The sequence below is a fragment of the Tinamus guttatus genome, unplaced genomic scaffold (assembly GCF_059628265.1).
Source record: "Tinamus guttatus ecotype Peru unplaced genomic scaffold, ASM5962826v1 Tinamus_guttatus_pri_ptg000211l, whole genome shotgun sequence".
NCBI classification, from domain to species: domain Eukaryota; kingdom Metazoa; phylum Chordata; class Aves; order Tinamiformes; family Tinamidae; genus Tinamus; species Tinamus guttatus.
The window spans coordinates 2,923,327-3,067,505 of NW_028288745.1; the positions used below are offsets into that span (position 1 = coordinate 2,923,327).

The 144,179-nt window shown below is 38.3% G+C and overlaps 3 protein-coding genes across 4 annotated transcripts in view; 2 read left to right on the plus strand and 1 right to left on the minus strand.

Annotated features, from left to right (window-relative positions):
- Positions 1–1,301: 1,301 nt before the first annotated feature.
- Positions 1,302–88,045, minus strand: CRB1 (crumbs cell polarity complex component 1). The gene is made up of 12 exons (XM_088524377.1): positions 87,864–88,045; positions 63,805–64,389; positions 57,288–57,483; positions 54,717–54,856; positions 53,422–53,601; positions 31,455–32,408; positions 27,545–28,086; positions 27,014–27,179; positions 23,642–24,548; positions 21,535–21,663; positions 19,224–19,350; positions 1,302–1,733 (listed from the first exon to the last, which is right to left on the minus strand). Exons 1-12 carry the CDS (start codon positions 87,937–87,939, stop codon positions 1,518–1,520), a joined length of 4,218 nt encoding a protein of 1,405 aa, XP_088380503.1. The 5' UTR covers positions 87,940–88,045; the 3' UTR covers positions 1,302–1,517.
- Positions 88,046–101,400: 13,355 nt separating this feature from the next.
- On the plus strand, positions 101,401–115,927 carry ZBTB41 (zinc finger and BTB domain containing 41). The gene is made up of 11 exons (XM_088524367.1): positions 101,401–101,441; positions 101,808–103,050; positions 105,282–105,489; positions 106,553–106,622; positions 108,159–108,306; positions 108,931–109,060; positions 110,977–111,072; positions 111,666–111,772; positions 113,269–113,374; positions 114,282–114,370; positions 115,113–115,927. The coding sequence occupies exons 2-11, from the start codon at positions 101,925–101,927 to the stop codon at positions 115,754–115,756; spliced, it is 2,724 nt and encodes a 907-aa protein (XP_088380493.1). The 5' UTR covers positions 101,401–101,441; positions 101,808–101,924; the 3' UTR covers positions 115,757–115,927.
- Positions 115,928–120,776: 4,849 nt separating this feature from the next.
- The window catches only part of ASPM (assembly factor for spindle microtubules), a 27,352-nt gene continuing 3,949 nt past the window's right edge, over positions 120,777–144,179 (plus strand). Inside the window, exons 1-23 of one of the 2 annotated variants that reach the window (XM_088524374.1) lie at positions 120,777–121,073; positions 122,502–122,645; positions 123,502–124,849; positions 126,160–126,261; positions 126,932–127,078; positions 127,748–127,993; positions 128,115–128,182; positions 128,740–128,881; positions 128,968–129,098; positions 129,739–129,914; positions 130,010–130,155; positions 130,234–130,319; positions 130,877–131,095; positions 131,745–131,958; positions 132,044–132,189; positions 132,271–132,399; positions 133,517–133,711; positions 134,146–138,768; positions 140,111–140,257; positions 140,562–140,711; positions 142,677–142,850; positions 143,229–143,438; positions 143,944–144,093. In XM_088524374.1, coding sequence (XP_088380500.1) covers positions 120,777–121,073; positions 122,502–122,645; positions 123,502–124,849; positions 126,160–126,261; positions 126,932–127,078; positions 127,748–127,993; positions 128,115–128,182; positions 128,740–128,881; positions 128,968–129,098; positions 129,739–129,914; positions 130,010–130,155; positions 130,234–130,319; positions 130,877–131,095; positions 131,745–131,958; positions 132,044–132,189; positions 132,271–132,399; positions 133,517–133,711; positions 134,146–138,768; positions 140,111–140,257; positions 140,562–140,711; positions 142,677–142,850; positions 143,229–143,438; positions 143,944–144,093 — 9,390 coding nt within the window. Of the gene's footprint in view, positions 121,074–122,501; positions 122,646–123,501; positions 124,850–126,159; positions 126,262–126,931; positions 127,079–127,747; positions 127,994–128,114; positions 128,183–128,739; positions 128,882–128,967; positions 129,099–129,738; positions 129,915–130,009; positions 130,156–130,233; positions 130,320–130,876; positions 131,096–131,744; positions 131,959–132,043; positions 132,190–132,270; positions 132,400–133,516; positions 133,712–134,145; positions 138,769–140,110; positions 140,258–140,561; positions 140,729–142,676; positions 142,851–143,228; positions 143,439–143,943; positions 144,094–144,179 lie in introns of both variants that reach the window. The other variant, XM_088524375.1, reaches the window with a different exon arrangement.

Below are 144,179 nucleotides of genomic sequence, written 5' to 3' on the forward strand. Positions count from 1 at the left end.
ATCACAGTGAATTATGAATTGATCATTAATTAAAATGATCCATTCGATTCTTGGGTACTTAGAGTGTGTACTTTATTATGCTACTCCCAGAATAACCATTTGAGGTTTGATGCCTGTATAGCTGGGGTGTTACACAACTGGAGGAGCAAATAGTTTGAACTGCAGGAAAAGCAGAGTATCGCCAGCTTTCTACTGTGTTGTGTCTGTTGTGCGGGAACAATGCTCATAATTTAATTTCTTGATGGCATGTGAAAACTAGGGGTGTTTCTGCCTATGGTTTGTCTCTAAAATTGAAAAAGAAACGTGAACTGTGTGTATTTTTGGCACATCCTTTTCTGTTGTAATTCTTAAGTCATTCTGATTTTCCAAAGTCTACTTCATTACAAGATTTCTTCTATTTTCCTTGCTATTCCCTTCTCTTTTATACAATTGTGTCTTTTTGAAAAACTAATTGCAACATTTTTAGAAAATAATGAAGATTATGAGGTAGTTAAACAGAATCATCTTTCTTTTAAAAGAGGAATATTGAGGCACAAAAAATTACTTGCCTTTGATCACAAGGGCTGAACTCCAGGGACAGCACTGACACTTAGTCAGTATTTCCCTGAATGCCAATTCTTCCTTTTTCCTGGTGTTTTCCAATGACTCTGGGAAGCACCTTTATGAGTTTGATTGCTGGTTTTGCAGCCAATGTATATTTACAACATACGACACAGTAGTGGTAAAAAATGGGCCATCAGGTAGTACTGTAATGAAGAAGCGGCCGTAGAGGAAGTGCTTGAGATCCGTTTAGGCTGTTTAGATTTCAGACCTTCCAAGGGGCCCAGGTTATGTCCACTGGGCATTTTAGAGCCTGGTCTTTTATACACAGAGAAATGTGCCTCTGCTGACAGAGGTGGAGACCTTTTCAATAAAAAGTGGTGGAGCAGTGGGTAGAATGAGAGAACTGGAGGAAAGAAAACCCATTAAATTTGAAATATTTATTTTCTTTGTATTTCTTTTTCAAAACTTCCTTTTAATCCCTGATTAAAGAGCGAAAGTAGATATGCTGAGATGCAGCTCTATTGCTAAACCCTTTTGTAACAGAATTAAATTGTCTTTATTGTACAGGCTTATTTGATTTATCTGCATTGTCTGCAGCAGTGATTGCTACGCAGCCAAAGGAAAACACAAACGAGAAGCTGTTATTCATGTTGCATCTGACAGACAGGCACTTACACGTATCCCAAAAGCCATTACAGATTGTAATGCCTACTGCTCGTCACCAAGGCGGAAATTTCCAGTGCAAATAAAATTGTCCATGGACACATTGGTCCAAAACAGCGATAATTGGCATCGGTTCACTTAAATACTAAGATAATTCAAATGTTATTCAACTTAAAAGAAAAAATATTGAAAGTCCAAAGTCGTCACCATCTTCAAACGAGTATTCCTGGTATCTGAGTCAAAATGAACATATCTAACATATGTACACTGTCCTGCTTCAGCCATCTTCCAGGATGCAGGAATGCTGCCTCCTAAATGAGTCTTTCCATGGGCGGAGGCTGCACCATGTTCCACATCTCCACGCGGGATCCCTCCTTCTCCTGCCGGCTGGGGCTGTAGGTGCCTTGAGTCGCCCGTTTATTGGCAGCGATGACTGAAACCACCACTGCCAAGAAGAGCATCAATAACAAGGCCAGCGTTACTGAGCCAATGGAGGTGAATATGTTCGAGATCAAGTCAGTTGTCAGCTAGAAGGATTGAAATAATTGCAATATAATTCATGTTAAAAGAATAATGAAACACACTTGAGGTACCCTGAAAGGAAAACAAAAACTATCCTAGGACTATGCAAGAAAGAGTACCATTTTTGGAAGTAAATCAGCCCCTCCAGATTTTATACTTTGGACTCTGCTCTAGTGCTACGTAACACACAAGGCAGAACTAGATTAATTTCATGTAATGACTCACTTCATTTGACAACTTTCTGTCTGAAAATCATCTGTGAGCTGGTATGTCTGTAGACTGCTGTAGTAGTTTGGCAGTTATTTCCTTGAGTATTTTAATAATAATTAGTTGTCTGTGATTGCTTGGGAGCAGATTATTGCTAGTCGTTACTACTGCAAGTCAAACATGAGTTGTTTTGACTGGATATTAGTTAAAATTCTGTTTCTCCTGTTGGAGGATTAAAATTTCTAAGAATAGTTGTACTTACATATTCAAAATTTACTTTCTGTAAATATTTTTGTAAAACACAGTATTTCTACAGATATTCCTGACAGTAGACTTTTTTTACTAGCATATTGCATGAATGCAACTGAAATCCATTTAGTGAGGAATCAGTACATTATGAATGTGTTTAAGATTTTCATCCAGCCGCTCTTCTACCTATAGGCTTTGTACCTTAACCTACAGAAACACACCGAATGCACCATGAGTGTAAGGATGCTAGAATTTTGATCTTTTGTCAGGTAACAGTAGAAAATGTGATAATGCTGGAAACCAGAGTGTATGAACAAATCTTTCATTTAAAAAAAAAAAAAACAAAAAAAAACAAATGAAAAACTTAAAAGCACTAGACCAGAGAAATGTTACAGTTAGTAGATGATTGTTCTGTATGTATCTATACATATGCTTTTATAGGCAGAAAATGTTTCTGGTGATGGAAGCCAGATGGAAGTGATGCGGTTACTGTGGAAAGTGGTCACTACGGACAGGATGACCCTGGAAGGAATTGAACTTCTGGGCAGATTCTGTCATCATCTTTTGATTTACATTACAAGTGACAACTGAACGGCCACAGATGAATGTGTGCTTGAGGCTGAACTTCCAAATCCCCGAATATTTAGAAACGATAAAGAGCAAATCAAACCCCATTTTCCAGTCACACGCTGCATCTTACAGCACATCCGAGTGACCTGCTTGCTGGGCATTTCTGAGGAAGTGCAGGTATAGTCCCGCATGCAGCAATGAGGCATTACTAAAGGAAGACCTGATTTCTGTGGAATTGCCCTGTGTCTGTTGTTTGGACACATGCTGCTCAGATTCTTTTCTGGTAGAATGAAAACGCTGGAGGAAAAACGTTAAAACTATCCCTCCTCTTTCATTTTTTTTTTCTCCTCTCCACCTCCCCACTGATGTAAAAGGTCCTGCTCTAATATTAAAAGCAAGTTTGGCTCAGGGACTCTCTCTAGGGGATGCATGACTGGCTAGGGTATTATTTTCATCTGTCCTTCATAACTGAATATATGGTCCCTGTGATAGTTTAAAATATTTTTTTTCCTAATAGAAATAATCTATGCCAAGTGATGTGACTCCAGCTCTGAAACAAGGTGATATGAAACATGTTGGTCTACAAAACTGTAATGGATTGGGAAGGTCATTTCATCTGGAGATAGTCTTATAGCTCTATCTGAGGTATGAGGGCTTCTTTTTCCCCCATATTCTGTTAGACTTTAAGACCATTATTCCACTTCTCAGGCTGAAAATCTTTAATGAAAATTTGATTCTCAGAAGCGGTATATTATTTTCATCATGTACTTTGGGAAACTGAGGAACAAGATAGCCTACGTTAGCTGCCCTGAGAGCTGAGCTGAGCTTCTGTGAACAAAGTTCCCTTCCACTGGCAAAGGGATGATATTTCTGTGTCTGATTTATGAGCATTTGGAACTTTCCTTTCTCCCAGCCCATATTCTCATCATATCTGTTGTAAGTATATCTATCTCTATGAAGAGTTTTTCATTTGTAATATCTTTCAAATTAATTTAGTTTTATTTTCTAATTATTTTTATTTTTAAAGACAAGTTTTATGCAAAGGAGATAAGGACAAAAAACCTCTGAACTTTAAAATTCTTTTGGCTCAGCTAGTTTCATTTCAAATTTTTTTTTAAAGTTTTAAAATTGTTAAAAATCAATTACAATTTTTTGATTATGAAAAGTGGAAAATCATTGTAAGGCCTGGTTTGCTTTCTATTTGGCTAATGGATGAGAAGAGTAATTATTTAGTGTTGGTTCCTTGGTTTGTTTTGTAGATAAACACGTTTGGATAAGAAGGCCTCAGTTCATAAGTCAAAGTTCATCAGCATTTATCAATCTTTCATATTTGTTTCTTTTTCCATGAGTAAGCCTTCTTCCAAACAGTAAATTTATGGCAAGCAAATATGAGGGATTTGCCGTATACAAATATTTCCACGGGTTCCAAATGCGTCCCTGGGTTGTGAAAGGAATCGCATATTGCACTGTGAATAAATAATCAGCCTTCCTTTCAGCACTCCCACAGAAATATCCCTGATTCCGGGTGTTTAGCGAGACAGAGACATCAACATGAGCTTTAGAACATAGGAAATTGCCAGGCCCTGGAGAATTCCCTTCTCCGTCGCTCGGATGCTGCCTGCGAGCTCAGCAGCTGCTTGTGCGCACGGGAGCTTCAGCTGGCGAAGTCTCCGCATCCCCGGTCCTGACACCGCTCATGAGGTTATCGCTTCATCCACAGCAAGAAAATCTGATCCCTGCCATCCACGTTTACTGCCCCCAAATCAAAACCGTTTACTAAAGTAATGAGGGACGACTGGCTTGAGTGGTCATAATCCATGTCAGAATTACTTGGAAAGCTTTGAGGGCATAGGGGGATAATTTGAGCAGCTGAAGAAAAGCCATTAACTTGATTAAAAAGCCTATAGATATAGTGAGTATATTCCATTTACAACTGTCTCATCAGAAAATTATTCTGTTAAATGTTGAACTCGAATAAGAATCTCAGTTTGGTAAGAAATCCAGTCAGTGACACACAAGTCTGCTATAGTAAAATGCATTGATAACCACTGCTTGGGGGTCTACTGTTTATTTTCAACAACAATAAATGGCCATAAATCTACAGACTGATTTTGTTCCAATATAAGTACCTTAAATTAGCAGCACAGTAAGTCCTTTTTTCTGTGATTTTTTTTTCCACCTTCACAAGCAAGCAACTATTGATGGTCCTCATTTAATCTGTAAAAAGTAGCTGCTCTGCCTGTATTAAACACGAGTCACTCGGTTCCAAGAGTCATGGTGACTTAGTTCTTGGGCTGCTTATTTGAAATCCAGTTTGGGCTCCTTTGAACAGATTGTTGTTCAGCTGAGCCAAATACTGCACAGGCCTTTCGGAATGAGAAGCTAATTTTCTAATTCTGGGTATACTAGCTAATTGCATTAACTGCTCACTTCATCCTGGTTTTCTTCTTCATACTTTTTTCATATAGGCACTTATATGACGATTGTACTTTCACACGTTATTGATCAGGTAATTTTCTGTTATCTATACCAGTATGTCTATATTAATTATTTACTCTCCTCCACTTTTGATAGCTGTGGCAACAAGGAGACAGTGCTTGTGGGTCTTGTGGGTCTTGTGAGGGTTTTGCTGCATCAGAGCTGATTTTCCACTGTCTGTCACTACTGAGACTCTGCTCCCAACTCTTTTTCCTTCTGTCCACCATATGTGATTTCAGTGTATTTTGTGGATTTCAAAGATGCATTTTCCATGGCCCTCACATTGGATAGTCATTCTTGTTGTGTCTTTGTCTGAAGGAAGTCGTGTTCCTGGAAAGTGTGATATTTTCTATACCTTTAATGCTATACCTTATGAGCTTCATGATTATCTGATAAAATAAATATTTGCGTTCTCTGAAACTGGGAAACAGATGTCTATAAAGACATCTACAGGATTATGCTCTAGTTCAAGAAGTTCAGCTCATGCAAGGACAAAATTCCCTGGAGCCCAGCTGCGACAGCCGGTCATCATCACCTCATGGTGATCCACTACCAGCTTTGGGGGTAAGTGTTTTCCTTTGGACGTAATGCACCAGACACGTATTTCTGTTAATGAAATAGATCCCTAGATGTATTGGCAATAGAATAATTTCATCCATACAAGGTATGAGTGGAAGACTGAAGATGATGTTTAACAGGTACTCTTTTGAGAGCAGATGCTTTCTGATTCTGACCTGTGCAGTAGATGCATGGTATGATGCATACATTGGTAACACACCTTCAACAATATGTTAGGTAAGTAATCCTTTTTTGATTTTCTACTTTTGATGAATATTTTTTCCTGAATGTAGTTCGAATAGTTCGTCTTAGTTGAAATCTGACAGTTTGAATTGGATGGATTACTGGAAAACTTAGCTTTTGTAAATTTGTTTTTGAAACCAAAGCATAAACACAGAATTTTTGATGGCAGCTATAGTGATAAATTGATCATCTGGATTGACTAGTTATAGACTGGAAAAATGCAATCTGTCTTGTCGAGGAGGAATTGTTTTCATCTGTAGTGTCCTGTGAGTAAATGAAGAACTTGGAGAGGACTGAGACCTAGGATTAGCTGGGCTTGCAGGGAAAGCAGTGCTGCCTAGGCGATCCTTGCGGCCTTCCTTCTTATATTTGAAATCTCACTATCATGACACCATAGAAGTTGATAAGGAAGTTTGCTCTAGTTATAATGGAGCAAGAAACGGAAAATTTAGGCAGAGCACTCTAAAATGTGGGCACCTAATTTTAAAGCAGACTTCAGTTAAAACAATGTTGTTATCCAAATTGGCCTTATCTCACCATCAGATCACCTCCTTTCTTCTTCCAAATCAGACTGCAAGATCACTCCCGGATCGCTTGGAAGCAGTGCAATGCGTATGTCAAAACCATTTACTCTATCAGGTGCTTTTGCAGTAGCAAACAACTGCACTGCTGCTGGATGTAGCTTTTCAAACTCAAAAGCTCACTTTTAGGAATTCCTCGCTAAAGAACAGGCTACATAAAGTAATGATGATTTCTGTGACTCTACTTGTGATGTTGCTGCCTGGCTTGTGTCAGCTGTTTGATGGAAGTGCTCCGGCCGCAATAGCAGTGGTGCTCAGCAGGTCTGTCCTAGGCAGAAGAATTGGTGCTTAGTGTTTGGCTACTGAGCTGAACTTGAACTCACTCCTGGCCATGAGAAAGTCCTTAGCTACGTGTGTGATTGTAAACAGTCCCTTGTGCTCAATACTACATATTCTACTGGATCAGTATCTCATAGGAGAGAACTAAAAGCTTTTCCTCCCAGACAACCGCAGGATGGTTATCCGCAGAGAAGTGATTTGGCTGGCAGTTTGGGAGAGAAGCTGTCATTAAGCTGGGGCTCCTCGATAACGTTTCTGCAGCAACTGCCAGTGCTAATTTTGTAAGTGTGCTCCCGCTCGTTTTAAGATCATCGTGTTGGTGCAGCACAGATTAAGTGTGCAGCTCCAATGTGTTGTTACGAGATGCCTTTTGAAATTCTCTTGACAGCCTCTGGTGTAAAAACTTAACCATCTGCTGCAATCTGAAAGGATAAAGAGGGAAAATCTATAGCTGGTATAAACCCAGACAAATCATGCCGAGGAGGAATTTGTCCCAAAGCTGCTAAGTCGCAGACAAAACAAATAATATGACAGTGTTTTAGTAAAGGTGTCAGTCTCCAGGGTGCATCATCCCTTTTCAATTTGGGAAAAGCTTTGGGGTATCATATATAATTATTGTTTGTACATGGGTAATACTATATCAGGTGTTGCCTCTCCATAGGGTATACCTGCTTTACAGGTTTGAAACATGAGCAAATCCTGGGGATGGATTAAAGCCTTGCCAGACAAACATCTTGGGAGGAAGGGCTTGGTAATATTTAAAAACAAAAGATTACTCCTGTAAGCAGCAGCTTTCTATCACTGCCCTGTGTCTGCCTGTTTCGAGTTTTCATAAAGTTGCCGTAATAGTAATGACCCTTGGGAAGGGGCTTGGAAGCACTGGGGGCAGTGGCCTTTGAGGAGGAATGTCCCCATTGTCATGGGAGGAGAGCAGCAAGTGGAGGGGGCCAGTGGGTTAAACCCAAAAAAAGAGGAGAAGAGCAGGAAAAAGGTGCAGCAGTACTGAAGATCAGGGAAAAGAGGTGGAGAGAGCTTCAATGGACAGAGGGAAATAGCTAAAATGATGAGAAAGAAGAGTGAATTTATAAACTGCTTTCTTTGGCTTTGTAGGTGTTGAGCTGAGCAGTGCGTGGAGGGCGATGCTGTCACACTGAAGACAGGGCTGAGAATGGGCTGCCAGGGCTTGCTTTTGCATGCAAGCACCGGGCAGGGAATGGTAACACATGATATCAGCGTTGTGCTGGGGCAATATTATGCCATTTCCAGTGCAACCTTTTGACTTTATGAATTGTATATGCATTCTGTGATTCTACATTCTGATCTTTTCTGTGTTAGGGTAAAAACTTTGCTGAGATGTTTGCATCCTGGCAGTGCAAAGCTTGCTGAGGTGAATATCTGCATATTGTTTCCCCTCCCTGCTCTGTGCCCACAAGCCCTAATTCCCCCTAATTCCCCCTTCTCTACCACAGTTACTGCAACATGTGGTGAAATTCAGTCCTGCCTCTTCCTGCAGGAGTAAGAGGCTGCCGTGTCCAGCAGCACACAGTGGTGTCAGTGGTGCATGGTGTAGCTGGACCTGAGCTACGATGCCTGTTTTACTTCGTAACTGCAACACACTTTGCATCCCCTTCATCCTCTGCTCGTCAGCTTGGCTGACAATCCCAGAGATGTCCCATGAAATCGTCCTTCCTGCTTGGTGCAAAGCTTCTGCAAAACAGCCATGTGTTGCTACCTAGCATTAACATGATGCTGTCAAGTGGTGATGAAATAAGTAGCTATTGGGCTGCTTCACACTGTCAGGCAACAAGGTATCACGCCAACAGCTACCCTTTGCTGGGTGCAGCACTTAGATTGCAGCCATCTCTTGCTTCCAACTGTAAATATTAATGGTGCAAGATAGACCTTTATTGGCTGCATGGTACTCGCCTTAGCACAGTACATGACACTGTCACTTTATTCAGCTATTTATATTCCTTGATAACAACTTTGGTTATGTTTTTATCCTGCTAGTTTTTTTTTCTAGTAGAAAGTTGATGAGAAAACTATTATTACATTTAAGCTTCAGTAGAGATATTGGGAGAAATGCATGCTTGAAAAGTACAAGTGAAATTCTTGAACATGTATATATATACACACACACATATATACTCTACATCCATAAGTACTCTTTGAAGCCCCATTTTAATCTTGACCTGGAATTTTGATTTTCCAGTGAATTTACTGCACTGTGTTTGGCTGCTCATTTGTCTAGTGAACCTCCACTGTTGAAAGGAGTGTGTGGGTCTGTCTGCACCTGTGAACCTTACCTCTGTACTGATGGATTTTCAGATCAGGAACTTGCTCTTATATCTAGTCACTGTAGTAATATTAGCAGAATTCAACAGATTTATGTCTGAATGTGATCTAGATGAGGCCTAATGCAATAACTGCTTTTTGGTCTATCTATTAAAGGTGGAAGTAGTTTATTTGGTCTACTTATATGTTATAAGCAGCGTAGTACATGAAGAAAAGGACTCAAAATGCTTTACAGTAGTCTCAACTTCCTATTCCACGCTTTTACCTTGCTGCCACCTAAAGATAAATATCAGAAAACACACTGTAATTCAGATTAGGGAGATTTACCCTAATGTGCTGGGAAGAAATTGTAGCCTTGTCAATGTCTGTCTTTTAGGTGGATTTCCTACATTTTCAGAAGATTTTCTTGAAGATTGTACTTAAAAAGAGGGAAAGAATCTGCTAGTTCAGCTACCTGGGCTTGTCTCTGCTCCTCTAAGACAAGGTGTGTTGATATGAGGGTTTATCTGCTGCGACTGCAGCCAGGCAATGAATTAAGATCTGCAGGCTCCTCGGTGGAGGAGGATCACTGAAACTAAGCATTTCTTATGGGAATCAAGTCAAAATTCACCGTTATTTGCGGATGTAGCCTCTTTCTGTGCCTTTTCAGTTCTGCCTCTCTCAGATACTAACATTATTGCCTGCTCAAAAACAGTAGTCTAAGCATCCCTCCTGCTCAGCTCTGTTCTTAACAGCCTCAGACTTCAACAGTGCTAATGTGGGAGGCTGAGCGGTCGGTCACTCTCCCGGGGCAAACGCTGCGGGGCAGAACAGTGCCAGGCCGGCGCCTGCAGGCCCAGCTCCACTCCCATGGGGAATTCTGCTGAATAAAGATTGCTCAAGGGCCTTGCTTTGGTTTCAAATAGTCCAAGATACCAAAATGATTTGTCTCCATCATTCTCATCATCTGCAATTGCCTCAAACCAGTGAACAACCCATTTCTTTGGAGTCAGCATGTTCCTGCACTCAAACCCTCTGGCGGTAGGGGCAGAGCAGGTACCACTGTCCATCCTTGTTCACCTACAGTCATTCTGAAGTCTCCAGTGTTTTTGTTTTATGGACAAGAATTAGCCATGCACATCTATAAACAAAAAGCATCTGACAGATACAAAAAGCAAGTAAAAAAAGTGTGTGGTGTGAAGCTGAAGCTAAAGGCTGCTCCAGACTGCAGCATGACTTGCTCATTGGATTTGTCCTGAGTACTGGAATAACCAGGAGTCTGTATAAATACCAATAAACTTGCGAGTTTATGAATGTTGTGATATATGCCAAGAAACGACATGTTAAATAATCAAGCATCCAACTTCAGGAATGAATTTTTCTGTACTTTGTGCTAACAGTGAGCTCAATTTTCCATGTTAAATTGTGGCATGATTGAAATAATTTGTAATTCAATGTATACTCATATAAAATGGGTGTCAAGTTCATTCTCAATTGGAAATTAATGGCATAAAATTAGTTACACTTTTTACTGAAAAATCATAGTTTTAATGAGGTCGAGATGCAGAAACTAGATTAAGTCTAGCAACACCGAGCAGTTACGAAAAGACAGATGGTTTCCAGTTTCTGGTTCCCCTCTTAGGAGTGTTTTGAAACAAGATAAAGTTGTCATGACCCAGGAGGTTTGGATTCAGACCTTTCTCAAGGTGAAATACGTTGTTTCAGGTTTCTGAGTTGGACCAGTTCCTTTTGGGCCACGAACCGTGTGTGCAGACCTTGAGCCTTCTGCAGCTGGTGGAGGTAGGTGAGGACTGAATAGAAACGTCTGCTCCTTGCTAATCCCGATTGGAGAAGTTTACTGTGTCAGAGACTGCTGCTTAGCAGCAGGTTATGCCAGTAGTGGTTTGTTTAATTTTTGAAGTGTCATGGTTAAAATATCCTGTGATAATTTTTGGCAGATTATGGTCTCTCTTCTCCCTCTGTTCAGCTCCCAGTGGAAGACAACGTGATAACAGTTCTGTACCTTACAGATGTGCCATAAGTGTTCCCTTAAAATGATTAAGACGTTCTCACTGAGCTAAGATACAGCCCAGGAGTTCACTACTGCTCTAATGTGGGTGATTTTTACAAATCCATTATATTTAATTTTCCTCTTTGTGTCATTTCCTTTCCCTCAGCTTCGCTGTCTACTTCTCTGCTGCCTCCAGCACCTCCTCACATACCACCTTGTTGTGCAACACCAACAATATTAAGGTTTTTTGGGGAATCATCTCTGCTGTGGATTATTCAGATGTCCTCACGAACTACTGAGCTTCTCTGGCAGTGTCACGTACTGAAGGTATGGGCAGAGGAATTGTATGAAGATTACAATTTCCAAATGTGTAAAATGTGACAAAAGAGGCCAACATTTACTAGTGGTTTTAGGCCTCTCATGGAAAGTATGTTTCATTTTCCCAAAGAACCAAGCATTTTCTTTTATCCTGAATGAGTTTTATGTTTGATTAAAGGAAACAATACAATAAGGAAGAACGGAGGGAAATCTCCATGAGGTGCAGCGCAGCATGCCCGGCCTGGCCCTACTGTGGAGCGCGCTGCACCCGCTCACAGAATCGTCAGCTTTGAGAGAGAAGAGTTACACCACAGCCTAGCGATGTTCCTCCCCTGTGGAGGAAGAACATGCCTATGTTCTCATCTCGCTGAGGAGTTTGTTTCAGCCCTCAGATCTGGGCCAAATCAAACAGAATTGGCCGTGGAGAAGATTGGTGTTGCTAGGCCTCATGATGCTGGTGTCTGTCCCTACTGCTTCCTCTGGCCTAACAGTGAGATTTTTATTTTCTCTCCAGTTTTAGTGGCTGTGACTCAGCAAGCGTCAGGCAGGTTTATTATGCTCAGACCATACATCCTTTTCGTGGACATCCGGGGAAAAGCAAGCAAGGAGAACCAGTGTTGTCGGAGGACTCTGAGCAGGGCAGCTGCACACCTGACTTTGCTCACAAACCAGTACTCCTTGAGGTGGAGAGCCCTGTCCTTGGGGGCTACGAGCTGTGCAGCAGGGACGTGTTGCACACGCGGCACCACGGAGCATGGCTCTCCCTCAGGCTCCGAGCTCGTTTCTCCCCGTTACCCGCTGAAGAGCTGCCATGTTCGTATCCAACGGTCCTGGTCCCATAACCACGGGCATAGAGAGAATCTTTCCATGTGCTTAAGCAACAGATAAATTAGACTGTAAACTGTTGGTGTGCTTGAGAATCGCCACAGTTCCTATCCCAGCACTTCGCTGTGTCTAGCAAGAGCTGAGTGTGTCTCCAGCATCACAAAATCTGCTCGAGCTAAATAATTACAAAGGTTTCTAAAGGGCACAGCTGCCGATTCTCATGTCCTTTCCATTACATACAGCAGTGTTGCGCTTCTGTTTGCAGGCTCCTTCCTCTTGGAAAGAGAATAATCTGCTCTCCCCAATATTGTTTGAATAAATTTGAGGGCTTGTTTTTGATGTATTTGAGAGTACAAACAATCTCAGATATAGATGTAACAAGCTCTGCCTCCCATTTAATTGCCTCTGTGTATCAAACCAGATAAATATTCCTGATTATTTGAAACTATTTATCAGATCCTCAAGAAAAGGAAATTCTTTTTATTGCTCTTTTTTAATGGAAAAATATTCTAGAAGCTCAGTAAAGTGTGCAATTTTTTTCAGACATATTTAGGATTTAAATTTCTTATCAAGAACTGAAAAAGAGCGCTGCCAAGGACGTACTTCACAGGCACTGTTCATGAAGAAACACATAGGCTGATGAACATGCCAGCCTTGTTTTATCTGGAAACATTATAGTTTCATGGACCTTGCAGACAGTAATCTTAAGTATGTGATTATATTCTGAGGTATTAATGTACTAGATGTATACAAGATGTGTTTGTTATTCTGAGGTAATATATTGATGGTATTAATGAACTACAGAGCTAACTCAGTTTGAGTAAAATAGTGGTTGGATTTTAGGTTCATGGTTCCCATTTAGGCTCCTGGATAAAAGAGGGTTAAGTTTTCCAAAGAGCCTAAGCTGCAGCCTTCAGCCTGCAGGAAATTTCCTTCTACCATACCTGGCATTCTGCATATGAAGCAGAACTAAGGTACAGGAAACTGCTGGTCTTTCTAAAAGTAATGGCAGTGAATGAGCTTACTCTGAAGCCAATTTGATCCTAATCTTGCACGAAACTCCATATAAAGCCTCGCTCACATCTGTATTCTGGTGATTGAGACAAGCACTGGATCCCAAGAGATTGCTGCCATCCTGGTCCTACTATGAGTAAGTTACCTTTATTTTTCCAAAAGCATTCAGGTGAAAATCTGGGCTATATTTTTCAGCTTCCAAGTGAGGATGCATTTTTCTTTTCTTTAGAAGTTTTTGGTCAGTTAAGTGAGTTGTGATTTATGGGTTTAGAGTAAGTTTATAGTCTAATTTCATGTCTTTTTTTTTTTCTTTGCCAAGTTGTGCAGAAAATAAAAAGGATCGTGTTGTGTACCAGTGAAAGCACACAGGTGATTAGTGCCTGTTGTTGGGGGAGCACTATGTTTTGGTATTTCCAGGACCAACATTCATATTTGTGAAAAAGTTCTGAAAATTCACCACTGAACATCACTTCTTGGGAAATACAAATAAAAGACTTTTTAATATTTGCAGCAAAATAGTCTTCTCTGATGTTGCATTTTAAAAAGCAATGTAAATGCGAATATAAAGTTTAGACACTAAATCATTGCAATAACCAGAAGTGTCCAAACTACCAAATATTGGTTCAGGTCTGGATAGTGCTTAAGAGGAGGTCAGAAGTATACCTTTTATCTACCAAGATGACTGGGAGACAGAAATAATTATGCCTCTCTTACCAAAAAAAAAAAAAAAAAAGGTGAAAACATTGTTTTAATATTTGAGTTAATTGTTTCAATTTTCCAGAATCCCTTCTGTAGTTACTAAGCCTGCTGCTTTACTGGAAAATAGAAAAAAAACAGAAAAATAATATTAATTTTCATGAACTCTCTATGAGAAAAAAAAGATGTAAAATGGAGCGTATGAACAATGCAGGCTTGGAGTACATGTCTGTTACAAAATGAGCAATGACTGAAGTAAATGCCCATGTGATGTGAATGTGAGTCTACAGGGATAATATGAGAAGGTGAGAAAAAGGAGAGCAGTGCCACTGCAGCATGCAGGGTGGCGTACAGACAAAACGCGTTAGCCTGAGTGCTAAACGTGTTAGGTGAATCCAGAGCGCAGCTGATCCATGTTCTGCAGAGTGTTACCCTGTTTAATGTCATCTGGGCTCCCTTTTCTGCTTATTTTTGCCATGCACATTAAGTATTCAACTGCTTTTCACTGATGCATGCAGTAACACAGGGCCTTGTGAGGAGCCCTCTTCTCTTTTCCTGCTAAGATGTATTAGATAACCTTATTGTCGTTGCACCCTAACGTTATGACACATTAAATATGTTTCTTGTGATATTCATTTAAAATTGTTAGTTAAGTCCTGTGCTTAGAATAGAGGCTAACAGAAAATAGCAAAGGATACAAGGGGGCTGTTCTGCTTTGGGGAAAACAAAAAAGCAAAAAAAGTAAAAATGGCACTGTGACATTTTCAATGACTTCCAGAGCAGAACTGCTCATTTTACAAATGTAAAGATGTTTCTTCTTACTCCACATTTGACCTGGCACAGGAATAAAGCTGACTTCTTTGTGGCTCATACAATCCACTGCTAAGGTTCTGCCATGATGTGTGATCCCCAATTATGTGAATGACATGAAAACAATAAATTCCAGGCTTTCTCCCACTTGGTTGTGCTGACTCTGCTTGGCTAATAAAAATAGCAAAAACTTATTTCACTGAAAGAAATAAGATTATTTCAATAAACTATCATCAGACTGTAAGAAGTTCATCTATGCTGAATAGTGCTTTTCCCTCCCCGTAGTTCCATGGACATAATGAGAGTTTTCTCATAGGAAGGTGCTACTGAGTATAAAACCAGAAGTGCTGAAGAACGCCCTTTTATGCAAACTGTCTCAAGTTTATGTTAGTCTTTCTCAATAGGCTGGAGAGCCCAGGAGAAGAAAAAAAAGTCCTAGATGACCCCATCATGCTTGGCCTGGCTGCGCCTGCTCCCCGAATCACAGGCAGCCTGGGGACAGGAAAACCTGGAGCTGAGCTGTTCTCATAAAGTACTGACATGCTTCAACCATGAAGGTTGCTTCAACCATGAAGTCACTGACAGGACTAGAGGAAATGGCCGGAAACTGAAACACCAAAAATTCCATAGGAACTTAAGGAAAAATTTCTTAACAGTGAGGGTGCCAGAGCACTGGAACAGGCTGCCCAGAGAGGTTGTGGAGTCTCCTTCTCTGGAGATCTTCCAAACCCGCTTGGACGCAGTCCTGTGCCACGTGCTCTAGGTGACCCTGCGTGTGCAGGGGGGTTGGACTAGATGATCTCTAGAGGTCCCTTCCAACCTTAAGCATTCTATGATTCTATGATTCTATGATTCTATGAACCATACACATCAGGAAAGAGTGGAAAAAACAGGATGGGAGCAAACCTCCACTGAACTATCACAGAGAGAAGTCCTTTCACCAGATCCTCTCCCTTACAAATGTGTAAATTTCTTTGGGAATTTTGCATTTTTCTTTGCATTTGAAGAAACAAAACATTAGCACTTCTCTTGCACCACACCTCTTAATGTTGGAAATGTTCTCCCTTGGAGAGAAAATATCCTAAAATTCTGCACAATTGTTTCATAATCTCAAGACATAAATTCATATGAATCCTGGTATAGAACTTGTGCAGCATGAAAACTGACCATCTGGAATATATTTATCATTAAGTAGCTCTATATCTCTTGAAAAAAAAAAAAAAAAAACTTTTTATCTCTGTGCCTATTAGCAAAACAGCCATATAGAAGAGCAAGACAGAAACAGAGAGCAAAGTCAAGGTAAGACAGGGAAAAATGATGCAGTTATGTAGCTGGTGTCCACATCTTTCAGCCAAAATGATAATTATCCATTAATAGCCTCATAAGTAGGAATATGTAAATAGCTGGAGAATGCATTATTCATGAGCCACCAGGCATTAATTATTGTAATGAAGTATCATTTGCTACATTCATATTACTAACCCTTGCAGTTAATGAATACATTAGCTAATCACTGCAGAGTGGGTTCAATCAAAATTCTAACCGTCTGCGCTGTGGAAGCCTGGGAGAGTTTTATGGAATTTAGATTCAATATTGAACATATTTTACATGCTTATCAGTGTATTTTTAATAACACTAAATGTGAATTGTCACCTCCAGTGCAAGATGCTTGTCCGTGCACCCAGGAGGACGAAGCGGTACCAGCTGGAAGAGGCTTTGCAACCACACTGGTGCAGAGCAGTAGCTCCCTTAAAGCAGAACTTCAGTACATGTCTCTTGGTATCAGTATTCAGAATTGTGAGTCATACTTCCAAAAATCATGAGCTTGTTTGTTCGCTTTTTAAAATTTGTCTCATATCCTTCTAATTCTGAGCATACTGAGTTCACAGTTCTCTAAGCTGTTCTCAACACCCAATATTATATGATCCTGGGGTTCTTTCTGTTTTTAATTTCTACTGAGGTTCTCACAAAATCATTTGCCTTTAGGAGCTGGTTTTCTAAATAAAGAACAAATACAAAAATAATGCAATGAAATTACAGAAAGCAGCAACTCTAGAGATTTATGGAAGTCTTACTGTTGTACCTTCATTTTCAACCCGAGTGAAGGCCTTTGAACTCCTTAAGTCTTTAAAAAACCTCTTTGAGATCAGATGTATATACATTCACTTCCTACCATAGCTGTATACTTTTAAATGATCTGCAACTGCATTTCTCTTAAGAGATGTAGTCAACAAATGTATTTTAATTAATCTGACTTCTGTTTCTTCATTTTTTAAACCAGAAACACCAAGTCAATTCCTTCCTGGCATGTTGCAGACCTGTGCATGGGACAGTTGCAGCCTGTGGACTCGGGTAGCTCAGTGGAACCAGATGACCTGACAAAATGGTAACAGAGACCTCCTAGCCCTCAACAGCTTTGTAAGCATTGACAGTAAGGAAGGAAGAACAAACTGGGAAGAGTAAACCACAGCAAAAATCCCTGATTTTGAATCACAGATTTGGGGACTTGTTTATTTAGTTGACTATGTAAGTCACCAAAAACTACCTGAGATGGGTAATTAATGCTGATAGAGTAACACAATATTGCAGCTAAAACGGTTCCAAGTGACTGAATTGGAACCACTTGCAGCTTGTCTGGATCAGTGGGCCTGGCCCTGCACTGCAGAATAAATAAGGACGATACAGCATCAGTTTTGGAGTGGTGTAATGATAAAGCACAAGCATTCAGAGGTCATGGCATATGCAAAGCAAATGAATGTAGTCATTAGCAGAAAATGAGAAGCAGACATAGAGACAAAGGCAGAATGTTTATTTTGTGTATAAAGATAGGAAAGTTATGTACACATGCACAACGTCGTTGAGAATACAGATGTACAAAGAAGGGAACAGCATTTCTGGAGGCAGGAGATGCTTATAATGGCAAGGCATTAGAGGAGGGAAAGAACTCAGTTACTGCAAGAGAAACTAGTTTTTGTGGTGTGTATTCTGAAAAAGAAAGCCTGAACGGTGCACTGCCATGAATGTATTCTAGATTAATGACATATATACCTTCAAATCTCTATAAAACTTGTATTTCATATTGTCCATACATTCTTATATCAAGTTTCTAAAATTGAAAGGAAGTAATTTTGGAAATTCTATACACATATATTCTTTGGGTTTTGTTTTTTCATATAGCTACAGCATGCAAAACACTGTTATCACATGTATTGCTTCCTAGTTTTCTTCAACATTAATATCAGAATAAATTTTTTGTTTATTGTGGTATGTCAGTCATAGATATACTTCTGTTGTCTATCTATATTCTATAAAATACTTAAAATGTTTAACTTAGCTGAGAGTTGAGCCAAAATTAGAAGGAAAAAAAATTTGATTTTGAAAAGTTTTGAGTTGAACAGGTGTGGCTAAAAAGTATCAGCTTTTGCACTAGAATTTTCAAAATTTGTTATTTTTTGGCTTTTAGTTAGCATTCTAAGGACTACTACTGTGTTGATACCAGACTGATATGAATGTGGGATTGCCACTCATTCAGGTGGGTATCAGGTGGGTGTCCATAAAAGTGTACTCAGGATGTTGCCAATTAATCCAAGCCATTATCTGATTAGCTAAAATTATCACAGGTAGTTTCACAAATGCAAGACCAAAATACCCTCCAAAATAGTATGTGATACAAGGATAGTGATAGTGGGAATAGTATGTGATAAAAGGATAGTGATATCTGTAACATTTCATGGTAAAATCAGCCTCCCTAAAGCCAATGGCTCTTTGCCACTCATTGCTGGTCTTGAATACTACCATCAGAATATCTTACTGTTCTCTTTAATATGTTTGTGCCTTCCCAGTTCCAATGGTGCATGCTGGCAGTGTTTATGTGTCAAAATGTTCTGGTGGAGATTAGATGAAATATATATTTTTTAAGATCTTCTAGCATTTGTTCCAAAATTAAGTGAAAGAACTAAAACAGATCCAAAGCGATAAATGGAATAAGTAAGGACCTAGTCCTGAACATTTTCCGTACAGTTTTCGTCGTGCACTTTGTTATATTATGTTAAAAGCAACATGCTGTTACCTAAAAAATTTGCTCCCATGGTTAAAGCCAGAGCTGAAGAATGATTATATAAAATTAAGTATTTCACGTATGTTCAAAAAATAAAAAATGATTTTTAACTCTGATATTTGTATTGCTTTTCTAAGCTCTTTGGTCAAGGCATCTTCTGTTGTTTCAATGGCTTTAAAATACAGCATTTTAAAGACTGCTAATAATCTTCCTGTTCACCCCACTCGACTGCTGGATCATCATCCATTCGTAGAATAAGGTAAGAGAGAAGCTGAAAGAGATTCTGCCACAACAGTAGAGAGACAAAAAAGGAGAGGTCGCTTACATCTATCTCACAGCGGTCTCCAGCATAGTTTACATCGCAGAGGCAGTGGAATCTGTTGAGTAGATTCTGGCAGAGGCCCCCATTCAGACATGGGTCGGAGCTGCATTCATCAATGTCCTTTTCACACCTAGGGAAAAGATTCCAAGGAGTGAGCATCTGAAACTGCAAATAAAATGCATAAAACAGGCATATTTTAGTTGTGGGGAGAATGTTATATTTGAATTCTGCAGTATATTTGCACACGTGCTTATGATTTTATTAACTACCTTATCAGCCACACTTAAATCTTGAACTTCCTGTGTTACTTCCAAACACAGCTACTTAAGGGGAAGTTTTATTTCTATAAAGCATTTCATGCTAAATGGTGCTTAGTGATGTAGAATGAAACTCTGTGTATGATTTAGAGGCAGATCCAGGGCAAGTACTGCTGAAAACCTGCTTATCCATTTTGATTATTACTGGGACCTGAGGACACTTTTTCCTTCTCAGTAACTTGGTTCTAAGTCAAGCAAATATGTGTAATTCACAGCTGAGTGCCACTGGGAATGCTCACCTTTTTTTCCTCATTTAGGAATGACAAAAGATACCCAGCAGAATCTGCCGTCGGGTCTATGTGAGGAGAATAGAATGTTTAATAATGTCAGGTGCAGAATAGTATTTTATAAGTTTAAAAAGATATCATTAAATGCTTTTGAGTTAATTTTTATGAGAAAGGAAAGTTGAGATTTCACAGTTTCAAGAAAAACAATTTAAGAATGTGTGAGATTGCTTGAAAGATGAAGTAATGATTTAGTAATTTTCTGCAATAAAATTTCCCCATAATTTTTGTACCCCCTTTTCTTTTTAAATTATGCTATTGGTTAATGTCCTTTTTGTCAAATAATTAGATCTGATTTGCTTTTAAAAAAGAATGTGAAAAATTCCATTAGAAGTGCTTTGCTTGAGAGTTTGGTTTGGATTTTCTTATTAACTGATATATTTGAATTCTAGAAAAAGAAGTCTCATACGTGTGGGGAGAAACTCTCATTTTATTTTCTGGGTTGTACAAACCCAGAACAGTTTACAGTTTGGCAGCCTGGAGGAAAAGAGGATAAATAGTCAAGTTTGTGCAATAGAGAAGAATGCCTCACTGTGATGGGTAAGTTGAAGTGCAATATGCGTGGTACAAAACTGCTGTTTAATATGAGAATCATGGGATCTATAAAATAGAGATGATTGCCAGCCAGGGGGCTGGATGCAAGGACGACTCATTCCCAAAGCTGTAGTTAACAAGTTGCCTGGCAGTGGAAGGAAAAAGGAAAAAGTACTTTTCTCCTATGTTGAAACCCAAAGAAAAATCATGCCAAAGAACTGCTTGAGACTATGCCTTTTTTATTATTTGGTTAACCTGTTTTGAATATTGTGAGTTGGCATGAGGACTTTCTGGCTGAGTTAAAGAGTACAACCCAGGCATTTCTGCCAACTACAGTGTGCATTGACTGGGTGGAAATTTTCATTTCATCTATCATTTGCAGCTTACTGTACTGGTTTCATAAAATCAGTGGGCTAATAAGTTTCTGAGAGCATGAAAATCTTTTGTTAAAACTTGCTTTGTTTTTGTCAGCACCAGCACAGCTTAGTCCTGCTGAACTTTTGGATATTATACTCTTATGTGATATTAATTGCACTTAAGGCAAAAGTCTTCCCATATTTCCACAGCACCTAATACACTGAGGCCATCAAGCCTCCCTACTCAGGAGTTGTTTATAGAAAATTAATAAATATTAAGTGTCAATTATGATACTATCATGCAAGATATAAATTTATGAGGAAGGATGACGGACTCTCTCTACTAAAATATAACATGTAAAAAGTATTTCTAAATTTGTTTGTTAAATAATAATTCCATTTTCATATTTGGGCATTCAGTAAGAAAAGTAATAAGCTACAACACCACTGGGTGTTTCATACAGTGCCATCCTTGTATGGATTATGTCCATGCATAAAATGATAAATTTCTACCTTGCCATATATAAAAATAGCGTAGAATCCAAAAAATAGGTGTGTATGCTGTTTAAGAAAAATATCTTACACTGGAGTTAGTGGTGTTATAATGGGATGACTTTTTCTGCATTAATCAGTGATTTTTGTCAGAGTAAAAAGCGATACTTTTGGACTTCCAAGCTCACTTAAGCAAGGAACTTAAAAATTGCTTTGTGTCTGTTATGCAGGACATGATACCCTTGCTGATGTTCCTTTCAGACAATCCCAGAGCTGCTTTTCCAGGCAGACAGCGGTGCTCTACAAGGATGTGCTGGGCAGAGCAGCTCACCGTTCTCCGGTGAATCCGGGCAGGCACACGCATCTCAACTCCCCGCCGAGATCGGTGCAGTTGCCGAAATTGTAACACGTCAGATTTCGCTCTTTGTTCCCACAAACTGTGTATGGTAATCTTCTGTATCTGGATAAACAGCAAGGCACAGCAGTGGTTAGTAACATTTTTCTTGTTCATTTCTGAAAGTCTCATGCTCTCTCAGCTTTTCATTTAACACTGGTCCATTATTTTAGTGGTAAATATTTAACCTTTCTACCTTGCAAAATTAGAGTGGGCATCTAGACTGGGAATACAGCGAGCAGTGCTCCTGCTGCCAAGCACTGCCCATGCAGGCAGTGAGAGCATCACGTTTTGCCTGTAAATGAATGCACAGTTTCAGAAGCTGCCCGGGGATGCAGCACGTACCTCATGTCTCTCCTTGGTTCCCCCTGGGAGGGAAGCCCTACACCAGGGTGCATCTGGACAACCTATACAGCATTGGATACGTGCTTGCATGCTGGCTGCCTAATGAAGGAAAGGCAGCAAATGAAGAGGAAGAGCACTGGAGACATTCACTGGTGTGTTGCCCCAAAGAGAGAAAGCAGGAGATGAAGTTTAAGACCCAGAGAGAGAACCTGAATTGATATGTTTTGTTTAATTTATTTAATTTGTTGAATTTGGTTTTGCTTTTCCAAGCATTTACTGGTGATTTAATGATTCATTTCTGAGCAAAACCCACGGGGGACAACCCTGAGGCTAGATTAGTGGTCATAGATCAGTAAGATGCATGGACAGCTCAAGAGCTCAAAAGAGAGAATTAGAGTGCAAGCTAGACCATGTTGATCTCATCATATAAGGTATTGTCAAACCACAGGATGTCCTGACTACTGTCAACGCTCAGCAAAAATCAACAAATGACAACAGCTGAACTTCAACAATAAATATCCAATTCAACAGTAATATATCCCATATGTCCTCCCAAAGCTCTGCTAACAGCCTGTTTTGTTGTTCCCAAAGTGGCTCCTCTTTCTACTCCTCTCCTTCAAGATGAGGTTGTTGAAAAAGGATCTGTTGGAAAGGCAGTGTTCACAAGGTATTTGAGTGGTTGCTGTCTGCAAGAATAGCCTATGCAGCAAAGACAAGATTTTCTGCTTGCACCCTGTAGGATGCAGTAGGCTGGGTTGGCTGGAGTCTTTTGGAAAAAGGGGTAGGATTTTGGTTTCTCTGAGAGCAATAGGACATGCTCCAAAAGGAGAAGTTTATGGAGTGCAGAGAAGGGCAGGCAATGGACAGAGAAAGAAGGAAAGAGCTGAAGCCTTAGTAGTCGAGTCCCTGAGAAGAACAGGAAGCAGCCATATGAGGATGCCTCAGAGGTGATGGGTGGACTGGGTGGTGTCTGCAACCTCTAGGAACTGCTGAGCTGGGAGAGCAAGCCTGAAGGAAGAGACTTACCTAGGAAGGATGTTGCGAGTAGGGGAAATACTTCTTTACAGACTCTCTTGCTATGTATTGCTATTTTATCTTACCAATCAAGTCTGAATTTCTCTTCTAGAGTATATTCTAACAAAATCTAGCTTTAGAGATTCAAGACCTTTATAAAGATCCAGCAGGTCTACCTCAGGACTTTGGCTGACTTGTAGTCGAGTCACTGTAGAGCTTGTATGAACCAGGCTGACAGAAGAGTTTTGCGTGTCCCCACTGTCTTCTTGCATTGACTCATCGGTCTCTTTCTGGGCTAGTCACTCTCTGTTGTCTCTGCTCATATCTAATAGGTTTTCGTACTACGAATGCTTTATAAATTATTTCTACAGCCATAATTAATGTATGAATAGTTGCATACTTGTAATTTGGGGGGCAGAGAAAACAGCAAAACAATAGATAGCTGAGGTGGTCTCATGACAGGTTTCACCATAAATTTCCACAGTTGTTTAGAAAATGAACATAATGTGTGTTTGGCAGTGTGTTGCGTGTTTTTACTTCAGTCATCACTGTCTACAACTATTCCCATTTCAAGAAAATCTATATACAGGCCTGTAGTGCCCAGTTAAAATGGAGGTATCAATGGTGTGTTAATCTCTCAGAAGCGACCTGACAGAAACATAAGGACCTGCCTTGTTTGTAGTACCTGCAGTGTTTTCCAGTGAAGTTACCAGCACACAGGCAAGAATATCCATTAATCCCATCTATGCAAGTGGCCCCATTTGCACACTGGTGGCCATGGCAGTTGTCTATGTCCTCTTCGCAGTTTACCCCTGTGTAACCAGGTTCACAGCTGCACTCGTAGGAGGTGATCCTGTCAGTGCAGTTCCCATGAACACAGGGGTTTGAAAAGCACTCATCAATGTTGGTTTCACAGTGCATGCCAGTCCATCCTTGGGGACATATGCAACGGTAGGAAGTATACAAGTCTTCACATATGCCGTCATGCATACAGGGCCCTGAGCTGCAGGCATCCAACTGCAAGCAGCCAGTAACAGCAGGGTTTGCAGATATTTTGAGAAATTGTTCCTCTTGAGGCTTTTTAGTGTGAACATCAGCATTTTCAAAGTATGAAAGATAAATGCCACTGATTTCTATGGTGCTCATACATCCTCGCAGGCCGTCCAGATTGTCAAAAGCCTTGTCCACCACATAAATGTCTATCTCTTCTCTTAAAAAGTTGAGGTTTCCAGTGGCAGTTGTACTGGTTGCAGTGTCTCTCTTATTATCTATATCCATGTGCCATCGAGAGGCCTGGGACTGGGGTTCTGCCATAGAGACTGTCACTTGGTGCCACTTCCCATCACTCACACCTTGTGAGCTAGCAAGGGTCAACTTATAAAAGCTGTTGCCGCTTTGCAATTGGAAGAGTAACTTGGAGTTCTGAATGCTAACGGTGACAGACTCGGGCTCCTTCTCCGCGTACAGCAGTATCACGTCAGTATCCCTAGTTCGAAAGCCAAACACGATACTCGTGAGATCTCTGCTGATTTTTCCATTGCTTCTGTAAAATATAGCACTGCTTCGGCCACTAAACACTGCATTAGCAAGACCTGTGCAAAGATAATAATTGAGAAACCAGGCCAACTTTAAACCAATACATGTAGAGCAATATTTCTTCAGTGCCCCATGTTCCCTGTCCTTTTCTTTATGCTGAAAACATTCAAATTCTAACCCTGTTCCACTTACTTTCCTACTTTTCGTGGCTCTAAAAATTACAGACCAGGACCAGTACCAAATATGCTGAAGCCAACAGAGCTGTGCTGCTTTGCATTATCTGAAGTTGTAACTCTATATTCCTTTCTAAACTGAAGGGGGGACAGTGACGTAGAGTATGTCCTTACTACATTTTTGCAAATCAGAAGCATCTCTACTGAAGTCAATGACTTCATGCAAGTATGTAATTGCAGGGAAGTCCTGAACCTCCCACCTCATCATGATGAGAGCCTATCATGAACACTTAGCAAAGAAACAGTAAAATACCAAGTCTATCAAAGACCATTGGTTCTATACTGACTTATCTGAATGCCTGATGAGGATTGATGGCTTTCTAAAGATTTCTGGCTATAGCCTAATCTGACTGATGTAACTGTACAGACAAACGTTATTGTAAATGGTATTCTGGCAAGATATTAAATGAATATATTAATTAAATCACCATATTAAGAACCACAAAGACTTTTTAACTATGAGTTATTTATTCTCAATGTAATACTTACCTACATTAGCAGTTCTTGTATTCAAGTTTCTAAACTAGGAAGAAATAGATATGATTTGTCTGTTCTTCTCTGCTTCATTACTGTTACCTCTTTCTCTCCTTTATCCAGATTCGCCCATTCCAAGATTTATGAGAATTATTGATGGAGGGGAGAACAGGAAGGAATGTCTTATATCCATACTTCAGACTAATTTGGTTTGCAAGACCTTAGCATTAAGATAAAGTGGGTTTCTGCACTATCTCTGGGCATCATGAGTTATTACATTGCCCAGCTGGAGTTCATGCTTTCCAAAAAGGGCTTGCTAATTATAACTATGTAGGTAGAACTATACCCAGACCTCCTGGAAAACAGCTCCTTTTCTGGCTTAGCTTAAACCAGTTTCCAGCATATAACACACCAAGCTGGTAAAGAGCTTGCTGGCCAGTATAGCTCCTTCTGACCATGCTCTGTTGGACATATGTTGTTGTCATCATTCACCCACACTCCTGCTCTGCCCACGCATGCCTCAATATGTTGGCAAAACGTACAAATATAGACCTGGAATTAGACTTTAATGGTCCACAAGGCGAGCTCTTACATTTCATTATATGTGGTGAGCAGAGCCTAACACCTGGAGCTCAGCTCAGGTTACTGCCAGGACAAATGGTACAGTAACTGCTAAAAGTAATCTGATTTAGCCCAAATGGCCAGGGGCTAGGGAAATCAGGGGGAAGTTTATCTACAGAGAAGTCTATATTGTGGCTCTGAAAAATGAGTTAAAAGTTGAGCTCTGTAGGCCTGCTAACATTGTAAATGGTCTTGATTTTATTAAAAGGAAGCAGTTCAAATACTTTTCTCTGTATGATAGTTTATGTTCTTTACTATGAAATAGTAAAATTTATAAGAGAATATATTTTGATGTTAACATTTAAAGACATGCCGATTAGAAAAAGTTAGTCTTAGTTATAAAATTTAAGAAGCGCTGCAGTACTCATTCTAACAATGTCAGCAAAGAAAGCACCATGTAGGTCTGCCTGCGGATTGCCTATGCTAGAAAGCTTTTGTTGACCATTTTTCTCATTCCTAACAGTCAGCTATTCTAACAGCTTCCGTCAGACTTCTTGTGACTTCTTCACAGCACCATTAGGGCTTTCTTTGATAGCAAAAAAAAAAAAAAAAAAAAAAAAAAAAAAAACAAAAAAACAAAAAAACCCACCCCTCAAAAATCCTTAAATCCTTACTTGCTTTATAAATTCCACTTCAGTTCAGGGAGGGATAAAGAAGAAAGAAAGAGAAGGAAAGGGATATGCAGGATGGCTATTCTTAAGATAGCTAATGGCCATCAAATTTCAAACTAATACTGTTTGGTGTGCAGGTGCTTTTTATGAAGATACCAGTTTAATAACTGTACTGCCTAAGGCTTCCTGAAAATACGTTTAACATTTAGGAAAATGGAATGATGCAGTGTAGCTTGCCTTTTCAGAAGGAGGGCGAACACATTAGGCTTAATCCAAGACTGAATTTCCTCTTATCCTTTGCAGTGGAATTATGTGGGGGTACAGTGGCACTCTGGGAGGGTCGTGATCTACTGCACAACCTTGAAAAGTTGTACTGAGTAAATCAAGGGTAAAGGTCCTGTAAACTTCAGTGTGCGAGTCAGGGCGTCTGGCTGAAAATTTATTTTCTGCCTTTAATAGGGTATGTTATTTCCATTAATATTATTTACAGTGCTAATGTTCATTATTATAATATAGAAATAGGATCCGATAGAGCTTTAAAATCTTGCCCAAAGGTGACAGGAATAACTGGAATGTACCTACATTCAAATCCATGGCGCACCGGCTGGCATCGTGCTTCGTGAGGACAGGGCCCGAGCTCACACCACTTAACTTCCTCGCACGCTTTCCCTGCCGTGTTAGGGGGGCATGTGCAGGTGAAGTCATCCCAGATGGAATAGCATATGCCACCATTGTGGCAAGGGTTGGACTACAAGGAAAGAGAACACACGAGCTAAGTACAAGTAAATGTTGGTGGAGTCCCACCATGAACATGTGGGACTGCTTGGCAAAAATGATAAAGTGCTAGCACTAAGGCTGCCTAGGATGTTTACTTACTGCTGAGCAGTACCCTTACAGTATTTTCTTTTTCCTTTACATCAATATATATTTTTTGATACTCATCTTTTGTAGCACAATTTAACAAAATCTGCTCTTTTTAGCATTTTTGTGTATTGTCTTAAGATGTCATTATCATCATATATTTTATGGAGAAAAACAAAAAAAAGAATCCCCCAAACTCTGTAAGTCCCCAGTACAAACGTGTGAAAATGCTCTGAAAAATTGATTTCTTACCTTACAGAGGTTATCACCAGCGCAGCCTTCGGTGACATTGATCAGAGTTCGGTTCATAAGAGAATCCAGTGGATGGGCGACAGGGAAGAATTCCAGAGGTTGGTTATTCAGTCTTACATCTTGGATACAGCCCTTGAAATTTGTATCAGATTCTCCAATATCTGGTAGGCCTCCAATATAAAGAATATCTTTACTTTGGATGGTTAGTACTGGAGTCGAAATAAAGCCTAGGTATTGGGAGGACTGGAATAATTCCATCTTATTTGGTTCTATTTTTAATGATATTAAGTAAAAGTTTCCGTCATTCACAGTGTGTTTCCCTAATAACTTCCTGGAGTTTGGAGCTAACACTGTGAGTTTCCCACCTTCCAAGTAGACTCTTATGTAGAGACAGGTACTGTTTCTCAAAGCCAGTAATAAGCCAGAAGATTTGCGTGTTCGGACAAACATGGATATATTCACATTTTCCTTCTGAGTGGCGTCAACAGAAAATGCAGCATATCCTGAGGAGTCTTCAGATCCAAACCGTCCTGGAATATACTCTTGGGGTGAGCAACGGGGCGGGGGAAGAAAGAAAAGGGAAAATTAAAATATTTAGAGCTAAGTGACAAGGGAGTCAATGCAGTGATCTAATAGCTACTTCTGGCATTAAATAGTTACTTCTGATAGTGAGATATGCTGGTATTTACAGATGAATAAAGATTTGATTCAGCTGAAAATAGCTTCCAAATTCCTGTTAGTGTCCATGGCTGTAGCATTAGACTGTAGTACCAGATGTTTTATTATTTGGCATATTTTTCCCCTTTATCATTCTCTATGTAATTCTGGGTTTTCAAATGGTTAAGCAAACCCAGATTTACACAGTTTCCTGGACTGCTCATCAGAAAGATAATTTTGAAAAGATACTAGCTGCTATGATCCTCTGATGATCATGGAAGCTAATATAATCCCAGCATGTTTTTTTGTGTTGTTTTCAATCATACGAATAGTCTAAAAAGTGCTCTGTAAAACCCTCTTGTGTTAAACCTCCAAACTCTGCACCCATCTTGTACTGCATAGGCACTATGTTTCTTCAACAGATTTTCTGTTTCTGGGACTCCACATGTGCTAATATATGTCAACTTTTGCCCACTTATGAATCCTGTGCATTCCTGTGTGTGCCCATAATGCTATCGCGTCATGGGGGAAAAATGATCCAGAATCCAGTAAGCCTTTTTGTTTTTATCAATTAAAATGATTAAACCAAAAACATCTGTGCCTCTCCCTTACTCTTTATTTTCAGTAATGATTTTCAGACTTGCAAGGATACAAAATATGTAGTCCAAACCATATTTTGTTCTGATGAATCATCTCATTAAGGCACAACAAAGTGTTTCTATTCTTGCATTTTCAGTTTTGTGATCTTGTCCTCAATATTGTAGACTTCCTGCCTAAACACTTTCAAGGACTATTTTTTCATATATCAGATTCATAGAAAGAATAGACTGAGTTTTAAAAAAAGAAACGCACACATAGCTAAACAGTTAGAGTTTCCTTTTGTGCAATGAAACTCCTGGAACGGGATCTCACAGTCAGGTTTCTACTCATAGCGCTACTTTTTTTTGTTTTCTTGTTTTTTTTTTAAGACTATGTAATCATTTAAATGAAAATAGGAGACTGATTCTGAAGCAATTTTATAAACGAAGTTTGAAATACTTTAATTCTATAAATAAGATTTCTTTATTGACCTGCTTGATTTATTGATGTGATCTGGTGCGTAGAAATAAATATTTACCGAAATGAGTATTTTGGACATGAAACCTCTTTGTTACACCTATTTTGTACTTCAGGCAAGTATTTTTCATATGGTTAAAAAGAACTTTTCTGCTTGGTTTACGATTATAGTTTTGCATTCCTAGAAGGAATTTGTCTTAAAAGTATTTTACATTTACAATTCCTTTTTAAATTTCTTTGCATATACTTATGTATATAAATCATCAATCTGGACTTGTTTTTGATGAGATGGCTAGCATCACCTTAGTCAATATTAACCTCTTGGGTCACAGCATCTGGATGTTGATCAAAATGAGTCAACATCTGTTTGTTATTTTGTGTATGTAGAGAAAATATTGCCTCTTTGTCAATTAAATATTTGGCAGCAACTTTTCTTCAGAAAGACACTAGCATTTCTTATGTTATCCTTTACCACAAGTCTCCCCCACTCTGTCTTTTAAGAAACCTGCCACAGTCTTTTAAATATGGCATATATCTAGAATCTATGTATCAAAATGGCATGGTGCCATGGGACCATGGCATGGAATATTGTCAGCAGGAAAAAAAAAAAAAGGCTTGCTTTCTAATCATTCTCAACAGCCCTAATGCCAGTATAAACCTCTCCTGGCCCTGACTGGTTTTAATTTCACATCATATAAGGAGGCAAACATATTTACCAGATGTTGTCCTATACTCCAAAGTTGCTCTCCAAACAGTCAGATAAATTACAGCTGAACTTCAAAGAAATCTGTTAAAATTACCTCTCAGACTTTGTCATTTTGCAATTAAAAAAAAAAAAAAGTATGTATTGATAACTATTAAGTATAGCATACAAAATGAAATTGTATTTAAACAGTTTGAAATGTACTTTGAGCTGCAGCTTTCTGCAGTTATCCATCCAATAAGCCCCTGGGGCCAGTCATTCAGTTGATGTAAATCAATGTAGCTTCACTGGCTTCACTGCAGCCATGCCAATTTACACCAGTTTAGAATCTGTCCATTCTAATTTGACCACGGTACTGCCATTGCACTTCGTTTTTTTCCAATCCACTTGGCAAATGTATATATAAATATATATATATATATATATATATATATCTTCCTCCTCAGACATTATGATTGAATGTGTGTAGATAATTAGTAATGGGGCAGGGAGGGAAGCAGGAGAGGACGGCACAACAAAACTGCCTGTTTGACATCCCAAGATTTTTGCTGAGGATGGACTGCAGAGTCCACCCCCAAAAGTGCTTCTTAAAAGTGCTGCATTTACAGCTCCACAGGGTAAAGCTCTGTTATGCACACACCAGATGTGGTGTGCAGGAACCTCATGTTGTCCTTCCACTTTGCCTCAGCCTGTGCTTGGAAAGATCATTTGCAGTAGGGAAAGTGCTACAGGCATCTTCAGCTTCCTAATTCCTGCTCGTCGCTGCCAGTGACGCTGTTGGCTGAGATGGGCTCTTGGACACACTTCACTCCAGCTGCCCAACCACTATCTGCTGACGGCAGCCTCTGTTAGTTCTTGTGCAGAGCTACTCTTGAAGCAGCTGTAGGGCGACTCCTGCATGAATGGGTCCTATTTCCAGTCTCTGATACCCGGCCTTCTCCTTAGCCTAATCAGATTAGGTTAATAGTATAAGCTAGGTTATTTAAAAAAAAAAAAAAGAAAAAAGAAAAGAAAAAGAAAAAAAAGGAATCTGCCTTTTTAAACTTGTGTTACTTTTGTTTGGCCTTCATTGCTTTAGATTACTTTCTTTGTAAAAGGCTGGAGAGCTTGAGGTTACAATTTTCAAAGAATGCTTTGAAAATAATACTTAAACTTGATTGCTTTCTAAATTTCTACTCTGAGTGCATAACCTCTAGTCAACTAAGTTTTCCAGAGTTTATGGAGTGCTAATGCTAAGAAGATTTAAAAACTGGATGAGCAGAATCCATCAGTTTATTCTGACTTTTCTGTCCAGCTGAAAAGTAGGCTTCCTTGAAAAGCAATGAGAAAATAATGAACACATGCTACTACTAACCTTCCGACTACCTAACCAGCTGACGATGACTTCCAGTGATCCTAAGGGTCATGCTGTTTCATCACTGAGGTTAACAGGATTGTTTATGATTCTGCTTTCAGCAACCACTTAATACACTAATGCCAACGGTATGAGCTTACCTGTGGAGCAGGTTGGCCCTGTGTATGGCCGGTAGCAATCACAATGATAACTCAGCCACAAGTTGATACAGCGTCCCCTATTCTGACAAGGATGGTTTTCACACCAATCCTTTCTAGTACATCCTGTCTTGACATTTAAAGATGATTCAGGTGAGACATTCTCTGGAGTAATAATATTCAAATCTATTTCAATGTCCTGAAGACAGCCTACAAATGAAGGGGCAGAATGCATATTATAGATGTTAAGTAGAGAGTTGCTGCTAATGTTCCCCACAGGTAAGCCGCCCAAAAATGTGCTCTGAAATGCAAGCATCACGTGATCATTATCTATCACAGCAGAAGTTTTATTGACACATGATTCTACACAAGAGCTGTCGTGTAAATTTAGAGTAACAGCTCTTGCCAAGGTTACCTCCACTGAGTGCCATTCTCCATCACTGACATTATGAGCAATACGCAAAAGAGCCTGTGGCTGGTTATTGACTTGAATGGATAAGTGTAAGTAGCCATTCCATAACTCCAGCTTCACAAATGTATCTTTCTCCCCTCGGTAAAATAGAAATGCTTCAGGTTGCACAGTCTGAAAACCCAGGTTTATTCTGTAGAAAGATTCCTCTTTATGGGACGTGGGATTCTTCAGCCAAAGGAAGCTGTTTCCATCAAAAGAAAATGTGGTTATGGTTTCACAGTGTATGCCAGTATATCCAGGTGAGCATATGCAGCTGAACCCGTGTTGGCCATTTTTTAAATGTGGGATACATATTCCGTTGTTTTCGCAATGCTGATCAGTACAGCCATGGAGAACTTCTGTACAGTTCCAGCCACCATAGTAAATCCCTTCTCTGTCCGTAGATGGGCAATGACAGGTATAATTCCCAGGAAAATTTTCACAGATTCCACCATTCTGGCAAGGGTTCATGTAACATTCATTGATGTCTTCGTCACAGTGAACACCTTAGGAATAAATAAAGAATTAGACATTCTAGATTGGATGAGAGAAGCTTAAGAATAGCCTGTGCTTTAATTATCTTTAATTAGAAGGGAATACCCTGGTAAAAAGGTGACTCATCCACAAGACTAACATATGTTAAATATGTGACACATTTACAAGCCAAGGTTTTCTTGAGCCAGGTATTACACAAACACTTCAGTGGTAATCACATTTTGGAGAAATGAACAAACCAAACAAAGTACACTTTTGAGATTGATAATGTGCAATGAAATAGAGATCAACATCATCACCCAAAGATGTGATCGAGTAATTGATTTTACCACAGAACAGGTGGGAAACTGGAACTGGAGAAGAATTTATTTGAGAAAAAATTATCACATATAAAAAATCAAGAATTGTTGTTTAATTCATATTCATAGTACAGTATATTGATAAGCTAGAGTATAGGCTGCCAGTCTTCTCTTTCTCACTGTCATTTGTGTTATCATCGTTGAATAGGATAAGAAATTGCCCGGTAGAGATTCCCGGTCCTGAATGAAACATTTTTGAGCAACAATCTTCAAGTGAGAGCCACAAGTCTACAGGTATCGTGTATCTATATCTATGTTATAGATCCAGTGGGGCAATCTAAAAAGCATGTTACCATTCCTGCAAAATACAGGTATGCGGAGCTTGTTATCTAAGAGTGAAATTCACAGAATGAGGAGGGAGCAGCACAAGATAACAGTAAGAAATCCAAGGGAGAAGAGCTTAACCTGTTGAAGTTTTAGGTTAAAGTTAAATGTTAGTAATGTCCACAATTAATGTATAGTTGCCATATGTTAGGTGCATATTCTGTTTGTTCACAAATGAACAACAGATCTTCCAAAATAATTTCTTACACTTCTTCCAAAAACAAGGCAGCAGTGATTTTTGTTCTACCAGCCATAATCTCATATAACTAAGAGAGTTCACTTTGAAAGTGGGGAAATGCGAGAATATATGTTTAAGCCAACATTTTGTGAATGCCAGCAGGGCCTAAATATTGGGCTCACAGGCCTACTTCCTCTTGTAAAACTCATCTGTATATCCCTCTGCACTGTTGCTCATCTATAAAGCAATGATTATAGTAACATCTCCCCCGAGCATTCGAACAAACATATATGAAATGGCTCAGGGAAGATCAGTTTATCTCCTTTGGAAGCCTGCAATAGATCCAAGTGTCCAAATTCAGTATTTCCACTTCCCTTCATTGTTATTCTAGAGAAGAATAAGAAATACTGATTTTAAAGGTAACTTCGAAGTAACTTCAGCATGTAGTAATTAATAAACATAATTTCATTTTTGCCTGCTTTTGCCTTTTTCTAATTGCCTTAAGTAGCTCTTTACTAGCTTACCATGCTAGGTGCCTGTAAATTATTTAATGAGGTGTGATGAGGTTCACAGGGTTGTAGCTAGGGACCAGGCACTACACCTATATTTATCTACAAATTCACATAGAGCTTTATTTTCATTGCAAAATATGGTCATTTCTCATGGAAAGTTGTGGAGTAGCATTCAGCCACAATGAACAGCTTCAAACAGAGATATATAAATGCAGTTATTCAGGCTAGTTCTTTGCCTGTCGACTTCATTCAATCACAATTGTAACCAGAGCCACATCAGAAAGCAGCAAGTTACAGGAGAGGCAAAAGGGACCTGAGAATTGGTTGAGATTTGTTTCAAGAGAAGAAACAGAGCCAAGTGGTCACAGGAAGCATATAAAAGGCCCTCTTAACAGTGGTCCTCCTCATTCATCATTCTCCAGTTCTGGTATACAGTTTCCACTTGAAACTTCAGATTATCAAATACAGCTAGTGCTATTGCTGTTGTCTGACAGTGGGGTTTTACACAGAAGTCTCTCTGCTTTCCAGCGAGGCTTATATTTATTCCAGCATGATATGTCTATGTATACCTTAATGTATAGTGGCACCTGGCAGAAATATGAATCATTGGGACTGACTTTCTTAAAATGATGTGCACTTTCCAAACCTTTACTGACTGGGGCACAGAACAATGTCTGCTTTACCCAGTTTATGCCAATCTCTGTGTTAGTGGCTTGTCCTGCTTTTTTTCATTCTGGAAGTGAATGGAATATATGAAAAGTGAAGTTGCAGTGAACTGTGTGCCACTTTCCCATCTTTAACATAGAAAACAATGGGTAGGTCTTATATATGACTCAGTTTTGTGTATCTGAAAAGGTGTGAGTGTCGTTCTTTTGTGGCAGAAATGAAAGTGAGTATAAAAATACATAAAGAAGCAGCAGGATCAGGTATGTACTTGCCCATGTCAAGAGCTATAGCACTTCAGAAGAGCCAGAATGAATTTGAAGAGTTTTAGATTGGAAGCTCCCATTAAACCTTTGGTAGAAAAAGTCAGCCAATGGCAAATGTATGAATGGCAAACTGTAGTTTCCTGCTCTGTACTTTGTCGCTCTATTGTCAGTGCTGTGAAGTTATTCTGTGCGTATTTGTTGGTTTACAACAGCACCTGTGAGGCATCTTCTTCACTTTGTATGTGGGGTCTGAGCCACACATGGCGTTAGTGACATCTCTCCAGAAGGGCTGAAGCAAATTTATGAGCTGAACCCAAGTGTGAGATAATGTTTACCGTCTGTGTTGTTCTCTACCTTGCTTCCCCTTTCATGAAACTGTAGTTATTTTTACAGAATAGCAATTGGAAACTCCTTAAGGCATGGATTTACTTTCTGCTGCACTTGGACAATATGCTATCATTTGCACACCACTTGGTGCTTAGGTGCAACATTGGTTACTAAATGCAAAGTCATAAAGGCTTCCATATCTCAATAGAAATGTTTGTTTTTTAAATAATATTAATGATATGTTGCAAGTAATGACTTTGAATATATAAATACACGCATGCATTTTATTTTGTAATGAGATTAACACAAACATAAATATAGGTCACACTAAAGGACAAGTAGTAAACCATTTTTTCATATCAGGGTTAAGCAAATTACTTATTCGTACTAGCAGTAGCTGATACTGCTTGTTATGTGCCAGCTGCTATGCAAGCAAAGACCACTGTCACTCAAGATAAAAGCACTCTAGATAAAAGGATTAGTCAATATTTATAGAACTGTATAAGTAATTCAAATAGCTCAGGTTGGAGAAGAAGTTACTATGTAAAAAAGAAAAAAAAAAAAGGGGGTTCTGAAAGCATGTAAGACATACCTAAAGTAAGTGCAAGTGTGAGAGGGAATATTAATTTTCTTTTATGTGGTTTATAGGCATTAGCTCAGCTAATAATATTTCTATTTTAACTAAAATCATTAAGTATTATTTTCTCTCCTGAATGTATTACACACCAAAATGTTCAGATAAAATAATCTGAATTTTTTTTTGCTCCATATTCAGTGATTATTTTTCCTCTTATGAAGTTTAATTTAAAACAAAGATGATAGGCTCCTTTGACGCTCTTTGTCAATACACTCACAGCTTTGTCTCCTTTTGTCACTTAGACATCATTATTTTAGGGTTACTATTCTCTAACCATTCTCTAACTCATAGTTAAAATATTGCTTTCAAATTTAGCAGCAGAAATGGAAGGACAAAAGCAATTATTCATGCATGATTCTGCTAAGTGCTGCTAATTTCCAGTTCCATTACACAGTAAAAAATAAATTACGCTTTTAATACGCACAATTGTTTAGAAATTTGTTTATAACCTTCCACACCTTCTTGACACCTTATAAATTTTATACAAGTACAAGCAAATAGTCTGGATAGATACTACATGCTCAATACTGTCTTAACTGCACATGATATTTTAAAAAAGAAAATCTTTTTTACCTTTAAACACTGTCATTAAAATGATGTAAGCTTGTATCCTAGTTGCAATCATCTTTTTTTCTGAAGTAAAAAGGATGGTTTGAAATTATGCAGCCCACAAAAGAAGTTTCAAAATAAAATTCAAAACCATGCTAGATACAAGAGCTCTTTTCCAGGATTAGCTTGCTCCACTTCTGTACCTGCTGATGTAGTCTGATGGTATATTTTGCTCAAGCCAGATCAAGAAGGCTTAACGTAAGACTCATTAGCCTGCTTACGCAGTAGATATGTATTCTGCTTGAACTCTTTTTCAGAACATTCTACCAAGTGTGCTCATACTAAACTTTCACTGAGTTTCCACTGTAAACCATCACTGTGTTTTCATAGAGACAGATTTTTAAGATCTCTTCAAAACTGACTAGACATTTTCTATGATTCCTTTTCCTATTACAAGAATGATTTTTTTTAAGGATCACCTTTTCCTTAATTTTCAAAAGGTTTATTCTTCATAGTTGTTGTCATTCAGAAAAACTATATCTCAATAGGCAGAAAGAAAACACAGAATGGCTCTCATTTCTATTTTGTCTTTTTAACTTTTATTGTACTGCTTACTGGAAATTTACTTTTGTAGATTTTTGAGTGTGATTGAGTGTGTATTTATTGAAATGTCCTTTCTTTTAGCTCGTGGACAGGAAGTTTTGGCTTATTTAATGAAATGAGAATAACTATAGATTTCAACAGACTGAGGTACTTTCTGTGACAATGCAAATGTGGGGCTTTTTTTTTCTTTCTTTTCATTAAATTTTAATTATATGATGAATTGTAGGTCAATATTTCTTTGTGTAACTAGTGAAATGCATGAGAGCAAAAGACTCTTTCCAGGGGCCGGTGTTCATACCACTCTGTTGGCATAGGGCAAACTCCCCACTCAGATCTTTGTTCTGTTAGTTTCCCATTTTGCATCCTGAGCAACAGTCTGTCTTGTTGTATTTCCTTCGCGTTACATGAATAACTTCATCAGTCACTGAAAGAGAAATCAACCCCATGGTCCAGCAGTCAGGGCTATGTGAAGTCTTACTCCAGTATATTTTTTTTCTTCTTGCTCAGGACAGTAGCTCCACCAAGAGCCAGAGCTGCTCCCTAGATGGTCTCACCCTATCAGGATTCGAATTCACACTTATGCAACGTGCAGCTGTTGGTATCCCGATGCTTTTCCAGCCTTTTTCCTCCCGATACAGGTGCAGAATGATTATTACTGTACTAAATGCAAATACTGTGGAATAAAGATGTCAGTCAGACTCTTTGAAAGGTAAGCAAGGTAGCTTTAAAAAAATAGCATTCATATTGATAAAATTTATATAAATTTACTTTCTCACTAGTATTTATCTGTTGTCTCATGGTAGAGCTTGAAGCTTAAAATGCATTTTTATTCTGAAAATAAAAATATGTCGGAGGTTCTCAGTTATCACTCCCTTTACAATAAGTTAATTACAGCTCACTGAAAAATGAGTCAACGCAGCGATCTTAGGGTCACCTTTTAGCTCCATTAGTACTAACAAACATATAGTAGAAGTGGCCTTGTCCTCTTGCTCACCACTACCTGAAGTTTTAACTCTGAAAATATAAAATGCGTGTAGAAGTTAACCTTGGCAAAATATAATTGTAGGATGACCTTTAGAATATCCTTTGCGGAGGAAGCAGAAAGTTTGCAAAAATACTTTCTGCACTCCTCTACAGCTTTTGGAAATGTCTCTTACAAAATGCTACCTCAGAAACAACTTTTCTTCAAGGCACTCATTAATCCTAAGGCCAGTGGAAAGGTCTGGCAGAGCATACACGCTTCAGGACTCCAGTTCTTAGCAGATGATCATGAAAATTGTAACTTTGTCACATCTGTGCTGATAATTGCAAAGAGATAATTACTCTTTGCTGGAAGGAGGAAAGGCGTGCTCATGAGCGCGCAAGCGCGAGGAAATAAATTGACCATCTTTATGTCATTGTAATTAAAACTCATGCTGCTGGGCATAAATCACTTGTCATGAAGGTCAGGAAGGAGGTTTTACTCTTATGTGTATCGGAGTAGAGCAAGTGAGAGGTATTTAAAAAGGATTTTTTTCTATTTGCTTTGAGCAAAGAACTGGCCTGTATTGGACACCGAACTTAATGTGACCAGTGATCTGATGGCGTATGGCAATTTTTGTTGGTGCCTTAGCTAGAAAAAACTCATATAAAATGAGGGACAGAATACAGAGCAGAGCTGGAGCTCTGGAAAGTTGGATTTTCTTTAAAATAGCAGAATTATAAGCATTTACTGACATTAGAATAGTTTGCACGTGATACCTTTCACATAGAAATCTGATTTTGTAAAGTTGTAAGATCTTGCTATTTATTGCTTTATTCCAGACAAATTCATTATTCCGCTATTTTTCCTCTTGCCATTTGAAATGTATATATTAAGTTAATATTGGTTAGGAAAGAAAATCAAATATAAATAGAGTTCAGCAACTTGGCTTAATCATTAAATATGTCACTCTTTCTGAGGAATATGGAATTCATAATGTGCTACATTCACTATGGTATGCTGTAACTCAATCTTTTTAAATTTTGCTGGCCTGAACCTTCATAGACTAGTTTGGATTATTTGGTGAAAAATGTATTTTTTTAAAAGCAGTAAAAAACACCCGCAAAACTCAATCCCTTAATCTCTGACATCATTAAAAGTTTTTTTAAGGGCAAAAGCACTTGGAAAATTTTTCCGCTTGTTTCACATGTTTTATCACACCTTAAAGAAGTTTTCATTTGAAAGAGAATCCATATATGTACGTACTGCAGGTGATTAGTTGTTTAGTGAGATCTGTGTGTGTTTATTTTATTTCATAAATATTGGAAACAGCCGACTGACTTAAGCATTAGGCTTCCGTGTAGATCAGCCAGCCTTTTCCATGAGGGCGCCTTCCCGAGCGTGAGTATTCCCTACGCAGGGCTCTGGGAATGGCACAGCCAGAGGTCAGCAACACAGAGGCTGGGAATGGCACGGGGCCGTGTCTGAGAAGGGCAGCATGGCAAAACTGTTGCTTGTAGCCTACACCTTCCACCCATATTTCGATTAACGCAGCCAGCCATGTGGATCCAATTGTAGGATTAAGGCCTGAATCTGGAGTAAAGAGAAACTCGGTGAAGAAATATGTCCCCTCATGGCACTCATTTTCTTTTCATTTCCCTACTCGTGGAGTCAGCTTTATATATAGGTAAAGAAACAGCTGCTGTTGTGGTTGACTGGTGGGGGTAAGAAAATCAAACTGTGTCAGCACAGTTTTCCCAGGTGACATCCTCCCCGAGGGGGCTCTCCGCCTGCACTCACGTACGTGTATGGAGCTATGGCCATAGGCTACATGGGCTAAGGTAGGAAGCGTCAATGAGAGGAAGGGTGGGATGAAGAAGGATGACAAGTTAAAAGAAGGAAGACTGATTAAAGTGGAGAAAGATGATTTATCAAGGTGGGAAAGATACAGAGATACTTGCATGTGTAGCATTTTTGCTGGAAATAGAAGCATGCACAGGTAGTAAGAGGAATGAGTGTATGTGTAAAATACATACAAACATATAAAGGAAATGTGAGGGAATGCTTAGAAAAAGTGCTATACAGAGATAAGGGCTCAGCAGACGTCTGAGCTAAAAGTTGAATGGAGACAGGAGACCACAGAAGTGATGCCAAAGATGAAAGAGAGAAGATTCAGAAAAAAAAAAAAAAAAAAAAAAAAAAAAAAAAAAAGAAGAAGAGATCTTTGTGTATTTGTGTAATGAAATAGAGCTTTTTGATATGGAGCAGAGAAGTCAATTCACAAAGTTGGGAGAAGAACTGATAGAAACATAGAAGAATATATTTTGGCAGGAACCTTTAAAGGTGGTCTAGTCCAGCTCTTCGCTCAAAGCACAGTAAATGTTGAAGTTAGATCAGGTGGATCTGGACCCTGTACACAGAAGAAATCGGAATGATTTCAGTAAATCTGATGATTTTCTACCTGACTATAGACTAGTATTTCTTTTTTTCTACTTCATTTGGTTCCTATTCTTGTGCTTTCAGTAGGTTCTTATTTTTGTGCTCCTGACTCAAAGTTGAAAAATAATATAAAAAATTCAGGTATTTTTGTTTTACCTTTCAGGAAAGCTTGGCAAGACTGCCAAATTCAGAGCATTAATGATCTGATTTGCATTTTTGTAGATTTATGAACTTGTACATACCGACATTGTGTGTGCATTTGAACTGAAGCGTATCCAGAGGGATCTTAAAACAATCAATACCTTTGAGTGCTTTAATTAGATCATACAAGGTCACGTTTCATTGACTTGAAAATCTGTTTGCAGCGTATTATTCACTTCGGAATTGTAAAACAAATTAATTTTCAGTCCTACAAACACTTAAGGGCTTTTAAAGTGTGCTTACTGCTGATGAACACATCTATTGAGGAATGTACGCTGCTTCTAGTCTCCCCTAAAAGGGATTTTCTACCTTGTCTCTTGTTGGCTGTTTCCTATTTGTCTTAACCGAAGCAGGCAAGTACAGTCACTGTGCTGTCTAGTGTGAAATGGCCTCTGCCCAGGGAAACGGCGCTTTGAAAATACTTCAGTGATTTGCAAGATTTCTCATTGTGTTAAAACCAATGTGAGTCCACGCAACATATAGAAGTGACTATATTTACATAGCTTCATTGTCAGTCCATATTAAAACTTAGCCAAAAAGCCAGTAGGCTAGAAAATCATAGTTTTAATAGGGCATGTAGAGCTTAACTGAGAAGGGAGTTCTGAGAATTGAAAAATATAAAATATGTATGTGTGAACATAGCATGTGCATGCTGTGGGTATTTTAAAATGGTATAAATAGCATGAATATGATCTGTATTTATGCTGGCTAAAATTACATTCCTCTGTACACATAGTATAAGTTTGTACTACATTTATTTATTTATGCATGTATATATGTATACATTTACTTATGCTATATTTACTATTACAAAAAAATAAGTCCCTTTCCCCAAACTATTCACTTCTACACTTTTTACAGAGCAATTCTCTGTCTGATATATGCTTTCCTAACTGATGTAAAGAGCCGTGGTCTGTTACAGATCAGGAGCAGGAGACCATGGACTGCAATCTTTAGAACAAATCAGTATCCATGCGAACTGCAGACTGTCATTCCCCTTTTGCCTTCAACAGTAGCATTAATTTCTCTCATTCCCTTGAATGTTAATTCTTGTGCAGTGTGAAAGCTTGTCCAAATGTTAGACTTGTTTATCCAAGATTTCATATGCCCAACATAGCCTGAAAATAGGAAGTGTGACTGCAGCATATGCAGGCCAGCCCAAGCACACTTCACACTTGCTAGGTCACATCCTGATCCCAGCGACAATGTGGCAGCACGGGCTGCAGCTGAGATCTTACATGTGTGCCAGGGACACCTGGCTGTGTCCTTTGGGAATTACCTGTGTCGTAGGATGAGTACGTCATTTAGCTGGGTTAAATATAGTTTTTGTACATCTTATGTATTGCACTTCCTATTGCTATGCAGACATATCCACAATGCAGAATTTAAAGAGTTTTCTCTATTTGCCTCATATTCTGACCTCATCTACAAGCCTAACAGAAAAGTTTTCTAGCCCTCTTTAAGAAAAAATAGTACCCACAATAAGTGACTATAGCCATAATAATATTGATCATTATGATTCCCTAGTAGTATCTTAACACAGACTGACTGTAAGAATTGCAGCTGTGTGAGAGCAATCTGAATCATAACCACTGAATCTATTTCTAGCAGTTATTTATTAGCACAAATTAGCCATCTATGGTAGATATTTTTTCTTCTGTCAGAGACTGTTTGTCTTCCAAATGTAAAATTCAGTGTCAGCAAGAGGGAGAGTGTGCTTTCCTTACTCCAATTCTCCCTAAACAGTCAGCGAAAGTTGTCTAAGATAATTCAAAAAATATTTTTAAGGGAACAGCACTCAGATGATTAGTAAAAGACCATCTTAATTTGTTTGAACTTCTCCTCGTACCTGAAAAAATCAGTCAGGGTAAGTAAAGAGAAACAGCTTGTGCTTCCTTATAGTCATCTTAGAATTTATTTCAAACAGTTCAAATAAGCAGACATAAAAATAATAATTTTTATCACTGTGTTTCTCCTACTAGCAAACACTAGATAATTAAGAACTAGATGCTAGAAAGAACAATTAATGTAAAAGAGCTTTTATGTAGCACATAATATTAATTTTGGTGCTCACTTTATCAGCTATTCAGTGGTGCTCACTTTATCAGCTATTTATTCAGTGTCCAAACATACATTTTAGGTTCCTAGGAAGACCTTATACCTGGGACTTATCAGTGATAATTAACTGTAAGCAAAGTATAAACATCATGAGTCCAGTTCAAGAAAAACACTTTATTTTGTTGTTGGCGGATTAAAATTTGAATTTTATTTAAGTATACATGTATATATACAAAATTGGGAAGAGTGGTGCTACCCCAGGTGGCTGTACTTTAATTCAGAGGGTCCTTGACAAAGCTAGAGAAAGAGGCAATATTGAGGAATTTCATAGGGACATGCAAAGTCCTGCTCCTGGACTGCAAGACTTAAGAGAGGATGAAGATACTGCTACACATCTTCACTTAATAGGAAAGTAAATCTTAAAGGCAGCAAATAATATTTTCAAAGCCAAGAAAACCCCCCCAAACAAACAACAACAACAAACCCTCTCCCAGTTCACCTGCTCCTTCCCCTTGAAGAATTTTATATTGTCTGATCTTGCTAATGTGATTGCTTTCATAGACACTTTAGACCTGATCATATGAGCATGAGGCCTAGCTTTAGTGATATCTGGCTTTTAAATTTGAAATACTCTATATTGTTAAATAATCCTTAATTTTCACAATGCAGCCATGTCTCAGCTTTCCCAGCTGTACCTGTTATAAAGGATTATTTATATGTGAATTCTTTTTAATCTCTTCACCCAGTATATAGGTTTGCAAGTGTTAATCCAAGAAGATTTAGAGGATTATTTGTGCATGACAGCCTTGAGGATTTCCATCATTGTGATTTTTCCTTCCAACTCTTTTTTTTGGAAGAGCATAATGACCTATGACAACTAAGCTTTATTCTCTGTGGAGTCTGACATTGCTTCTGTTTAATGGATCAGACAGTTTGCTATACATCAGTACAAGACACTTTCTTCCCTGCATCAACCTAGGGTACCTCTCCAGTATTTCCCATCTGTGCTGACCTGCGCGATCAAGAGGTCATGTCCTGAAGTCAAACCCAGAATCGAAACACTCACTTCTACCATGGGCCAGATTATTAATGTTAACCCACTTAATTTACATCAAGTTGGAGCTTGACATTCAATTTCTCAGTCAAGAAGCAATTATTTTTAAAGGAACATGCCAACAATTTTACTTGGCTTAGAATAGTAAAAGTTCAAAAGGGTAAAAAACATTTCACACCATAAATAAAGAATTGATTATACTTGAAAACACAGTTTGTAATTACTACTGACATTTCTGAGCCTAGATGAGGTGCCTTTTATGCTTTAAAAACCCATGTCATTTATGCCACTGGCATTATGGGAACCTTATGTAAGGTCTAAACTAGTCCTTTGCTTCAAGGATTGAGTGGAAAACCTGAATATTTTGCATAGCACTTGAGTAAAACACGAATTTTGTTCAGGGAAGGTGCAGAATTAGATCTGAGTGCTTAGGCCTAAGCAGGACAGGAATTCTGTTGCCTCCATCCAAATTACTTCATTATCAAGGCCACTGGCATAATCAGCAGAAGTCAACACTTTGGGATAGAAAAAATTATGTGTTTTTATTGTTGTTGTTGCTGTTTTTTCTTGTATGAAAACCAAGCCTCTACTTTGCAATAGATTTTAACTAAGAGTAGCTCTGATTTGGACCATCAGATTACTCCTCCATATTTAAAATTGTAGTTCTTGTTTTTTCCATAGCTCTTACATTGCTGAGTGAACTTCAAAGTGATTGGTTGAAGACCTGTATCCTTAAGCGACATGTGGAAGATGCTACTAATCAAACTGTGCAGTACTAAAGCCAAATACCGATGTTAAGAATTTGTACTAGCAAAGAATGTTCATAAGAAACTATTTGGGCAATAGCATATTCCAGATCAGACTCTCATGACTGTTTTGAAATGCTGTCAACTAAAACTAGATTTTTGCCAATGTGCAGGATACACCACATATTAGCAAAAATCTAGATTTAGCAAAACAATTCTAAAGCCTGAAGAAGCCATTTCCGATTGTAGACTAAAACAAATTACATATTCTCACATATGAGAGCAACTTTACTTGTTCGGAGGCATGTAAAAATCTGTGAGAAAAGTTATATGAATGAAAAGAGAGTAGTTAAACTATATGAAAACTGAAACTTCTACAAAAACTAAGTTATTTATGGCACCACAACATTTATTTTTAATGCTGTAGCAAGATAATACCAATCTACCTCCTTTAATCTTAAAAAGTTTATACCTGCATCTTGACTTTTATCTGAATATAGGCCAATATTGCTGACACAACAAATATGTACAGGTTTGGCACACAAACATATGTTTCCTAGAAGCCACGAAATTAAATTAATTAGTAAAGGAGACCAGCATACACTTTGGTTTATTAACAAACATAAACATTGCATGCTGCAAACCTTAAGAAAAGGATGAAGACAAATCTTTCATTCTTACCACAAAACCCTCCAACCAGCCAGAAAAGTGTGCACTTTAAAAATAGAAAAGATGAAAGTTATGGACCTTTTTAATTAGCGATCAAAGAAAGGTTTTCTATAAGAAGAGCAATAAAGTTCTCTGAAGCAGCTGTTATGTGTATGTGCATGCATATATATATATATAGAGAGAGAGAGAGAGACAGAGAAAGAGTATTTCTGTATGTGTGTGTGTGTGTGTATATACACATGTATATAAGAATACATACATGCATACAAACATATGGTTCAGAACTACTTGCCCATGTGCAATTTCTCTAGCTTCTCTAATGTCACTCCTGATTTCTTCTGTTATGGGGTAGAAAAAGAAGTAATGCCTTTTAAAATGTCTGCCTGTATAATTTACAGAATTTCCAATAAACGGGATTTTAATGGGTTTAACAATGGTGAGATTATTAAGGTTGTTTTCAAAATCATCTGTTGAGTAAAACTTTGAACTATTAAATGAGTCGTTTTGTTTATCACTTGACATTTGACCTTAAGCATTCCATTAATCCGACTGTATTGGGGAAGAGAAGTATATTAGTCCCAAAGCACAGGTCTTCATTGGTTACTTGTTAATAGCTTTCTCCAGATTTGTGTAAACTATACGATGTGTGGATTTAAAGAAAGTTTGTTTCTCTTTGGAGACAAGGTTGTGCATCTGCTTGACTTAGAAACCTGATTTTAATTTGACCAGAATGATGCAGGCTTATACTATCCAGTGCTGAAAAGCACAGGCTGTAATGCAGCTTTGAGCAGGAGAATCAAATTTGTAAGAGTATGAGCAGAGTTCTGCTTTCAGTTTAGTACGTGCAATGCCTTTGATTTCACCAAGGTTTGTACAGACTACATTTTAATATTGTAAGTTCATTAATGGTTGGCTTAGTGTATATGCGTATATCCAATATATTTTTGTATGCGTGTGTGCAAGAAACACCTTTTCTTAGGAATCTTATAGGATAATCTGTAATGTCAATGCACAGTAGACATGTAGACTTGACATTAGCATATATTTAAGCTGGAAGATTCACAGCTGTTTGTGTTTATATTAAGAAAAAGGGGGTCACTTTTTTAATAACAGGCAGATCACGAGTCCTGTGCTTAGCTCTAGTTTGCATAACGAATGATAAAGTGGGGCAAATGGAAACAAGAAATGAAAAGACTATAGATTCATTTATAGGGAAAGATGGAACTAAGTGGATTCACGAATTCAGCCAAGATGTAGCCGAACTGGAACATAAGACACTGTAAATATCTGAGGTGTACTAATCAAGAAGGATAGGAAAGGTTTATTCCTAGTATTCAGAAGGAAATAAAGGTAAGTAGAAAGAGCCTGAAGAACGCCTAAGAGGGAAATTTCTATTGGAAATTTGGAGTATTGTACCTTCAAATACAGTGACACAGTCATGTGGAACGTATTCCTAGTAGAATTATGACCAAGTAGGAGTAGGTATCAGGAAAGAAAAGAGGAAGGGCATTTGGGGAAAACAAACAAACAAACAAAAAACAACAACAAAAAAAACTTGGATTCTTCCTAGTACTAAACAACGTACAGTTGTACTTCTTTTAGAAAACTTTTTGCCAAATACTGGACTTAGGGATTCCTTAAATCTAAGTACATTTCTTATCTCTGTGTTGCAAGATCTGGGAGCTTATGTCTGAGAATCCATTCATCCCCTCCTTCCCCTTCAAGGGAACGAGCTTTCCATGCTGAAAAGTGTAAATGTGCCACAATTTTTAACAGAGAGATGTGCCAGATTCAAAATACCCACTGCTTGCAGGCCCTGTCAATCACATTGGACTACATTAAACAGCTTAGTAATGTATCAAGACAAAATAGATGATAGTAGTGATGGGTCAGCTATGAAATTTTAAACTCAGTAGATGTTCTGAAAACAACATTGGTAGAGTCTTCCTAGGGTTTTAATTTCCTACATTCTACCTCATACAAAAATGAACATTGCTGTTTGTATATGCTTTGGGTAGTGAATAATGCAGAAGTGATGGCTCGGAGCTAATTGAGTTTCCAATGCAAACTACAGCAAGGAGACAGATGCGTCACATGTTGTACATACTTCCAATAAAAAAAAAAAGAACATACAGTAATAACAGGACCATCAATGTCATTGCAAACCGATGGTCAAATCTACAGCCTAATTCTGTAAAGTGTTGTCCTTTCTTTACATAATTCTAGTATAGATCTTCATTGCCAGTAGAGATACTTGCTTTTTCATCAAAATATTCTTGGTACAACAGGAATAATAAGGACAAGGTGAAGCTTTTAACAAAGTTGAATTTTATTTCATTGCTGGCTTTATGTTTTGTATCTAGGATCTGAAACTATTTCAGTCACAACATATAGCATACCAAATACAGGTAAAAGCATAGCTGATAACTATGGACTGTATCATAGCTGGTAATTATGGACAGATATCTCACTAGAGGGTAGATGTGAGACTCCACTGTGTGTAAAGTCTTGTGGATCCTCAGGTGAAAAACAGAGGCAGAAGGGCAACCCTGTCGCTATGATCATATTGGACCTTAACCTTTTTATTTATATTTCTAAAGTGGGGATAATATTTATGTAGTTTGCAGTGATTGTATGTGAATGAATATGCTTGTATTTATGAACTGTTTAGATTTAGATTAGAAACGTTTTCAGTTTTCATTGTAGTTTACTTCTCAGTGCTGGCAGGTCTCTTAAAGGGTTTGAATTTTCCTAAGAGATCTTCCTTTCATAGTAGTCTAGCAGTGTAAGAGCTGTCCTGATTAAGAATTTAATTAGGGTGGAAAAATATGTAGGTTTGCAGCCTCTTTACAGTTCCCAGAATGGTAAGAAGCCCGTACATCAAGAACTAATTCTGTTTAGGTCTTTAATATTGATTGTACTTAACATGTACTTAACAACTTTAATATATAAATTGTATTTGGAATTTTTCCTTAGACCAGTTAATGTTGGATAGGTGCTTGGGAATAGTGACATTTTCCTTCTTAAACCTTTGTTTGTATGTCGAGGCATCATGAGCTAACGAGAATTTTGGACTTGGGTGTTTGGCCTTCCTGCCAGCGGCAGCCTGTGTCCTACCAGAGATAGGACAGGAATTTCCTATGCAGAATCCCCTTTCCCAACAGAGTTTTCTTTTTCGCCCTGGAATGACCGGGTGTTGCTGTGACCTGCATTACTACTGGTCTTCCAAAGGATGTGTGGTGGCCCAGTCTAAATCTTCCTCAGCAGTCATACTTGTAGACTTGCTTGCTGGCTTCTTTATCAAACTCATTGCTAAGCCACTTCCACAGTCATTTTAGTGAGGTGCCACTTTTAGCTCCCAGGTTGTTTCTTTGTCTGACAGGAAGTCAAGTCAATCTGGCATAAGGAGACATATTGATCATAATATGCATAGGTGTCTGATCTGCCTGTCTATAGTGTTACTAACTTTGGCTAACTGTAATGGTGGATTTTTTGACCTTAACTAGCTCTGGGAGAAACTGCAGCCCTCGGTTTTCATTCCTGATTAGTGGAAAAGTCTTCCTAGAGGCAATTAATTATTGCAGGAATCAGAAAAGACCATTATTTTTCCCTTAGGACCTTTAGGAATTTGGTGGTAGGAGGAATTACCTGTTATTATTTTCACAAAGCATCTTGGCAAGGGAGCAGAAAAAAAAAATCAGCTCAAGCCAGCTCGGCGTTTCTCTCTTTTTGTCTCCCTGTGATTTAAAGATATCTGGGTTTCTCCCTATTTCTCCTGCATTATTTCTCCATGATCCTACCTTTTGGCATAGGAAAGTGAATGTTCTCTTAAAATTCCTGTCTTCTAAGACTTCAGAACTGAGAGAAAAGCGTCTTTTAAATGGTGATGATGAGCCATGAAATAAAGTGGATAAACCTGGTATAATGGAGGAAAGATTGACTACTGTGGTGTGAACAGCTTAATGGCAGATGAGGAAATAAAGGAAAAATAAGTTGGAGTTTGGGAAAAAGATGAGATCTCTGTTTTTAATCTGCTTAATTTGATCTTTGTAAGAATCACATCGTCTGTATGTCTATGATGGCTCTGTGACTCTTATACAGGCACTGGTGCTTGAGAGAAGTGTTAAAATAGTAAAATAATTAAGCAACAAAAACCATGTATATGTATGTGAGCTTCCCAAATTATTGATAATGCACCTAATAACCTACCCATTTCCCAAAAATAATATTTAGGTCTGTGTAATGTTGTCTCATATAGAAAGAATGGGAATATGGCTGGCTGAGATGGTCTGCGAGTGTCTCTGCTGAGGTTGTACAGCTTATGCCAACATCTGAAGACAGGCAGAGAAGTGGCAGCCTGATACCCCAGGTGCTTCTGTGTTTCCTTCTCACTAACTTGAATTTCGAATGACAGTCCAAATGGGTAAAATTCAAGCCGTGGTCCCATGATGTTCATAGTGTCTTGATTGAGGTTTTTCTTTAGTAAGTTCTCTCTCATACTGGCCATTTATCTGCCTTGTCTTCTGGCTCCAGGAGACAGTTTCTCCATACATATGCCAAGAATTGAATGCACATAAGCCACCAGTCTGATCAGAGCATTTTCTCTTGCAGCGGTCCAACAGACTGGGAAAAGGGCCAAGAAGATTTAAAAGGGAAAAATGGGAAACAAGGCAAATGAACAAAAAGGCCAAAAAACCTTCCAGGAATTCATGATGCCAAAGCAAGCAACAGTGTTTGTGGCACAACTGACAAATGATGGATAACAAGGCACCCTAAATGGTAACTCCTCAGGAGTTGGTGTTCATTTGTGTGTCACTGGGCAGCAGATGCCCTGTAATCAAATAGATTAGTGGGCTCTGCTCTTCTCACACCCGTTCTACTGAGGAAAAATGGGTGATCTTCCTTGCTGGTAGCCCTGTCCCCTTGTGTTGGCACCACTGGTACCACTGCTGTAAAGACCCAAGGAGCAGAACCTGGCTCCCTTGCACACTTGCTCCTTCTTGGGTGCAGTTCAATGATGGAATGTGTCAGCTTGATGGAGCTTGCAAGTTTAGAGGTGCTTTCAGTGTGGCATAGTGTTAAGTTTATTACAACCTGGTGAAATCTGTAGCACTGCTTCCCTCCTTTCCTACATGTTTTCCCGAAGGCAAGTGAGAGGTTTAACCTTCTGATTAAAAGTGTTCTAAAAAAATGTGCAATCGTAGAGCAATACTATATATCCATGATTTGAAAAAAACCCAAAGTTTTAGAATAACTATTGCCTTTACCTAGAGGTAACAAATATTAAGTCCTTTAAAGGAAGTACTTCTGTGTTAGGAAGTCAAGGGACCAAGGCACTGTCAATAACGTAGGGCTTGCTACTGCAAAAGTCTTGAGATTTCTTGAAATTTGGGTATTCCCAGACACTTTGACTTAAAAGAGAGGAGGTAAAGCTTCAGTCTTGGATCTGGGATTAGGGAACTATCTAATGGCCCTCAAAATTCCTAGCTGAGATAAATTCTGTTTTTTGTTTGTTTGTTTTCTTTTTGTTAAGGAAGGAATTGTGTAAATTACTTTGATTGCAAAGCCACTTAGATGGTTTTGAGTTTAACAAATGTGGCAGATTTGTTCCTTCTGAGACTTAGGAGGATTACTGATTATTTTTCAATTCACCTGAACAACCACCATCTATAATAAGACACTGCCAGATAATATTTATTCCTTTCTTCTGGCTGGAAGAGGCAGTATTTCATCCTGACATAGGCGTATGTTTAGGTTCCATTATCTCCTGCCCTTGGGGCTCAAATCAGTAGTGTGAAAAGTTGGTATTCTCAAGTTTTCAGCTGAAGTACAGTAATTTGAATATTATCTAGTGATTTCAAAGAGGCCTTTTTATACTTGTTACAAAATTGGCAAATGTCTCAGAATTAATGACATCTTTCCATTGATTTCAGTGGTTTTTGGATCAGACCCCCACAGTATATGGATTTTTACTTCTCCCCTGTTATGTCATATAACTATTAGTTCATATATATTGGATAAGGAGGAAACATCCTGGGTTATCCTGAACAGGGATTCATCAGCAGTTTGAATCATACTACTGCTGCTGACTAATTATAAGCCTTCCTTAATTCCCATTAAAGCATGTGGTTTATTTGTTTTGAATCTGGCTGTAATCAGAGAAATGATTTATCACTGTCAGAAATGGATGTTTCCGCTCCTCCTTACAGGTTTCTGGCGTATACGGAAGCGGGGGTTCATTCGAAGCACTTTCCATTTCAAAACTACCTGGGGGAAGGAGAACAGCTAGAGAGGAAGACTCTGGATTAGTGAGGCGCCTAGGGAGGGAGGTTAGCTGCATTATATCTACGGGCACTGCTGAATTCCTGAGCTTTAGCAGAGCTGTTATTCCTATGCAAATCAGTCTTGCAGCATTAGCTCAAATTTCAACATTTTTTTCTGTAATTGATAGAGCAAAATCTTGGGTCGCTAGGGATGCTAGGTTCTGGTCTGAGCAATACTGCTTGTTTCTTTATGTGTACATAAGTTTCTTCTCTTCCTTGTATTTCCCACAGGCCAGTAAGAGAACGGCTTAAAATTAAGGCCATGCTGATGGAGGCAGTGGATGAACTGACAAGATTAACCTAGTTTTGCCATTCCTTTGCTGTATGTTACTAAAAGACATTTCACAAACAGCTTTCACAACCACCCCTGGTAAATACTATGTTCTTCCTGTCTTTCATTGTCGCTGTCACTGAGCATACAGAGTAACTATTTTACTTTTATTTTCTAATTATATTTATGTGTAACATCCAACAGGTATTCACTTACATAAAGACTTTTTCTTTAGTGTAATGTTCTTACTTGCATATAAAGTCAGTGGGAATTTCAGGGTCTTCAAGACTTCTGGCAGCTATGCTATCTCTACAGATTCCTGCATTTTGATTTAAGAGCCTGTCTATTGAAAATAGAGGTAATATTAATAGATTCATAGATTAAAAAGATTCTAAATCTCTTTCAAACTGACTGCATTTGCTCTTGCATGATCCCACCAACTCCCTGGGGAGCAGGATATGGGGGTAAAGCCAGAGGAATCACAGCCCAAATCAGACAAACAAGGCAGCTGAAGGCAACAGATGAAGGAAGTGGGAGGATAAAGGAGGGTGAGGACTAACCAAGGAAACACTTTCTGAATTGTTTTCTGAAACCCAGGGATTTTTAAAGATGGGTGAGAGGGGAGGAAAAGAAGCTTGAGGTCTGGACATCACTGGAAGGAGGCAAAAAGGGAGAAGTGGAAGATGAAGAGGTGTCCAGAGAGGTAAGGATGCCTAGGAGAGGCTGAAGCATTTAACAAGCCTCCCTGGAAGCCCCTTTTACACTCTCTTAAGTAGAACAAAAGTACAACAGCAACACTTAGTGACAGGCGAGGGAAAGACAGTTAAGGAGAAGGGATGGAGCAAGAGTAAACAAGTCTCACTGCCATCTTAAGGAAAAATAATTAGGAATTTGGAGGGAAAATTTTGGTCTCTCTCGGTTTCTATCTGCTATCTCAAGAAATTAAACCTCCTAGCAGACAGGGAAGCTTGGAAGCCACTCGGATGATGAGTGGAATAGGAAACTGAAAACTAGTTAAACCTTTCCAGAAAATTATTTTTTTTTTCCTTCAGAATGAGTGAGAAAAAGGAATTGATAGGAAAAGATTATAGACCCAGAACCATGCAATTCCAAAACTAACTTCTTAGTCATTGTGCTAAACAGTAGAGACAGTGTTAGGCTGTGTTAAGTAATACATATCTCAATACAACTTTTTTTTTTTTTCTTATAATCATAATTACTTCTAATATTAATAGTTTGGATTCTTTTCCTCATTCCCTTTTTTTTAAGAACACAATTATACACACAGCTTATTTTTCTTTTAAGCTGCAGAATACCACCAACATGCTATACTGTCAAATTTATACAAAAAGTCCCATTACACTTATTGTGAAGGTGTGTTGCTGCCAATATCCAGATCCTGCACGGCAGAATTAAATGAGAAATGGAGAGCCAGAAATACTGAAAGCTTGGTAAAATTATTCCATGTTGGATTTATGAAAATGCTCTCTTATTATCATTGGCTTTTTGCAACTGCATAGTATACAACCTGTGCACAGAGCAAATGCATGACAACAGGGCTGCTAATAGAAGCTTATGGAATAATTCTGGCAAATATGATTCTGAATAATGAAGTTCTGCAGACCAAGCTGCAGAGGACACAAGAGCTCTTCCCTGCCGTCCGGACTGACTTAGGCGTCGTACCTGGAGCTTCCTTTTTGGTAGACAAATTGTGGAACAAATTCCTTCCATAAAATTTTCTACAGAAACCGCTGTCACAACCACCAGAGGGACCCTTTGCGCTACGACGCCTTTAAACACACCTTTTCCCCCCTAAAGATTTATTTATAAACAATAGAATACCGTAGCATATTATTTCCTGAGCTTTTATGAAAAACCTCTTACCTGCGAAGCCCGGTGTGCAGGAGCAGACGTAGCCCTCCGCGCTGCGGTGGCGGAACTCGGCCGGCAGCCCCGGGACGCGGCCGTAGCGGTGGGCCCAGGACAGCTCCACGCACTCGCCCCACAGGCAGGGGCTGCTGCTGCACTCGCTTACGTCGTCCTCGCACTGCGGGCCTGTGTATCCTGTGAACAGAAATTACCGGGTGTTTAATTGATGTCAGTTCTTACCAGATCTGAAAATATTATTATACATATTCAAAACATATGTGCTGAGTATTAGGTAAGTTCGGTTTGAAATTCAGGTGCTCAGACACCTCCGGGACGCTCTCTACTTCAAAGCAGGAGTATTTCATCGCAGCACTTTCTGGGCTAAGTGCCTGGATGCTGCTATTCTGCCTGGCATAGATAATCCTGTCTGTGCTATACAGATTTTGACTTTCATTAGGAAGTAATGTGCAGATCTGTGTGGGTAGCAAGGCACTGTGTTGTATGCTGCAGTATGCTCTCAGTGTGTGCAGTGTTCTCCTTGTTTTTGCAACACCTCTCTACGATAGAGGTGTCTACAGAACATCAATTTGTTGGCATCTGTGAAGTGCTTGAGCTCAAAGTGCCAGAAAACTCCCCTTGGGGAGTTCCATGAAAGTGCTAAGCATTCTGCCTAATCTTTCTATTTCTAATGCATGTATAATACAGTGTCTTATGTCCACCATGGAGAACTTCCCCAAACTCTGATCTACTAGTCTTGCTAGTCTAGAAATGCCTGGAAATGACCAGGGCATTTTCACCTATCCTGCAAGACAGAGGAACTTGCATTTAGGACATGAAGGAAACTGGTTTCCAAGTATCATACCTAGTTTAATCTTATTTATAAATAGCAATCATTATTTTTTCAGGAAAACTTAAGTTTTAGGCTGATTTAAATGTCATTCTAGTGAAGAGTAAAAAGGGATGGTAACAGCAGTGACATTCATGAATCACATGAGTCGAAGGATTAAGCATCCAACTGGGAGCTGGATTCCAACGTCTAGTTTGGCTCCCATCTTAATTCTACTGCAATTGCTCTGAAGAAGACCTTTTCTTCTACTGTGCGTGGAAATCATTCCTAAGCCAGGAGGAATGAATAACTTAGCCATGCCAGTCTGGCTCATGATGAGAAGTGAAGCCTATCTAATGCCAAGCCTATTAATGCAAGAATATTTTTGAAGTTATGTAATTTTAAGCTCTTATTTCATCAGCAAAACACAAGGATGTATCTTATGAAAAAAGCAAAGAAGGTGTTTATAGAATTTAGGTCTTACCTGGCCAACAGTGACACGTATAACTGTCAATGCTGTCCTCACACGTAGCATTATTGTAGCATGGTTGTGACCAACATAAGGGAATTAAGGTCTCACAGTGTAGGCCTGTAAATCCAGTACTTGTACAGTTGCAACTGTACCTGCAACACAGAATGCCAATGTTTAGTGAGAAGATCTGGATGATTTCCTAAACCTACAAAAGCTTCTTGTTTAGCTTTGGGTAACAGCTTGCACAGTTGAGACCAGACTTGAGAGCACCATCTGGGGTTCTAGGAGAAACTACAGAAATTTAGAATGGTCAATTTCTGAAATAAATTTGCTTTTGAGAGGTAATTTCTTCTAAGAAAATGATTTTTTTTTCCAAAACCATTTCTGTCATTTTTGATGCATTTTTTTACATTATTCATAAGAAGAAATTCTGGGAGAGAGACAGAGAGATTTTCTTTGGAAGATTATTTTTTGCTGTTGTTAGGGTTCAATATAGAAATGCCAATTATTTGCATAGCTCCGATAATAACACAAACTAACATTTTCATGGCAATACTGCAATTGTGCGGTTAGAAGCAAATAATCTAATATTCATAGACATGAATATTTACTATCTGCATAATGTTCATTATTTCAATATCTGCTTTTCCTCAGGTGAGCGCATTATTACAAAATACATTAGACCTGGTGATTTTACTGCAATATATCACAACTCTTATGCTTAGGTCGTGATTAAATTAAACACCTAAAGCTATGCCTATCATAAGAAAAGACAGACCTCTGTAAAATGATTGCTTAAAATATGCGCAGTTGGATGATCTTTTCCTAATAATAATCAGAATCAAAAATGAATTAAATTCTTATATGGCTTTCCTTTATGTTAAAATGCTATACTAATTATTGTTTAATATATTGGGGAATTCATGAGGAATTTTCTGAGACTTCTGAGTTTAATATCAGCGTCATAGACTTGGAGTAAATATATGGAGGGAAAGCTATATTGTGGAGTGAATTGTTGAACATAAGAGGACAACAAACAGCCTAACAGGCCAGCAAACATGGACATTTTACTGCATATTTAAGTGTATGAAAGCAAAAACTCCCGGCAGGACAGTTTATTACTAGTATATGGATTATCCTGAAATCAAGATAAGTTAGGTCAGTTGGCATTTATTTTTTAGGATGTAAAGCATAATCAGGAAGATGTGAATTAGTAAAATAGCTTTCATTCTGAAATATATTCTCAACCAGAAGCCTTTATTTATTTTAGTCCATTTTTTCGTACATTCCTTCAATGTGTCTTCAGTTTGGTGCTGTTCGGTTTTGTGGAGTTTGTCTGCCTTTTTTTTTTTTTTTTTCCTCTCCTCTTTGGCCTAGACTGGAGGAAGTGTGAAGAATATCCATAACTGCTTAAACTGCAGCCCCACTTGTGTGCCCTGTCCTCTGACTTATTTAAATATTGCAGGTTGCTTCGCTCCACCAGGGGTTCTGCAGGGCACCCAGCCTGCAGCCAGACCAGGTGAAAAGTCTGTGATCTGTCACTCGGACAATGTTAGACAGTTTCCATTGCAGATGTTTTCATTTCAGGTGCAAGGTGACCTCTTTCTTTCCCTGCAGTCGTGCTTTAGTGACAATGGAAAAGAGTAAATTGCTGTGTGCTGTTCAGAGTCATTCAGTACTTCAGAAAAGGAATTCTGTAAGGTTGGTGTAATATCACAAGCCTGTACAAAAGCCCGTTTCAATAACACGATCTCTGAATTCAAGAGGAGCATGCCTGTTGCTGACGTGGCTTTTCTGACCATATTCTGTGATGTTATCTTCAAAACTGCTTTATAAAAACGGAACACTGAACAATACAGGACAAATCTACTGGTAATTTCAATGCCTGATGAATGTACTCATCGATTTTGGGCTTTATTTCCTATAATGTATGCTTTATGCATATCTATTTTCTGTATTTTAGACTCTGGTGCTCAGCGTGCAAAGTGACTATCAAAGAATAAATGCCAGAGTCCTGCGTGCCTGGACTGATCCAACGTGGAGCTGTTAGCATTAGGTGAAGAAACTTTTCTGTTGCTTTGCAATGTCCCTTTCTGTCTCTTCTATCTATTTGTGTCTTTTTAAAAAAAAAAAAATCTTTTTTTTTTTTTTTTTCACTCTCCTTCCTCCTCCCTCTTTTGTTCATGGGTTGCAGGTTGTTTTGAAGAAGGAGCTGCTGTCCCATATGCCTGTAAAATACCTGGCACACTTCCTAATGAGGTCCATTACTATGGTAACTATTATTTCTGTTTTTCTCTGCCTTTCTCTTCTAATGTGTCTGCCTATAAGTGTGGACAGCTGCTGTTGGCAAATTCAGTTTTATGCACTTTCACATCTCCCTTTGAAACTAGCTTCATGGACTTTAGAAAAGGAATTGATCTTTAAGTGATAATTCCTCAGGGCCAGATGAACAACATGTAAATACTCAGGAGCAAAATTACAAGTGTGAAGAAAGTACTTTCCAATTTTTGCCATTTTATATACACAAACATATATATACACGACAAATAAATCTAACTAATACAATTTTTGCCGGGTTCGTACCCATTGACACCGTCCGTGCACCATCCTCCGTGGAGGCAGGGCTGGCTGGCGCACTCGTCGACGTTGGTTTCGCAGAGCTCGCCAAGGAAGCCGAGCGCACAAGAGCACGTGAAGCGCCCCAAGGAGTCGTGGCAGGTTGCCCCGTTCAGGCAAGGCTGTGATAAACACTCATCTATGTCCAGCTCACAGTTTGTACCTTCAAAATCAACAAAACAGCAAACGCCAAGCTTAGAAAGGTTAGAATTTTGAGATTATTCAAACAATGCTACTGTCATATTTATATATTACAGAAGTGGCTAGTCATTTAATGCTCTTGGCAGAGACCATTTAATTGAATTAAACACAGTTAAAATCCTCAGAGTAAAGATATGAGGTAGTGTCCCAATTAACTGCTTAATGCTTCCTAAGGTTTAGCAATGTGTAAATAAGGCCAGTTGATGCTGTGTTTGCAACAGGTCAGAATCACGAAGAACCTCTTCAGTTATATTTGATGAGACTAAATCAATTCTAATACTGGTTTGCAGCTATTTGTGATAATTAGCAAGTTACATTTGCATGTCCTTTCCTCTGAATATTTGGTAATTAATACTTTGCAGCTGCTGCTCTGGGTGTTTTGGGGTATTTTAGGTTTTTGTATGCTTGTGCACTTAATATTTTGACTTTAATGGTTATAAACCATTAGTCTTTTAATCTAACTTTTACCTGCTGAGCCAATTTATTTTACCAACTGTAGTATCGGCTACTAAATGGATTAAAAATGAAAATTATAATGAAGAAGTTAGTTTTAAGATGACTCTACTGCTTCTTATTTGGTTAACCAAAGTTGTAGAAGCTGTTGTAAAGAGTTTTCAGAATTTTCTGTTAGAAAGGAGATCTACAACACTGAGACTAGGGTGGTTGTTTGGAGAGATGAGAATTTTAATATAAGATGATTGGACAGCCTCTCAAAAGGTGAGAACAGACATATTTAGTTTTATGAGTATTATGTTTGCAATTAGATGCTCACCTCTGAGTCTTATGCTTAGTGTTTTTACTAGCTCTGTGCTACTGTGGAATGCATACGTTCAAATTAAGAACACTTTTTCCCATACGGTGAGACTGCTAATATCACTGCTGTTACTTGATCTTTATAAAAAATCTGCATTACAGATCAATATCCAAAAAACCCTCGAAGATGGTATCTCTTTGATTATTTTGTGTTAACCATAAAACCCCACATATTCTAATGAGATCTTCCACCTTCCTAGTTATAGCTATATTGTTTTTTGTATATTCTAGTCATAGTTATATTTTTACTGTAATTTTACAGAATGCATTTCTACAGTTTCCTGAAAAAACCTCCTCAATCCTGTGCCTCCGTTTGGAGGCTCATCGATGGAGCTAGCCACTGCTTTCTAAGGGAGGAGGATGCAGGGACTCTTACGGCACTGTGGCAATGTGCATCGCACGCATCCCTCCGCGGTCATTGCCCTGTGAATTCACTGTAATTGTAAACAATGTGTTTGCAGAAGTATGTGTAGTGACCGTAAATCTGCCAGAGCTCGTTAACAGCTTACCCTGAGCACTAAAAATCATGTGACAAAACAAGCCCTGTTCAACTGATCCTCAGCTCAACCAAATTTAAAACTACAGGCCCGAGAACAGCCTGACGATTAACATGAGAACACAGCGTTGTTTTGGTTCATGTCTTTAATCTATCAAGCCCAGGAACCTGCCTTCGGCAATGTTGCCTCAGAAGAAAACTCTTCTCCCTTTATAATGCATCTAGCCAATGTGATATGCCACAGAAACGGGGGGAATTCCTTCCCAGGCTTTATTGAATCTGCTAGCAGCCTTTTTTTTTTTTTCATATGTGAAAAAAAGAGATGAAAAGACTAGATTTATATTTGCACCTCAGTCTAACATTCTGTCATAAATATGCTATATGCCAAATATCGTATGCCAAAAACCAAAAAGCTCCAACAACCCCTTCCACACATATTATGTAGGACTAAGCCATTAAGAGCAAAGATATCCTGTTTTAGAGCAGGCAGAATATTTCAGCAAATACTGAACTGCAGAAGCATTTTGAATTGAAAGACTGGGAACGTGGATGGTGTAATATTTATAATGTCAGTGGTTCCCTAGGAGGACTAGGATTATTTCTTATATGACTGGCTTTTTTAAAAAGTTCTACAGTTTGCTTCTTTGTATGGCCCCAGTTCATTAAAGGTAAATGCAAGAATGAGAGAGAGACATCGACATTATCAAATCTAGTTACCTACAGGTATACACGAAGGTCAGTCACCTTCTGGTCAAAGATATGAGGGGTTTGCAGACCCTGTGTGCTTCTAGGTGGACCTGCACATTCTTAGCACTGATGGAAATCAGTACGTCAGGCTGCCCCTTCCACTTCTACACATCTGTGGTATTAAGCTCAAGTATGACTGGAAAAAAGAATGTACTGATGCGATACGATCTGTATATATAAACCTTAAGTGCCACCGGCTGGATGGAGTGTGTCAGCTATTTTTTAGTCACCAGGTTTAAAATGGCAGGTAGATAGTTCATATCATCATAAATAAATAGAATCATTTTGAATAACTAGAAATCTCAAATTAGAGGGAGATGGTTAATTTCTTAGAGCGAGAGTTTGGCCTGCAATATCCTGACATAACAGAAGGAAAACCATGGAGTTAAATCCCATCAGAAGTTCAGTGCCCAGAAGTTAGGAACCACAATATTTATACTTCAGAGTGCATGACATCAGCTGTTTATTGTGAAGACGCTGTCAAAAGTGGCCACTAGCGCTGGTCTCCTCCAGCGTAAGTTTGTGGCTAGAAGTGTCAACCCCAAGCTGGTAACCTGGGCTGAATTCCGTCATCGTGTTGGTTAGGATGGGCTTGGGGAATATTGGTTCCTTCGAGGCTAAGGAAGGAAACGGAGGCTCTCCACTTTGGGAGACAGTGAAGCTGAGCACAAAGCAAGGCATGAGAACAGTATTTTTTTTGTTGCTGGTAATTTGAGAACTGAGTGCCTAAATGTCTGCTGAAGTTTTAATTTGACTGCTCAGGATGCATCTACTCCTAAATATTTTCCTGGCATATATATTACTGCTGAGAGTACTGCATGAGAACTAAAAGGTAGGTTTCATTTCATCAGGTAATACTGTGCAGAATTGTTCTCAGTTACAGTGTAGTAAAAGGTGGTACTTGAATATTCCAATTTCATCAGTGACTGAAACAGCTTTTCCTATTTAAATGATGTGATGATGCCTCTAAAAGTGGCTTTTTGAACTGCCATGTACCCCTGATAGTATATACTAAAGTGTTCCCTGGCAATGGGGGACTGGTTTTGGCTGTGCTGAGCAAGGGAATTACTGTGACCCCACTTTGTTGGGGCGAATTATAAATTAAGTGTAATTAGCACAGTGGAAAAATACTGTGTTTAATCAAGGTATTCCGACCAAACTTTGACAAACCAACTGAGTTTCATTATTCAGCAGCTGCGTGACACATGTCTTGTAAATAATTTCACACGTGCAGGGCATTATCATAGTAAGCTGCAGATTTCATGCTAAATTCTCTAGTCTTTGGCTCTCATTGCAATCTAACCTCTTCCATTTGTGTAAGAATTATGTGTGACATTTCTCGGCTATTTTAAGCAGTGCAGCATTCCAGTCGTACAAAACAGCAGTCATAGTCCATGAAACAAGTAGCAACCAAAGGCTGTAACTCAAGCATTTGGTTAACATTTCTGCTGTAAATTTACTGCACGCTCTCTACCCACGTATCAGAAACCAGAACCTTTTTAACATCTTAGGGAAATGAAATGAGGCTGGATGACTTCCCACAGTAACTCATGGTGTCAGGCCAGGATAATAAGGGTTGGCAAGATCCCCTGATAGAGTAAACGTGGATTTTTATTATCAGCGGGGACACTTTGGGGTTTTCATTTGGTAATCCCTCTGGCCTGTGCATTTAACACAACTCACCGCAAGGTGCAGAAAATAACAGGTTTAAAAAAAAAAAAAAAAAAAAAAAAAAAGGGCTTCTGATAAATCATTTGGTTGTGGCCTTTAAAAGCTGGTATTTTACTGCTGAAGGAGCAGTCAGCTGTTCCTTTATAGAATTATTATTAGCTTCTTTGCTGCTTGAAGCTATGTCTGAACTGTATGTCAAAAACACTGAAATCTTTTCTGCTTTATATTTTATAACTCATTTTTTTCCCTCAGCTCTCATTTCTTAACTCTGTTTTTCCGTGGTGCAGAGCACTTGGAGAGACACTGCTTGATTTTGGTGCAGCCAAAGAGCACCAGCCTGGAAAACAGCAGAATTTTATGATGAAAGTGGAATGACTCCATCAGAGCGAGCTTCCTCCAACAGTTTGTGTCAATTTAAGTCTTCATTTCTATTTGTTTGGGCTATATTATTTCATTTTCTTTGTCTCTAAGGTGCAAATCCTCCCTTTCAAACTGATTTCCTAGGCTATAGATTCAGTCCTGGGCTCACCAACAGCGCAGGTTTAACAAATACTGTTTCCTGACTCCAACAGGAGGTCTGAGCTGAGTCTGATCACTTCAGAGCAGCCACACTGACTGTCCGTAGGTTTTTCCTTCCTTCTTCTTTGCCCTCTCTTAGCTGCATAGTCTTCCCATCACTTGCCCTAGGCTGAGACACCCACTGGCAGCCACAGGATGACAAGGAAAGCCACTAAATTCCCTTAAATGACAATCCCTTAGTCACGAGGGATATGAGCTGAGCATCAGCATCCAGGTGAATGCTGTGTGTGAAACACTGGAAAAATGCTTTTTACCTCTGATTTCCCCTCCTTTATGAGGCTTTTGGAGATAGGGTTTTAAACCACATATTTCTTAGCCATTTGCTTCAGTTGAAGCAGTAGGTGTGTTTTTCCAGTTGTTGTTTTTTTTTTCTGTTTTTTTTTTTTAACTTGATGGCAATCTGTCACAAAAATTTTTTATCTTTTTTATCTTTTTAATGATTCAGAGCTTTGAAATTTGAGGGGAACTGTCTCCTAGAAGTGTTATAGGCTTTGCAGTCAAGGAAGTAAGCAAAAAATAAATGCTCATGTCTTAAAAATGGGATCATACAAAATGGAATTATCCTGAAATGGGCAGTTTGGAAAACGGTTAATATTCTTCATTTAATGTATATAATATTTCAGTTTCAAATGAATACTCCGTTCCTGGGAAGGGCGGAGGAGAGGACTCATGATCAGTGAAGATGATAAATTTATGCAGGTTAAGCAGTGATTTCAGAGTACGTGTGGTCACTGTGCATGTGGGGATATGCACAGTTTTGCAGGTGTAATGGCAGACTTCTCACTTCCCTGTTTCTGTTTGGAAAGCTAAAAGCTTGGCTGTAATCTGTTTTTTCTCCATCAGCAGGACACACTTTTTTCCCCAGTCCTTGATGTTTTGCCCTATTCTGGTCTTGAAAATCTTTCTTTCTAGGCTTTCATACCACACTTACTGTTTTTGTATCTGAGTTCATAGTTCCCACTATAACAGGACTTCTAACTCAGCTGAGAAGTTCACTATACGGCACTATAAAGGTCCTCAGCTTTGAACCAAAAGCTTGAACAATGAGAAACGAGGTGTATAGGTGCTGTGCAGAGGAGGAAGAGGTGCTTTTTTTGAATGCCTGGAACCCACTGAAATATTGCTCCTTCTTTTCTCCCTGGAAAGAGTGTCTAACACAAATTTTAGAAACTTAATGTCAAAAAGAAAGAACATTTATTTGTGGATTCAGTCTGACTGTTGGTCAAAGAGTCATATAGGAGAACAGCGAAAGGGGAATTCATGAGCTATATGAATCAGTAGATTATATAGCTTAAAAATCACTAGAGTAAAACCAGAAAGGCATACCCATTTTCAGAACTGATTTTGAGGAAAAAGGATAGATTAATTTATTTTGCATTGAGTTCCGGCAAAGTAAAAGATGAAAGAGGTCTGTTAGCTATAGTGGATAAGGATAAGCTGATAGAAGAGTAAGACAGTCTGAATCAGGTGTTTTGAAAATCTCCAAACATGGTATCTTTCCTCAGTAAAGTTTTTTTTTTTTTTTTTTTTAAAGTTTTAAAGGGAAAATGTTCCTAAAAAGCAAATGTAAAGCTATAAGAGTACAGTTTGTCAAACAAGTCTAAGTAGACTGCTTTCTATCTTTAAAATATCACTGTCAAACATAACTTTTGTTTGAGGACCAAAATGTATGTAGAGCATTCTGAGGACATATGTTTGCAGAATGTTTCTTTTAAGATAAATATTAACCTAGCCCTTGATATTCATGGAACTCCTCTGTAGGTTTTGTGAAATGTGAGATATCTTTAGTCTTTCTCCACCTAGCACCGCTAGTTCACAGGGATAAGATAACCCATAATGCATGAACACCCACTGCAGCTAATACAGTAATACAGATATGACCAAATAAGTTATAAGGGAGGGGGAAATAAATCTTGGAATAGTATGTGTGTTCAATGTCCATGACACAAAGAAAAAGTTGTTTTTGATAGTGCTCACCTGTATACTCAAGCGGACAGATGCAGTCATACCTTCCCACGTGGTTCAGGCACGTTGCCCCGTTCAGGCACGGGTCTGACACACATTCATTCACCTCCAGGTCACAGTGCTTGCCTTGGTAGCCTGGGACACAGTAGCAGGAGTATTCGCCAAGGCCATCCCTGCACAGGGCTCCGTTGTGGCACGGCTCGGAAATGCACTCGTCAAAATCCGTTTCGCAGAGCGTCCCTGTGTAGCCTTGGTGGCAAAGGCAGGTAGGGCCGGCCAGCCCGTTCTGGCAGGTGCCCCCATGTTCACAAGGGTTCGTGTCACACGCGCTGACGGCTGTTTCACAGGTGCTGCCTTTATACCCAGCGGGGCACTCGCAGGTAAAAGTGAGGTTTCCAGCAGAGCTTACACAGGTAGCGTTTTGAAGGCAGGGGTTTGAGGAGCAAGGGTCATAGGTTTTATTGCAGAGTTCCTCTACTGTGTCAACTGACGTGTCTGCGCAAGGACAGGTATCGTCCTTGTCACCAGCAGCGCATGTGGAGTTCTTTTGGCAAGAATTTGACAGGCACCTGGAATCATTTCTCATGCAAAATGACTCTAGAAAGGAAAAAGAAAAAAAAAAGAAAAAAGAAAACTTCCACAGAACTTGGAGTAAAGCAGAGAGAAAAAGTAACTTTGTTTCAAAATAAATAGTTCCAAGGGAGGGCTGTTGAGAAGAAAACAGCAATGATAACTACATGCAGTGGATTCATAAATATTAAACCAAGATCACTATCAAAATATGTGCAGGTTGTGATTCCTACCTCTTCCAACACCTGTGGACTGTCCAGGTTGCTAAATTGATTGCTTAACGCTAACAACACTGTTGCAGATATATGTAGTCAACAGAGAAAAATCGACGATATGGAATGTATTTAGGTGTTTTTAAAACCATGTCTTTTTATTAGAACAAGGAGTTGAACCACTTCAGTTCAGTACTAGTTGGGGTTCTGGCGTGGTGGAAGTAGGTTTTATTGGAATTCAACAAAACTGAATGACTCAGATGAAATTTGAGCTCAAATGATCTAACACACTATGCCCTTGGATTTTATTTTTGACTTCTTGATTACAACAGTAATTTAACATCTATATAGTACTACATAGTACACAAATAATCTCCCAAATCCCCGAGATACAAAATAGATTCTTCTTTGCTGTCTGAGTGCTGGAAGGCCATGGTGAAGACGCTGTAAACATTTCCTCCTCACACCTCCAGGACCTGAGGATTAAAGGAAACTTGGAGTTGCCTTGCTGCCGTGAAGACTGACAGATGGTAATTACAGTGACTTCTGACTTCCCAGCCCAGGGGCAGGAACCTGCTACCCGCATTGTCCATAACCCATAACTGGGAAATGCTAATACAGTTAATGTAGAGAAAGATGTTCTTTACAGTTAAAGAAAACAGGAACTTTGCCATGAAGCTGTATGATTTCTATCATAATTAGTCATCTCCATAACATCTCAGCATTCAGCATGAGTCCATGCAAAGCAGGCAGAAAATACTTCTAATATAGTACCAAGAAGTGGCAGAGAGGGTGCCAAATACTGAGCACCTGAGGTAGGTGAATTGATGTGGGCTGAATTTTCTAGCATACCTATGCTGACCACCACATCAAGGGAGCCAGATTAAAGCCTGAATATGTCTATATGTGCTGTAAGCTGGTCTCGCAGTTGTAACACAGATATAGGTGAGTGAAGAGTGCAGTAGGGTTCTAGTCATCACTAGCATCATCTCCTCATAATGTCATGTGACTTCTGTCATGATATGATATTGTATCTAGTATGGGTCAGTGGAAATGGTGTTAATGATCAGTACACTTCCTGCAGGACAGAACAGGAGTTTTGTCATTCAGACACATCCTGATTCAAGGGTGCTGGAGTTGGCAAGATCCAAAGAGATGATTGCAAACATGGGGTTTAGAGGCTAAATTTATGAATGTTTAGGAAGTGCCAGTGGAGGAAATCCTGGCATTGCCTGCAAATAGTTTGCTAGTGCAATGAAAGAGCAGCAGATCAAATCTCATAGGCACTGATTGCCCATGAATGGAGAAAACTAAGGCAAGTTGTTATTTACTGATACAAACCACCTAGAAGAGAGGGAAGATATAAATACTGATTTAAAGAGTCAAACCCATGTATAGCATTTTAATTGGTGCCAATCGACTGGAAAAGTATAGTGAGTAGAGTTTTATCCAATACTTTTTTAAAAAAAATTTATTTTGAAACTGATTTCCCCCATATTATTAAAAAAAAACCCTACTCTGTAGTGAACGTTTGAATACCACCGCACTTCTCCAGCGATTATGCTGTGGCATTCCTCAAAATATATGAGCAGTAAAACCGTAAACAAATACTCTGCATACCACTAGAGGAAAAAAAATATGTTTGTATCACAGGAAAGAAAATGCAGTCATATTTTGGCTGAGAGTTTATGAAATAAAGCAGAACATTTCCTTCCAGAAAGAAGGTAATGATTCAGAAGGGAAAGATTCATGTAGGCTGGAGAATGAAAGTTATATTAAACAATCTGTGAGTCTTCAGAATGTCCTATTTTCTTCTTTTAATTTTTACGTTTATTTGTGGATATAAAAAGTGTAGGTTTCTTCTATGAATGGTGTTTGCTTGTGCAAATGAGCTGTTGTTGAAGAACTGAACTTTTCAGAAAAAAGTCAGATCAATCTCTAATTTCTTTCCAGTTCTTGGAACAGAGAGTCAGGAGAGTGGACCCAACAGAAAAGGAGATGAAAGAGAAGGAACATGTAGAGGCACTTATCAATAACTGGAGCTTGATCGATGCTGATAAAGTCCTGGGACAGAATCATGGCCAACTGGGAAACTGAAAAGCTAGGATCAATCAGCTGAGAAAAAGTGAGCTGTGCTTCCTTATTGCAGCTTCTGAGCAGAAATGTACAGAATCACAGAATGGCTGAGGTTGGAAAGGACCTTTGGAGATCACCTTGTCCAGCTCCCCTGCTCAGGCAGTGTCACATAAATCAGGTTGCTCAGGACCATGCCCAGGTGACAGGTACCCATGAGCTATCCTGCCTCTGAGAACAAAAAGCACCAATCTGAATAAACCTGGTGGCTGTAAATGCATGTGTTCATTGAGTGAAGTACCTAATTAATATTTGTTCAAGTAAGTTGAATGGAGATGGATGTAGTAGCATAGACAGCAACAGTGATGTCATGATTTAAAACCGATCAGCAATAGTCTTGAAGATTACATAAAAATATAATTTCTTTGTTGTTTTGCAGGATACCTCTAAATTAGTTAACTTCTGAAACAACCTTCTCTCATCCGTTAACGTTTAGTTTTGCACTGAGAGCAAATATTGCATCTCTACGCTATGTCATTTCCCAGCTCACAGCACTTAATGAATTCAAAATTCAAGGTAACAGATGGGCCATGGGAGTAGATGACTTGCTCCCCAGTCAGCAATATCACCAACTTTTCTTCTTATCAGCACTCTCTTACGTTTGTTCTAATACCTCACCTTACATATATGTGCATATTATCCATGCATTTAGTTTCTTTTCTTTACCCTTTTTCAGTACCCCTTACTGACTGTAATCTACTTTACATAATATATTATGAAATCTACTAATTGGAGTTAAAAAGAGCTAGACTGCGTTCTTTAGGAAACTTTTCAGCTCACATTTTTCTTGGGATTGAGCAACTTCAAATAGCTTGCCTTTCACACTGTCTACCTACTTATAATTCATAAAAATGTGAAGAAATTAGGCTATGATTAAATTATAACTGTGTTGAAATACTGTGTAAATTAGTGTGTAAACTGCAACAGGTCAATTATTCAAGTATCTTTTGAGTAGAACCACTATGATATGAGAGGTAATTTAGTTAATTACTGTTGCCCCTTCAGAGTTAATTTGCATGCAGCAGTTCAATATGTTGTAATGATTGTGTATGAGAAAAGCGAAAAAAATGCCTTTTCATAGTTCTGATAGCAACACACTAGCTTTGAGCATGGGTACTTGGAAAGTTTCAGAGGTCACTGAGGCATTAATCATGGGCGCAAATGAGAGAAAAGGAAACCCTTGAAGCATAGTCAGCAGTGTAGACAACCAGTTTGTCTTCAAAGTGACACCACAGTGGGGAAAATAAGAAAGAACAAGCTTTTCTTGGATTCTTTTAAAACTCGTATCTTAACTTGAACTTCTCTTGCTTTTGTAAAACAAATTTCTTAGGCAGAAATTGCTGATGGACAATTCAATGCAAATGTATTTGTTCCAATAGTGCCCAGACAATGTTCTTGTTTGATTTGTGTTCAAAGTTTACAGCAAAACATTGAGGGACTTCTGGAGTTTTATCTTCATTTCTCATGCACTGTGCCATGGGTTTTACTATTTTTCAGTATTGGTGGGAGCTTAACTTCTGGCAACATTGCATAGAGATAACCTGAAAAGGCCTCGTGTTCTAGTTCAGATACCCACAGGAGTCATTTTCATTCTTAAAAAATTAAGATCACTTAAGCAGTGACTTCTTCTGACAAACACTCTTAAAATTTTTATTTAACGTTAAAAACATTGCAACAAAACGCTGATCACTTTGGATTTACACTGACTGACATCTGAAGTGATTATCGGTCTCTTTGTAAACATTGGTACATTAATCTAATTACCGCAGGAATTAGTGACAAGCATTTTACCCCAGGTTACGTCCTTTTGAGATAGATGTTTGCAGTATATTCAGGAGGCCCGCGTTAGATTTGCCCAGGGTTTTCTCTGCAAAATTCTTTGCAGTAAAGCTTGCCACCTACTGTAAACTCATCGGTACTACTACAAATATGTCAGTAGTCTAGAGAGAGCTGGCACAAAATATTCCATTTAAATAACATCTAGAAAGACAGACCCAGCTGGATAAGCTTAAACTATCCTGAGGTGATGTTGTTTGTACATGGCTAACTGAGATTATGTAATTAATCAGCACTAAAAATACATGATTTCAGTCTAGTGATGACTTCTTAGCCACTGAGAACTGCAGTGATGCAATGATGCAAAACAATATTGATTATGATGTTGAAAGTGCATGACAATGACAACATATGAGGGCAAAATTACGTTAGTGGTAAAGTTAACATAAACAGGGCAGGAGTTCTGAATGGGCCAAAGCAATTTTGCACAACTGTTCTGACGAGAAGATTTGTGATCCTCAGTAAAGCAGTATTTTGAAGCACTCACCCTCAAATCTTTCCTAATTGAAAATTATGAGAATTTCTTCTAGATTCAGTTTGATTTGGGGAGCTATATAATTCATGTAGTCTGTAAAAAAAAAAAAAAAATACTCTGATAGCCTAGATTCATAAAACCAAAAGTAAGCCAAATTGATGATCCCCAATTTTAAGAATATGATCAGCAACCTTAATTAGCCATTCAAAGGCCATAAACAAAACCTAGCAACCTTTGTGGGGCTTGTTTGACAGAAATGTTCTTCAGCAAAGACTTGTTTTTTCTGAGCATAATTCCTTCCACAAGTTGGTGAAATACCATAATCAGCAGAAGGGTTTTAAATGAAATTTCCATTACCGCTAATCACATTACTATGACCTTGAGTCATCTTGAATTTGTTCATGCCTGGACTTGGCTAATCACTGCAGTACCTGCAGGCTGCCTGTAATTTGCAGTGCTACTCCTCAAATGTGCCTTTTTTTTTACCTGAAGGAGGACTCCAAGCTTTACAGCAGCTCTCAACACTAACAGCTTCAGGATCTTTTTACATAACCTGCAGCGATTTTTCTGACCTTCTTGACAAAGGTAGTGTATTTTCTAGAGAAAAAGAAATCTTTCTACCAGAAGAGAACTACTTTCTTGATAACAATATAGCCATCAACATTGACAAGTGTACTGTGCTTTGGGAAGGGCTTTGTTTCTTTGTTCTTTTTAACAGAAAGCTATTATTTCACTTTTTGTTTTTTGGGGTTTTTGTTTGTTTGTTTTTTAATTAAAACTAGCCAGCTATAACAGGTAATAAAGGTAATACAGGTGCAGGTCTAGAAGCTGAAAATTAAGCTTTAAAATATTTGCTAAGGAAACAATTATCACATTAGGAATCATTAAAAAAAAATCTCTGTCTTCTGTTGATGCAGCAACAGTACACAGCATTTGTTCACAGTCTTCCAGTAGCTTTACCTAATAATCAAATAATTTCACTACAGAAATGATGATGTAACATATTCCCAAGGACTCAAATATAGTCCTATGTCTGGAGTAAGAAGTCAGAACCTTCAGTGCTTGTGTTCATTTCTTGTCTAAAATTCACCCCTAGGAAGCTAAAGCAAGTGTGTGAGTCTGTGTCACTGAAATATCAAGCTCTGTGACTTCACTGAGATCTTGAAATAATTAGCATTTAACTGGAAATATTTGACTATTGCCCAAGGGGTTTAGTGCTACACTGAAGAATGGTTGGCTTTGGTGTAACTAGGCATATCTCAGTTTATCTGCAGTGCACCATGACATAGAAGATACAGTTCATCACTATGACAATAACTTCCTTGCAAAGACAGCCTTAGAAAGTTGTGGGTGTGCATATATATTCAATCTTGAAATGCTACTTGATGTATCTCGAAGAACCAGGGAAGAGATGGGCACAGCTGCATAATCTACAGTGACAGAAATTGGGATCAGATACCTTCACCATGGACTGAAAGGAAGAGATGCCATGTGTGGATCAGCTTTTGGCAGACAGGAAGGAGAAGGACATAAGAACATGCCATTCAGGATTAAGCAAAGCCAGGTAAGGGGCTATCTTAGCTCTCAAAATAGCTTTTCCATATTCTATTTGTGAATAGATCATTTCAATTTTTCCATACAGTTTTGATTTTCAGGCTGAAGACTCAAGCCTCCTAAATCTTGAACTAATGCTACTTTATTCCCTCCCTGCCCATCTCCCATACCTATTTGAGTATTGCACCTTTTGTCATAATTTCACTCTTTACTCCGCTGCTTTTCCACATTGCCTCAATGATTTAATGTACTGAGCATTTTGTGGTAACTGTGGTGTCATTTTTCCTTCCCAACCTTCACCTGGAATGGAAGCATCACTCCCTAAAACCTGACCAGCTCCATACATAGTTTGGAATTACTGCTTGATCTATTTAATATACTTGGGGTGCTATAAACATACTTCTGACAAACAAGCAAGCATTTCTCACTGTGGCTACATGCACTGTGATCATCAAGGGTTAATCCTGAATCTTTTTACTTCAGTTGTATGCCCAAAACATCTGAAGGTGTTGTTATAGAAACCACTTTCAGATCTTTAAATCTTGAATTGAGATTATTGCCATAGAAACCACTGCCACACACAGACACAAAAGAATAAAATAAAATAAAAAAAGGCAGTTACTCAAAATATTCTGCTTCTACTGAAAAGGCCGATTTTTTTCTCAAACATATTTGTATTGTCTGAAACAAGAAAAGTAAATTAGCTACATATTTACTAAGGCAGAAGCACTGTATACAGTATATTAGCATAACAACTGAATAACATTACAGTTTTAAATGTTGTTTAGGAAACACTTAACAATCAAAACTATATGTGAGTCAAATTAAGGAACTGGTGGTTGCCACTTCATTATTCTCTGATCACTTCAGCAATCTCAGGCTAATTTGATGCTATTCCCCATACAGAAGTTGCAGTTTGATGTCACTTGCTGTCATTTTACCTTTGTGCTGCCCCGGGTTTCTGTATCCTGGGAGCATCTCAGCAAGAACGCTTACAGACACCCTTACTGATGATAAGTATTGCTAAATTCAGCAACCAGATGACAGGCTGTCCTACAAAACTGTCACCCCATGCCTGCCGATCAAGCCCCCATGACGTGCGCTAGCTCAAAGGCGCTCACTTGGCAGACTCGCTCACCTAATTCAAGAGTGATGGAAAATGATGGGAATTGGTGCAGTTCATTAATTCGTGATGTGTGTTGTCAGCAGTGGACACCTCAACACCTCAGAGGTGAGGTAAATGCTTTCTTCTAATCTCCTTTCACTTCTCTCCCTTGTTTCACTGCAGTGAATACTCAGCAGCTCTTGCTTCATTTTGCATTATACATATATTATACATATACTGGTTCCTCCTATGAAATGCCTACTTCTGTATATGCTCTATTTCAATGTAATTTTTCACTTTAATAGTTTCAAAATATACCTGCACATTCTTATCTTCTAAGTCTAGAGAACAGTAAAAGCATGAACATAACTAGGTGTTGCATCCTCCCTATTTAAAAGTAAGTGATGAAAATTCTTTTTAGTTGAATTCACGCAATAGAGGTTCTTGAAACAGTGGAATAGGATTCTCCCATACAGAAACATGGATGATGAAAATTGTTTCTGTACAATAATACAAAGAGGTGGAAATCTGAGCTCTTCTATCAGTGTCTCAGATGCAAAGAACATGGATAACATTTGTGTTCAAAATTTGAAACTGTTTGATGTGTTTTTTTTATTATTATTATTATGTAGGTTAAAGGTCTTTATTCTAAGGTCTCAGTTGATAACCTCGTCTGCCCTTACTACTCTTGGATCTCCATTAAAAGTGGGTATGTCCTCAGCATATAACACGAGTCTTGCGTACAAAGATCTCTCCTGTGAGATGAGAATTTTGTAGAAATGAAGAGATTTTGGATGTGAAAACTTAGGTGTCTTAGCAAGGGGATAAATTTGTCAGAGTCATCTCCTATACTGTAAAATTCTATCATGCCTTGCCTGCCACTAGAGAGCTTTTCAGCAAGTCTAAATGGACTTGTCCTGGGTACCTTGATAAAGGCAAGTGGATTTGTAAAATCATTTGAAAGGGCTTGGTCCTGTCTTGTTCCCAAGAATTACAAAGATGGCAGCAAGTCTTATAAAATTAATAGAAGCTTAATACGGCATTCGCAAACCTGCCATGTTAACCCACCAACTAAGGGGTGCAAATACTGCTGTGAACAGTGGAGCAAATATATCCAAGCAGCAATGCTTGCTCTGAAACACAGCAAAACTTTAATGCAGGTGGCAAGAACGCAGGCCAAAATGTACATCTAGGAAAGACAGACACATGAAACGACGAGGGAAACCCAGGGCTGCATAAGACAAAATCATGATCTCACTTCTTTCCATCAGCGGAGGGATTTTCAGAAATACAGCGGGAGAAACTGTCAGTCTCTGAGTTTGGGTGAAATCCCGTTGCTCTTGGCTCTTCCTGAATAATGGAAATTGCGGTGTAAACGAGCGGTTCCCTCGCACAGAGGCCAGAGCTCTCCTTGTGAGACACATGGTCTCACAGCTTCTCTGGAGTCTGGAAGTAATTTGTGGCATTTTGCCTCTGTGTAAGAGAGAGGCTTCCTGCTCCTGTCGTGTTCCTGGCTCTCACTGAACTCAGACTCCACAAGGAACTTGAACTGGGAGACCCTGCCTCTCACAGAGATGAACCATTCCTGCTCAGTGGCTCTTAGATTTCATTCAGGTTGGAACATGCGAGGAGCCGTACTACCACTGTGCTTACCTACCAACACGGGAGAGAAAAAGGGGCCAGAAAGGCTGCCAGTTACTGCTAACATTTTGATCTGATCTTGGAGTGTAGGGGCTGAAAATTGAGTACAAAATTGAGTACAAATTCTATGCCCATTTGTTGTTCACTTTCGGAAACCATGGGAAGGCATGCTCTTAAAAACACTCTATTTTTGGTACTATTGCCCACTTCATTGCTTCCTTCCTCTTAATATGAAAATGACCTACAATTGTGATGCTGATATGTTGTAGCATATAAAGGTGTGATGATTTTAAAGCATAGCAACAAATAACTCCATACAATAATAACACAAATGCTCTAAAGCTGCTGCAGGTGTGTGTGTTTTTTTTTTCCAAGTCAAAACCAGATAGGTTTAAAGCCTTGATTATTAAAACTGCACCAAACCAAACTTTAACATGGAGTAAGACTTTCCCTTCTGGTGAGGGATACTTTCGTCTCCACTGTGCTAATCACAGACTTCAGAAAATGTGTTTTTTGCCCTGTATTAATTTTGGCTAATTTTAGCTTCAAGAAATTCTGAACACGCTCATTAGTCAAATGCATTACACTAGTGGATCATAAGGAAAGATATTGTCAGGACTTCTGCTTCGACATAATCTTCACAAGCACTTGTTCTTATAGCATTCAGAAAACCAGAAGGTGCCATCAAAGAATATTATATCATATGCATCATACCCTTCTGCACAACTTAACCTCTAGCAACAAATCATATTTAGAAAATCGTATGTTTTAAGGGAGTAGAACAGGGGAGAAAATCATGACAGAATGCATAAGGGTTTTCATAGATGAGTTCCTTTTTCCAGCTGGCTTGCTGTGCTATGCTTTGAAGTTCATAAGGAAATGAATGTTTTAAAGTTTCTAGGTGTAAAGCTGTGTACTGATGTGTGCAGATGTTGAGGAAGGATGGAGATTGCCTCCAAAAGGGTCTTAGTAACACAGCTGTGAACTAAATTTTGCTGAAGCCAACAAAATGAAATGGAATAGTAATGTCAGATCCAATTTTTGACTAGCCTCACCCTGAAGAGCACAGCCATGGGAACACAGGCTGTCCCTCCAGGCTCACGGAGACTCTTCTGACACAATTTCAGCTTCAGACCAAGTAGCAGTACCTTGCTCTTGCTTGTACCAGCCCCTTCTATTATGTACTTAAAAAAATATTTTTCACAGAAACCACCTGGGATTTGTTCTCTGCATGAGCTAATTACCAACAGGGATTTAGAGTTTGCTTGGAAGAAGTCCTAGCTCCTATACTTTGGGATAGGCTAGAATTGAACAAGGGGAACTGGCGCAACTGATATCTGCTTACTCCTTCTCTGAGGTCCTGCGCGAAGAGAAACTACCAACTACCAACAAGGGCCAAGTTCCTAACACCGAGATTGGAGAACAACAACACTGTCACCATGATCTGCATCTGTTGAGTGATCCCTGCTGACCTCATACAGGTAGAAATCATACAAGGAAATGCCAGGTTAGTCTCTGTCAATAGGTGACCAGGCTTTTTTCGGCAGGTCATATCTTTTTCAAGTTTTATGAGGACTTGCCTTGAACAGAGTTTGGGGGACAACAAAAACTATTTACATGCAGAGAGAAATTCATTAATTTTTGAATGTTGCTAGGAAAATCAGATTTACTAAGTCTTAAATTGGACACTTACCATTCTGTTCAAATCATGGAGCTGGCATTATTACGTATGGTTATTTATGCAGGTCATTTGTCTGCCTTTCACTTTGCTACAGAACATGATGTCTAGTTTGTGTAGTGGTGTTCACAGCAAAAGGTGCTGAGCTTGTCACACGGCCAGGCCGGATTGGCCTTGTAGACCTACTGCACTCATCAACCTCGGCATATTTTTGTGTCATAGCACTTGTCGGACTGACTAAGTCACGTGGTGACTTTCTCAGTGGAGGTTAAGGCAGTCCTTGTCTTGCTCTTTCCTTGCCTTCTACATAATGATAACAGAAACAAAACTTAATTTCTATAGAGTGGACCCATTCCATCTAACTAGGAAAATCAAAACAATCCTCACACATTTCCTAGATCTCTGTGATTAGGTGAGTCAAGAGGAAAGAAATACTCCATTATGTCAGGAGTAATGCCAGGAATATCTGATAGGTCATTTATATGTTTTTCCCTCATTCTTTGCCTGTAAGATGTCCTTTGAGAAATGACCTGGCCCAGAAGAACGGCAAGAATAGGAACTGCAGTTCATGAATCACGGGGTCCTGCTCCTGCTGGGGTTAACGTACGGAGCCAGCTGTGAGCTGACGAGTGCGCATCTGTCAGCAGGTTACAAATCAGCTCCTCAGCTCCCCAGAGCCTCCTTGGCTCCTCAGGAAGCTGGTGGTGGGAGTTAAAGGTTCCTTGCAGTTCTAGAGCCCAGCCCTGTGCTAAATCATGGAGGTGCCCATTGCCAGCTTGGCCTTGCAATTTAGGAGACTTCAGAGAAGCTCCTTTCCTCCGTAAGGAGCTCTTCAGTACTAGTCACCAGGTCAACCTGCTGCACCTTAGGTTAGGGCAGTTCACCTAGGCTGCTTCCAGCGAGGCTCTCCTAAGGCAACTGGGTGCCCCTGGAACATGGTAGCTCTACTTTGCTGAGGGCCGGACCATGACATGGGACCTCTGATAAAGGCCAGGGGCTCTGTGGCAAAGGGAAGAAGTCCAGGCCCTCCTCACTCTCTAATGAACCTGGGGATAAGAGAGGAAAAGCTACAGGAATTATACAGGAGAGGAACTGCTGCACCCTCTGGAGAACCTCTGCTTGCTGACCTGCAAGGAGCCCCATGTACCAGCTGTGGAGGAACAGGAGCTGCCCTGCTGATGAGCTCCCTCTTGGTTGTGGCGGATGTGTGTTCACTACACTTCTCAGGTAAGAGGCTGGCTGTGTGCATGAACATATGGTATAAAATAATTTTGTGTAGTGGTTAGAACACCTAGGTATCCTTCTAAGCACCAAAAATTCGTATCAGTGTGACAGTTAGAAATGGACTGAGTTTTTTTTTTTTTTTTTTTTCCTTGATGGGTAAAGAAGTCATGCCTACAGATCAAAATTTCAATCCCAACTGGTAGTAATTTTTTCACAGTGTTGAAACACAAACCTTAACCTGCCCGATGCACAAATTTGGTTTCGAATCAAGCAAGGAGAAAAGGGGCTGTCTTCATCTTAGCCATGTGTTCTCCTTAGGATCACACAGAAGTAGGGTGGCTACATGGATATACAACAGTGAGGAAGAATGGCCTAATGTTTTCTGTTGTGTTAGGGCAAAAAGCTTGTGCTCTGTTGGTCTTAAACCAGTGTAGAAGTAAAATACTCCTTACCCTTGTGCTGGGACTGCATCTGAGGCTCTTCTGACTTAGCCCAGACTGAGGCAAAAGACAAGCAGAAGGTGATTGCAGCAGGGATTATGGTGCTTTCAACTTCCAGTAATAACATGTCATAGTATGTACTGAATTAAAATGAAAAAGGCTCTGCTTTATAATGATGTAAAATTGCATCACTTATAATTGGTTTACTCAAATAAACATGCTGTTTGCATATATGCAAAATGATAGTTGTATACATTGACGTGAGGTAATTTTCTGGATTGAATCTCTTTTATGAAGGTCATGAAGTGACCTTTATGGAGGTCCAACTGGTCTCTTCTGCCCCAAAGAAATGGTGGCTTGCAGGATTGCAAAAAGACTGCGGTAAAATCAGAATTTGGCAAGCCTAAGCTTTTTTAGTGTCTGTGATGGTCAGTATGAAAGGAGTTTGTACTGGTGATATCTTTCTTAAAGGATTTTGAGCTAAAGTAGGTCAATACCTGCATGAGGTCTCACGAAGGACTTGAATTCGCAGTAATTAAAAGGGTTTTTACTTAGTCAAGAATGTATGAACTTCAGGTATGGAATTTGTAATTATCTCCTGACTTTGCCTTGAGATGCCTTGACTGAAGTTTTTATAAAGGAATTTTTATTTAAGTTACTTAAAAGCAAGGTCTAAAAATCAGATTCTACCAGCACTTTTTTTTTTTTAAACCATTCCTTAACAATTTTCATATCACTTTCTCTTCTCAGCATTGCTACTGCTGTTTGTTACAGTGATTAAGTTTTCATAAGAGTCAGAACAATGTCGACACAATGTGAAGACCGTGTCAAGGCAAATATATAAGGGAGACACTGTAAAGGAGGGAATGAAAAAAGAGTTGTCAGTGCTCTGTAGAGTAGTCTGCAGAGAAAATACTTCAGTGGTAAAATCATTGTTACTGTGAACCAGGTGAGACAGAGAGAATAAAGTCTAGATATTTAGGTTATTGCACCATGAGCATGGTGCAAGTGGAAGACAGTTCAGCATTAAAGACCGAAAAGGCAATTTACAGGGATGCCTTTCCTACCAAACACTTGACCCATATTATTTTCCAAGCCATGTTCCAGTTTCTAATATCCTATCAACAGGACATCATTCTGATTTAAGCTCCTGGCACATTAATTTGTGATAGACACACACTCTTGATAAATTCAAAGAAAAATGCAGCTCGTATTTCGGTTCAGAATTCAAGCACATATTTAATTCAATCCCTCAGTGCATCTTTTTCTGAAATATTTTTGGAAAGGGGGAGAGCTGTTCTAAGGAGGGTGAACAAGGACTGATGCGCAGCTCAGATGAGGCCATGTTCTGATAGTAAAGCTCCAAGGCAGTACTTTTGGCATAGCCCTACTGAAGGCTCTTGCAGAGTCAAGGGCTGACAACACTGAGAGCAGTCTGCAAGGCTTAAAATTAAAGCACTGTTCCCACAGCGAGTCTGTGAAGTTGTTCTTTGTGTATATGCTCTCTCTCCTCACAGGACTAGTGCAAATGCAGGGTCTTTGTAGTATTTCTGACCTATTTCTGAACCTTCAGGGATTCTGAAACTTCGGGGGATTTAGATGGACACTAATCAGTGCCATTTCACATTTGGAAGAACAACACTGTTAGTAACTTTTACATATCTTGTGAAATTGTGTGTTTCATTAAGAACTATTGAATAATCTCCAGGTAATAATGCACCTTAATAATCTAAAAATAATTAAAAAATAATTAGTGGGTAGTATTTTCAGATGTGTTCAGCTATGGAGAGTGAACTGACTTAAGGATAAAAATGCTAAGTACTTCTTAAGTATTGTATTTACTTAGTCCATGTACCTATGTATAAAGGAAGAAGGCTGAGAGCTATCATTTTTTTCTGACAGGCTGTCTATGAAACAAAAGGAAGTAAACACAGTATAACTTTAGATCGGAAGCATTTCTATTCCTATACTATGACTATTTGCTGCTCGGGATGGCATTCCCAAACAATCAGCTTAAACAGCTTAAGCTATATATTGTTGGAAGTCGATTTCTGTCCCCACCTCCACATCCTTCAAGTTCTGCAAGTTCTGTTAATCTGAAAAGAGTCTATCATCTTGAATCAGGCATCAGCTGGAGGAGAGTGTCATTTTTGCCTGAGGCTCAGGTGCCTCCTGCCTCTACAGTTGGCACCTCAGACATTAGGTGCCTCTGGTAATTTCTGCCACTGACCAATCATCCTGAAAAGAGGTCCATAAGATGGCAAGTTACTGACTAAGAGCATATATATTTTATTTTTTCCTGAATTATCCTTGGAAAGGGAGAAAGATCTCTATGTGAAAAAGTCTGCAAGTTACCAAAAATGTTATATAACATAAATCTTTCATATAGTTTTTATAAAGGAAGAATCCCAAAGAAGCCTGCTCCTTCCTACTTGCCTGACTCTGCTGGCTCTTAGCTCTGCACTGTATTGCTAACTTTAGAACAGTCTCTGAAGGAGTTTAAACCTGAACCAAATATACAACTCTAATTGTTGGGAGGACAAATGAGTTCTACAACGTGAAATGCCAGACTGACCCTGAATATAGAAAGCAAAGCCCTTAACTATTAATACAGAAAAATACTAGATTCCAAGATTTCACTTGAAAAGCAGAACTAATTAGAAAAGATTATCAGAAATGAGGCATGTAATAGCTGGAACAAGGCATGACTGCAGTATGAAAGGCTGAATTGCTGGACCTCAAGAACCTAAAAATTACAGTGTTGTTGTTGTTGCTCTATTCACAGGAGATTTCTTGTTCTGGGGCTGCTTTCAGCCTTGGTATCTAGCTAAATTTCTGAGCATGGGTGTCTCATTCAGGATAATATTCAGCATTCCTGGTGCTCTGCAGGGGGTCCTAAAGAGATGCATGGTCATCAAGTCTGTGCTATGGTAGAAACATAGTGGGAGATTTGTTTTTTATTTGTTTTTACTACTAAAAAGTAATTGATTTTTCTTCTCTGCATCTTTTTAAGATGGAGTCAGAAACATATTTTGCAGTCTTTTTTCCCCTCTATTTTCCACTTACCTATTTCTCAGTCACTAACCATCTTCCCACAAAGCACGAAAACCAAACTCCCAGCTGTCTGTCTGTTTACAGGCATGTTAATGGAAGTAAGTGAAGGGTTCATCTGTCTGTAGAATAGATAAATGCAGCACGTCTCTATTTAAACTGATTAAGTAACTGAATATTATTGTTGCCAGGCCCTCAAATTCTTTAATGAGGATTAAAGAATGTAGTTCTACTTTTGATGCATCTTTGAGCAGAGAAAGCATCTCGAAGTACGTAATTCTCCATGTACTTGAAAAGAAACCATTCTTGATTGTGACCACAAGCCTCCAGGTTATGTAAAGCAAGAGGTTCTGACTGGACATAGCGCAGCAGCAACTTTGCTGAAGCCAGTGGACTTACTTACAAAGTTAAACAAGAGTAAGTAAACCTGGAATCAGGTCTGTTGAATGCTGTTCATGGAGTATCAGAGGCACCTATAACACATGTAACTCTACCTGCAGCAAAACTATAGTCAGGTTGGGGATGAAGGTTGGGAGACAGAGCAGGTCCATTTTCCTAAGCTTTGAGGCTGACAGAAGTCTTGCACAGGTCTTCAGGAACAGAAAATGTCTACATGAATCTATGAGCTGACAAGCTCTACCTCAAATAAAGTGAAATGCATTTCAGTCTGAAGGATTTCCCACAGTTTTTGGACTATAGAAGAAATGATGGAACAGATCTGATCTTTTTTCCTGCTGTGTGAAAGTCAGAACTGCATAATTTTCCTTCCAACCTCCCTTCTTTCCATCACGGGATCATTGTCAGATCATCTAGTGTGTTTACTAGAAAAAGGATTTTTATCCAAATTCCTCAAGGATGTTCAGTGACAATCCTTTCTGCTCCTATTTAATCCTATTAAAGTTATGCACCTAAATATTTCTAAGTTTTATTATTTTTCACTACTGTGGACAACAGCAGTTCTGTGATGTCTACTAGCTCTTCAGGAAATTCAGTGTACTGTGGGAACAGTCATTTGAATGCAAAATTATTGATTTAGTCAACTTGCTCTTCTTGTACTTTCCCATGAGCTCCAAACTGGCTAGATGTTAGAGTAAATTGAATCAGACATGTAAGACGTACTCAAGAGAGAAGAGAACAGATAGTTCTTGTTACATCAAGCAGAGGGTGTTTTTATATAGACTGAGGCTTGCAAATATTCAGCACGATTAGAAGTGAATAAAGCATTGCAAATGTCAGCACTGTTTAATGTGGAAAAAAGAAAATCACTTCAACAGATGGATTAGCAGTGAATGAGTAGGTTTATCTAGAAAGTCTGATGTAGTGGGTCTTACATGATGTTTTCTTTTCACCCTTTGCAGTTGTACTGCAGAGGTACCTTTTTGTATTATGCTGTCATGGGATATGCCCTAATGCAGCCCTCCAAATAAGTAAATGGAGAAGTTTAGATTATCTTTCCTGCAAACTCGTTTTTACATTCTCCTACATTTAAGATAGGAATTGTAGTGAACCATTCTTTAACTTCTGCATTTCAGGGACAGAAAGAACCTTTGACAGCCCTATACATCTTCCTCCCATTCTGCAATTCTGACTTCATCCCTGACGTACCAGGGTCTTTCCCTTAGCTTCTTCTCTCACTGTCATTACTACTTCTCCATGTGAAGGAACCTCGTGTCTCTGCTATATCTCACCTATCCATAAGGCTAGCTATGGAAAATAGGGTGCTGGAGAACTGTGTACAGTTAGGACTGCCATCAGTTGTCTCAGACCTTGGCAGTATTTAGGGCCTTTTTGTAGCTCTTGAGTCAGCAGATTCAAAACTGAGCTACATGTCACCTGCTCTGTAGATTCTCCATTTTTAATATTTCTTTTGAATTGCATCTGATGTGGCCCATAATCAATATTTACAGAATGTGCATGTAAATCTGAACTTCAGTTAACTCTTCCTCTTTACAAAACTGAATGGCCAACTGTTTGACGTGGGATGTTTAGCATTGTGTGCTCCATATATTTACAAAAATGCATTTAAGGGGCCCTGCGGAGATGCCTGTATAAATAACAACAGAGATGGGTGCCTACACAACATCTTTCCCACAGTTTGAGACTGTGCTGATCCAGGTGCTATTTAGCAGTATTAGCACAACACAGTGCCTGAACTAATATGTTCTACCTCTCTACATGAGCTTCGACTCGCCATGGTGCTAACCCAGCTACACTCTTCCTGCACATAAGGTGGCTGATATCCAAGCAGCAGCAGTATGACACGTATCAGTTCTGACATGCTCTCAGGGGCTCCTTTTCTTGCTTTTAAGAGGTTCGTGAGTTATATTACGGATATTTTTGCTGTAAACAAATGGCAATCAAGTCTTTCAGTGCTGTGGACGCTGGACTACATTCAGACTCTTGCACGCTTAAGCTATAGCAAGGCTTCTTTTTAAGCACAAACAAAATGACACAAAGCTCTAGCTTTGCTTGCTTATCAAATCACATGTGAAGCTACTACTGTATGTAGACGGCTTTTCAAGGCTAGAATTTGAGAGTTTGGGAATTTCTGCCATAATTCATCTATTAATACAGGTCATTTAAGTTTTAGTTGCTTACAGAGTGATGGCTGTCTATCTTTCTAAGTCTTTGCTTAGGCTCCCTGTCAAATTACGTCGTTCTCAAAGTCCTCTAACTTGTGTTTAAAGAAGAGAGGTTTTATAGTCAAATTCAGACCTAAGGCCTGCCTTGTGAGACGGAGTAGTGAAGTGCTCTGTACCAGTCCTGTCAGAAACCCCAAAGACCAAGAACAGGAATTGTCAAGGAAAGAGTGTGACTAATGTATAACGATTTTATCTACTGTTGAGTGGCAGCTGGAAGCTTGGATGTGAATTACAGTAACCTTAAATTGCATCAGAGAGCAGACTGCCTTTGGTAGTCCCAGAACATAGAAGCCACAATAGTCACCCTCAGAAACTGAAGGAAATTTCAGGCACTTGTGTCCATGGCGGAGTGCTGAGGTTAGGCCGTGCAGGTTTGTTTACCCACAATCTTAACCTGAATCACTGTGATTGCAGGCACTTTGCAGGAATACATCCTGTTTGTAGTCTCGTTAATCAAGGAAAGGTTAAGGGAATAGGTTTCCAGCATGCCCACCCTTGGGCATGCAAGCAGGAAAGCAAGAACAGTGGTCTGTTTTTTAAGTTTCTCCCCAAACATCCACTGGAGTCACAATTATTCAAGGACAGCTTCTGAGAACAAGCAAGTTCTGCTGCTGACTCTGAACCTTAGCTCTCGGAGTGGGGATGCTGTATACAGCTGGTTAGCAACTCATGCCCCTCTTCTACCCACAGAAATCTTTGCCCCCAGAAATATTCTGATCCTTGTCCCCACTGATAAGACTGCAGGCAGGCAGAAGCTGCCCTAACCATGAAGCTGCAGCAGCGACCGCAGAATCGCTTTGTTGATGCCTGGAGAGGAACATGTTTTACTGGAGCCTGGAGCCGTCCCTCTGAGCTCCGGTCCCAGCTGCTTGGTACGTGTCACAGCGCTTCAGCTGCCTGCACAGAAGTGTTGTCCGTTACAGTATTTGTCAAAAGATGAAGCAACTTTTGTTGACCCATTTTATGGGTGAGTAAAATATAATCAATATAAAATAAATATAAAAGTCTAATTGCAAAAATGTCTCCTCTCCCCTTCCCCCCCACTTTGCTGGATGAGAGGTGTTTACTGATTATTATACTGTGAATAATTGGGAAAATGGAAGAGTACAACATGATCTGATTGATGAAACATGCCTGTTCATAAAACCAATAAATTAATCTAATATCAATTTAGAAAATAATACATGTGATTTGTCTGCTTGCTACCTGCTGAGTGTGACTATAGATGAGTCAATTAGGTTTAAAGTCTCCTCTAAGAAAAGTGGGTTTTTTATTTTGGTGTTTTTTTCTTTTGGAACCAAGTACAAAAAGCAAAACAAATAGTGAAGGCTACCGAAAGATTGAGAAATTCTCTTTTTTTTTTAATGTCAAAAAGTGACTCATAAAAAAAATATGTGTGTGTGTGTGTATATATATATATATATACATATATTATAGAAATACAAGAAGTATCTTTGAGAGGCATCTGGCTCCAAACCCCTATCAGCAATGGGATCACAGGTACTTAGGTGGCTATTACGCAAAGTGATTTGACCTTAATATCTGGAAACCAAACCACATAATTTCTTGCACAAGGTCTATCTATCCCCAGCATAAGAAGTGCTGGTAGTGCAGGGCTCCTTATTTAAAACCCAAGAAACTGAAAATCAAGAGTAGCTACTTGATGTCTGAAAGAATTAGGGTGAACTATTTTCTAACTTATATTTATATAACAATTCTGTTCATAATGCAAGAACAGAAAGAAAATTATCCTTATAATTAGGAAAGTCCCATTCATGTTTCATTTAAACCTTCCCTGCTTCCTGTGAAGCCTCTTAGTTTGTAATATCTACCCTCTGAAGGTCATGGAGGACAACAGATCACGTTGTCCTTCTTGATTGCCATTTTCTTTTACATAGTTAAGACTGTAATCATGTCCTCCCTCAGGCCTCTCTTTCCTCGGCCCTTCATCATAGGTCACGTTTTTCTAAATGTCTTCCTGTTTTTCCTCTCCCTCTCCAGCTTCTCTCTAACTGCTTATCTCTTTCTCACAGTAATATTCAAAAGTGGATATAGTCAGCACTGAATAGTGGACTGATTACTCTCCCGTCTCTTGAATGTCATATTCCTGCTACCGTATTACAGAACAGTATTTGCCTTTTCACGTAGCTTTTTTCAAGATGTGACTGTCTAATTTGGCTGTCAATATTTAAGCATTTTTGAAATAGTTTTTTTTTTTCTGAGTTTCCTCCTGAATAGAGGAAAAGGTGAATGGAATTGCAAAGGAAGGGGACTTCCCAAGTACCTAGTTAATCAGAAGTGACTTCTCTGTCTAGAAAATGTAAGGCTATACTTTATATTCTTAGGATTTGTTTCCAGTTATGGAGGCATTATCCATAACAAGGTATATAAATTAAAACGAGGGTAGGGTGGGGAAAAGACCTTATGCACGACTCAAGAAGCTGTTGCTTTAAGCTCACTTAGGGCAAGCATCTGTGTTTCACTTAGGATATGATACGGACACAGTCCCTGTCAGGTAGCACAGAGGGAAGGTCGTAGCATTCCTCATGCCAGCAGTGCTTAGACATTGCTGACTGCAGCTCCGGTGGGCCTGGCATTGGCAACCCGCAGCTGACTAATGAGGCCCTGCTGAAGCACCGTATCCATTACGAACTCTCCAATGTTCCTTCTAACAAGGCCGTGCTGGGAAGACACTTTCATCAGCCGAGTGTGTGTGGGGGACAAGCGGCATGGGCAAAGCCACAAATCTCTTCATAAGTAGAGCTTTATTCCTAGCACAGTAATTATGCGTTAATTAGAAGTTCAGTGAGTAATGGGAACAGTTGCAAGAGATTAAAAGTGCTTGTCCATGGGGAAAAATTCCATAGTGCCAGTATTTCGGAGAGGCGGAAAAGGAGTGCAAATACAGCTCAGAGGGTTTGTTCACAACAGTGAAGCAACAGAAGTTTACTCTAATAGTAATTCCAAATAAAATTTCCATTCTTAATTTATGTACATTTTGGGTAAATATTATGAAATCAATAATAATGAGAGGTAATGTGGCCCCAGACAGACTGTAGTTTAAAACCATTCACTGTAGCTGTCCCAAAGCCTTTGCGCCTTGTTAGGTTGGGTTGTTAGTTAGGTTGAAGTAGTTCTCCTTTTCCCATCTGCAAAGGATTTTAATTTTATTGCATCTGCTATAAAAATAGTAACTCTGTTATAAAATGGTTGTTCCCCTACCAGTTCTACGGGATGTATCTCAATCTACTTATACCAATATTCTGAGTGTTCACAAGCTGGAAAACCTATTAGAAGGAGGTATGTTTCAGGAAAAGTTATTTATTTCCTAAGTAGTTTAGAATATATCAATTATGAAAAAGATTTGATGTGTACGTATTTCATGTTAATCTTCTTTAAGATTAGAATCCATTGAGGAAAGGTAAGTTCAATGAATTGATTAAGAAATGTAATTTTTGAGAAATACAACTTTTATACATACTAGACATTATCTCACTCCTGTAACATTCTCAACTTTTATATCTTGGGCACTTAGCTTTAATTTTTAAATAAGCAAATAATTGCAGTCTATCGTTCTGTTTATATTTGTTTTATCTGTTCACAGTTATCTTCTTGCTAACTCTTAGCAGTTTTAAAGCTCTGGCATACGAACTTTCTTGAGTGAAAGCACTCAACAAGATTCTTAAATATACTGCACTTAGGCTCACGAACCTGTACACTTGGATACCTGATTCAGGCTTCCACAGAGATTGCTCCATTCGAGCACATCAATCTGCAACAGCCATGAATCTACCCGAGAACACGAGAAAGCCCTAATGCTTGAGCCGGACACATGGTTTGACGCCAGAGAAAAAACTCCTGCAGCATCTGAAATGTCATCCCAGCCAACATCCGTGCTAAGGAAAGGTACGAGATGCCGTATAACGGCTTTCATCTCCTTTGGCACCCTGAATTAAGCAGTGCTCAGCCAACGCCAAAACAAAAACTTGTGATTACGTTGTTTTTGCTGAATCTTGTGTGTGTGGTTGTTTTGTTGCTGTTTACACTCTAGAAATGCTTTATGTTTAATATTTTTAATATAACCTTCTTAAATTTGTGTCTAAACTGTTATTCCTCTTCCCACAGCATTTATATTTTGCTTTAATTTGCCTGCCTTGTGTAAATGAAATTACCCAATTGTCACCATTCCAGTTACTTTCTTAGATTTATATACTTCCTTAGATTTAGATTCTGCTTCAGAGTTTTACACAAGGCTTTAGTCTGGGTGTTCATCATATAGTGTGCAGACTTTGGTGGGGGCGGAAAAAGATCTACCCCTTTTGTCCAGGAGATGTCCTGTTGTGAGATAATTTAGAAAAGAACATTCTGGCGCTGCTGATTGATGTTGGTAGCTCCTCAAACAAGAAAACTACTAGCATAAAACAGTAAGAGTTTCTCTGGCATTCTATGTTTTTGTTTTCCTATGCTTTAAAGGTTTTCTTTTTTGTTTTGGATTTTCCTCTTTTACAGTGCTGGTTGATCTCTCTGCATCTGTTTGCTTTCAGTATCTAATTTATGTTGATCTGTAAACTGTCCAAGTAACAATTTGAGTGATGCAGCAACAGAAGGTGACCCAGATTACACAACGCTGTACGTTAATGCCAAGTCTTCATGTTTAATGGCAGCTGCTCAGAGCTTTGTCTTATTGCAATTCACGTTGAACAGACGCAAATCAAACTGCCTTCTCAGATAGGCACACATCCTGCCTGTTCATTTCAAACATGTTCAAGAGCTACTGCTTTTCATAAACATGTATCAGCTTCGCCAGCTGAGGCCACTTAGCCTCCTTCGCTTGTATTCATGCTCAACCATCTGCCGAAATTAGCAAGGAAAACCAATATTTTTGCCTTCTTCTGTTTATGTGGAAGTTTGCTGAAAATATTTTCTCAACAAAAATAGCTGGACTTTGGTACTCTCATAACGGAGAGTTTAGAACACCTTAGAACACCAAATATAGCACATTTGTTTAATAACTGATTTCTCTAGATTTTTTTTAATTAAAGCATAATACACTAATGATTATGTAATAAAACAGTGAGTGCTACTAGAATACATTAGATGAACAGTATAGAAAGCATGACTGCTTAAGCAAAAGATAAGATAAAAAAATAAGTTTAAGCAGCCAGGTATAAAAACATTCAATGAATCCCACTAAAAGGGAGTCCTTAAACTCCTTTTAATAGGTACCTTTTAGTTCTTATGTGTTTGATACCATAGTGCTTGAAATATGTGAACCAAAGTAGTAAAAAAGCCTTTATTCTCCGGGGGAAAAAAAAGTTTAAGCACAAAGATCAGCAAAGCCACTGCATGTTTATGCAATAAACATAAACAACTTAGAGCATTATAGACCTACTCCTTTTAGCATCTTCATCAATATTTTAAAGCCTCCTGACAAAACAAGTTTCCTGCTAGAAGTCCGTGCCTAGCAGCTATTCAGAGGATATGTCACAACAATAAGAGAAAAATCTTACTTTTTAGATGGATAAGCAGCAAAACACTGAGGTAGAAGATGAGTAGAAAGTTAATTCTTGAATGAGCCATATTCATCTTGATAGGACATCCTCTTCCGAGTTGTGTTGTCCAAGGAGCTGCTGCAGATCCTCACTGCTTCCTCCTGGTCTCTGCAGCTGAGCTAACACCAGAGGCACGGAGTGCACTATGTGCCATCTCTGAGGGTGACCCTCGTCCGCCTGTTCCCTGCAAACCTGCAGACTTTGATTCAGAGGCAGTTGTGCTTGTTAGGATTTTACTTGAGCAGAACTGAGTGATTTTTTAAACCTGGTGCAGATTTCTCTGTTCACTGGATTGGAGTCTCTGCCCAGCTCTGTGTTGCAGAACGGTGTCGTGCATCCTGTGCTGCGTTTGGCTGACACTTCCAGCGAGTACTGCAGGGAGGTTCTCTCTTAAGCTTTCAAAACATATCACAGATTAACTTATACTTGAAGCTTGATTGATCCTTCCAATTCCTAGCATAAACACTTTTTTTTTTTTTTTTTTGCATAAAGCTGATTAATGAACACTTTATGCATTCCTTCTGGATCACGTCCCATTAGAGCATGAAGTAAAAAGAGGAAACATCCTCCTTTTTTTTTTTTTTTTTGCAGATTTTCTTTACAGTTAGATATTAACAGATTGTTTTCGGAAATCTTTTTTCTTCTTTTCTTTAATGCTGGATTTATTTACTTTTGCCTTCATCAGAAAGAGCATAACAACTGGAACTTGGTGCAGGTGCTCTGAGCTTCACTGCATCATGTTAGAATTTCACCCTGCCTGTTCATAGGAAAGTGACATTTATGGGTTCAGGAGAAAAACAGTAAGGCTCATAAGGATATGGGGACAGGAGAGGTTCTTTTTTTCTTCCTCAATCACCAGAATTTCAGTCCCTGATTCAGCCAGTTTTTGATAATGTGTTTAAATTTACCCATACATTTAATTAAATACGGTCTTGAAGTCAAGCACATGTTTAAGCATAGAGCAGATACATTGATGATAAATGGTTTGTTAAAAGACATTTTAAAAAGTTACTTATTATGGCTAAGTAAAATATGTTCACTACTACTCATGAGTGTATACGTTCACTCATCTACTCTTTCAACACTGACTCATTCTACATCTTTCTTCTGTTTTACGACTTCCTTTTTTTCCCACCTTGGTCACGTGCAAATGCTGCTCACTCAGTGATAACCTTGCGATCCACAGCAGCTCTAGCAGCTCTGTGGCAGTAACTCTATCTATTATACATAAACAGTTAAATAGCTATTTACATTTTTCAGCTCTTTCTCTTAAGTCATCCCTTAGATTTATGTGTAGGGTAGTATTTGTTTGGGTATTTTCCTCTCATTGCCATCTGTGTATTTAGTTACTTCTGAAATTACCTAGTAACATATAAAAGCATTACAGTGTGAACATGAAAATATTATAATGTCTTCTGGGAATTCTTTTGCTGGACTAAATTATGCACTTGAGTTCAGACCTGATTACATACTTTAAGCGCATTATTATTTAAGTTTGCTAATATATAAGTTACTTGGGTAGTAAATATTTTTCATTATGCTTTTGAATAATTTCCAAATTGATTTGTGGTATTAGTCTCCAATAACAGGATTTTGAAACATTTCTCGATGCTTGTTATAATTGCTGGTTAAATTGATTTTAACCTTTACTAGAGATTCATTGGGCTTCTGTCTAGAAGTAAAGTTTAAAACAGAGGAATAAGGCATAATTCAACCAATTCTTAGTTGAAAGATATCAGAAGATTGCAGGTTCAATATATCAGTCAAGTAAAAACAAAAATGAAGTTTTATAAATGTAGAGCCAAAAGGCTTGTTATGTAAAGGCAAATTTTGCAGTTTTGAAAAAAAGGTATCCTAAGCACTAAAATGGAGTTTGTCTTGTAAGCAGATCATTCCTCAGGCAAGAAAACACACTAGCAACCCAAGATTGTATTGTGTTACCAAGTAACCACGTGGCTATTTTAGTTCCTATGGCAAATTTATGAACAACCCTAGTTCTTTTTTTTTTTTTTTTTTTTAAGTGAACTTTAAAAAGTGAATTACTTCTAGGCTATCAAAAGAGGATTTTTTTTTCTCCAGAAGAGCTGCTTTTCAGATACCTTTGAAACTCAGCAGCACATTTCACAACTTCAAATACTTCTTTATCCTCGCAAGCTATTCTAGGATTTAATAGAGATCAAATTAAGTTATCTCGCCACAGACTGCCCCAAATCCTTGAATTTATGACAGGAGAGGGATCGAATTTATTATTGAGTCCTGGTACCTCACAGATATCATTTTTACACAGTAGAACATAGTATCTTAATGTAATTTGGATACTGTCTCAGGGCAACTTAGCTTGGATGAGATTCTGCATTCAGCTGGGTCAGAGGCTAGGTCATTTGCCCAGGGCAGAAACTTGTGTTTCTTCTTGCTGTTTTCTTTCAAGTAAGCATTGTCCCTTTTTATTATGATGGTTCCTTGCAATAATTGCAGTGCTGTATGGTGTCACACTATACTAGCCAGTCATCTCTTCTAAAATATTTTACTACTTTTCTCTAGCCAACAAATGTCAATATCTAACATCTTATGTCTCCTGACACAAGCTCTGTTTTCAGCTTTCATATGACAGCAGTACTAATTAATCGTGCATCTTCTGCCACTCACTGCTGAGGATGCTGTTTCCTGATTGCTTGGTGGTACTCCAATTTAAAGTGTAATTTTTGTTGACATCATCCTGGTCCTTCTAGGTCAAACACAATTATAGGTGATTATAATTACAATTATAGGTATAGAGAGTAGCAGTGGAGTGATACTATATGTACTTCTATGAAAGGTGGATAATCTTTGTATGAACTTAAGATCAAGTCCAGATAGTATGATCATGTTTGGGGCATTAAAATACATTTCTTCAGTATTTATGGAAAACTCTGTATTATTGTTTGTCAGAATAATAGACCAGAGCAAAAACACACTCCCTGGTCACGACGTCTGTAGACTATTTACTAAACGGTTCATAGCTAACATTATTTCCAACATGTACTTCTTTGGGTAGTTATGCGTGAGCGAACCATCATCGAGCAAGGGCTGACTAGACAGCCCTGTGGATGAAGAGCTGTATTGCAACAGGAAGCTGCTTATGTCCCCAAGCTTCTACAGACCTATGCACATGTTTAATCTTGTACTTGCATGACCATGTAAACACATTGACCACAAGAAAGCACACTGAACAGCATGTACCTCATCTAGCAACTGCTGAATTTCCAGAAAAGAGTTTAAGACATTCATTTTTTTTTAACATACAGTCTCTCCGGAGTGCTTTTCACATAGGCAAAACAAACAAAGTCTTTAAGGCTTGTGTGTTTCACCTGTTCTTCTCTTTCATGATTTTTTGCACAAAGGGCAAGTTCTTCTTGCAGAGTGTGTGGTGGGTATCACCAGGGAAGCAATTCCACTGCCAGGGATGATTGCTGGGTCAGGCCTTGTCAATGCAGATGAAAATTTGCTATTAGTATTCTGTACCTTGCTGTTAATGAACCGTCTAATCAGGAGCTTTCTGTCTGTACCAATCATGTTCCTCTGAGTGTCAAGGTTACAGGAGTGCTTGATAAAATTAGGCAAATAGTGTTTTTACAAAAGCATTGAGATATTAAGTGTTAAATGGTTTGTATATTTACTTTATTCTTGTATGCTTTCCACTTCAGCAGAATTGTGATGTGTTAACAGACTTACTTTGTTCTCTTCTAATCTTTCTCTTCTAAATCCTTTTTCTTTCCTTCAGAGTGAGATAATTCATAGAATAAAGCAAAAAGTCTTAGAACTGTAAGTATTGCTTTTACATTGAAAAATCCCTCCATCTCTATTGAGATAACTGAATAGGCAAGCAATATTTTCAAAGGATTTTGGAAGAGATTTGAGCTAATATGTTGCATAGTTTTACCTGATCAGTGCTAAATGGTTTCAAAAGTAATTTGGGCACAGAAACCTCAGCAGACAACTGAATAGGAAAAAAAGAACAATCAGGAAGCCAAGATTTTTATCAGTAACCAAAATGGCTTGTTTTTAACACAAACTGTACTTGTAATTACTGCACTTTAGGTAAATATTGTGATTATCTCATGAACAGGCTACTATCACAATATCCTGTAGAGAGATTCACAGGAGATGCAATAAGAATTTTGGTTTTAGGAAATGTCCTGTGTAGAGAATATTAATGAATTATTTGGTTTTGTAGGTGGAGAACAGGGCTGGGGGGCAGAAAATCAGTGGTCTCCCTAGTTCTGCCTCACCATCCTTACAGGTAAAGCAAGCCTGTTTTGTTTTCAATGATTAAATCCTTCTGAGGAACTGCAATGTGCAAGCACCGTATTCATCAAAAGGTCATATTTGAAACAGGAAAATAGAGAAGCTCTCTTGATTTTTCTGATCTCTAAAATCCCTTTTCTATATTTTTGCTTTTCTATCTTCTGTCATTGTATTGGCTATTTGTGACAAGGTTTTTAAAAGCATCTGATGATTTGGGGCTCTTTAATTTGCGGGTTTCCAGTTGAAGGACATGACTTTCAGAAAGCGCCAAGCAAAAATTCCCTGCAGGCGTCTCTGAAGTGTCTCAGCATGGGTCCCAGCAACTGCAGAATTCCTGTTGGAAACCTTGGCCTCTGTGTTAAAGTACTGGGTCATATTATGGGATGTGGAACAATAGGTAGTGCTAGGTGCCCCAAAGGGATATCAAGTTCTGCTAAGTATCGGTTAAGACAGCATTCATCTTAATGCCAATGCATTTTGTATATGCCAGAGTTTTGTACCAAATCAGATCTTGAAAGATTGTCAGTTTGAATTACATTGTTCACAAGGTAAAATGAAATATCCTGGCTTCCAAACTTGTGTTGATTCAGAATATTTCACACCTATTTTATCTGCTGGGGGTGATACTGACTTCAGTGCAGATGACATGCATGATGACATGGTATTAGCGAGTCCCACACGAGTGAAAGGAAAATATCCCCCTGATGGACATGGCCCAGCTTACTTGCTGTGAGGAGGGAGAAACAGCCCATGTTACTGCTGTAATTGATTTATATTCTGGTAGTGTCCTGGGGCCCCTTAAATCACCAAGCAGTTTGTTGCTGAATTCAATGCCCTAAATGCACCTTGAAGTTTGGAAGGGGACATGCTGTGAGCTTTGGATCAAACACAAGCCATGTCAGCTTGGCCACCTTCACTCCTGCAGCTGTAAATTCAGATTTCCATATTAATTTAGTGAAATGGAGTAATATAACATGGCCTTATATGACACTCTTTTAAAATAAGATCAGAAATCAATAAACCAAAGTAAATCATTATCAAATTTCATATCGAGATGATAATCACAATCTACTAATTGGTCAAGAAATGAAATTCATTTTTTGAAGGCTGTGCATGCAGCTTATACCATATAAGCTGTTTATTATATCGGTGTCTCTAGAAACAACTAATTTAAGACTGTACTCTTTGTGGTTATTTAACATAATTTTATAAAATACAGCATTTATTAAGGACAGTATCTTTCTAAATGTAAGAAGCTCCACTGATTCTGAAACTAGGTGTTGCATTTGTAACTCAAGACAGGAAAAGATGTGCTTATATCTGGCCAAAGTTGATGAAAATCTGAGAAGTCTCTGGCAATAATAAGCGAAAAAATTATCAGCTCTGCAAATCTATGGTGACCATAAAGTAAGCACAGTTGTTTGAGACTGCAAGGCCAACAGTGACTGCAAGAGCTGTTTCTTGAGAACTGGGCAGCAATGGGGTGAGATGGAGGTCCCTGCTGACAATCTAGTCTTTGAAGAGGAACTGGCCAGGTTCTAAAAGGTCAGGCTTTTAGAGGGCAAGGATTATTTCTTTATTTTTAAACTGTTTCATTGCAAAACTGTTGGAAAAATATTTTGACGATTTTAAATTAAAAGTATATAACCTTCCGAGATTACTTTTGTTTTCGAAAAGATAATTTAAGAAGTGTTTTTAAAAGGCTGCAGCCTAAATTAAGATTCATCCAACCAAGTCTTTCAACTAATCCAAGCTACAATTTATATCATATATTTTCAAGGTAGTAAACAAATCATAAAGATTTCATCTTTGGTTTGGTTTGGCAAATGGAAAATATTTTCAGAGGAGGGAAAATCATTCTCACTTTGAGATTTATTTTTAAGTCTCACCACCTTATCTTGATTCAAATAAAATGTCCTAGTGGAAACAGAATTTAAAAATCCTTATACTAGGACTGAATCATCTGTTGCCCCACACAACCAATACACTCAACATCCTCAGAGCATCTAGAGTTTTTCTGCTTGACATTTGTGAAGATACAATAGTGTTAATGAATGGTAATGTTTTACACAATCCTACTGTAGAAAGGGATAGAAGTGAAAATAAATAAAATAATTACTTTAGAGGGAATGTTATTGGCTTTTTGTTTAGGACCATTACTATGAATTTTCCCTAATTAAAATTAATCTAAGAACCAATTCACCAATTTTAGCTGTATTTACTGGAAAAGTATACACCTTTCCAAAAGGACATAATATTAATCTTGGGAAAATAAATAAACACAGCACAGAAACCCGGTACAGCTGACTGTACCCCAAGAAATCACTGAAATGGGTTTAGCTGCAAGATTGCAGGCAGCTTGTTCTGTTTTTTAATTCAAGAAGGCAGCAGGATTATTCCAGGATTATTTCCTAATATAAATAATATAAAGAAAAAACATCCTGCTGTTGTATTTATACTTGCATTTTAATGGCTGAGTTGACATTTAATTGTTATTACAGTTTTTATTTTGGTTTGCATGAGTTTTTTGTAAATGACTCCACTGCAAAGATTTCTTGTGCAAGCTCCTTTGCTGGGCTTTTGTGCATACTGCATCACTAACCAAGCAGAGTTAACTCTAAATTTCTGTTTATTTTTACTTTAGCACCCTTCTTCCATGCTGTGCACTTGCACAATCCACATTCTAACTACCACTTTTTCTGACTGCAAGCAGGTTTATCTTGCTTCATGTCTTCAATAGCGGCATGAAAGCGTAATTAATTTCCTTGTAATCTGTCTCTTGATATTAGAATCTAATTATATTTTCCTGTGAAAAATTTGTAATTACCATTCACATATAATTAAGAAATCAGGTAATGAGTGTCACCTAAGATAAGAGATGGACTTGACAATCTCACTTATGTTGTACTGATGCTTCAGAAATAGATATAATGCTCCTGCTTTCATTATGCAGTGTTTTTTTTTTCTTGCAGGGAACAGAACATTACAGGACTTCACAACTGCTGCCTTTCCTGCTGATTGTAAGTAAACTGGCAATGTATCATAGAGTATGTAACTTGCTCTCAGACAAACGAACAATGATAGGAAAAATGTTCATATAACCGTGTAACATCCTACTGCTTTTACAAGCAGGTGTCTTTCAGAGAAAAAAAGGTATTGTAATAAATGTTCCTATGAATTTTATAATTTAAATTAAATAACACCTACAAATTATACGGATAGGAATTAAGGACAGCACAGAATAGCATTTCAATCTCCCTCTCTGCTTTGAAATACAGAGAAATGCCTTTTGAACAGAGAGATGAATTTTGATTGCCTAACAACTGTAACCATGTGAAGGTTCATCACAATGGAAAGGCAAAGCAAGAGCTCTAAAAGGCTACACTGTGCTGGCAGGCCAATCTGACTGCATTTTGCTTCTTGCTGTTGTTCGAGTTACAAATGGAACATTATCAGATGAAAGGTTTAAAAGGTGTTGCTGATTTGTCAGCTTCATATGCTAATTTGTCACCTTCTAAAGAAATATCATTTCTGGCCTTCTAATTTCTTATGTGTTCTGAAACTTCTTTGCATTATATTTTGTTTGCAAAACCAACAGGTGAATCTGTGTTTCTCTTAAGTAACAAGGAGGGGGAAAAAAACCACACTGTACATACATATTTCTGTAAACATAGCGACATTCTGTTTTCTGTTGGGCAATGTAAGTGTTCCACAAGTCAGTGACTGGTGTTGCATCCAGTTCAAGGAGCCATACATTGGCTGTGATGTCCTAAGAAAGACGCTATGTTATGCTGAAAGACCTTATTATTATTATGCAAAGACCTTTTCCGACTCAGCAAGGGAATTTCAGGTTCTTTGGTATGCAGAGCTGTACAGAAGATCTGTGTTGTGGAAAGTGGGAGTTGCCTCTGTGGCAACGAAAGTTTTTTTTTGTATGTTAATTCAGCAGAGTGTTCATGTCTCCATGCATAAATAATCTGGTTGCATTACTCCCTACTCTGAACAAGATATGCTGGGTAAGAGATGGAGGGCAACTTGGTTCATGTAGAACTTTAACGTAGATGGACTGCTTAGAATATTAGTCATCCCTACGTAAGCCTAACATACGCTTAGTAGCTCAGAAGGAGCTAGCGAGGTCTCTCTCCCTTGTGTCATCCTGAGCAAAGCATTCCTCAAGACCACGGAGGGCTACGCTCAACGGAAAAAGAATGGGCTTTGGCACACACAGTGCCTCATTTATTCAGCTCTGCCAGTTCCTTATGGTTAACTCCCCAATTCTCACTACCTCAGTCTAATACTATGTCAGCTTAAGAACATTATTTGTTCTTACGTTTCAAAGTAATACAAAGGCTCAAAACTATATCTGTATGTGGGTGCTAGACACAATGCCTAGGTCCCTATGTATCAACATGAAGCCTTCATCTGAGGCCTCTCAGAACTCCTAACTTCATGTTTTCTTTATATGTGAAATGGAAATACTTTTCTTGGGGGGAGGAAGCAGTGAATGTCTGTCAAATAGCTACAGAGATGAGAAATAGGCTCTTGTATCCTGTGGCCCAACAAACAGAACCAGGTCTGATTGTAATAAAACTCCAATTACCTAACTCTAGGGGAGGATAGCTGGCATTTCTCCCTACCCCATGATTTAATTTGGCCTGTCAGCCAGAGATAATTGGTTTCTGGTTGACTGAAAAAAGTGACAGTGACATCAGCTCTCTGCTACCCTTCATTATTGAAATTCTTGTTTATTATAATAGGGCCTCAGCACACTGCGCTCCTGCAGAATTTACAGGTCTCTCGTGCAGCGCAGTGGAAAGGCAGCAATGTGAGACAAAGAGAAACCATTTCAAGCTGTTTATCCCATACATTTTCAGAATACAAGGATTTTGAGAGCCAATATTATTTCTGTACAGGAAAGTCTGGTTTTACTTTTTCTTTTTATACTAGAAATTTTATAATATTGTTGCAGTCGTGATAGTCTAGGGCTATAAACAAAGCAAGTTTTATAGGGAAAGGCAATATATTTTATTAATCCAACTGATACAGTTGGAAAAATAAATATTTTTGCACACATGAACTCTTCTTCAGGCCTTCTCTCAAGATCTCAGGAGCTTTTTATGCCCCAAGATTTTTTTTTCATATGCATAATCTGAACTAATAAAAGATACTAAAAGATACTGTATTTCTCCTCAGGTCTTGGCTGCATTATAGAAGAACACCTCTTTGATGCTAATGGTCCGTATGATAAAAGGTTTAATTCTCCCTGTTGGAAGTGCAGCCCAAAGGAACAGAAAATTGCTGTAAATCCTTGTTTTCTGTTTGCACAACTTCAAGCAAGGCGTACAGCCTTAGTTTGCAGTGCTTGAGATTTTACATCAGATGGGATTACATAAAGTGGGATTCTCCAGCTGGTATATTTTCCAAGTGCAAAGGTTATGCAGGGCATCCAAGAATCTACCATGGATTTTCAATCCAGTGGTTTAGCGTTTAGTTTTCCAACAGGTTGACATCAGCTTTTCTCAGTTCTGGTGTTAGTCATTCTTATTCAGTCCATACCAGCAGACAGCATACGCAAGGGAACCAAGTTCCTTTCCTCAGGAAAAGCTGGAGAGAGTCCAAGTAAAGTCCCATCTCCATCTTTCCCTGGGTTACACTTCTTGGAAGGAGTGGGGTTGGTAAGATTGCATCTGACCTGCTTCTCTAAACATTTCAGTCACATCCGTTAACATTTCAATTACTGTACTTTGGATGGGAAAGAGGAGAACAAGCTTGCTCAACAGGATTCAGTTGCCAAACGCCTATAATAGTATGACAAAGCTCCAGTGGGTTAGTGCCCCACAGAGAACTGGATCGGGAAACTGAGGTGGTCTTTTCATAGCCTATTTGAAAGAATTTCTTGGCAGTGGTTTCAGGAATGGACTCTAATTCAACACTGTTGGCTAGAAAACTTGCTGAAGTCTCTGGACAATCTTATAACCCTTTCACTTCACAGCCTAATTTAAAACATTTGTGTCTATGTGGTGACTGGCAATAAAATAGAGGAAAAACGTTGGAACAGAGGAAGTACAGGCTTTGTGGGTTTCTCCCCAGATCGCTGCTGAATGCAAGGCAGCAAGCGCACAAATGGATGGAGAGCAACATGGGTAACGTTTCAGCAGTGTCGAATGCCGTGAAGCCCTGACACGGTAGAGACGTAAACTCTCTCACCTTAGAAAAGTGACATAGCCAAAGTGATGGCTGCTGTTTAGAAGGGGATCTGACTGGTTATGCCACTACATCTATAGCTGGGTGCTTGCTGTGAACAGCTGTTACAGAATATTTTGGGGTATAAATGAGACTTGCTCTCTTATCCTAACAGATCCTTAAATTTGCATTTTTTTTTTTTTGGCACTTTAATTTCTGTCTGGTTGGCAGCTGCATGTTTACAATCAGAGAGGATATTCTATCTGCTGCTTATTGCTCAAACTGTGTTTGATATTGTTATTTCTAGTTTCTTTGTAACTTTGAAGTGAAAATTTTGAGCTGGAGAACAAGGATTTTGAGATGAAACCACTTCCTCCTCTGCACAAACTGTCTTTTCTTAATTTCCAATAGTTCAAGAATGTTTGTTTATTAAGTAAATTAAATACATTATTTAATAAATCTTGTTTTCTTGGACAACATTCATGTGCAAATGTGTCTCACTCAGCTGAGCAAGTGCTTCTTCATTTTGACTTTTGGCAAGTCTCTAAAAATACATTAGAAAATGGCTTTATTTTCAAGAATGTTGTATAAATGTATTATCTACTGTAATTTGGTGATCCCTGCAAAGACAGTCAGAGATTTTTACAATCTATAAGTAATATAGATTGTAAAACTCTGCAAACCACAGTATATAGGGCTAAAAAAATGTATTACACATTCTAAATGTTTAGGAGAGCTCCTGAAAGTCAGTGTCACAGAAAACAGTGCACTCCCTATCACGTTATGATTAGTATGACCCGGACAATTAACTTCCTTGGTATCACACTACAAGCATTCAAAGACTTATGCCGTTTGTCTTTACCTTACCTAAAAGCCAAGTTTTTTATCTGACCTGTGTGATGGTTATTCTACTAACAGTGGTGAAGAAGTTCAGCACGAGTAAGTATTGGCACAATAAGGATTAATACAGATATATTTTGCCTCTGCCACTTTAGCTATGTGAGAATTAACACCAAGAGAACCACGATGACCTGGGAATTCAGGGACATTTTGTGTCTGGAGGATAATTAGTGTACCAATGCTACCGTGCTAATGGATCACTTGGCACTGTATCATTTTTCTTTGAGCTAAATCTTTCATGCAACACAAAACAGAAATAAGTGTTGGGCAGAAGGAAAAAGTGTTATCCGGGCTTGTGTTCAGCAGTGTATCTGCTGAATTTGTACATGTTGGTAGTCAGGAGAGAGACTGTAGTTTTGTCAATGATTTGTAGTTTGCTGAGAACCGAAAAGTACAAAGTAAAGAATATCAGCAAAAATAACTAAAAAAGTTATAGTAAATTAAAAAACAAAAAAGGCAAACAAAACAAATTGAGAAACTTGATTTTAATTCTTAAATGGGAATGGGAAGAAAATCATGACTTCAGACCAATGTCCATTTAATAATACACACCTTCAACTTTTACTTTCTTTAACTGAGGAAAGTTTGGATGCCAATTCTGAATTTTAGTGATGCTGATAGAAAAAAAAAATGCCCAGAATAGTTATGTTTGGGCACAGTTCTTCAGTTATCTATACATCTCAGTGAAGAAACACAGTCTTTTGTTTTTGAATGGAATAAATAGCTTGCACTAGCAATTCAACTTCTTCTCGTAAAGCATCTTCCAGCTCTGTGCAGGAATATAAAATTTCAGGAAAAAATCATGCTGAGTATCTAGCAAAATGGTTTTCATTGAGCTTGTATATTTTTTATATATTTCACTAATTAAAACTCTTAAAGCACAGATGTATTTTCAAAGTGAGCTTATTTGCTATGGAAACAATAGGACCTAAGAAGCCAGTTATCTGGCTAAATGCTGTTTTTCACAGAAGTATTGTTCAGAGCATAGTGAAGTGTAAGGTTCAATGTAAAATTCATATCACATTGCTCAAAACTGAGTTTTTCCTTTCCGAAGTAAAACCCAAATAATAGAGAAACTTATTTTTGCAGTTCATGTAAAACGTAACTGTGCTTTTATAGAAATGAATGTTGGGCAAGCACAAGCAATATTCTAAAACAGCAGATGCCCAAATATAATTAGATTTTGCCTTCTGTACAAGCAAAAGCAAATTAGTATTGATTGCTCTATTACTCCTTAATGGTGCCATTTTTTCACTTCAGCAGAAGTGCTAATAATTAAATGAAACAAGTGACACTACTTGCAAATGTTATTTCAAACACTTAATCGTAAGATATTTGATTTTAATTAACTTGGTGTTACAATGAAAAATTAACTACTAAGTAACTGTAGACTTTGATGAGAACTTTTAAGAGGGCTGTGAATACAGGCAGTCATGTTTTGAGAACTTCCAGTAGTTTTATCAAAAAGATCAGTTAATGCCTGGAGCGGGAGGAAAAAAAAAAAAAGGTACTGTTTATTATCAGAAATATTTAAGTTTTCAAATCACTGTCATAAACAGACATGGCAAATGCTGTGGAATGGACTAGCCCTGCATTAAAATGCGTTTTTGAAGCTTTAATTAAAGCAGAGAACAAACAAAAACCCCTTCATTTTCAGTATCACATTGTCACCAGGATTTAGTTTTCTTTGGAACGCTAAAAATATGATGGATAGCCCTAGCCATACACTGATAGACTGCACCCCCAAGCGGCCGTATTCCCGAGCTGCGGGACTCTCATCTGTGCGTGCTTTTTGGCCCTGAGGAAGGCATGAGAACGGCGGAAAATTCACAAGAAGGAATGCGAACTGCTTTGAAATCTTCAAGTAAAGGCACTGTAAGCACCAAAAAAGGGCATTACTGGGGAAAGCGACAGCTAGAACGCCCTGAGTGATCTGTAATGGAGAGCGGCTGCCGAGACGCTCCCTCAATCAAACGCGTCTTTTCCTTGCCCCTCAGTGAACGCGCGCGGCAGCGCCCGCCTCGCGCTGGCGGCGGGTAACGGTCACCACGGCCCCGGCCGCCCCGCCCCGCGCATGCTCCGCGCCGGGCTCGCAGCGAGGCTGCGCGTGACGCGCGGCGCCGGAACCCGGAAGCGGGCGGCGGCGCTTGGCGGGCGGCGGGAGCGCCGGTGCGTGAGGCCGCGGGGCCGCCCCGGCGGGAGCGGGAAGGAGGGAGGGAGGGAGGGAGGAGCCGCCGGCGCCGCCATTTTGCGGGGCAGGGGGGACGGGCGCCCCGGCGGGGGCGGGCCCGGGGCGCCCTGCTCTGGCCTCGGCCCCCCGCTCCGGCCCGGCCGCGCGGCGCGGGGGCCTCCGCGGCGGGGACAAAGAGCCGAGGCGGGCGGGGAGCGGCCTCCCAGCGCTGCAGGGGGCTGTGCTGCTGCCCTGGTGAGCTGTAAGCACCCAGGGTGCGTGGCCTGAGGATGCCTGAGCGAAGCAACGTTTGATAATCAGCCCCAAAGTTGTGCTCTGCATCATTTGCTGTCCGTCTTTTGCAGGTTATGACATTAGCCCTGCACGTTCTCTCGGAAAGGCCTGGAGCAGAAGGAAGTCGCCACTTGGGTTTTTTTCCCCATCCCCTATGAAGCACCAGGTTTTAAGGCTGCGCTTCTGCAATGAAGAAAAGGAGGCGGCACGCGGCAAATCTAAGTGAAAAGGTTCATCTCGGCCATGAGAAGGACGCTGCGAACCAGATCCTTGTGGTAGGCTGCGAGCAGGGAATTGTGTCTGCGCCTGCAGAAGCAGCCCCTGCAGATCACCTTGAGTCTTCTCCAGAACTCTCACCATCATCAGAACAAAGAAAGCTCCTCAGCTCGTTGCAGTACAACAAAAATCTACTGAAATACCTAAATGACGATAGACAGAAGCATCCGTCATTTTGCGATTTACTCATAATTGTAGAAGGCAAAGAATTTAGTGCTCACAAAGTTGTAGTGGCTGTTGGAAGTAGTTATTTTCATGCCTGTTTGAGCAAAAATCCAAGCACTGATGTTGTCACGTTAGATCATGTAACTCATTCTGTCTTTCAGCATTTACTTGAGTTTCTGTACACCTCTGAGTTTTTTGTATATAAAAATGAAATTCCATTAGTGCTGGAAGCAGCAAAATTTTTAGATATCATCGATGCTGTCAAGCTACTAAATAACGAGAGTGTTTCTAACATACAATCTGAAGTGGTAACTGATGCCCCGACGCCAGTAGAAACACTCAGTGAATTGACTGGTAAACTGTTAAATAGTCATCAGTGCAGTTTTTGTGGACGAAGCTTCTGTTACAAGAAGTCCTTAGAAAATCACTTGACTAGGGCCCACAGATCTCTTTCACTGGAAAGAAAACATGGGTTAAAAATGGTTGAGAAGGCTGATTTTTCCACTAGGCGATCTACAAGAAACCGTAAATGTCCAGCTAAGTTTGATAACAGTGACAATGAAAGTGGTGACTTTTCTGACAGCAATTTGGAAAAAGTCAGCTCTGACAAGGACACGTCAGATAGAAGCGAATCTGAAGACAGTGAAAGTGACTGCAATGCTGATGAAGAAGGACAGGAAGAGGAGGCATCAGGTGAAGAAGATTCAGAGACTGAAGAGCAAAGTGAGAAAGAGCATAATGATACAGAAGAAGGTTCCGAGGCAGTTGATTTGGTGGGAAATATTCCTGAAGGCTTAGCTCCAGTAATTATTCAAACCAGTAGCAAAAAACTACTGCAGTGTCCCAAGTGTGACAAAAAATTTGATCGAATAGGTAAGAGCATGTTAGGCTGATTGTTTTTTGGTGCATGGTTGTACTATCTATCTGGGAAATAAGCAGTTTCTCTTTTCTACACAATGAAGATTAGATTTTCTGGGTTTTTTTCCCCCTGCAACCCAGTATGATGCCAATTTTTCTACGTGTATAAACTGTTCTGTCTTTGGTGCTCATCAACATGAATAAATGGACTAGTTGCACTTGATAAAAATCTAAAAATATTAAATTCATTACATTTTTATTTTTCTAAATTCTGGTAATTAGTATATGAAGCAGCCTTGAAAAGGGAGGGAATAACAAGGTGTAAAATGTGAATTGCTTGAAGTCTGTAATTGTATCATGTTTTCCTCTAAATTAATTTCAAGAAACTAGGCTCAAGTTTATTATTACTGTACTAAAGCAGCATTAATGGCACAGCCTGAAATTCTTCTGTTTTAGGTGATGCTCAAGACCTAGTCACTCTGGCCTTTACCTTGATTTTCATGGACTATGGTTAACACAGAATAATATTTTGGCTGCCTAATCTGATTTATTAGGCCAGTGTTTGTTACAATCAGATCTAGATGTGGTAGTTGGTCCAAATATGCGAGGAGTCAAAGCTGCAGTCGTGGCTCATCCAAAGCTTTCCCATTCTCTGTTTCTTTGTTAAAGATCTTCCTTTATATACTACTGCATTCTGGATTTAGTATTTTTGTTTTCTTTCAACTGGAATGCTTACTGTTGAATTATGGCTGTTGCAGGTAATGACTCCATTTAGTTTAGGGGAAGTGGAAAAGAAATAGTTTCTCATAGTGTTAGGTGCATTTATTTTAACTACTTATATGATAAATTCGTTGTGTCATTCATGATTTGGAAAGTTTTAGGGTTTATGAAAATGGAGTGTGTCTGGTATGTGTGTGTATTAATTCCCACTAAAAGTCCAGCTTGCTGTTTGTTGCTCAAATAGTGGTCTAATATGAATGTGAAAGTAGGTCTTATTTTCCTGTTATCAAAACAAAACAACAAAAAAACAAAAACACTTCACCATAACAAATATTTTGTATTCATGAATTGTTTTATCTTTTCTATACTGCTCTTCATTTTTTAAAGCACTTGACAAGCATTACCTAGTTGAGCTTTACAACAGTTGGCTAAGTAGCATTATCAAAGTTTTACAGATGGGAGTACTGAGGTGAAATGAATTGTCCGAGGTCACTGATTATATAACAGTAACTATTCAACATAAAAAGGTGAGACTTAACCTGTAATGCCATATCTTAAATAAAGACAGAAATTTTCCTGAATTTGAGGACTTTGATATTGAAAATCTACTGTGCTTGTAAAGGTTTAGGACTGTAATGATATATTTTGATCTGATACACAGCGGAAGTCCTTTTCTTTTTGCATTTTCATAACTTACAGTTCTAGGTTTTGTGCATGAAAACAGAGAGTGGCATTAAATCAAATAATACTTAGTGAGCCTCATAAGCTTATATTGCTGTAAAACATTGATTTGTGTTTTATGCTTTACAGCTTTGCTGCTTTTTAATCTAAACACCTAGAAATATGATGCATAATTCACCAGAAAAGAACAGTTCAAAATGGACATCCTACAATAGACTATACATAGGTAGATCCTCAGTGTAGGACTGAATTCTGTCCTTAGGAAAGTCAGTGATAAGCAGAAGAGAGAATACAGGCAGTGTGAAAGACCTGAGAGAGCAGCACTTAATATAATATCTTGGGTCCTAAATACAGATTACTTGCAAGTTTTGATATTGTTTGTTGAGTCTTGTTATTTGAAGAGCCTTGCCTTTAATTATTCCCTTGTTACACAGTTGTTCCTTGTTCTGAAGTGATATTTTATAAATCAATGTAATGAAAAAGTGTTTTATCTTTCCGTACTTAAGGACAGAGCGTGCTCTAGGGACAAAGGGCATCAAACTCTAGCGTAGGTTTTAGAGTAATACAGAAGTATTTTGGTTTTACTCCTATCTTGAAAATAGGTAAAGTGGAAGTTTTTAGAGGAACCTTAGTTTAAACCTTTTAGGAGAACCTGTGTAATCACTGCATAGTTCTCATCTGCAAATCAGTAAAACAGTAGAACTCTTTAGATTTGTGCAGAAGATACTTAGATTGGTCATATTTAAGAGCATATGGAATGAGCTCCAATGCGTGCGTATTGTAGAAAAAATCTGTTATAGTTTGTGTTAATAAGTTTTTTTTATTATTATTATTATATTTTGTAGGCAAGTATGAGAGCCATACACGTGTACACACGGGTGAGAAGCCTTTTGAGTGTGATATATGCCATCAGCGCTATTCAACCAAGTCCAACTTGACAGTGCACAGAAAGAAACACTCTGGTGATACTGACTTTCATAAAAAGGAGCACAAATGTCCCTACTGCAATAAGCTGCATGCAAGTAAGAAGACTTTAGCAAAACATGTGAAGAGGCAAGTATGAGTGCTTTTGTCTTGTATGTCCGAGGAAACATTTTCCCATTTCAAAACGGAAGATAAATATATGCATGTGCACACACACACACATGTGCACACACACTCAAGCAAACTTTCTGCTTAAAAACAAAGCAGAAAGCTTTCAAAATAAAAATTCCATTTTCAAAAGACGGGGATTAGCCATATTGTGCCTTTCCTAGCACATAATGGACATGGAAATGGACTAACAACAATTGCAGAGCAGTTCTGTCATGACAGTTCTATCATTGTTTTTACTATAAATGTTAGCATGTCTATTAAGCTAACTGTTGGGCATAATAGTCTTAGCAAGTACCTTTGTTTTTTAATTCAGTGAAAGAATAAAAGATCTTGCCTGTTTTTGCATGCGGATGTTACGCAGGTGATGATAACGTACAGACAAGCTATTTCCTTACAGATTCCTTTAGGTGAATGAATTGTTTGTGGCAGATGTTATTCTACAATATTATTTACATGTTACTCCTCTCTCTTTCCTTTGTAAAGACCCATAAACCGTTATAGTTGAAACATTTCTTACCCATTACTGTAAGCAATTCTACAGGATGTTATATAAGTCAGCACTGCTCCACAGTTTTTTTATACTTCAGGACTGAATACTTAATATTTGGTTCTGCTGGTCTGCTGATACTTTGCATAAAATAGTGACTATAGAGATGGACATTCAGTATTTGAGTGATTTTGTCGAGGAAAGTTATAAATACTTATTTACAAAGAAAGGAATCAAATATAGTCTGGATTTAATATTTCAATTAGAACTTCTTGATCAAGTGTTTGCAAGCAGGTAAATATATCCTTGACCTTATGTTCATCTATTCCATTAAATTCATGATAATTTCTTCATTTCCTGTCCAGACTGCATTTATATCTGAACTGTAACACTTTTTTTTTCTTTTTTTTCCCCGGTCAACTCTTTTGATGACTGATGGGGAACTGAAAAGAACTGGAATGAGTGCCTCTGTTTAACTGCTAATTAATATGAAAACACTTTTGGTCAATTTCTCAGCTTCTGTCTTTCTTCTAGGTTTCATCCAGAGAATGTACAAGAATTTCTTTCTCTCAAGAAGACAAAGAGTGAAGGTTGGAAATGTGATGTAAGTAGTACTTCAGCCTTTCTAGGGCTTTCATTTGCATTTCATTTTCATAAAGTTACTATTTTATTTTGCAACTTTATTTAAGTGAAAATATGCTATGTGTTTTTTGCACAGCTTTGTAAACCATTGTATGAATTTGTTCTGTATGCAATGAAATAAAAACTGAACTTTATTCTGTATATAAAACTGTATATATTCAGTGTATTCTGTATATACTATGCCGTGGCAGAAGAGCAATTACCAAGCTGCATTCTACAGTAGTTTTCATGCAGTACATTTTTTCATGTGATCCACTATTACCTTTATTATAATGTATTTATTTGCAGGCTTCAGAGTTATGAGTAATTAAACATCAGAGGTTGGCTTTCCCATTAATTATGAACTTTATATACTGACCATAACATATACTTTTTTGGGAGACATCCTCAATAGCAATGTAAACATATGTTAATTATAAGACATTTTCTCACTTATCTGCATGTACATGTTAACAGATGTAAATATGTGCTAGATCTGTATCTGCATATGAAATCATAGAATCCTTTCCTTCATTTCCCCCAGGAGAGGGATATGTGAAATTATATATGCACTATTTTTGCTTTCTTTTTAAGGAATCAGTATTCTTTTCCTGGCCAGACAGATGTTTTGTTTATGCTAACTGCTGTATGTCCAGAAGGTTTTAGAGATAGGTGCTATAACATGACACAGTTATTAATACTGCTGTATTTATAAATGTTGCTTTGTTAATAATTTTCCTGTAAAAATGTTTATAGTAGGATACTGGGAATTTTTCTGTAGGAATTATTATTGTTCATTCTGCAGGTGATGTACCAGAGGCTGTTACCTTGCAGACTGTGTTATTTTATATGAGCATCTTACAGATTTCCTTTGTTTATAACTGTGAAACTATTTAAAGGAGGGAACTAACATTTTACAGAGTCAATATTTCCTTCTTGGAAAGCATTTTTATCAGATGAATGCTTCAGTGAGCTCTTTGCATGTGTTTGTTTTTTCTTAAGTGAAATTTTTTAAAATGTGGAATTTTTAAAAAGATGCTGCTTATGTGTCTCTAGTAATATGCACTGGAAATGGATTTTGAAGGAAAATGGACTTGGGAAAAAGCTGTGTAACAGTTTTCTGCCATGGTCCCACAGATTAGTTTCAGCATCCAAAAGTAGGACAAATCCAATTTTTTCAGTTGGGTAATTTTCTGCTGAGTTACCATGTTGAAACACCCTAGGAAAGAGTGCTGTATGTTGGAGTCACTAGAAAGACTGACAGTGAAGCATGTGGCTGTTTGTAGGAGTAGTCAGTAGCCTGAGTCAGCCTGATTTCTATGACCAGTTTATTAGGCTTTATGTAAGGCAAGTTGCAAATTGAGAGGAAGTATGCTCTTTAAAAATACATGTTTTGTTTAATTTTACATTGTGGCAGACTGCAGATGGACTAAACTTGCAAAGTTTTTTTAAATAGAGGTAAAAAAAAAAACTTGTTTATAACTGATGCATTTTTGACCCAAGTGTATTATTGTTTTAGATTTGTAAGAAATCTTTCACTCGAAGACCCCATTTAGAAGAACATATGATTCTTCACTCTCAGGATAAACCCTTCAAGTGTACCTACTGTGAAGAGCACTTTAAATCACGATTTGCAAGATTGAAACATCAAGAAAAATTCCATCTCGGTATAGAAACCTCCTTCTGACATGTAAACAATAGATTTAATGTAAAAACCTCATCCACTCGTATATGGCCTGATCAGCCTGGTTTTTATCCTCCCCATGTCTTTTCCAATTACTTCCTTTTGAGGGGTTGTATTATAATATATAAATGCAATTATATCTATAAATGCAAAGCTCGAAGGGGAACGAGTGGTGAGGTTTGTTTTAATACTGTGTTTTGAGTAGATTGGTTATTGACTGTGGAGTGAGATTTTCCTGAAGCTTTACAAAGACCCTTTTCCTACTGAGAAAAACATTTCTGTCAGTTAGGAACTAGGAAATAGATGAATGACAGTAATGGAAATCTATTTTCTGGAATAGTCTGATTACACTTAATCATTTTTGTCTACTAATGCTAAATTTTTTGCTTTACTATCATGATCCTTGTCAAAATTCCAAGTTTTTGCAATAGTTATTCTAAGTGAAATTACAAGTAGTTTAAGTATGCTAACTATATTATAGAAGTTAATCCTTTGTTAGATAAAACCCTTGCTGTGTAAATTGATCAGGTTTTTCACAAGTCACAAATCTGTGCATCTTCCTTGGTTGAACTGATAGTTAATATTCTGTGCGTCTGTCTCCTTACAGGGCCTTTTCCTTGTGATATCTGTGGCCGTCAGTTTAACGACACGGGGAATCTGAAGCGCCACATAGAATGTACTCACGGAGGAAAGAGGAAATGGACATGTTTCATCTGCGGCAAATCCGTTAGGGAACGGTAAGGAATTACCTAACTGTTTGAACATTAGTAAAACAGAGAATTATGTGGCATGCTTAGATTCTGAATGTATTTTGGCTTTGAGTTTTTAAGGTAAGTGAGTCCGTTTCAAAGGATTAGGGTATCAGAAAGTAGTATCAGAACCACAGGTTGCACAGGTTCTGATAACACCTAAATACAAGGTTGGTAAATGTAGGGTAACTACAACTCAACAGGTAGAGTTGTATTGAGAGTTGTCTTCAGTTGAGGTTATTGTGTTGTCTGAGAAGATCTTTCCTTTCTTTGGGAAAGAGTTTTCTTCCATATGCATTTAGGCAAATACATTGATGAGGACTGGAAGATGAGGAGCATTTGATGAGAATGACTAAGAACAAACTGTTTCTATAAACACAGTTTGACAAAAGATGGAATATTACTGTAAAATCTTTATCACTTCTTCCCTAAAGGAAGAAAAACTTCGTTATTTTTTGTTAATTTCTAAAAATGAAAGTTCTAAATACTGAGTAAAAGGCCTGTTATACTCTTGTCCATGTACATAGTTCTAAATAATAATTAATAGAGGAAACAGAATAAACTCTTTAATGTAGTTCAGTCTATGAATAAGTTGTAATGCATAGAAGTTGTAGAAATAACTTTCTCCTTTACCCATGAACTCATTTTCTATTCTAGGTGTATTGAGAGGGGAAAAAAAAAAAGTGAATTTTAAGCAGTTGTTCACAAGGCTTCAGTGCATGTATTTTATTCTGCTCTTTATTAAGGATATGTTAACTTTTCCAATGACTGGCAAAAAAACCCTGAAGTGTTATAAAAGAAAAGCTTGACCCTAAGAGGTTATGTTTGGTATGTATTTTCTAGTAGCTTCATAAATGGAGTATGCAGGTGTTAATATAAAATGTACTAACGCAATATTGAAGTAGTAAGTGGTTAGTCTTTCTATTCTGTGAAGCACATTCTGTACCGTAAGGCAAACATCTCCATGTTTCAAATTTCATTTAAATTATGCAATGTAGTTAAATATTTAAATGTTACTATCATTATGGAATCACAAACAATGCTATCATTAGGAATCACAAACTCTTAATGGAAAGCATGAGAAGTATCTTTGACAAATAATATTTAATAGTGGTATGAGATCTAAGGACTTTCTGTTTTGCTTAGTGTACACACATGCGCACATGCCAACTCTCTGTAAAGTAAATTTTATTATCTGCTTCCTTCTTTCGAATTTTCACTTTTTTTTTCTTTTTATATTTGGAAGGTGATAGTAGAAGTAAACTTACATATCTATGTGTATGTATATATGTGTACATAACTATATGTGATAAATATTGTTATAAAATATGAACACATAAATATATGTTTTTATATTTTAAATAAACTCTGTACTGAATTAACTTGAATTAGGATCCATGATCTGGATTCCTTTTATTTTCACTTCAAAGCTGTGCTTAATATTCTTAATATCTACATTAAACATAATGCCCTTTAGTCATTCTAAACAGGAAAAATATAGTCATTTTAGTTACTTAAGTCACATCAACTTTAAGATGACAAATACCTCGAGCTAGCTGAGGGTGTGTATAAATCTTCAATAAAATAATAGAAATCAGTAGTAACAAGGAGATCATCATGTTAGAAAATACTGTCCAAACTGATGTTTTCTTTAATGTATGTAGTCCAAACATATGCTTACACAATGTGCTGCTTTAATTACCTTGTTTCTTGAGCCAGCTTGTTTAGCGAATAGCTTGGTGCATTACATTTGAATGTATACATATTTATCTCTCTAAATTGAGCCAGTTATTGGATACATTGCAATCCGTCAGAGTTAAAAAATACTTAGAACATGAAATTCTCTTCAAAGTGGCAGTGATACCGAGTGCTTACAGTTACGTTTTGCTGCCTTTGTTGCGCAGCACAACTTTGAAAGAACACTTGAGAATTCATAGTGGAGAGAAGCCTCATCTTTGCAGTATTTGCGGGCAGAGTTTTCGTCATGGAAGCTCTTACAGGTACAGATTTTTAGTATATTGAGATGCTGAAGTGTCTTTTATTTCTTAATTTATGTGTGCTCTTTATGGAAGTATTTTTTTAAGGTATGTGTTTTATTTATTCTTATGCCAGGAGCATTAGTAAATGCTTTAAAAATGTTTGAATATTGAAAATATGCTAGTCTTTTGTGAAAAATCTTTCAAATGTTAACACAAGATATGCTTGTGTTCTGTTTGTAGATAGAATGCCATGTGAATCTTGTATCAAAGTTTACTTTCTTGTACATCTAAAACTATGTCTCTTATTCAAGAAGAAGAAAAGCTGAGGAGTAAAATGTCGTGCTAAATTAGCTTCAGATAGGAAAGTTCAGCTGTGTTCTCTCTTGCTATTTTAGCAGTTAAGACTATCTTAGTTGAAAGCTACTTCCCAACATTTGTGTGAGCTATGAAAAAAAGAATTCTTGTATCCTGCACTGAAGTTGATTATATGTATAGATTATGTTTTTTTTTTTTTTTTTAAAAAGTGGTGGTTACATTTGGTGGTTACATTTATGACCACAATCATGCTAATTTCAACCAGTGACATGGAAGTGTTTTTCTCTGTTTTAATACAGGCTTCATCTAAGAGTCCACCATGATGACAAGAGATATGAATGTGAAGAATGTGGGAAAACCTTTATTCGGCATGACCATCTGACAAAACACAAAAAAATACACTCAGGTAGGCATTTTTGAAAATCATTTCAAAATTGCTATTTTGAAAAAAACAAATGTAAGTGTAATAGGAAAATTATCTTTTGTTTGTTTTTTACAGTACATATAATATTTTTGCCATGATAAATGTTCCTTGTTATTTTTAAACTGCTGAAGTAGGATTAATCTGCTTATATGTTTTGAAGGTTTAAAAGCCAAATGTTTCCTCCATGTTAACATAAAAAGCTGAGGGACAGTCAAAAACATGTAACAAAAATATGTGACACAGAATTGTTTAATTAAAAAAAAAAAAAGCAAAAGTGAAAAAGGAGGATTTTTATGAGTTTGGATTTCTTTTTTTAATAGCAAGTGTCTGAAACATACCACAACACAGAAGAAGCTGTCAAAATCTCTGTCAGAGTTTGTACACTGATCACTTTAATGAACATCAACAGGGTGTTCTCTTTTCAGAGAAGGAGGAAGGGGGGAAAAAAAGGAAGATAGTGGGGGTCAACCTTGAGAAAAGGAAGAGGGAAATGGTCACGAGGAAGAAAGCACTTTAAAAATCTTTATATTTCAGTGATAGCAGGAAGGTTATCAGATCTATAGGAGAGGGGAACATCCAGTGGAGAATTTTCCTTTTGCAGAACAGGATCCCTTGGGATCCTGTTGCTTTGTAGGTGTTTCAAGAATCATGAACATATGCAAGTGATCAGAGTCTAAACTTCCTGAGCCATTATTTTGAAGGACAGCTTCTTTTTTAGTGTTTGCAATCATGTCTGCTATAAAATAAAGAAATCTTTGAAAACTCAAGAACCAAAAAAAAAAATCCTCTTTTCTGCTCTATTTGCTTTTTCCCTCCTCTAGAAAGTTACATTCTTTGACTGTCCACAATCCTCCTGCTTACATGCGAAGAAACATTCTTCCACTTTGTAGAAGATCTCAAGATGACTAAAAAGAATCAAGATACTTTTAAACAGCAGCATAAAAGAAAAAGGTAAATATGTAAAACAGGCTAATTAAAAACCCACTTAGATGTAATTTTAAGCTCTAGAAATTAATGGCTGAAAGTAAGTTGTATGTTTAAATAAGCTTCTGTTTTAGAGCCTCTTGGGTATGAATTTTTGAACATACAACATTGCAGGATGTAAGAGAATGGTTTCCTAGTAATTGTTTCAAACCTCCCTTTTCTTCTCATGCAGTGGGTATTTGGGGAAGTGTCCCCCTAACTAATGAGCATAAATTGCTACATAGGCCTCAGGAAAGGTCAGAAATAGGCATAAAAAAAGAGTGGTAAAAAATCCTGTTCTGATAGAACTAGCCATACATCCTGATCTTTATCCTCTGGTAACACAGGATCTTTTGGTATAAATGCTGAAAAAGGTATGGAAGAGCTTGATTGCCTGGACTTTGGTCATGCATACGGCTATGTTGTATGTATTACAATTGCAGCTCTTACACATTTAAAAAGATAGCAAAAGTTCTGGAAGTTTAATAAAATTCTGTTGAATTTTGCCCTTAAAGGTGAAAAAGCACATCAGTGTGAGGAATGTGGAAAGTGTTTTGGTCGTAGAGATCACCTCACTGTTCATTATAAAAGTGTTCATCTAGGGGAAAAAGTTTGGCAGAAGTAAGTATGTTTTTGGTAACTGCATAAGCACTTTTGTACTATAACTGAACTTTTGTTATGACTTGTACATTCATGCAGGGTTGTAGTGGTCTGTGTTTGTCATTTACTTTAGTTCTTGGTAGAGATATCATTATGGTTTGAAATAGATGCTGGAAAATTATATTCACTATTTAAACAACACTTGGTAACATAATTAAGGAAATAGAACTTGATAACCAAATTTTAATCCTGTAGAGGCTGTCTTACTGTTGGTCTGCATAGATGTTTTGCTATAATATTTCTTACTGTTTAGTTAAGACTGAATTACCAGCTTTCATTTAGGCACTGTGAAAACTCTCCCACACCTGCCTATTTTAGAAGTTGGTAGTAGTTTATTAGTTTGAAAGTAGGTAAAAGTTATGAAGCCGTAAGTGTGTGTGTGTTTATAGAGAGACTGAAAATACAGTATGGTTTTTAATTCTTCCAAAAATAAGCCTTTCAGAGATTTTTCAAATGAAAAATGGAAACCTATTTTTTTTTCAAATAATGTATTTTAAATGTTTTTCTTTGCTAGCATTGCATAACACTATAATTTTTTGTGGGTCTATTTTATGTTTATTTGTTTGTTTGTTTTTTCCCTTTCATAGCAAGTAGCCTAAACCATTGTTAATACTTAACTTATGGCATAATTTTGTCTTTGTCTTTTAATCCAGCAGAGAATAATAGTGAATATAGAAAAGAACTTAAATGATATAATTGATACATGTTTATATATATATATATATATATGGTGGGAAATATGAATGCAGGTGAAGAAATGTGCAAACTTTGAAATTCAGCTATTAAGATTTTCTAAAAGCTCTGTGGTTATAGTGTTAATGTTCTTATTTTAAAAAAAATAACATGAAATATGTTTCCTTCTTTAAAGATACAAAGCAACATTTCATCAATGTGAAGTCTGTAAGAAAGTTTTTAAAGGGAAATCAAGTTTGGAAATGCATTTTAGGACACATTCAGGTAAAAAAATATATATGTGTAGGAGTCTGTACATCAAAATTGATGGAGTTGTTTAAATCATTGTAGCTCTTGAGCACTTGGGGCAAGAGTAGCCATTTTCTTGGTCATATGTTGGCCCTTCCTGAATAGAGTCTTCTGAATATACCAGTTGAAATAGTATGAATCCTCAACACAGAGTTTGTAGTGTGCTCTCTGCACCTCTTCATTAATCTACAGATGCAAATTGCATACGCCTGCAATTTGCAAATTTACCAGACTTTCTAATCAGTTTTGTGGTGCAGGCAATACTAAATTTCGGTTGATAATACAAAGTTTTGAAATCTATTTGGGCAAATTTATGTTTTTATATGTGCTTTGTTACTGTTCATGCCTTGTGTTTCCAAGAGTTATTATCCTTTTGAAATATGGAAAAATATAAATTGAGCTAATTGAATATCAGTATTATACCAATTTAAAGATTATTATTTTTTAATTTGGTTTATATTCTTTGTGTACTTGGCAAAGATCCCAAGTATTGGGGTAACTGATTTAAAGGAAAGGATATACTACTATCATTCTTATTAGGACACTCTTGATTCCCAGATCACTGACGAACATATTCTTTCTTTGCAGTGGAACTGTTTTTATAATAAGTTTCTATACTATAACACATAGAATGTGTGCATTTCCATAAGTATGTGTGTGAGATGGTTTTACTTAGCATAACCTTTTATCTTTAATTCTTAGTTTTGCTTCTTCCTAGGTGAGAAACCATACAAATGTCAAATCTGTAATCAGTCTTTCAGAATTAAGAAGACGTTAACAAAACACATGGTTATTCATTCAGATGCTCGACCTTTTAATTGCCAGCATTGCAACGCAACATTTAAACGAAAAGACAAGCTGAAGTATCATATTGATCACGTGCACGGAACGAAGGCTGCAGAGGAGGCGCTGACATCTTCTTCAGAGGAAAAGCTAGTTTCCGTACCAGTCCAGTACACGTCTGATGACAAAGTTTACCAAACGGAGGATAAAGAGTATGTGGAACAGTCAAAAGCATATCAAACAGAAGCTAAAAGTTTGCTGCAGAATGTAGCTCCAGAAGTGTGCGTGCCGGTGACTTTGGTGCCCGTTCAGATGTCTGAGCCGCCCGCGGCTCTGGTGCAGCACCCTGCTCAGCCACACGCCATGCTCCCTGCCCAGCCCGAGCAGGCGGACTATCAGCGAGCCCCGGATTTATCATTTTTGGAGAAATACACCCTCACTCCACAACCTGCAAATATTGTTCATCCTGTAAGGCCCGAGCAAATGTTGGATCCCAGAGACCAGTCATATCTTGGAACTTTACTGGGGCTAGATGCAGCTCCTACTGTGCAAAATATTTCAAACAATGAACATTCATGATCTGACCATAACATTCCACCTAACTTTCTAAGCCATTAGCCAACAGAAGGCTGATATGGCAATCAAGATTTATATTTCATTTGGACTCATGAGTCTTCTGCATAGTTTTGGAAAAACAGGTTTGTTTACATAATATTTGAACATATAGGCACACTTTTATGCATATCAAGAGAGTGTTTCTTGTTAAGAGTTTTTAAAAAGCTTACAGATGGTCTTTTAAAAAAATATGCTCTGAAATACCTTTTAAGGTTAGTTTGCCGAAAAATATAATTACATATGTGACTATTAATTTAAAATTGTTGGCCTTTCTGCATCTCACAGAGTAAAAGAATAAGGGTTATGTCCAGTTCATTAAAAGTCGTAATGAGGATCAGGGGGCAGGAATATTACAAAAAAAAAATCAATTTGCGCTTTACATATAAATTAAAATATAATTGAACCCTCAAACATTTTTAGGGGGTTTAAATTCTGCCTGACGGTTAAGGCTAGCCACTGGACACCAGAACTAGATTCTTCTAGAAACTAATTCAGATACTCTCACGTCACCAAGCAGAATGCTGTAAAGACTCCCCAAAGTAAGAAAATCAAATATAGAGAGATTAGGCTACCTAAATCAGGTTTCTTATTTATTCCTCGGTCTCCAGTGTTACATATTGAATTGTGTCTGAGAATTTAGACATCAGTATTGCCTAATTTTCTAAAGATGGTTCTATATAAATTTTTGTCTTTTTTCTTGCTTCTTTATTCTTCCTTTTTTTTTAAAGTGTGCCCAACACTATAACTTTGAGAGAAATCATAGTATTTGCAAAGTCATTTTAACCTATGAAGAGTAATAAAGGATTGGCATGGCTTATCCTTGTTAGAGCATAAATTTTGCTTTAATGTCTTACTACCATGCTCAGTTTCAAGTTTTGCAATGAAAAAAAAATTTAAAGGCTATTATTTCCAGCATAGCACTCTACTTTTATTTAAAGAAATAAATAATAATTACAAATCTCTCATGAGTTGCTAACACAATGTTCTGTTTTGTGTTTCAGTTTCTTTTTCTATGGTTATAAAACAAAGTCGAACTCTTGAGAGTATTCCATATCTTTAATTTTAACTTTTTCTCTACTAAATGTAACAGTTTTTTCAAAAGGAACCATTTTGTAGTAGAAGTTTAGCGTAATTTATAATGAAATCTAGTGTTACTTAAGCACACATCAAATTGTCTATTTTAAGCATTCTCTAAAAATGATATTCTCTGTGCTGATTAGGTCAAGATTATGCCAAAGAAATTATGGGAAGTCATATTTTCCTTTTAATTATTCCTCATAGGAGTTACATTCTAAGGCAAAGTTTTCCCCAGTTTCCTCAGAAATCTGCTATTCTTACTACTTTAAAGAAATTTTATAGTAAGGTTGTAAAACGGGAAACCGGAAGTATGGGTGTTACTGTGAGCAACTTAAATTTATCCAAAGGCCTGACTACAAATGGTCTGTGATGAAAAGTTCTTTTATCAGCCCAGTTCTATAAACTCTAAATTAACACTGATCATTTTAAGTTCCGTTTAAGTACTTTAGATGCCAGGTTCTTTTAATGCCCATCTACTTCAGTACTGAGCAGGTTGTGAGAGAGGGGCCAGGGCTGCCTGAATGTTCTTGTTTTGATGCTTGTACCCTAATGGATTCTTACCTAAACACACCAAAGATTTCTGTTAGCTGTTAAATAGTGAAAAAGTTATAGAATTTAAGTGTTATCAATATTTAAATAGGACTTATCCAAAGAAGCACAGTAGAAGTCCTAAACTTTAAAAGTTCAGTTTTTAAAACAGGACTGCGTATGTTTAACTGTTCTATGTTTGTATCTCTAAAGCAAAATTTAGAGCTGTGCTCTGGGAATGTGCAGACTGACATGCTGTAAATGTATCTGGTAAGAAGCTGAGTACTAGCTAATACACAGCAATAATTAGGCCATTGAATGCCACCTTCTGAAAGGACGCTATCAAGTACTATCCTTCCTGCCTGCTGTCTCCACCTTCATCTCTTTTAAAAGATAAAAACACTTTTGCCATCGTTATACTTCATAGTAATTTCATCTGTAGTGTTCAAACTGACAAATATGTGTTATATTTGCACCACTGCATGTGGACATGAAACAAGTGATTTACAGCATTTATAATTGTACCATTCAGAATGGATATTGATGTACCATTGACATCAATAGTGCCAGTACAGTTCTCAGATTAAAAAGCTTAATCTTTATTGTTATTCCACAATAGGATTGTAGGATTTTAACTGAACTGTGGCTTAAAAATAGTTAGCAACTATTTTTTTTCTTTTAAAATACAGTCAGTCTGGAAGGCACTATGGTTAAAATGAAATTAGGAGCATGTTTACTTGATAATGTCCTTTTAAAGTGTTTCATGATTGTGCCTTTTATATTTACTCTGAATGCTGGCTTTTTATTTAGTTCAGTTGGTTATTAAGATCATTACATTAAGGTTAGTATCTTCTAAAGTGCTTCATGGTTTTTGGGTGCCCAAAAAGAAACAGGCTGTAAAAGAACTTCTTATTCAGGAAAAAAAGCACCAACTTTTAAATTGCTAGCCATTCGTATTAAAAAATGACCTACTAGTTCTTTGGCACTCTTTTATTTGCAGATAACCAGACTAGTTAGTGTTTTTACCTGCTGGTCAGGCTGGATCATTGCCAGTTGGCAGTGAAAGAGAATAGGAAAACTTAAGTGCTAGATACATAGTTTTTATTTTTTTAATATCATGAGCTAGAAATCGTAATGGCTTTATGTCTGTTTGAATTCATATATGAGCAAAGTAAATTTTCATGGCCTGGTGCTTCGTTTGGCATGTGCCCGGAGCTTGATGGAGGACAGTCCCTTGTAAGAGGGCAGGAATTGAAGGACAGAGCGAAGCCTCACAGCTGCGTTGGTCAAAACTCCTTAGGTGTCTGGTGCCTCCATTGTAATATGCGTACGTGCTCATACAACATTGCATGTCCTGTTAACTTGGAGGAAACCCATAAAATAAAGGCTGTTTTTTTTTTTCTGACAACCTGTTGACTAAATTGACCATTTACTGCCAAAGAAGGAAGAAGGAGGTCTATCTTTAGAGAGTGATCAGTGGCACATTGCAAAGCTTGATCTTTTCTGCACCCTGACCTTTGGGGAGAAGAGAGGAGTCTTTGGTTGGTGCTGTGAGCTCCTTCATGGTTCTGAGAACTTACTGCATTCATTGGCTTTAAACATCTGAATTCTCTCTCTCTCTCTCTATCTCCCTTTTTTTTTCTCTCTCTTTTTAATTTAGTATTTTCTAGTTGTTGACTGAGTCACTGCCCTTATTTCTTTAAATGGATTTTATATTTAGTTTTATTTATTTATATTGGAATTTCCTCCTTGAGCACTGACACTTTTCCTACAGAGGTATGGCTTTCATGGGTTCTTTTTATGCTGAACAGCATCAGTAATTATAGAGGCGATGTATATTTCAGTAGATCGTGGTTTCCTTAAAAATATAGCTCTATTTTAGCCAGGATCATAGTTTGGGAAGATGGATCATGTTGAAACACAGTGTGATGACAAAGGGTTTGTTGGCTGGTATCACAGTGCTAAGCTTTTAACAAATGCGGAAGAGTATCCAAAAGTCTGAAGAAGGCTTAAGAGCAATGTGGTACATGTGATCTAGTGCTAAGGAATAAAATGATCCTTAGGGTTTTTTTTTTTTTTTAAAAAGGAGGGAACTTCTGTCTAGAAATTCACACAAAGGAGTGCAGATGGTTTCCGAGAAGGCTGTGGCACATCAGTGACTGCCTTTTTTTTTTTTTTTTTCCCCTCTTTAAAATAACAAAAAGATCCGCAATTCCGCCATGTCTCTATATTGAGCATAATGCATAGTGCATTTAGGACTATGTGTTTTTAAATAGGACTAAAGCTTCAGGGGGATGGGGTACGTATATCTGCAGCGCCTTTTGATTTTTTTTTTATGCTATCTTGCAGTGTTTTGGTTGTTTCATCATGTGCATTGAAGAAAAAAACTGTCTGAATGTAATGCGAAGCATTGCTATAAGCCCACAGGGATCCTTTCCCTTGTTCATAAGAAATGTTTTAGTATAAAAGGGCTGGATGTATTGACGGTAACAGCAGCAAATTGTTTGGGTTCCCCTTCCCAGCCACTTTGTTTAAATGTTGATCCTTTTATATGAAAAAATAAGGTGAAAATAAACTCAATATTTTGTCACTGGTATATGAAATGCTGTGTTTTAAATGTGGTCCGTATAGGTTGGTAATTTAGATGGCAGTCTTTAAAAGTTGTCTTTTTTTAGGGGAAATCTCTTTGCTGTAAGGAAAAGATAGGAAGCGTACTGTAAATGTAGAAGTACTCGGTCCTATATGTCATTTTGGTTGTTATGGAAAAGTATTGTAAAGTTCTGTTGTCGTAACATGGCTTGCTTCCTGGGGCTTCTGTCCTGCAGTGCTGCCTCGACATTCGGGTTCTCCCTTCCCCACTTTTTTTTTTTTTTTTTTTTTTGATAGCATGGAATGCTTCGTATGTGCTTTGGTTTGGAAGTTGAAAGATTAAAAAGGTGAGGCGTAGGCTTTTTGGTCAATTGTGTGCGTTCTTGCTTCTACTTTTTATTTTAAAATATTTTGTAAATTAAATTTATTTAGAAAAAAATACTTGGCTGCTCCTGGTCCCTTACGGAAGGTCCTGTTCTGGTTTTCGCTCGTGTTCGTTCCTGCCCGGCGCCATCACCCCTCCCTTCACCCTGGGCAGGGGCGGGCTCGGCTCAAGCCCCGCCCCGCATCACCCGGGTAACGCTGTGCGGCCGTTTAAACCAAACGGCGGGCCCTCATTGGCGGAGCGGTGCGGGGGGCGGGCGCTGCGCGGTGAGTGACGGGCGGCGCGGGGGACGGTGCCGCACGCCCATTGGCGGAGCCGCGGGATTTGAACGGACGGGCGGCGGCGCGGCCGTTGGTGCCGCGGAGCTGCCGGAGCTGCCGCGGCTGCTCTGCCTCGTGTCCCCGCATGGCCGCTGCGCTGCTCCCCGGTGCCGCGTGGGCGCTGAGCCCCGCCGCGAGCGCCCGGCGGCGCTGGGCCACGCAGCAGCAGCAGGAGGATGAGGAGGAGGACGAGGCCGTGCTCGTGCTCAGCCACTTCTCCCGGCCGCCCTTTCTCAGCTTCGGCAGCCTGCGCCTCGGCGCCTCCCGCACGCGCCTGCTGCGCCTCGACAACCCCAACGCGGAGGACGTCGAGGTGGCCGTCGAGCGCTTCCCGGCCGCCGACAAGGGCTTCAGCCTCGAGCATCGCCGCTTCTTCGTGCAGGTACCGCGCCGGGCCGGGGGCTCCCGGGACAGCTCCCCTTCCCTCCTCTCCTGGGGGGAGGTGGGTTTTAAATGGCAGAGCTCGAGGTGATGGTGAGGAAGTGGGGACGCTCCGGTGCGGCCGGCGGACAGCCGCAGGCATTGCGCTTCGTTCAGCGCCCGGGCAGCGGCACCCGCGCAGGCTTGGGGCCGTCGCGGGCCACGAAGGGAGCAACGCCCCCGCAGAAGCGGTACCAGGGCGAGGGAGAGCGGGGGAGGCTCTCCTGGTCTCCCGAAGGTGCGGGAAACGACCGGTTCTCTGCCCAGTGCTGAAAAGGCAATGCGGGCTTTGCCTCGCTTCTGTTGAGGCATCAAAAGAAAACAAAGACAGGGTCAGGGTTCTGTTTGTTTGTTTTCGTTTTAATAACTTCTTAAGTAGTTATAGGATATCTGTTTAGGAAAAAAGACTGAGAGAGTTGTGAGCAGAATATTAATTCCTTTCTCTTCGTGTTGATGGTAAAGCAGACCTAATTTTCAAAATAATCTTAATTACAATCCCCAAGGGAATATAAACAGTAAATAGCTAGTTCAGTCAGCATCAGTTTTTTTATGAGGTGCTTAGTCAAACATGCACCTGTGGCTCTCTAGATTCCCTGGAGTCCTTCTGTAGGAGAGAAGAGAAAAAAACACCCTGGAGAGCTCTTGGGACAATGTGTGTAGAAGCAGCCTGGAAGCTCGCACTGTGTGCGAGTGCTTGAATGACATGTTCCTGTGCTTATAATAACTCCATATGTGTTTATTCAGCAAACCTGTCAAAAACAATCAGTATTTAACTAATCTACATGTTTTCATTAAATGTATCTGCCCAAAGAGGTGGAACTCTCTGAATGCCTTAAAGGTTGGTCTTTTTCATATTCTCTTTTTGAGCCCATTTGAGCAGTAAGCTGTTCAGTCTGTTAGTACTTGTATCAGCAGAACACTGAAGAGATCTGGTAGATCACTAGGTGTGAAAAATCTTAGCTCCTAGTTAGCTCCATGGCATTCTTGCTCATTTGCAGATTAGACACACAGTGTCTTCATTTTTATTCACTGAACTCGTATGACAAGTATCTTTGCAGAGTATTGATTTTTTTTAAGTCATTTAAAATATCTAAAAAGCTTTATTCTAGATTCAGTTAAAGTGTTGAAAATTAAGCTATAACTATCAGTCTAAATACTGTCCTCTGAAAATTGCTATAGAGGACTTTATTGGTTGTTAGTACAAAAACAATATAATTTCTTCTTGCCTTATTGATGTTGGTCTTAATGTTATGTTGCTGATTGAGGTTGCTTAATGTTAGAGAAGGGGAAAAAACGACATTTTATAATCATGTGTTCTGAATGTAAGAAATGATAAACGACATCAGTGTGCCTTAGTGCCATATACTAAACACTTCTTTCTTTCCCATAGTCGGGAGAAAGAATCTTTATTCCTATAACATGGACACCATTAGAAGAAGGAAGAGTTAGAGAACTGGTAACTTTTGTTATTAATGGCATTGTGAAACATCAAGCTGTGCTCCTGGGTGTTGTTGAGCAGACTGTGAAGAAAAAGGTAAGTGTGATTAATTTTGCTGTTTTTGCATAGTTGAAAGAGATATCATTTCTATTAGTGCAAAATCAAAAGATGGCAAAGTAATAGTTGATAAATGTGTGAGTGTTCATTGCCTTGTTTTGTTCCCTTGTTTTGGGAAATATTTACTTGTGTATTAGAGCTTGGAGAATAAAACCAGAATATAACTGGAAAACAAGTGTTTTCAAGCCTGGAAATAAGTTCTGGTGAATTTTGGACTAGGAACATTGGTTTTGGCTTTATTTTTATTGTAGTTCTGTTGATGTATTTTGATGGATGTACAGTTTATTGCAATCATAGAATCAGAGTAGTCTAGGTTGAAGCAATCTCTGGAGATTGTCATTTTCAGCCTAAAAACAAGGCCTTTGGCTAGGTTATCCAGGACCCCTTCATGATGAATTTTGAGTATTTCTGGTGAGGGAGACTCCACCGCTTCTCTGGGCATCTTATTCCTATGTTTAACTCTTCTAATGGTAAAGAGTTCATTTTTTTTCTTTGTATCCAGATGGAGTTTCCCCAGAAGTGGTCTGTGTCCATTGCCTTCTGACCTATCACCATGCATTCTTATGACTTCTGTAACTATTTTTTAGGTATTGGAAGATGGTGATTAGATTTCAACCCTTCCCGCCTCCTCCCAGTTGTGGGATGTTCATCTTTCTTCGCTAGATTGAACAAATCCATTTCCTTCAACCTGTCTTCATACTTGTATGCTACATGGCTAGGCAGTCTTTTGAAGTATTTTTAGACTTTGAATTCAAAAATATACGTTAATAATGTTAATTTTGTATATACAAGTTAAAACTTAGAATGCTCACTTGCATTTATTATTCCTTTTCAGAAGAGTCTTTGGGATAACATAAAAAAGAAAAACGCTTCTGAAACAGCTGTTTCAACAAGGGTGAAGAGGAGAAGTTCAAAAGTTAAAAATACTAATAAAACCTTTCAAGTTTCCCAAAGGTTGAATACACTTAGAAGCCCACTTCAGTCATGTGAAAATCAGAATACAAAGCAAAGCAGCATATCCTCAACAAATGACTCCTTTGCTGGCCTAGAAAATAAGCTGCCTATATCTCCTATTACACCTATGCTAGAGGAAGATCACAATGCTGCTGGTACACCAATTTCAATGAGAAGATCTACTACGTTTTCAGACATTGCTGTGGCTGTAAAGGAGGACTTATTACCTCAAATAGACAGAGGTAACATCAAGAAATATGTGGATCGTCATAATGAATTAAAATCCGAAATTTCATACAGTTCTTCCAATGGATTAGTACAACCGACAGTTTCAAGTAATGAAGTAATTCCTAATTGTACGCTTTCACCTGTTTGCACTCCTGAACATTCAGCGTCTGTGCCCATTTTGGGCATGAGGAGAATTTTGAGTCCAGATTCTTTTATAAAAGACGGTTACGAAGTTGATGAAGACATCTCGATGGAGAAGCCTGTTCCAATTCTGTCACCTGATCAATTTGTGAAAGATACCTTATCGGATCTGCAGTCAAAGACTCCCAAACTTGAGGCAGCTTCCGTATCTTCTGCTGCAGAGACTTATGCCATAAAGAAATGGGGAAAAAATAGACGTGTACAGTCAAAAGTGTGTGTTCGTACAGCACACAAGTTAAATGATCCCTCTAAGGCATGCACTGTAGAATCACAGGTAATTCATTATGACAAGCCCAAACAAAACCACCTCAGTTTTCCTTCTACAGAGGAACTTCAAACCCACAGTTATTCTCAGAGAGACCAACCAAAAAAACGTCCAATCCTTTCTGCTACTGTCATTAAAAATAAGCCTGATGTTGTTGAAAGAAAAAGGACAGAAAACATCCAGCCAAAATCTAGAAAATGCCTCAACAGTGCAGTAATGGAATGTGTTGATGTGCTTCCTGTACAGACGAAGGCAGAAACAGCTAGCCGCCTTCCAGTTATAGGTCCCATTTCAGTTGAGAACAAATGTCACGACAGCAAAGCAAATTCATGCACTGGATCAACTTCATTGAGTCGTAAGAGGAAGAGTGAAGTGCACCTAGAAAGCACTAGCGCTGCAGTTTTGGTGCATGTGGAAGAAGTTGAAACAAAAAGAACTCTGATGTCTAGCGCGGTTGATAAAGCACACACTGCTCTTAGACCGGGAGCAGTCAAACACATGGGCCAAGAGAAAGCAGCACAGAGAAAGAAAGCTGGTGAGAAGCATTTGCTTTATGTAGTATTGTGAAAATTGTATAGCAAACTGAGCCATCTAGCATATTTCTTATCCCTGTAATGTGAATATCTGTAATTTAATAGGTATTATCTGCATCTTACAAACTTGAGAACTAGGTCAAAATTGGAGTTATGTGGTTGGCTTCAAGTCTCATTCCTGTCATATATACACCATCTATTACAAATATTTGAATGGATTGCTCTAGACATCTGTTCAAAAATGTAGTTTCCAAGTTTGTGTTGCATGCTGCATCCTTTAACAGTGAATGTTTTATGGAAAAACTACTTCAGCTGAACAGAAGAGTGCATCCTCTCATTTATAGTCCTTTTTATCTGAATTGCTTTTGAAGTAACAGCTTCTCAGAGTGTCAGGCAACAAATACAGTCCATTTGTAACAGCATGCTTTTTAAATCCTTTATTCCCTGTCAGCATAAGAAAATTAATTGCACTGAAAAATGTATTTTTACACATTGAGAGTAGAATTCAGAAATCAGAGCCTTTTTTTTTTTTTTTTTTTCCTGTGTTGCATATAAGTGCTTCTACCACTAGGTGGTGGATGATAGCAGCTAACACCCGGTCACAATACAGAGCACTTTCTGAATATAGTATTTTAACGTCACACTGGTTAGCTCTTTGAGGTAGCTTAGATCCTGATGAAACTTCACAATGACTGCAGTATATCATGATGAAATGATATTACCACTTCATTACAATTTTGGGCTTTGGTAACACTGGAACTTTAGTCTGTAACTTTTCACAACCAGCATGCTGTTATTGCAAGTGGGGATTTGACGTTCAGTATGACTGGTCTCAGAGTTGTAAATGTGTGTAAAGCGGTGAATTGAGTCTGTGTGAGTACAAGTTTGCACTTTAATACTGTTTTTTATTTTCCTATCTAATGGTTCAGGAATTCCTGTCTCTCTGTCTACCACCTTCCCTGAGGTAGTAAGGAATCTATTCTCAGGTGAAGTTAGTGTAAATCTGTAAGGCTGAAAATCTGTTGGGGAAAAAATTGCTAATTTCCTTAGTGTAAGAAAGGACTGTGTGATACAATAGCTGTTTTTCATTCCTAGTTTTTTGTTTGTTTGTTTGTTTCTCCTCCTTTTGACTGATGTCAGGCTTTGTTGAGCTTTCTTTATCACTCACAAGAAATTACTGATGTCTTATATGGGTTCATAGGGAATTACTCCAGTTCCTCAGCAATGTTACAAACATTAATATTTTGCTGTTTGATGACATGTTGACTTTCACTGACAGTTGTTTTTTATATTTATATGTCAATGCTCGCAGGTTCTTCAATTCAGAAAGCATCTAAAACTGCGAAAAGAATTAGTAAACCTATTGCTGGATTGGCTCAGTCTCACCTGACATTTGTGAAACCGCTGAAAACAGGTAGGCAGAAATCTGGTATTTCACGGCAAAGCAATATTCACTGAACTGAATGCCCCAGTTGCTATTCTGGTATTGCTTGCTATTGGCAGGACCCATCTTGGGTAGAGCAGGGGGAATAGGATACAGCGCCTACATCAAAACAGTATCTAGTAGAAAAAAAGCTATCTACCTTTCAAGCTGTGTCATGATTACTCACAAGGAAAATTAGTTGTATTATGTGATCAGCTGAAAGTAGATATTGCTTCCCTCCACTGTAAATGGCTGTATCCTAGCTGACTGATGTGGTTAGTGAAATGCCTCTTCTACTCCAGAAGAGAGAACTTGCTGCCAGGAGGATAATGATTTCATGCAGCTTGTAATTCTAAACTTTTTCTGTCCAGAAAAATGAATCTATAAAATGGTTGTTCCTCAACTTTTAGTTGCTCTAAGGTGTCTTGCAAATGGCTTGCGTTCTAGAAATCTTTTCTTTATTCCAAGTGTTTTAATAATCTAAACTGTTATTTCTGGGAGGAATTCATTCAAATGTCTGATCTACAAGTCACTCAAGATTCTAACCCGCTATTTTTCTGTTATAGTGCTAAATGAAATGTCAAACATAATATTTCCACAGTGAAGTTCAAATCACTTACCAAACATTTGAAGAGCTCTTATTTTACACTTTTTTTAAAAGCTATTCCCAGACATCCAATGCCTTTTGCTGCCAAAAACATGTTTTATGATGAGCGCTGGAAGGAGAAGCAACAACGAGGTTTCACCTGGTGGTTAAATTTTATACTTACCCCTGATGACTTCACTGTAAAAGCAAACACCCCAGAAGGTAAAATGAGAATTTACCCTTTGTCCTTTAATTTTCTTACGTGTTGGATAATTTGCAATACAAATACTGATGAAAATAACTGGAAGAACTAGCTTAGTGTTAGTCTCTGTTGTACTGTAACACTCAACTCTTACATAAGAGTAGTTTTTTGTAGTATTTATTTATATATTGTGTGTTTCACTGTTTAAGAGTTAACTTTAGACAATTATAAATTGCAAATACTTGGTAATGTGTTTCAGTGATAGAAAACAGGAAATATGCTCAACCTTTTACTGAAGTGTTGTCCCTTCTAACAGAACTTTATAACCCTCTGACCCTTTCTGAGCCTTATTTTCCCCCTTGTGATACACCTCAATAAGAAGCATGCACTGAAACACGAAGTACTCACTGGAACATGCAGCTCCAGCAGCCCCCAGTGAGTGTGCAGGGGGAATCTGCACCTGCTAAAAATCCCTGTAGCTGCCACTGTAGTAAATTGATAGTACAGTTGTATTTTTTCCAAGTATTGTTGTATTAAATTCTTGAATAATTCACGGACTTAACGTATTTAATGAAACAGATCATAAGCTTTCTGGGAAATAAGGCTGTTATTCAAAAGCTTAAAAAAATCACCACCAACAAAAAGGTTTCGTTGAGATGTAAAGGCTTTCTGTGTGTGTGTTTAAACAGTGAATGCAGCAGCTCTTATCTTGGGAGTAGAGAACCACCATAAAACCAGTGTTCCTAAGGCACCAACAAAAGATGAAGTATCTCTCAAAGCTTATACTGCTCAGCGCAGGCTGAATAAGCTACGACGTGCAGCTTGCCGCTTGTTTACATCTGAGAAAATGGTCAAAGCTATTAAGAAGTTGGAATTTGAGGTTGAAAGTAGACGTTTGCTGGTCCGTAAAGATAGACATCTGTGGAAAGATGTAGGTAAGAATGCTAAAGGCTTGCATATTTTCTAGGAAGAAGAAGAAATTTTCATGTAGTAATCCTACTTAGTATAAATATGAAATGTTTGTTGGACGTAATCTTACAAGGCTTTATTTTGCAGGAGAAAGACAGAAAGTCCTTAACTGGCTTCTATCTTACAACCCTTTGTGGCTGCGTATAGGCCTAGAGGTAAGCACAGAATTAATGGTCCATGATCAAAACTTTGTAGCATTCTAGCAGTTGTTTTAGCTACAAGTGTTTAGTGCTTTTTGTTTCTTTTCTGTTTAAATAATCTAGGTCAGTTAATTTCAGTTATAGCATGTAGCTCTTACTAAAACAGACTTGCTTTGAAGCAAATTGGATGTTAATTCCCTGACCAATATTTCAAAATTTTAGTTTGCTTTATTGTTGGTTTCACTCTTTAGTAAACTGTAAAAAGCTGAAGCCCTCCTAGGGGAGTTCCTGGCTGACTCTGCAAATGGAGATAATCATGTATATCTTTAAATTAGATGAGATTTACTTTTGATTGAAACTTCTTTTGGCTTGATCCTGTAGTGACTGATTTGAAAATTTAATTGATTTTAGGGTATGTTGACCAATTATTTTAACATTTGTAGCTCTGCTGTTTACCACTATATAATTTCAGTAGCATAGGTTGTTCAGAAAACCCCTCCATAATTAAAAATATCTGTGATTCTGCTTTAAAACTTTTTTTCCCTTTCTTTTCCTCCCTCCCTTTCTATTAGACTGTTTATGGAGAGCTGATAAGTTTGGAGAGCAATAGTGATGTTATGGGGTTAGCAATATTTATTCTTAATCGCTTGCTTTGGAACCCTGACATTGCAGCAGAATACAGGCATCCCACTGTGCCTCACCTCTACCGAGAAGGTAACTGCTACTACTTCAAACAGCTTGTTTTTAGCACTTAGCTTTGGGTTTATAAAACTACCGTTTCATGGATTTTATCCTTTTAGGCCACGAAGAAGCTTTATCAAAATTCACACTGAAAAAAATGCTGCTGTTAATTTGCTTTCTGGATTGTGCCAAGAAGTCTAGAATCATTGACCATGACCCTTGCCTCTTCTGCAAAGATGCAGAATTTAAGGTAAGAGATCTGAGATTTGATGCCTTCTTCCAAAATTGTTTTATGACTGAATGGAGAATTTTTGTGTTTTATTTGAATAAATGCTGGTTTCTTACAAGTCTTGACTGTTCAGACTTACATGAACATTCTCAACAGATGATCTTGTAGTTATATAAAAAAAATTCCCAATAAAACTACAGTTGCTACTGTAGAAAGGACTTGGTTATCTTGCATTATTTAATTTTCCTATATAAAGCTGAGTGTCTGATGTATTTAAACACAAACCAAGCATACTAGAGCTGATTTTAAACTGCAAGTTTGTTTATGAGTGTTTTTTCTCTTAATAGTTTGTTGTCATAGGTTTGTGACATGTCACAAATTTTCTTGCTAAACAATTTGTGTGTGTGTGCATGTTTTGAAATAGTCTCCTTTCCTGGTGTTTGTACTCCTGAGACTGAGAATAATATTCATGGATTTGGTGCTTTTGGTGACTCATTGCTAGGTTGCGTGAAAATTAAAGGTGTATGAGCAGGTTGAAATTATGAAAGGTGTCTTTTATAAGTATAGGCAAGGAAATCTGGAGTGCAGCTTTATGGACAGGGATACACTTGATACTTAACAAGGGTTGCAGTGCTAACCTTGTTATCTTCTTTTTATTTAGAGTAGCAAAGATGTTCTGCTGGCATTTTCTCGAGATTTCCTGAGTGGCGAGGGAGATCTTTCCCGGCATCTGAGTTTCCTGGGACTACCTGTCAGTCATGTTCAGACTCCACTTGATGAATTTGATTTTGCTGTAACAAATCTGGCTGTGGACTTGCAATGTGGCATTCGTCTTGTGTGCGTTGATACAGATCATTTAATTTATTTTATATAATGTCCAATGTGAGTTTAGCTAGGCATTAAACTATAAAATTCCCATTTATTTTTTTTAGAAGAACAATGGAACTTCTCACAAAAAACTGGAATCTTTCAAAACAGCTGAGAGTTCCTGCAATAAGTCGTCTTCAGAAGATGCATAATGTTGATATTGTTCTTAATGTGTTAAAAGAGCGAGGAATTCAGTTGAAAGATGAAAGTGGTAAGGCCCAGATACTGGAGTTAGTCGAAGTGCATTGGAGTACTAGTCAGTATTATAATTCTTTGATTTACTTGATAGGTGCTTCAGTTGATTCCAGGGACATTGTGGATAGACACAGAGAACGAACGTTAGCACTCTTGTGGAAAATTGTCTTTGCTTTCCAGGTACCGTTCCAGTACATTATTATTATTATATATTTTAATACTAGTTACAATCAAGATGTGATGAAAATGCTGTTTTTTCAGTGGTTCCTTGTTGTCTGTGGAGCCTTCACTAATCAGGGTTTAGACTGGAGAGATTAGCTTTGTATGTTCAAAGTGCCATGCATGCGTTGCCTCCTAAGTGTTTCCTAACAATATACTTTAGATAACATTTTAACTATGCTTTCTCTTCTGGAATATTTTTGTACAACTCTTTGAGGAAAACTTAACTTCTGAGTTTATACTGTCTACTGTCAGAAGTGATAACTTGTTAAAATATTATTAAAAAAAAAAAAGTTAATCTCAAAATGCTACCAAGCTCTAGCTAAACTACTGAACTAGTAACCGGAAAGGACATGTGACAAATTTCTGCTTGCTAAATCAGAGCATTTTTTTCTTAAATTCTCTACCTTAAACCCTGGTATCCAGCAAGCTTGTCTAGTTGCTTACAATGTGTTGCATATCAGGCTGGCAGTGGTGTAATAAGATATTTATTCATTTTCTCTTCCTCTCTCCAATAGGTGGATGTTTGTCTTAATGCAGAACAGTTAAGAGAAGAAATTGAGTTTTTAAAGAATGCACACAAAGTAAAGAGAAAGTTGGATGGTCTCAAGCCTGTTTCAAATCATAGTAAAAAGCAAGATGATAACAATAGTAATGCCTCGTTTCACAGTTATAGTGGAAATGTGGAGCTGCTGATGGCTTGGGTCAATGCTGTTTGTGGATTTTATAATATCAAGGTAAATATGACAGCAAAACGTACCTTTGCAGATACCTACACAGAAATAAGAATGCTTATTCTTTTTAGAGAAGGATTCTTAAAAAGTTACCATTAGTATGTAGTATGTATCTGGTAACTTTAAGTTTTGCTCTGGACTTAATTTGCTCTAATTTGGAGTAATAGGCTTTCTATGAGTTTGTCTGGATATTTCACTTTAATTTGAGTCAAAGGGTATTTTCCTTCAGAGGAAGGACTGAGACACAAAAATACCCTTCAGAACAACTAGTTCCAAACTTCTCTCTCTTCTGCTCTGAATAATAAGAGTTTTTGCAAAGCTATTTGTAGGAGTTACTTGGGGTCCTCTCTGTAGAAATAATGCCATTTGGTTTCTTTATCATTTCCCATGGAGATTTACTGTTTTTTTGTTTGTTTTTTACTGTGTTTACTTTCACATCTTTTTCATTTCTTACAACTGTAGGTCACTGTGTAATGCATGTCCGAGGAAAACACTAGTCCCTTAATATTCCTTCATGTTTGAAATAAATTTGTGCAAGCCATGCTTGATCACCCTCCACACTACAAGATGACAAATTCCATATGCTGTTTGCACCAATTACCTGGGATGAGAAATTCAATAACCTCGTATCTTACCGTATTTTGTTAAACAGGTGGAAAACTTCACAGTATGTTTCTCAGATGGTAGAGTGTTGTGTCATTTGATTCATTACTACCATCCCTGTTATGTGCCTTTGGAATCCGTGTGCCAGCGTACAACTCAAACAGTGGAATGCTCAAGAACTCATGTGGTGGGACTGAACTCTTCCTCCTCCTCTTCAGAGTCTGATACTTCTCTAAACGTTATGGAAGGAATGTTTGACCAAAGTGAGTTATTTGATGTGCACAGATTCATAATAATGAAATTTCTTTTTCAACTTAATTTGACAAATATTTTCATTTCTTTGCAAAGCTGTAACTACATCAGTCCTATACAAGGAACTGTTGGAAAATGAAAAGAAGAACTTCCAGCTGATCAATGCTGCAGTTTCTGACCTAGGTGGAATACCTGCAATGATTCATCACTCAGATATGTCAAATACAATTCCTGATGAGAAGGTAAGATGCCTCTAGAGTTAATGTAAATGTATCCTGTTCTCCTAGGTATTTCCTAACTTTCCGTGTTCTGTGTTTGTTTAGGTTGTTATTACCTACCTGTCATTTCTGTGTTCGCGGCTTCTAGATCTTCGTGAAGAAACTCGAGCTGCTCGACTAATTCAGTCTGCTTGGAGGAAGTACAGGCTGAAAAAGGAACTGAAACTCTCTCGGGTATCTCTTGCTTGTACAATATTGGTAGCTCCCGTTTTGAGGAATACTAAATGGAATAATACAGTGCTAGTGTTTGAAGGGTACAGATTTATCAGAATAATATGACATTCCAATTAATAGTAGCACTTTTTTGTTTTCAAAACGTATTTCCTTTTTACTAGTAAAAATGTTTTAATTAATGACTACTCTGGAGTAATTACATTTGTTTAAGACTACTGTTCTCCATGGTTTCTTTTTTTTATGCTCTAATTAGAGTGCATCCTTCCTTTTCTCCAAATCAAATACTCTTAAAACAAAATCAGAGATGTTTGTTTTGAGTTACTATCAATTACTCTTTCTATCTTAAAAACACTAAACCAGGTGGGTTTAACGTTTTTGCTCGGGAGCACAACTTCACCAAAGCATTTTGAGTTACATTGCATTATTTTGAGTAGTTTGCTTCTTGCTTTTCAGATTGTTCTGCCAGATCTTGTGATGGCTTTAAAACTATGACACTGCTAAAAATGATCATTTCACCACTAACTGAGACACAATATTATTAGATACTGAAAGAGTCTTCAAGTGAAATATTTTTGTCATCTGCTAGGCAGGAGGGGGATGTTGAAGCTTGTGTTTGAGTAGTTACCCTGATGTATGTGACTGTGTGATTACAGCCTGTTGGCTGCTGTAAAAGCACTGGTGGTATATGCAAACAGAACTGTGGGCTAGATGTAGATGGTCTTGCTGGTTTCTTCTGGTATGATGGTCTCTATGATTGTGTATTCTTCTATTAATTAAAAGCTAAATGTAGCTGAACAGCTTTCTGGAGTGTTCCATTAGCATAGATTAAATTAGTGTAAATAAAATAGAGGCTTAAAAATTAATTCCTTAGGAGTGCTGAAGGAATTTAGTAGCAAAGGAAAAGAACAATCAAGCAGATTTGTAACTAATACTGTCTGTTTGCAGAGACCATAGAGTTGAAATAATATTCTGTATCACAAAAGCTCTTTTAATGGGGTGAAGAAAAACTGATATTAGCAAGCATAACTTTTGTGGGAGATGGCTTCAGATGGTTATTTTAATACACCAAAAACTTTTTTGGAAACTCTCATGCTAACTGAAAATTGACTCTTTGTAGGAAAGAGACAAAGCTGCTCGGATACTTCAAAAATATGCAATCAAGTTCTTGTCTTATCGACGCATCCTTAGAAAGGGGAATGCAGCAGTAATCATCCAGAAGTACTGGAGAAGATACTTAGCCAGGATGAAATTTTTAAATCTAAAAAAGGCAAGGCTGGAGGAAGCCAGAAGCAAATCTGCCATAGTTATTCAGGTAATATGATATAAAGTGAGGTTACACGATACCATTTGAAACCTTTGAAGTTAAAGTGCTGTTCAGGATCACTTGCCCTGCTTACAGCAATTGAGACTGTCTTAAAAACCTGATGTATTATTTAATTTCTTTTTTTTCAGTTTCTTGTGATACCTTTCCAGCTTTTACCAAGAACTAAGCACTATATTTTTAAGACTTCTCTTTGGAGTGGAGATTAAAGAATGGCTCAGTCAGATAGTTTAAGAGCACTTCTTTGTTGTCTGAATGAGTTTTGCCATGTGCCAGCATATAAATTTGGTTTTGCATAGAGATCTACACTTATATTCCTACAGGGCAAGTAGGAGTAAAGAAATCTAATTCCTAGGCTACTAGTTCTCAGACTTAACTTCTAGATAGCATGGAAAAAATCCTAAACTTGCTGTCTTTTCTTGCAGGCTTATTGGAGGAGGTACTCTGCTAGGAAGAGATATTTACAGCTCAGATACTATACTGTTCTTGTACAAGCAAGGATAAGGATGATTATGTCTGTTACTTCATATAAACGAATTGTTTGGGCTGCTGTTACAATTCAACACCATCTGCGTGCCACTAAGTTGATGAAAGAAGATCGTGGAAGATATGAAATCTTAAAGTCTTCAGCACTTACTATTCAGTCTGCATTCAGAAGATGGAGAACGCGCAAAATGAAACAGAAAATTGCAGCTACGTTAGTACTGCAGGCTTATTTCCGAAAGTGGCAGGCCTCAAAGCTGGCTAAAAGAAGGAGAGCTGCTCTTGTCATTCAGTCTTGGTATAGGATGCACAAAGACTTGAAGCAGTATTTATGCATTAAGCAAAGTGTTACCAAGATTCAGGCCTGGTACAGGTGTCAGCTAGCAAGACGTACTTACCTGGAACACAGGGCACGAATAGTGACAATTCAGCAGTATTACAGAGCCTACAGGTCAGGAAGAAATGAAAGGGAAAACTATTTGCAAAAACGTAAAGCAATAATAGTTCTCCAAGCTGCTTTTAGAGGCATGAAAGCTCGTATGCTATACAGGCAAGCAAGGGCAGCTTGTGTTGTTCAGTCACTGTGGAGAATGAGACAAGAGAGACTAAGATTTCTACGCATAAAACAATCTATTCTTACCCTGCAGTCGCATGTGAGAAAATACCAACAAGTAAAGAGATATAAAGCGACTAAAAATGCTGCTTCTGTAATTCAAGCTCGTTATAGGGCACATTTCGCTACTAGAAAAGCAGCTTCCTCCTTCCAGAAGATGCGTCTTGCTGTCCTTGTCCTGCAGTCTGCCTACAGAGGAATGCAAGCAAGAAAAGAGGCTCGCATATTAAGATCTGTGGTAAAAATTCAGTCAAGTTACCGTGCTTATATTGTCCGAAAGAAATTTAAAAGCTTAAAAGATGCAACAGTAAAGATTCAAGCTTTTGTAAGGATGAGACAAGCACACAAGCGTTATTGTACGTTAAGGAAGGCAGCACTTTATGTCCAACAAAGATATCGGTCTCGTAGATATGTTCTTCAGCTTAAAGAAGATTATACGAAATTAAAGGGTGCTTGCATAAGAATCCAAGCTGCAGTTCGAGGCTGTCTTGTCAGGAAGCAAATACAAAGGTGGAAGAAGGCTGCGATATTTCTCCAGGCATGCTACAGAATGAGAAGAGACAGGCAACGTTACCTAAGCATCTACAGCGCTGCTGTCGTCGTTCAAAGGCGCTTCCGCGCCTCCCGAGAGCAGCGCCGCTGCAGGCAGGACTTCCTGCGAGTCAAAAGCGCAGCCGTGTGCTTGCAAGCAGCCTACAGGGGCTATAAAGTGCGCAAAGCTTGTAAACTTGAATACTCAGCTGCTGTTAAAATTCAGACTGCTTTTAGGACTCATGCTGCGAGAATGAAATTTTGGGCAATGATTCAAGCCTGCATTGTGATTCAGAGATGGTACAGAAACTGTAAGGCTGGTAACAGGCAAAGATTGAGCTTCTTGACCACTAGGGCAGCTGTGCTTTCTTTACAGGCAGCTTTTCGTGGTTGGAAAGTACAAAAACAGATTCAAAGAAAACATGTTGCTGCAACTACATTACAGTCTGCCTTCAGAAAATTTCTGGCCCAGAAAAGGTTCAGACTTACCTACCGCGCTGTGTTAACTCTCCAGCAGCATTACAGAGCCCGAGTGACCGGACAGAAACAGCGGCAGGAATACGTTGAGCTGCGTAACTGTGTAATACGCATCCAGGCAATATGGAGAGGGAAAACTGAGAGAAGGCAAATCCAAAAGCTGCATACTTTTGCAACAATTATTCAGTCATATTATAAAATGCATAGAAATCAACAAAAATACCAAAAACTAAGGCAAGCAACTTTAGTGATTCAGAGATACTTCAGATCTTATTGCAGGAAAAAAACCCAGCGTACGCTTTATCTAAAGACAAAGGCTGCTGTGCTGGTTTTGCAGTCTGCTTACCGTGGAATGACCGTGAGGAAGCAGTTAAGCAAACTGAGCAAAGCTGCTACAGTTATACAAGCAGCCTTCAGATCTTACCTGGTAAAAAAGGAGTATGTAGCACTCAGATCTGCAGCTGTTGTGATTCAAAGGCGCTATCGTGCAGTTATGTGTGCTAAATGTCTAAAGCAAAAGTACTTGTCTTTAAGGAAAGCCACAGTCAGGATGCAAGCTATTTACAGAGGTGTAAGGGTTAGACGACAAATTCATCGGATGCATCAAGCAGCTGTTGCTATTCAGGCCATGTTTAAGATGCATCGTATAAACATCAGATACCGGGCAATGAGAATGGCAGCAGCTGTAATTCAAAGGCGATATAGAGCATTTTGTTTAGGCAGAGTACAACGCAACAAGTACTTGAAACTAAAGAATTCTACTATTATCCTTCAGGCTGCCTGTAGAGGCCTGAGGGTTCGACGAGGCTTAAAAGCTATGCATCGTTCAGCAGCGATAATACAGTCTTATTATCGAATGTACAGGCAACGCAGAGACTTCAGAAAATTGTTACTGGCAGCCAGACAGATTCAGCAGTGGTTCCGTGCCTGTAGGGAGCGAAACGCACAGGTTCACAACTATATGATTGTGAAAAAGGCTGTGCTTTGTATCCAGGCTGCTTTCCGTGGTATGAAAACCAGAAGACTTATAAGAACTATGAATGCATCTGCTGAGCTTATTCAAAGAAGATTTAGAACTTTTATGAAAAGAAAATACTTTATTTCCCTGAAGGCAGCTGCTATTGCAATTCAGAGAAAATACCGAGCAACAAAACTAGCAAAAACTCAACGTCAAAAATACCTCTCTCTCGTTAATGCTACTGTTATCATACAGTCTGCCTATAGAGGCTTTGTGGTAAGGAAAAAAATACAGCAGATGCATCGAGCTGCTACAGTTATCCAAGCAACGTTAAGAATGTATAAAACTTACATTTCCTATCAAGCTGTCAGGCTGGCTTCAGTAATCATACAGCAGCATTATCGTGCTTACAGGGCAGGGAAGCGTGCGAGAGAAACATACTTAAAATTGCACAATTCTGTTTTAGTTATTCAGGCTGCCTTTAGAGGAATGAAAACAAGGTCCTTGATGAAGAAAAGACGTGAGGCAGCACTTACAATACAGAAGAACTATCGAATGTACAAGCAGTACCACCATTACAGAAGGGTGCAGTGGGCAACCCAGCTAATACAGAAGAGGTACAGGGCCAATAAGCTGAAAAAGATTGCAGTACAATATTTTACTTCATTGAAGAAAGCAGCAATTTGCATTCAGAAGGCATTTCGAGAGAGGAGAGCGAAAAAACATAGAGAAATGCATTATGCTGCTGTCATTCTTCAGAAGAATTTTAAAGCCTTTAGAGAACGTCAAAGATACCTTTCTCTTAAAGCAGCTACTATTGTCCTTCAGAGAAGATACAGAGCTTTGATTTTGTCAAGATATCATACTCGGGAGTATCTTTCTCTTTGCCGAGCAACTATTCGCATACAAGCAGCGTACAGAGGTATTAGAGCACGGGAGAATTTTAAGTGTATGTGTTCAGCTGCCAGGAAAATCCAGGCAGCCTACAGAATGCACCAGAGTAGGAGGTCCTATCAAAACATGAGAATTGCAGCTATCGTTATACAGAATTACTATCGTTCCTACATTAAAGGAAAAAATGAACGAAAGAAGTATCTGACAATTAAGAGGGCTGCTCTTGTTATTCAGGCCTCATACAGAGGCATGAAGGAACGACAGAAACTGAAAATAATGCATGTCTCTGCAACCGTAATCCAGTCCAGCTATCGCATGTACATTCAATATCAATACTATAAACGGTTGCAGTGGGCTGTCAGAGTTGCACAGCGAAGGTTCAGGGCCAAAATGGCTAAAGAAGCTGAGGTCAAACAATATGCAAAAAACCAAAAGGCTTTCCTTCACATTCAGTTGGCTTCTCATGCTAAAAACGCTTGGCAGTTAGATAAAAACACTGAGGCTGCACAGTGTGCTCGAGCATTTTCACAAATGAGTGTGCAAAGGAAGGATTTTCTCGCAATGAAAGCGGCAGCTGTCATCATCCAGTCGATGTTCCGGGGCCGAAGGGCAAGGACTCGCTATGAACTGATTCGGAGTTCGGCAGTCACTATTCAGAGGTGGTACAGAGCGTGTTGCACGGCTCGTTTACAGCAAGCAGAATATTCTCTTCAGAGACAAGCAATAATAAGTATTCAGTCAGCCTATCGTGGAATGAAAGCAAGAAAAATGGCAAGAGAAATACGAGCTGCGAGAAAGATTCAGGCTTTTCTTAAAATGGTTGTGCATCGTAGAAGATTTATTCAACTTAAAAGAACAGCTACTACATTACAAGCCTATTATTTAATGCATAAAACTAAATCAGAGTATTTAAGATATAAAAAAGCGGCAGTTGTTCTACAGCGATGCTACCGATCTTATTTGACTGCAAAACAGCAAAGAAAAACTTACTTACAAATCCAGAAGAATATTATCATAGTGCAGGCTAGAGTTAGAGGATTCATTGAAAAGAAGAGATTTCAAAGAGTTAAAGAAAGTGCGATAAAAATTCAGGTACTCGTATTTAATAGATTATTTTTCACTATTCTTACAAATAGTGCTTTAAAGCCAAATGTTAGAGTTGGGTCCTAAAGTCTAGTCAATGGCAGGAGCATAAACAAATCTGTCTTATTTCCTTTTTACTGCTATGTTTTCTACCGAAGAGGTTGTTTCTTCAAACTGGAATCTTGATATTGGTGTGTGTGTGTTAATGTCCTTTTAATATTTTTGTCTTTTCTATAATTAATAGTAGCTTAACGAACACTTGCTTTGATTTGAATGAGAAGGAAAACTGTCATATTGCAATAAGTGCAACCCACTAAGGGCTATAGCATGAGGTAAATGGTGAAAAGTGGCGATGTCTGCCTGCCTTTTAAGACTCAGGTTTAGGATGACTTGAGTAAGTTGATAGTGTCAGTCATGCTGGATTTAATAAAAGGCCTGACTTTAGTTTCTAGCAATGTAGACAGAGAAATCTTGTTATTTCTGTATGGCATAATTTGTCTTTCGAAAGGACAAGTGTGGAAAGTGTAGTCTTCTGATTTCTTGGATGTTAGAAGAGGTCCTCTGAGGAAGAGAAGATATCTTTTTTTTTTTTTTTTTTTTTTTTAAGCCCTCTGTCATTGATGAAATAAAATACTAGTACATTTGACCACAAGTAAGGAGAATATCTTGTCTTAAGGAAAAGAGAGAACATGTCTGTCTCACGGAGAATATGTCTGTCACTATATAGCAATCTTAAATGCCTGCCCAGGGGGAGTTCGAGGAAGCTTAGAAGACTAGTTCTGTGTGTGTGTGTATGCGTGTGTATATAAGTATATATAACTTTCCTTTGTGGATGAAGGGAGCTATTTCTCCCTACTGTTTATATTGTATGTAGTGGGAGTCTGTGCTTTTGAGTCTGCCTCTGGGAAAAGTTCTAACTGACTTCCTGAGATCTCCTTAATTATCCCAGGGAAAAGCAAAGGGTTTTCTCCTCAGGGTACTTTTCTAAAAGCAGGTGCATTTTTCCCCCAGATCATCAAGGAAAGGAAAAAAGATATTATGATATAATAATCTTCTGGATTGCACTTGCTATCCTATTGTTTATGTGTTACCAATGGTAGATGAGAGGGATATGTATTCCTCACTTCATTTTTTTTCCTAGGAAGTGGGTCATTTTCTGGATGTATAGCTATATATATATCCTGAACTATTGGAGTAGTGTGTGATAATTTTGGTTAAAAGGAAGAAAAAATAATTAATTGGATTCTATAGCAATTTAAGTTACTAAGTTGATCCATACTTAAAATTATGTAAATATCTTTCATGTACCATGCAAGTGAAATATTCCAAGGTTATGCCTTTTTCTTCCAAGGCATTTTTCCGTGGGTCTATTCAGAGGCGGCAATTCCTTCGGTGCAAGTCTTCTGTCATACTGATTCAGCAGCACTTCAGAGCCTATCAGATGCAAAAAGTTGAACAAAGATTCCTTCAAATGACAATGGCTGCCATTGGCAATCAGGTAATTCTTTTTTTTTTTTTTTTTTTTTTTTTGTAATTATTATTTTTCTTTATTTCTTTGTGATGTAACTAGTTTATTTAACTAGTGTTAGTGTGGCATGTGTGGTCTGTCTGCACTTAATTTGCTGTATAAAATACCTTCTAGATATGGGGAGTCTATTCAGTTAATCATATCTGCAGTATTAAATCTAAAAACCTTTCCTCCAAAGTGATATTTTGCTTTGTAAGTTTTTGTACCGTTAAGCAAAAATATAGAGCCTTGATTTTTATTTATTTCCCCTTTTTTCTTTTTGAATATTAAATAGGCATCATATAGAAGTTCTGAAGCCAAGAAGTTCGCTGACAAAATTAGAGCAGCACAAGTAATTCAAGCTGAGTTTCTAGGTTGCAAAGCACAAAAAGAATATGCATCTCTGGTGAAAGCTTGTGTTACTCAGAGTCACTTCAGCAGTGTCGTGCAGCAGAGGATCTGGTAATACAAAATTCTTCTCTATTTTTAAGAGCAGTTATTGTATAGCTTATTGTATTGGACTCTGGTAGATACCTATAGATTCTGAAGTTCTGACCCTCAAGCATGTGTAACTATGCGTGAATATAACCATGCTGATGTAGCTGAGATTGTTTTGTGCAAAACTATTCTTATGCTTAAATATTTTCTGGACTGGAATATACCTCAGAATATTTGAAGTTTTGCTTACTAGGGATTTTGAAAGAGAAGGCTGTGATCAATTTTCCTTCAGTTTTCAGGAAGGATATTCTTGATACAGTTAAGATCCCAACTGAAACTGATGAAAAACTATTCCCTTGGAACATATAGTGGAATAATAAATTGCTTTGCGCTTATTTGTTGAAGCGGTTATATAGTAAATGCCATACCAAATGCTGTTTAGGGAGAGTACATGAATATAACTACTACTTTAAGGTGTTTTCTTGTGCTCCTCAGCACACCTCAGTGTGGTTTGAATTAAGAATGTTAGAAATTATACTCTTGCCTGTGCCTTTTATAGACCTGCTGTCAGGTGTGAGGGTTATTTATGTATTTATTTATTACCTTTTAACATCTACCTGCCTCCAAAAACTTCCTGTGGCAGGTGTGAAATAACCACAGGAGGGGAAAAAGTGGTGTGTGTGGTCTGTGTGTGTGTTGTTGTCTTAAAAAAAAAAAAAAAAAAAAAAAAAAAAAAAATCATCTCCTTGCACATCAGATCTTCCTGTACACTAGATCCTCCTGCTAGCACACTAGATATCTTGATAGATTAAACAAGCATTTGGTTAATAATCATAGAATCATAGAATGCTTAAGGTTGGAAGGGACCTCTAGAGATCATCTAGTCCAACCCCCCTGCACACGCAGGGTCACCTAGAGCACGTGGCACAGGACTGCGTCCAAGCGGGTTTGGAAGATCTGCAGAGAAGGAGACTCCACAACCTCTCTGGGCAGCCTGTTCCAGTGCTCTGGCACCCTCACCATTAAGAAATTTTTCCTTAAGTTCATGTGGAACTTCTGGTGCTTCAGTTTGTGGCTGTTTTCTCTAGTTCTGTCGGTGGCCGCCACTGAAAAGAGCCCAGCACCATCCTCCTCACTCCCTCCCTTGAGGTACTTCTAGACACTGCTCAGGTCCCCTCTCAGCCTTCTCTTCTCTAGCTGAACAGGCCCAGCTCCCTCAGCCTCTCCTCATAGGGCAGATGTTCCAGGCCCCTGATCATCCCTGTAGCCCTGCGCTGGACTCTCTCCAGCAGCTCCACATCCCTCTTGTACTGTGGAGCCCAGAACTGGACACAATACTCCAGATGTGGCCTCACCAGGGCTGAGTAGAGGGGCAGGATCACCTCCCTTGACCTGCTGGAGATGCTCTTCTCAGCATATCTTTGTGATTTTTGTAAACATGCATTGTTCTTTTCTCCCTTTCCACCACTTCTTTTCCAGTCTGAAGAATCCAGGCTTTTCAGTCTTTCCATCTAAGTCCTAAGTTCCATCTCCTGCCATTTTGGTCATTTTTCTGGCTTTACAACATCCTCTTTGAGGTTAAAAGACCTGAACTGCATGCAGTCCTCAAGGTATACCTACGCCAGATTTTATATAGCACCTTTTATATGTATTGTCCTCTTTCTTATTTTGGGGATCTTTCCTGATGGTGCCCTGAGAGGATTTTGGCTGCTGCTGTTACATTGAACAGATAAGGGACCAGAAAACTTTTTTCTTAGTTTAATATCTTTATGAGTTTTGTTTGTTTGTTTTGTTGACTGCTTTGATATATTTTTATGTCTGAGTTACTGAGGTTGAACTAGTGAATTTTTCTTTTGTTTTTAATTGAAATTATGTATAAATATTCTGTGGATGTAATAAGTTATCTTGCTTCAATTCCAGCCTCTGGAAGTTGAATGGTCCAATTAAAAATTCTTATTTCAAAACTAAAAAGCATTTTCATGTTAGGTTCCTGAAAATGAAGGTGTGCACAATTGCAATCCAAAGAAGATGGAGAGCAACCCTGACTGCAAGGGAAGTTCGCCATCAGTTTCTGGCATCTAAAAAGGCTGCAGTTAAGATCCAGCTGGCATATAGGCAATACAGGGCTAGAAGACTAATAAAAAAGGTATGTTTTCACTTTAAATCCTGCTCTGCCATGGTGGTTGTTTGTTATTAAAGGCTTTCAGGGCATTTGACCTATTTTTTTTAATCAATGTTCTAATGTACAGAAAAGAAGATGGGGTCAGAACAAAGATTGTTCAAATCAAAACTGTTATATTTCAAGCCATTCAGTTTGTTTGCTTTGAGCAACTAAGTTTATTGTTCTCAAACTGTTCCAATTCTTTCATTGCCCTTCTGTATACTGGTAGCAAGATGAAATGTAAAACTGACCTGCTAGCTTAATGGCTTACAACAGATTAAGATCTAAATTCCAAGTGTGTATTGATTGACAGGAGTACTTTTAACTTTAAGTAATCAATGTACCCTTTAAAATCCATTTTAGAAATTCAAAGCTGCATGTTTAATTCAAGCAACATATAGAGGCTTTAAGGAGAGAAGGAAGTTTATTCAACAAAAAGCTGCTGCTTTGGTCATCCAGAAGCATCTGAGATGTTGGCAGGAAAGCAGGCTTCAGTTCGTAAAATACAACAAAACTAGAAGAGCTATCATTCGACTACAAGCCTTTATTCGAGGCTATTTAGTCAGAAAAAAGGTTGGTATTATGCACATTAAAAGCTTACTCTTGATGTAAAATATTTTCAGAGCCGTATTGGCATTAATTGTGGCTGTCAAGAAAGTAAGCAACTGGTTTGCTGTGGAACCTTATTTCTTGGTGACTGTTTTGAGAATCGAGTGGGTCAGTATAGATCAGAATACAAAATATGTTTTAGTACTTCCTTTTTTTCTTAAACTTCTGATATCTCTGTGTGTAATCTTTCTCTCAACTGATACTTTTGTACCTACACTCTTACAGTGCTCCTGTTCTGCTGTTTTGTGCTTTCTGTTAATGTTGTGGCTTATAGTCATTTCTCTGTTATACTTTATGCTTCAGGCCCAGGTTTGAGACTTACCTAGTTCTGAGCTAACAATTTCAGAAAAGATTGCTTAGCCTTTAGTTAGTTGATCAGTGTACCTTTTTTTTTTTTTTTTTCCTAGAAGATAACTACCCTCTGAATATGAAAGGTAATGATGTTCTTCGGTCTCTTTTTCTTTTACAGATTTCAGAACAGAAACACAAGAAGAGGCTACTTTATTTTACAGCAGCTGCATATCATCACATCTCTGCAATTAAAATTCAAAGGGCATATAGAATTCACCTTGTGTTAAAACATGCACAGAACAAGATCTCTTCTGTTCTAGTAATACAGGTTAGTGTATTAAGGATGATTGGTTGTGCAAAATAGTTTAGTTAATTTTCTGCTTGCTGAACTATATTTTCACACTGTTCGTGTGT

Excerpts from the sequence above, each read along its gene's own strand:
- CRB1 (XM_088524377.1), bottom strand. The coding sequence starts at position 87,939 with ATGAATATGGCTCATTCAAGAATTAACTTTCTACTCATCTTCTACCTC. Across the intron at positions 54,857-57,287 it reads TGCACGGACGGTGTCAATGG|GTACAGTTGCAACTGTACAA; the intron begins GTACGAACCCGG and ends TCTGTGTTGCAG. Across the intron at positions 53,602-54,716 it reads TACGTGTCACTGTTGGCCAG|GATACACAGGCCCGCAGTGC; the intron begins GTAAGACCTAAA and ends TTCTGTTCACAG.
- ZBTB41 (XM_088524367.1), top strand. The coding sequence starts at position 101,925 with ATGAAGAAAAGGAGGCGGCACGCGGCAAATCTAAGTGAAAAGGTTCAT. Across the intron at positions 103,051-105,281 it reads CAAAAAATTTGATCGAATAG|GCAAGTATGAGAGCCATACA; the intron begins GTAAGAGCATGT and ends TATATTTTGTAG. Across the intron at positions 111,773-113,268 it reads ACACAAAAAAATACACTCAG|GTGAAAAAGCACATCAGTGT; the intron begins GTAGGCATTTTT and ends TTGCCCTTAAAG.